The following is a 109,165-nucleotide window of genomic DNA, read 5'->3' as shown; positions in this document are numbered from 1 at the left end:
GGGGTGGGGAAATGGGCGTGGCCATGGCCCGTGGAGGGTCCTCTTTTTTTATTTATGAGATATGGTAACCCTAATTAAAGATCTCCTGGTTAAGCCGGGGTGGTCTCTTGCCAAACTTCCATACGCAGTGGGATAGTCTGCTCCTGTGCCCTTAATAATGTCTTGTGGCAGTTTTTCAAACTCTAAAACAGTTTTCCCCCTTGGACTTGCTTCCCATGGGATGCTACCTACCCACTGCTTAGTTTGCTAAAGTCTGCCTTTTTGAAATCCATTATCTTTATTCAGCTGTTTTTTCCCTCCTACCATTCCTTAGAACTGTGAACTCTAACATTTCATGATCACTTCTACGCAAGGACCTTTCCACTTTCAAATTCTCAACAACTCCTGCCTGTTTGTCAAAATCAAATCTAAAAGAGCCTCTCCTCTAGTTGCTTTCTCCACCTTCTGAAATAAAAAATTGTCTCCAATGCATTCCACAAACTTGTTGGATAATCTGTATCCTGCTGTGTTATTTTCCCAACAGAGGTCTGGGTAGTTGAAGTCCCCTTCACCACCAAGTCCTGTGCTTTGGATGATTGTTAGTTTGTTTTGTTTTTTAAAAGCCTCATCCATCTCTTCTTCCTAGTTAGGTGGTCTGGAGCATAGGCATCAACTTTCCCTGGCGCCGGCGGGTGCTTGTGCCCCCCCCCGCCCTGACTCCACCCTTTCCCCACCCCTGCCCCGCCCCTATTCCAACCCCTTCCCCAAAGTCCCTGCCCCAACTCCGCCCCCTCCCTGCCCCATTGAACCCCTTCCCCAAATCAATGCCCCGGCCCTGCCTCTTCCCCAAGCATGCCACATTTCCCCTCCTCCCCACTCCTTCCAAGCCGCGTGAAACAACTGTTTTGCGGCGCAAGCACTGGGAGCTAGGGGGGAAAAGTTGGCATGCAGCGCGCTCAGTGGAGCAGGTGGAGGCAGAGCAGAGGCGGAGGTGAGCTGGCGGGGGGGGGGGGGAAGAGCTGCCGGTGGGTGCTAAGCACCCACCAATTTTTCCCCATGGGTGCTTCAGGACTGGAGCACCCACGGAGTCAGTGCCTATGGTCTGGAGTAGACCCCTTGTGATGAAGTGGGACTGTTCTTAATGTTTCCTTTGAATACTGCGTGGGTACCTCAGTTTCCCCTATACATTTCTTAAGTCTCTAGGAGGTGAGATTGTTGCAGAGCAAAGGGCCAGTGTGCATAAATGGCTGGCACTCTGTCTCCTGGCAACTAATGGCCAGGGCCCTTCCCCCCCTGCAAGGGGATAGCTAAAGGTGTTGGAGAACAAAGAGATCAGGTGACCTCCTGGCCCGGGAAAGAGGAAAAGGCCAATAAGGAGGGACTGGAGAGTTTCAGTCTTGGGCTGGCTGGGGAATCGTAGAGAACCCTGAGGTTGGGGGCTAAGTTCCCTACTACCCAGAAGGACCTGACTAAGGGGGTCCTGTTTATGCCTACAAGCTCTGGTGTGGACTGTGTTCCTGTCATCTAATAAACCTTCTGTTCTACTGCCTGGCTGAGAGTCACAGTGAATCGCAGGAAGCCGGGGGTCTAGGGCCTTGTCTCCCCCCAAACTCCGTGACAATCCCTATCATGACATCACTCTTGTTTTTTTTACCTTTTTTATCCTTATCCAGAGACTTTCAACAAGACTATCTCCTATTTCCATCTCAACTTCAGTGCAAGTGTATAGATCTTTGACATACAAGGCCACGCCTCCTCCCTTTTTTCTCTGGCTGTCCCTCCTGAACAAGCTGTACCCTTCTATACCAATAATCCAGTCATGTGAATTATCCCACCATGTCTCTGTGATGCCAATTATGCCGTAATTGTGATTATTCACTAGTATTTCTAGTTCTTCCTGTTTATTCCCCATATATTTTGTATTAGTATACAGACATCTAACATACTGCTTTGATTTCTCCCCAATGTTCCCTCTTGCCTCTCCTTTGTCCCTGTTATAACTGCTTGTGCTTCCCCCAGATTCCAACCCTTCACCAGGTCTCCATGGTTTTGACTTACCTGCAATGTTCTAGGGTGCAGTCTGGAGAAAAAGAAAAACGTGATTTTGATTTTCTGCACTGGGATGAGGTTGGGTTGTCCTGTAGTTTGGGCTGAAAGTGAAAACAGTTTGTTGCACTATTGGCGGTGGTAGCACCTGCTGCCTCATATGTCTCTAGCCCCTGTGGAAGACTCTCTTTTAGACTCCCAGTGCAGCCTTGCTGTGCTGATATAGGAGTTTGTGGGGGAGAGGGAGAGAAGGAATCCTTTGATCCCCCGGCCATGCTTTATTCCCCGTCCCCGTATAGTTCAGTGGGTACTGAGCCAAGCAACTGTACAGTAGCTCCTAACCAAATATCCCTTACAATAATAGCCCAAGCACAGAAATGAGGACGTTGTTGCTTAAACAGTACATGGTGCAGTGGACAGCTGCTGAGTATCAGCAATGGCTTGAGGACCAAGATGGTCACAAATGAATCCATTAGCTTCTAAAAGCAGGGGCTTGGGAGCTCAAACTAAGAGGGCATGGAAATAACTGTGGGCACCCCTTCTGTTTCACTCCTGGGCTCACTGGGACCAAGGCTGGCTTGGAGCATCAGGTGTAGCTTAGCCCCACAAAGATATGGGTTACACTATTTCACTTTCAGAGGATGCTTTAAACTTCTGCTTCTGGGACTCCTGTTTTAACAGCAGTGGAGCAAACTTACCTCCCTGTGCCATTAATAATGTTCATATTGAATACAAATTTCCCTCATTACTTACCAGCTACTTGAATGAGAGATCCACAAACAAGCTCCAGAAAGGGATGGAGATCGGGATCTGGACATCCTAAAGCCAAGTGGGTGGCTTGGAATGCCTGTTTGCATAGCTCTACCCAGAATGCTTTGCAATCTCTGTGGATAAATATGTGGACATGCATGGAGTTCTTTAATGTGTGCTTTCTAGACTGGTACTCAGTGTTGCTTCATTTGGGGCCATACGAGAGGGTAGTTAAAGGCTCACTCTGTGGGTTTAGGATTAGGACCTATAGGGTGGGGGAGTGTTTCAAAAGCACTCACTGTTGGCCTAACCCCGCTCCTTTTGAAGTCAATGGGCATTCTACCTTTGAAAATCCTCTCTCTTGCACTAACCACAGTGGAACTCACAGCTTGTTTTCTCCCAAAAGGAATTTATCTCTGTTTCTTCCCCTTCTGGGAGCCACCTCCAGCTGTGGTTTCATGGTGGTCTCCATGCTGGCTAGAGGGCCCGGATCTCCTTTTCAGAACCATCCTTCCCCTCACCTGCTACAGCAGCCGTCTGGTTTCCCTTCAGCGCTGTGATGCCCTCCTATCATCTCTCCTGCTGAGTGAAATGTTGCAACCCTTGACTCCCTCTCTCTGGAGTCAAGTAGGGTCAGGACAAGACAAAGTCTGGGCAAGAGGAAGGTGTTTTGGACTGAAGCTGTGGTGGAAACGTAGCCTGTGAATCGCTAATGAATTCCTTTCTTTCCTTTCTGGTACACAATGACAACAGCTAAAGAGGGCAGGATTCCCTCTGCTGCTCCACTCAGCAAAAGCCAAAGGTTTGCACTTCAGCGATCTCTGTATTGGGACTAACTTGGACCTCCTATCCCTCTTCAAAGTAATAAGCCAAATGGATGCATCAGAGGATTAGGCTTGAACTAACACCCTCTTGACAATAGGTGGCAGTACACTGCTTCCAACTCCATGCTTTGGGAATGGGAACCTGAGCCCAAATTCTCAGCCAAGACAACTCCATTCATCAGCACTCAATAAAACAAACTGCTTAACTTCTTTATCTGGGATGGGGAGATAAGAGCACAGTGGAGAACACTGTTTATTTCTCTTTCTAACCTGCATGTGGGACTCCTTGTTGGCATCTCTCTGCATGTGTAGCAATACTTGAGAATATCAAAAGAGGGGAAAAAAATCAACCCTTTTGCTGCCCATCAAAATTTCTAAGGGAACCCAGGAGTCCCATGCAAGGCAGTCACTATAGATACTAGATACACAATTCAAAATGGCCTTGACAAATTGGAGAGTTTGGTCTGAAAAGAACAAGATGAAATTCAGTAAAGATAAGGGGAGGGTCTAGTACAACGGGGGCCCTGGTCTGTAACTGGACCTATTGATGCTTCCACAAAACATACAGTCCTGGAGATTATGGTTACATCTTAAATGTTTACTTGGGTATTTGTAGTGTGCATATTGCTCCTTCAGAGGGAGCTGCCCATTTTACAGGCCAACTTGGGTGCTACTTTTGTGGTGGTATCAAGCAGATTCATAGGGCACCCACAGTGAATTTGGATCTTGCTGGTTCAGTTTTAAAGGTCACCTACAAAGGGGAGAACATTGAGAGTCCATGCCCATTTTTGCTGCTTTATGATCAATAAAGGAGGCCTGAAAGAGTTTTTCTTGCATTTTATTTTGTTCTAATTTCTTGGATATCCAGTCTTGTTTCCCTGTTTTGGCTGGAAAGGAGAGGAAGTTTCTCATCCCTTAATTGAATGAGGGTTTCTATTCAATCTTTAACAGAGAGAGCTTTTTTCTAGTCTGTTAGGCTTTTGAATTAAATAGGTATTAATACCTATGATTAAAAAAATACCTAGGTAAGTTCATGGAGGATAGGTCCATGAATGGCTATTAGCCAGGATGGACAGGGATGGTGTCCCTAAACTCTGTTTGCCAGAAGCTGGGAATGGGCGACAGGGTATGTTTATGGATCACTTGATTACCTGTTCTGTTCATTCCCTCTGGGGCAGCTGGCATTGGCCACTGCCGGAAGACAGGATACTGGGCTAGATGGACCTTTGGTCTGACCCGGTGTGGCCGTTCTTATGATTCATTAATAGAGTTTAAAGGCAGAAGGGGACATTTGCTCATCTAGTTTGCCTTCCTGTATGTCACAGATCATTAAATTTCATCCAATCACCCCTGTCTTAAGCACTATAAGTTGTTTGGCTAAAGCATATCTTCCAGAAAGGCATCCACTCTTGATGTGAAGACCTCAAAATACGGAGAATCCACCACTTCCCTGGATGGTTTGTTTCAATGGTTAATCATCTGAATCACAATTAAAAAAATGTATCTGTTTCAGCTTCTAGGCATTGTTCTTTGTTATCTCCTTTCTCTGCTAAATTAAAAGAGTTCTTTAGTGCTCGGTATTTTCTCCCCATGGAGGTACTGACCTACTATATCACGTCGCCTCTCAAGCTTCTTTTCTATAAGGTAAACAGACTGAGCTCTTTAAGTCTCTCACGGGAAGACATTCTCACCAGCCCTCACTCGTTTTCGTGGCTCTTTGCTATGCCCTCTCCAATTTTTCCACATCCCTTTTTAACGTGTGGGCACCAGAATTGTATGCATTGCTCCAGCATCTCTCTCACCAATGCGGTATTCAGAGGTAAAATCACCTTCCTATTCCTACTTCCCTTTTCTATATATCCACGGCTCACATTAGTGCTTTTTGCCACGGCAATGCTCTGGGAGCCCATGCTGAGCTGCTTGTCCTCTACGACCCCTAAATCCTTATCAGAGTCAATCTTTTCCAGGATCCAGTCCTCCATTCTGTAGGTATGGCTGGCATTGTTCCTAGATGTATAACTGTGTGTTTGGCTTTATTAAAACACAGTTTGTTTGAATGGGCCTAGGTTACCAAGCAATCCAGCTCATGCTGCATGACTCCCCGTCTCATCATTTATCAATCTTTGTATCCTCCACACATATTATCTGCAGTGCTTTTATATTTACTTCCAGTCACTGATGAAAATGTTGAATAGGGGCAGGCTTAGAACTGATCTCCATCGAACCCCACTAGAAATGCCCCCATTCAGTAATGATTCCCCATTGACAGCTACTTTTTGAGATCTGTCAGTTAGCCAGTTTTTAATCCATTTAACATGTGCTTTATTGATCATGTATCATGCTAATTTTTTAATCAAATGCCTTCCAAAAATCTAAGTCTGTAACAGCTACATAATTACCTCTGTCAACCAAACTTGTAACCTCAAAGAATGAAGTCAGGTTTGTCTGACAAGGCCTATTTTCCTTAAAACCATGTTGAGGGCGGTAATTATATTCTTATCCTTTAATTCCCTATCAAATGAATTCCTTATCATTTTTATCTGAGACTGATGTCAGGCTAAGGGGCCTATAACCCTTGCCCTTTTTGAATATTGGTGTGACATTAGCACTCTTCCAGGCTTCTGGAATTCCCCTGGTATCCCAAAACTTACTAAAAATCGAATGAGTTGTAAAAATATGAAATTGAAAAATGATGACTTCTGAACAGTCTCAATAAAACTCCTTTCTTTTCTCAATTAATCAGCATTCATTTTGTCAGTACCTGAGATGTTGTTATAGCATTGGTTCTCCAGTCATCCATAGAGTCTTCCAGGAAAAATAGTGGGGAGAAGACTTGAATTTTTAATGGAAAAAAAAATTTGAGAGCTCCTTCATGCCTTTATATTTTTTGTGAATCTCAGAGACACATGGTTTTCCCCTGTACAAATCACATTTAACTGGACTGCCTGGACCTATCCAATAGGTTTAACAGTAGGTAATGAAATTGATTTTCCCTGCAATTGCACTACTCCAGTAGTTAGATGTACTTAAATAACTCCTAACATGGTGCTACCCTTATTACAAATAAAGATCAATCCGGAGGCTGAGTGAATAGTTTTTATTTGAACATATTTTCTATTCTCATTTATTATTTGCTCTTTAACATTTAAGCTATAGAAAAATTAGGCTTTAACATGGGTTTCCCTTTCCAGGGGTCATGCCAACTGCGGTTGTTCGTATTACGGCAGCCCTGAAGGTCCCATTGTGCTGTGTGCTGCACTTACCCATAGTAAGAGACTTTGTTCCTGTCCCAAAGACTCTGCAGTCTAATTAGCCAACAGGAGAGAGAAAGGAAGGCCTACTCTCCCCTTTTTAGTGCTGGGCACAGAGAGATTAAGTGACTTGCCCTAGGTCATGCACACACAGTCTGTGCCAGAGCCAGGAATCAAACCCATATCACGAGTCCCCATCCAATTCTTTATCTACATTATCATCCTTTTTCCTGAAAGTTACCTGCCTTTCAGTTAGGGTGACATCTGGGGGTAGGGGCACTGCTATTGAGAGAAAGCATGCGCTCAAGGGAGCTTACAGGGAAGAATTGCAGAAAGATGAATGTCAGAATGTTTAATATACCTCTAGTTTTTCAGTTACAGGCATGAGCTGTTGAGGGGGAAATATTTACAAGTAATCCATTGAATCCATCTCTTTTTTCCCTTAGGTACCTTGACACTGTTCTCATGAAACTTTTAGGGCCTAATTCAATGCTTATGGACGCATATGGAAAGAACTCCAGGGCAATGATCTTAAACACAGTGACGCCTTTAAAAAAAACACATCAAATCCATTTCAAGGTGCGACTGATCTTTTAGCTCCTCTTTGTACAGAATGGTTTAAAATTTCACTCTCGGCTGTCAGAAGAAAGAATTCACATTCGCTTAGAACAGGGAACCTTGGCAACAGCTTTGGGGTTGGCTGAATCTGCATCCTCTTTCCTCTGTTTCTTTTCTTTGCAGCTGTCAGAGGAAGTGGGACACTTGCTACATGCAGGTTTCAGACCCAGCTTGAACATGGCCGACTTTTTAAGTAGTGGAGCCAAAAAAAGAAGTACAACGACTGCAGTATCGAGAGAGCACTTTAAATCATAACTGTTTTAACCCCTTCCTTGCTAGATGAAAGTACACGTGATCCCCAGGACGGCAATTGCCATAAAAAGTAATGTCCGCTGGGCACTATGTACGCTGAGCACAATTCATCCCTAGGCTGAGTCCACTTGGCCAAATAGATTTATGGCATTTAAAGGTGCAGTGCACCCTAAGAAAGATCTCAAAGCGCTTCACGTATATGAGTGTAATTCCCACTTTCTCAGTCTGCATCTCTTGTCTCTCTCTAGGGGCAGGACTATGTAACTCAGGGGTGGGCAAACTTTTTGGCTCAAGGGCCATACCTGGGTATGGAAATTGTATGGGGGGCCATGAATGCTCACAAAATTGGGGGTTGGGGTGTGGGAGGGGGTGAGGGTTCCAGCTAGGGGTACGGGCTCTGGGGTGGGGCTGGGGGTGCAGGACGGTGCTCTTGGCTGGGACCAAGGGGTTTGAGGGCAGGAGGGGGATCAGGGCTGGGGCAGGGGGTCAGGGCGCGGGAGGAAGCCAGGGGTGCAGCCTCCAGGCAGTGCTTACCTCAAGCAGCTTCCAGAAGCAGCGGCATGTCCCCCATCCAGCTCCTACACGGAGGCACAGGGCAGCCCTGTGTGCTGCCCGAGCCACAGGTGCTGCTCCTGCAATTCCCATTGGCCGTGGTTCCTGGCCAATGGGAACTGCAGGGGCAGTGCATGGGGTGGGGGCAGTGTGCGGTGCCCCCTGGCTGTCTCTACACATAGGAGCCAGAGGGGGGACATGCCGCTGCTTCCGGGAGCCGCTTGGAGTGGGGCAAGCCCCTAACCCCGCTCCCCGGCTGGAGCACCAGAGCAGGGCAGGCCCTGGACCCCGCTCCCTGGCGGGAGCTCGAGAGCCAAATTAAAACATCTGGAGGGTCGAATGCGGTCTCTGGGCCATAGTTTGCCCACCCCTGATGTAAGTGATTGGTGAGGCTGCTACTGTCACCAAACGAATGGAGTTCCTCCTTTAGCTCAAGCAGTAGAAGTTTTAGATCCAGGCGTTTGGGGAGTAATCCCTGCAGACACCCCTGCTAGGGATTAACATTAAGTAAGCTTCACAACACCTTTGTAAAATCGGATATTAGCTGCAGTTTACAGAGCAGGAAATTGCGGAAGATGGACAGGTGGTGACCATTTGCCCTGTGCCCTACATCAATATCTTTGGGCCATAGAAGTCTCTCTTCCAATTTGTAATATTATGCTGTATTGTAATGTGACTTCAGTTTGCTCTGGAACAGGGCTGTCTAGTGAAAGCAACACTAAATATACCCCAGTACCAGTACTCCCAGGCTGAGTCCCAGTACCCACTTGTTACAGCAACAAACAAATCAGAGATGGAAAAAAACATAATAGGTCATTGGTTTATAAACACCATGTCCTAGGACCATTAAGAATAGTATTGTGATTGCATTAACACCTAGTGGTACCAACCAAGACTGGCACTAAGCACTTTATATACATGGAGTGAGACTGGGCTGCCCCAAAGCTCTTATAGTCAAAATGGGCACAGAAGCGTTATCTCCATTTTGCAGATGGGGAACTGAGACACAGAGATTTGGGTGAAGTCCCACAGAGAATCTGTGGCAGAGTAAGACTTAAACCCAGATCTCCTGTGTCCTAGCCCTGGGCCTTAACCAGAAGGCCATCCAGCCTTAGAGCAGGGGCAGTCCATTATTTTTTTGGGAAAGGTCCAAATTTCTTGCTCAAGGTACAGTCAAGATCCAGACTCCAGAGAAAACAACAACTATCATGATAAATAAATTAAAAGATTTTTTACAGTCTGTTCAAAAGTTTCTGGTAGTCGATTTGGCCCGTGGTCCACCTATTGACTACCCCTGCTCTAGAGTGAGACTCTGCCTATGCACGACAGTCTCTACACTATATTTTCTCATGCTCTGCCCGACCTATGTTTTCCTGTTCTTAACAGCCTCCCATCACTTCTGCCCATACGCTTTTTATGATAACTAACTCCTCTTGCTCCCTTGTGTGTCACCATCTCAAATATTTGCAGTCCATTATGTGCTCACCTCAGATCCCTCCTTCCTGTTGCCCGTCTAGCCTTGCAGCTATTTTCCTGCTGCTATGGTAGCTCATATTCTCCCACACCAAGGCTTATTTTCTAGGGCTGGTGGAAATTTTTTCAAAATTCAACACTTTTCAATAAAAAAGAAGGGACAACTTTCTCACAAAAATGTTCCCGGTTTTTGAGCAGCTCTGCTAGTTTCTTAGTTCATGTCCCCATGTCTGACCCTTACTGGTGGCCCAGTGCAGAGCCCAGGGACATTAATGGGAAGAATTTAGAATGACTTCAGTGGGTATGGGTTCAAACCCAAAGTCCCTGTGTACTATTTCTCTGTCCTCTGTTCACATCACCACTAAATTCAGCATCAACTCTGAATGTCATTAACATGCTGTTTCACTCCCTCTTAGTGAAGATGGTAAATAAAACAGGACCTGACATCTAGGCTTGCTGCAGCTCCCTTGATACATTGCTGTTTATAGCTCTGCCTTCATTCACTCAGTTTTCAATCCACGTGACAGTGCCAGCAGAATTAATTGTAGAGGTAAGGTTTTGAGAAGACACAGAGACTGATTTTTGCTCTCACTTCCACAGGTGTAAATCAGGAGTAAATCCACTGCCCATGGAGTTGCACTGACTGGTATAGCTAAGCAGAGAACCAGGCATGCAGGGCCAGGGGATGGAATATAGCTTGGGTGTCAGTAAGGCATTTGGTACAGTGAGCCTTTGCAATTCTATCTGAAAAAGCAATCCAATTTGTCTGGCATCATTTGTGCTTCTGAAGCAATTTGTGCTTCTGAAGCGCATGCTGCGTATTGCTCACCAGCTGAAGGTCCATCACATGATGGGGGTCTAATCAATACCTCATGTACCAATTGTCTTTGCTCTGCATCCAAGCTGCATTTCTATATAGCCAAGTCCAGACTGCAAGAGCATTTGCAGGGCTGTATGGTGACTCCTTTCCGCCTACTCAGCACTGATCTAAGAGTTGTTATTCTCAACACATAATGAGTGTGAGAAAATCAAACTCCATCTGTTCCAATTAAAAGTAGGAAAAATCAACAGAAAACTTTACTTGCTAAACACGACTTAGCACCATCTCTGGCATCATAAAAGAAACTGGTATTCAGGAGAGTTGCAAAAAGTAAATCTACCTTCTTGGTAAGGTAGCCACCTGATCTGCCAGTCAGTGTTTAATTTGTGTCACGGCTGAGCCCCGGCACCTCTTTCATTACAAATTAAGCACTGTGGCCAGTCATCCCAGTGTGTCACCAGTTAACTGACTGAAGAAAAACAAAAGTCACTTCTGACTTCTACGGACCAAGAGGGTGCTTCCAATGTCAGTGACAGCAGTGCAAATCTGAAGTGGTCCCACTGGCATCACTCTCGGTTTATACCAGTGGAATTGACAGCAAAATCTGTCCCAGGGAGCCTTTGAGCAATGTGTGACACAGGCACATTGGTTCAGGAGACAAGAAGTTTTTCAGTGATTGACCAGAGGTTATGAATTTTGCCGTAAGGATGGTTTCATTATTCTACAGGTGTTTACAGGTTTGTTTCTCCTAATATTCGTTCTGTTATTTTACTAGGGATTGAAATTAGATTTACTGGATAGTAGTTGACCTTTGTAACACTGATCTGTGGGTTTGGCAAAGCATGACTGAATTTTCAGGGCAGGTATTAAGAGGTGGGTGGGCTAAATGGAGCCAAGTCTTAGCCACAGAAGGTACTCCTAAAGCAGGGGAGAGCAAACTACGGCCCGCGGGCCGGATCCAGCCCGTCAGGACTTTCAAGCCTGCCTGTGGGATTCCCAGCCCTGTGGTGCAGTGGGGCTAAGGCAGGCTCCCTGCCTGCCCTGGCCCCACGCCGCTCCTGGAAGCGGCCACCACCATGTCCCTGTGGCCCCTGGGAAGAGGGGGGAAGAGGGCTTAGTGCGCTGCCCTCGCCTGCAGGCACCGCCCCCCGCATTGGCTGGGAATGAGGAACCGCAGCCAATGAGAGCTTCGGAGATGGTACCCACAGGCGAGGGCAGAATGCGGTGGAGTCGCCTGCCCCACCCCACCACACCCCCAGGAGCCACTGCCGGCCTTGCTGGCCACTTCTGGGAGCAGCATGGTCAGGGCAGTGAGCCTGCCTTAGCCCCGCTGCACACTGCTGCCACCCCAGAGCCGCTCGAGGTAAGCGGGGCCGGGCTGGAGTCTGCACCCCAAACCCCTCCTACACCCTGCACCCCAACCCCCTGCCCTGAGCCCCCTCCTGCACTCCACACCCCCTTCTGCACCCCAACCCCCTGCCCTGAGGCCCCTCCTACACTCTGCTCTCCCTCCCACACCCCAACCCCCTACCCCAGCCCTACATTCATGGCCCTACATGCAATTTTCCCACCCAGATGTGGCCCTTGGACCAAAAAGTTTGCCCACCTCTGTCCTAAAGAGTCTAGGTTAAATATGTAGTGTCCTCTGTAAACAGATCTGAAATAGAGACAAACCCTGAGTGCTGTGTCTCCAGGCTAGAATTCTCCTACTGTAGGGTCTGAGTAACTCTCATGGATTTCAGTGCTGTGAGAACATGCTCTGTACCATCAAGTAGGAGATCAGTGCTTCGGTTCACAGTTGTAGGCCCTGATTCTGAGCTGCACGTCTCAGGAGGCACAGCCCAGGCTGGTGGTGCATGTGGCAGTGCAGGAGAAGACAGCTTTGTGCTATGTTTGCATCTTTGTAATTCTGGGGCTGCCAGGGCCAAATCAGCCCCAGGAGCTGCTGTAATGCATGCCTGGGCTACAACAGCCCCCACAGGATCATCCAGCAGCCCAGAACAGCTGGAGGTCAGAGCAGTCTGGCTATATCCCAGGACACCTCACTACCAAGAATACAAGGGGGGAGCAGTGAAGGGCTGTTATATCAGCCCTGTGATACCCAGAGGAATTCCATGAGGGGGAGATCCAGATCCTTTATACTGCAACATAAGAGGCTAAATTCACCCCAGGTTTGCCCATGGGGAAAGGAGGACAAGGACTCCCTAGATGCTCTCTTCCCTATTGAAATGGTGACTAAGTCCCATCAGTCAAGATAGGATTTATTGCTTATTACTCAGAATAAACTGGTGCTATTCAGGAACCTGCCATTTAACTTTTTCTGGTCTCTATACCTGAACAGTTCACAGAACTAGACTCTCCGCCTCAAATCAACAGTACCAGGATCAACCGGGACACTCTGGCTAGCCAGCGTGAAGCTTCCAGGAGCTGGGGGAAAGCTTTTGTAGTGAAGGATGCCAACCTGTGGAACTCCCTACTGCAGGATATCAGGTTGACTTCATGTCTTGCCACTTTTAGTGCTAGATCCCAATCCCATTCAAGACCTGCATGGCATTTGGATCGGGTCTTTAGTTGCAAAAAGCATTTCTTGGCAAAACTTTCCCACAATAGAGTCAATGGCACATTGGCTGGCGAGTTTTCCTTCTCCCGTAGAGATCTGCCTGTGAAGAAGGCCTGTGAAATAAGACCTCAATGAAGGAGCTGCAGAGAAGATGGCCATAGCATTATTAGTTGTACTACAGTAGCAGTCAGAGATCTTGACTGTGATCAGAGCCCCATAATGCCAGGTGTTACACATACTCATCATGAGAGACAGTCCTGGACCCAAAGAGCCCACCATCTAAATAGAAAGGAGAGATGGAGGCCATTTTACAGATAGGAAACAGAGGGACTAAAAGCCAGATTCCTGAAAGTATTTAGATACCTAACTCCTATTGATTTCTACAGGATTAGGCACCAAATACCTTTGAGGACTTACCTGAGTCACACCAGAAGTCGGCAGCAAAGCCAGAAATTGAACCTGTTACCTGGGTCCCATTCAGTGCTTTAATCACAAGCCTGTTCTTCCCTTTAGGCTGGCCCAGCTCCTGCTTGGATGGTGCTAAGAAATCATGCTGATTGGTACAGGAGAAATTGATTGATTAAATAAGACAATGTATCAAGGAAATCTGGGATTTGTACAAGAGACCGCACTGAAAGCAATGAGTTGATTTGTTCTCAGTTCATTTCATCCCTCAACCCCTCTCTACAATAATATTCTCAGTGCTTTACCTGAAAACACTGATTTCTGACCATCTGATGGAAAAGTGTTTATTAACTGGAGTCAGGAGCTACTTCTCAACGTGGGTTCAGCTAAACCACCTGTTTTGAGTAAGGTGCCTGTACAGATGCCGCCTTGGCTGTAGAGTACTAGTTCCACAGGTGCTGCTGATGAGCGAAAGGCAGCGTTTAGAGTCACTCTCTCCCAGCCTATGCTAATCTGGGCACCACCCACTTTTGCAGCCAGAAAGGGTGCTTTCTGGCAGGAGTGCACGAAAGTGACTCATCAAGAAAGAATGCAGCGGCAGGTATTCAGCCTTTCTGATGCTGCAGCGATATGACTCAACCCCGCGTTGGTGGGGAGTCTGAATCCAGCCAGAGTCTGACACGTGCTCCCAGTGTAAGTACAGATCGCTCTGCAGGCTCTGAGTGAGCGAACTGCTGCATCTGATCCCCCCGTGCTTTTGTCAGAGGGAAAGCACAGGATGAGCGAGCAGGAAGAGCTACTTCAAACGAGAGAGCCCAGCCCGCCTTCCTCCCCCTAGGGTGCCTCTGTTACCTCCCTGGGTGGCTTCTGCTAAACCAAAAGGAAGGTTCGCTTTCCTGCAAGGGGTTTGCTATCTCTCTGTGTGGGTGTGTACGCACGTGTTCGCTTTCAGTGCTGTCTCTTTAAGAGGATTGTACCCTGTGACTGCTGAGAGGCTAGTTACTGTTTCTTGTCACTCCCCCAAAGATACAGCCTGGCTGCGTTCTGCTGTAATGGCACGGAGACCACCTAGTGTCTCGATTTTTGGGGCGGATACCTCTTGATCCCATCCTATCCGGCTCTTAAAGGGATAGTGCTTTGTTGGGAGAACCCTTGAAGAGCCTTGACAGTGATGAGTGGCTCCAGACACTATGTTGCAACAGCTGGATAGGTCTTCTTGTCACACTCTGCTGATGTTTTGTTGGGACATGGTGGTTTTATGTCATGAAGGGTTATTTAGTCCTGCCTCAGGGCAGAGGGATGGACTTGACTTCTCTAGGTCCCTTCTAGCTCTACGCTTATGATTACCTCCTAGGAGCAAGTATCAGGGGGTAGCCGTGTTAGTTTGTATCCACAAAAACAACAAGGAGTCTGGTGGCACCTTAAAGACTAACAGATTTATTTGGGCATAAGCTTTCGTGGGTAAAAAAACCTCACTTGCAACATCTGAAGAAGTGAGGCATTTTTTACCCATGAAAGCTTATGCCCAAATAAATCTGTTAGTCTTTAAGGTGCCACCAGACTCTTTGTTGTTTTTGTAGATACAGACCAACACGGCTACCCCCTGATACTTGACTCCTCTCCAGGAGTGGTCCCTAGCGGGTATGTCATTTAGGGTATTGGGAGCAACATAAATCACTGCTTGGGGGGCCGGGCATGTGTGTGAGACTCTGTCCCTCTTGCTTGCTATCTCCGGCACCAAGGGGAAGGTGTTTCTAGGGCAGGCCCGTCTCTTGTGTTGTGTCAGGTTGAGTGTAGCCTTGCTGCTGAATCTGTGCCCTGGTGGGGAGAGGTCTGCAGGGTGGACACCCCCCCCCCCCATTTCCATGGAGCTAGTGGCCTATGCTCCCCGTTGCTGTGCGCACCTTGCAGGGACTGTTTATCCACATGGATGGTCAGCGCAAGTTCTCCTTATGTAGTACGTGGCTGCAAGTAGAGCTGAGTGACATTTTGGGGACAAAACTTATTTTTTGGAAAAACAACATGCAGATTTGGTGATCCCCAAACGTTTTGCAAATTTGTGTCAAGAGTTCCACTTTGTTTCACGTGGACATCTTTGAAGCAAAATGGGGTTTTTGTTGTTGAAATGACATTTGTTTTGAAATCTAATTTTTATTTTAATATAAATCAAAAACATTGAAAATGGCCAAAATCGAAACACAGTGTTTTGTTGGGCCTGGCACACACGTTTCCTCTCCCGACTTTTTAGACTGGCCAGTGAACTGAAAAATCCATGATTGACCCAGCCCTAGTGAGGGTGCTCTGCCCCTCTGAAATTCAGGCTCCATAGCTTGAGCCCCGTCTGCTGTGCCATTCAGTAGCCTTGTTTGTTTGTTCATAAATACCCTGCCCTTTGCAATGAACATTTCTGCCAAAGTGACTGCAGAAAAGGAAGCTGATTTTCCCCTTTTCTCGGAAAGGCAAGGACCATGTCCCGGGGGCTGGGGGGCTCTAACCTCATCCCTGAGGCCTGCGGGTGGTGTTAGCAGTCTCGTGCTATTGCTGCAGCAGCAGCAGCAGTAATACCCATGGTGTGTGTGTTTAGTCATGGAGACTTTCTACTGACGTGGACGATTTCACGTGAAACCTCCTGCTGGGGACTAGAACAGAGGGAGGGGGTTGTAGCTCTGCACAGCGGCCAAAGGGGGCAGGGGCGAGCTGCCTTGTGGGGCTGGGAAAGGAACCGTGCAGACATCCTGCTTTGCGCCAGTTAAAGGGAAAGCCAGCGAAAGGGACACAGGGAGACCGCGGCTGCTTCCCCATCCCAGGCAGAAGCAGAGCAGCGGCTCGCGGGGAGCCCGGTAAGTGCCACTGAACGCCCCTCCCTACGGCTCTGCAGCCTCCCCAGGGTTACCGGTTAGGTCGGGGTGTGGGAGGCCGTCCCTTTTCCAGTCTCCCCTTCGCCAGCACTGGGACCCGGCGTCTGCCTTCGCCTGGGGGAGCGCCGCGCTCAATGCTGTGCAAATGCACTAGGGTTTGCGAGTGCCCCTTCGCTGTGCATTGGCCTGCAGCCGGGATTAGGCTGCCTGTGTGTGTGTGCGCCCTTTCTCCCTCTGTAATGCAGAGAGAAACTGCGCTTACATGCTATTGGCTGCAATGAACTCCTCTACTATTACGAGGTGGGGGCATAATCTCCCCCAGCTCCACTCGAGGTACCCCCACCCCAATTTGTTGCATCATGCCCCCTCTTTATAAACGTGTCTTGCTTTACCTTGAACTGCATCTCTACCTGTCTGCTCCAGGGCAGTAGCATTTTCAGTGAGGCGGAGGTGTCACTGGGACACCCCTCCTTACCCCCAGTCTGTGTGGCTAACCCATGGTGTACTGGAAAGTTGGGCAAATTCATGTTGCTGTTTCTTTCCCAAAGCTGCTTCCCCCACCCCACACCCGCAAGAGATGAGAGGAAACCAGTGAGTTGAGTGTTGCATATTCCAAGACCTGATTTGTTGCTTTGTTCCTGTAGTTGTGCACTCACTGGGTGTCTGGAAGGTACCCAGTGGTTGTGGCAGGGACTGTGAGATGAGACTCTGGGTTTCTGTTCCTGGATGTGACACTGACTTGCTTTGTGACCTTGGGTGAGTCCCTTCATTTCCCTGGGCCTCAGGTCCCCCATCAGTGAGTTGGGAATGACTAATTTGTGGTCTGATCTATCTCAGCTGTGTGGTGATGAAGCTTAATTAATGAATGTTTGTAAGTCTCTCTATGGACTGATGGAAAAAGGCAGTAAGTGCCAGAGGTGGATGTTGGTTTCTTCTGACTTCTAACACATTAAGACTGTGGCTGTGTGTGTAGTTATATAAACTGAACTTTCCAAAGCACCCAGCCTTTTTCAATCAAGATTTCTTACCTTTTTAATTCATACACCCTGACAGTCTGCTGCAGTCTAGCAAACTTCAGGGTAGAGTGCAAGGAGCATTTACTTGGTTTATCTCTTTTGTTTAAATTCCCCAGTGGATAGAAGCCCTGGTCTGGGACTCAGGACACTTGGGTTCTGTTCTCTTCTACTGACCTGCTGTGTGTCCTTGGGTGAGTTGCTTCACTCTCTGTGCCTGTTCCCCTCCTGTCCGTTCTCTGCCTTGCCCATTTAGATTGTAAGCTATTTGGGGCGGGGGCCGTCTCTTACTACAGTGTGTGTGTGTGTGTGTGTGTTTGCGCAGCCCTTTGTACAAAGGTGCATCAATCTCTGAGCCACTACTATATCCATCTAACCACTACTGTAATACAAATAACAGCATGGTGGTTGCTGCTATTTCAGGCTGCAACTGCAATGATTCTGATCAATGTTACTCTCTGCAGATAGCTTTAAATAAAGCTATCTGCAAATAGACACTCAATGGATCATCAAAATAAAGTGGTAAATAACAGATCCCTCAGAATCTTATGTGAGAGGATTCTGACACTAGCTAGTTTCTCTAGACTTGCTGCGTACTGGGTTAGCTCAGCTGGGTAGCCTTGAAAGCAAGGCCATAGCAGACTCCTAACAAAAAGAGTTATTCTAACCTATGCCCCAGAAAGTAAGTACAAGTCTTTAATTGGGATTTACCTCCTTTGACAGTTGCCCCACACTGAAGTTCTTATCTTCAGGATTTCAGCTGTGCATTATTTTATTTGCATTAAAATCCAAGCCAGTAAGTCATGTTATCTCTTATCACCATATGTGTGGGCCAGTTTGTTTTACAGTGGGACTTAGAGTAAGGCTGCTTATGTGGAGAATCACAATGATTCCATTATTTGCAGGGGGAGGTAAAATATGGATCAAATCCAGACTTTAGAAGAACTACAGCATGGGAGTATTGTCCAGTAACATCAATGGTCAATTTTTAGATCTAGCAACCTTCTTAATATCCTATCAAGACACCAGAGACCTCGTCAGATTTCTTGTCATCATCGCATGAGGGACATGTACAGTGTTTGGTTAACCAAACACTGTACAAATGACTGATAATCTGTCAGGCCCATTTGCTTCCCTTACTGCCCTTCCCATTCATTTGGATATTGGCAATGGGTAACATTTGCATGATTTCCTGGTCAGTGCAAAGGACTCGAAGTTTGTGAGCATGGAAATAGGTCTTGTGTTTTGTCTGATCCCATGTTCTAGATTTCTATCTATGCAATGATACCTTGGCATGTGTCCTAGCTAGAGAGGGGCTTGAGGTAAATGTTTTGATTTTTATATGTCCTCAAAGTTTGGGAGCTGTTTGGGTCTGGGGCATTGGTTCAGGCCCATCTCTAAGGAGAACTTCACTGATCACTAGGGTACAAGCCTCATATTTCACATGCATATACAATAACTCTTGCATAACATCTGTCATGCTGAGTATTGTGAAATTCTTCAGAGGGAGGCCAAGCAGAGAGGGAGGTTTCTGGAGTTGGGGCAGCAGAAGAGAAAGCAGAGGGGAAATGTGCAGAGCTGGAGTGGAGTGAAAGATGAGAGCTGACACCTGAAAATAAGTGATGCAGGGTCCATCCACACTTACTCACCGGAGTGGTGCTTAGGGTGGAGCACAATGCTTACTACATGGAGTAGTCTTGCTGGAATGTGTTCTGGCTGCACAAATAATTTAAAATAGATAATTTATTAAAATCTCAGTATCAAGTGATCATCTTTTCACTGCAACCAAATAACCCCAGGGAACTGGAGCGGTCCCACAGAGAGGGAGTGACCAATCGATCACCCACCCTTGGGAGGGTGCATTCAGGTGTTACACGGGGATGTTATGTATCCCCCTCATCCTTGCCCAGCCACAGGGGATGACATGTGCAAGCCTGAAAATCTGGCTCTACAGCCAGGGCCGGCTTTGGCTTTTTTTGCCGCCCCAGACAAAAAAGCCTTCCGGAGGGGAGGGCGGTGAGCCCGCCTGGGGTCCCGCTCTCCCGGCCGGAGCACGGCGGGGGAGGGCCGCCCCTCTCCAGGTGCCGCCCCAAGCACATGCTTGGTAGGCTGGTGCCTGGACCTGGCCCTGTCTACAGCTCAAGTTGTAAATCCCAAAGCCTGAGTCTTTGGAACTCCCCGATTCAATACCTGTGTTGTCCCCGATGGTGGCCATCTTGCAGACTCGGATGACTCTTCACTGGGCTAAGAGCCCAACCCAGACTTCATCCCCTAGGACTAGCTGAAGATGCAAAATCTCTCTCTATTTTGGGGTAATTACCAAGCGGGTGGCAGCTGTGGAGAAATGGCACACTTTGGTGAGGCAGCTGTGATGAGAGGGAGGTGGCTCCAACTGCCTTGGCAAAGGGAAGATCTATCCACATCAACTCCACCTGAGTGGACTGTGCTCACCTAAGCAAACTGGTGGTGAGGCTTTCTGAGGAACCCTGCCAGGCTGGCTCTCACTTCAGCTAAACAGTGCTTAGTTTTCTGGGCCCTCTGGCTCAAGTGGGCCTCACTCACTGGGTTACCTTGGGAAAGACCAGGCTGAAGAGGCTCCACTTCATCACCTCTCCACCCTTTTCCCTTCAGACAGCTCCCCAGACCACATTACCCAACTGCCGTTATCTGGGCATCACTCCATTCATCTCTCTTTAGAGTGCCTCAGGTGCTGTTCAACCAGTATGGCAGAGGGAAAGAATGTTAACCACAATTGTTCCTCACCCCCCTTATCGCAAACTTTTAGTGCATTCCCTTGCTTTCCACTCTTTCTTACACTGGCTACGTGGGAAGGGAATACAGTGGTTCCTGCAGAAATTCCTTCAGCTCGGTATCTGCATTAGGATTATGATTTATAAGCTGCAAGACCTGCCAAGGTGTAGTAATAGGTTTAAATATAACTAGACCTACGGCCTCCTTTTCAGTCAACACTGTGAATTTTGGGGCCATACAAGGACCTGCCTGACCACTGGTCTAAATTAGAGCAGCCACAGGGCTACTCCAGCATACATGCTATTCTGAGAACAGACTATCCAATGTGCCCTGGTCACACCTCCAGCATATTTCTCATCTCCTGTCTGTGTCAGGGGCATCTAGGAACAGGGCTAGTGCAGAACCCTTCCACTAACTCCTCAATGCCCAGGGAGGCCCTCTGCAGAGGATGTATTTTCAGTGGGCTGTTAGCACCCACTTTAAGGTCCCTCGTGTATGCTGCCAGAGTGGCATAAAAGATCATTAGCATAACTGTGTCAGGCCCCATGGGTATGTAAAGTCAGAGGCCTATGTTTGTGAAGAGAGAAATTCAAAATATTTTGTGAGGTGGAGATGTAACAAGCTCTGGTTTGGAATGCTCAGGGCTGGCCAAACTCTGTAGTGAGCACACTTAATATACTGTATACATGTTACAGTAGAACATAAGTCTGTTCAGAATCATCGCCATTATTTCTCATTCTCTGAGCCATTTCCTCAGAGACAGACACAGCCTCTCAAGAACCTACCCCCGCTCCCATTTGCCTTTCTACCCCCACCCCCTCGGAAATGGCTCTGCCCACCACTGGTGTTCCATAGACAGTGAGAAAGATCCTCAGCTGGTGTAAATAGGCATGATTCTGGGAAGTCAGTTGAGCAACTCCTGTTTGCACCACTGAGGTTCTGATCCATAGTGTGAGAACCATTCATCTATATTAATCTAAAAATAGAAATCCAAACAGTATGCAAAGAGAATATTCATTGCATGATCAGGCTCTTCCAGATTTTGAGTGCTAAGGTTACAATTGCCTATGTAACCTTAATTCTACCTCCTTGTACGTATCCATTATGGCAGACTTTAATTATTGAGGAATAGCATATTCTATGTCAGATGCTTTTCCTTCTATAAGTATATATAAGATGCTGTGTATGCATGTAACACTTTCCAGTTCTCTTATAACTGCATTAATATTGATAAAAGGCAGGACCCATGTATTATACAAAGCTGTGGCAGGCCACTTTTCTTAAGTGCACTTCAGAGAAAGCTTGGCAGTTAATTGCCCCAAACTTAGCTGGTCACATCTACACAGCAGTGTTTTCTTAGGTGTAGAGCAGATGCTCAGATACCAAGGCTATACAAATCTTGATATAGATGGTACCAAGGCATTTACTTGGAAAGCTGAATGAGCTGCAAATGTCAGCCTATGTATGGCAGCATATTTTTCTTTTGTTGTTCTGTTCTATTATTACTTTGTGTTGTGTCAGTATGGCTTTCTGTATTTGGTTGTTTTTGGTTTGGGTTTGTGTGTGGTTTCCTTCCCCCTCCCCCCCTCCCCCCCCGGTAAATAACTTTCAAGGACTCTCTGACCTTTCTGGGGTAAGACCAATTGGTGCAAATAGCAACTTTGCTTGTCCAAACTGATGCAGCTATACTGCTGGTTGTCATCAGGGTAAATACCCAGTGTAGACAAGACCTAAACTTGTCTCCTCCAGAATTCTACCTTCTGCAGGATGAAATTTTCTTGTGCTTGGGTTTTCCTGTATGGCTGTACCCTACAGAAGTCATAAGCCTCAAGGAAGGGAATTGGAGTGAGATCCACCACTGCTGTCACCATCCAACCTAGCTGTGAATTTCCATGGGTACCAGAAAGTAAGAATGTAATAATGAACAAAGTATTTATTTAACTGGAGGAAGAATGAGGCAGGGTGTGAGAGAGTGCAAGCTTATCTGATTCCACATGACTCTCTGCAAAGCTTTAAAGAGCTCATCAATAATTAGTGAGCCCTACTGGTTTCCTGGGGACATTAAGTAATGGAATAATTCAAGCTCCTCTTGTTTCAGTGGTGCCTGTAGCTCTGAAAGTCATTCTCTGGCCTCTCCTTCAGTGCGAGTCCAATCTTCAGCTGATGGGAATGTTCTTTGTGTGTTGTGGGTGTTCTTTTCCCCTGCCCCCTAAGTTGTGTGGCATCCCTCGCTCTGTCCCGTCACAGTCTGTCCCAGTTTATTGCTGAGATACTCGACATTCAGGTTCTCAGTTGCTCCCATGACAGAAGGGTGGGCTGAATGTTTCATGGCGGGCGGTTAGGACTTGCATGCACAGCTCCTAGTTACCGCTAATGGTAGCCCGTAGCTGTCCCTGCTACAGTCTGAAAAAATATGTATGCATGGTGGAGTTGATGCCTCAGGGGTCTGGTAACAAGCCGCAGACTTTCATCTCTGCATCATGAGTTCAAATCTAGGCCAGGTCACTAGAGATTAAGAGTTGCTATGGGTGTCAGTTGTTAAATGAAGTGGAGTGAGACTAGCAAACTCACCTTACTGAAAGCATCATGGCCTTAGCTGGCTCTGTTATTGCCACCTCAACAGAGGTGAAGGACTGAATGGGCCAGGAGACAGATCTCCCTTCTCTTGTGCGGGAAGGATACCACGTCAGAGCTGAGGCACTTTGGCAGGCAGTGTGCATTCCCTTGCAGTGCTGCTGCTTGTGATTGGTCTGTGGGTAAACCAAAGGACTGGAGTCTGCAAGGCTGGGTTCTGTGTGGTCCCTCTGTCATTGGAGGGGACTTCCATTGTTTAGGTGGACCTCACCCACTACTCCCAGTCCTCAAAGAGGCTGGGATCTTTTACCTGCGATGCATGCTAATAAAAATAACATTGCACAAACCCAGAAAAGCTAACTGTGAATACGTAGCTTTGCTCTGCCCAGGTCTCCCATCACTCACTAGCATGGAGGCAAATCTTTGTTCAGGTTATTTAAAGGCAGAGATGAAAATTGAATTGCTTGGCTTCGCCAGGTAGCAAACCTATGTGCTGCAGCTTTAACTTTGCAACATCACTCAAAATCAAACAACATGGATTCTGTGTGGTGTTTTTTTTTTTTTTAAACAAGCTCTCCCTGTCAGTGGCTTGGTTTCTCCTTTGGGCAACTTCCCTTTACATATCTGAAAATAGAAACTCTCTTGAAATACTTACTTTCCTATGACAGCTGCTTCTGCTGGGATTATTGCTTGAGAAGGGGTGTGCACGCTGGAGTACACATTTATTCTTTGACTTCGTGTCAGAGATTTGAATGTGTTTTTAAAACCTGGGGCTATTGAGGTCTCAGATTAGAGCAGCCCAATGTGGCCTCTTTGTAAGGGAGGGAGGGACGGCAATGCAATTTGATGTTTGTTTCATTAAAACCTTTTTATATTGTAATTAGCTCCTGCCCTTGTTTTCCACTGCTCGGTGCTGTTGTCCCTATAATGCAGTTGGGTGACTACACGCTTTCAGGCCTTCCTGTGCCAACGTTCTGCCGGTGCTGTCAGCCTGTGGGGTATCAAGATTTCCTGGCCCAACTCTCCCCCTTCCTAGGCATGAACAATTTACCATGTGCTTTCTAGCCAGAGGCCTACAGGAAAGAAAAGAGTGGTTGGTACCAACCAGGTTCAGAAGCAATGTCCTGCTGGGAAGCCCATCCCTCCTCCCCTCCAGCTCTTGAGATTCTTGTTAGTGTTTTGTTGAATTTGGATCACTAAAGCATGTACTTAAGTCCCATCAGAGTCTGTGCTTTGCTGGACAGAGGCTAGAGTGCTGGACTGTGTTTAGCTGTGCTCCGGGCATTATTACTCTTTGCATTGCAGTATCACGGGGGGGCCTCAGCCAAGACCTGAGCCCCATTGCACAAGGGACTGTACATATACTTAGAGACAATTTCTCTGCTCCAAAAAACTTACAGTCTAAATAGATAATCTAGACAGAGGGTGGGAGAAATGAAGGATTATCCCCCTTGTTTTACAGATGGGGAACCAAGGCACACAGAAACTTGCCCAAGATCATAAAGGAAGTTTGTGTCAGAGCCAGGAATATAAGGGAGAAGAAAATTGATGTTTAAAGAGCTTTAATTTTGCCACAGTTGCTAATGTAGGATCACCTGAGGAAGTTTCCTACTTGTGCCTGGTAGCGGATGGATTTTTCAAGCCGTGGACATGCGCGCGCTCTCTGCATCCCCGCCCTGGGATACAGAGGCCACCTCTTGCTGCTGCCACGTTCCTCTCCCTCTGACATGTCATACAAGACGCCTGCACTCACTGCATGCAGTGGCAATATGGTCTCTGCTCTTCCAGCTGGGTGAGGCCACTTTAGCTGCATTTTTGTTCTTCCCCTTCTAGGCAGATTTATTAGCTGTCTCTGAGGCACCATGAACATGAAACTGTTATTTCTAGTTCCAGCTCCCAGTCAAGTTCTGCTTTGCCTATAAACTAGCATGGAAAGGGGAGTGGAAAGCCTGATCTTGACAGAATGAGTTACTCACAAGATCCTATATTCTCCATCTATTTAAACAGCTGATTGTTTGTTTCTACCATTATGATGAAGGGAAGGGGAAAGTGAACTTTACAGTGAGCTCTCTGTGCTGGGGGAGGAAGAATGCCCACCTCTCATTTTGCAGATGGGGGGGGGGTGGAGGGGCAAACTGAAGCACCAACATATTCAGTGGTCATGTAGAAAATAAGTTCTAGAGAGCTGGGAATTGAACTCAAAGCTCCTGTGCACTAGTCCAGTGCCTTACCCACAAGTTCATCCTTCCTTTTTGGGTTCAAAAAGGGGCTCCTGGCGAGCCAGGCCATAACATGGGGCTGTACAGTTGTGCCTAATAGCTGGTGGTGTGGTCCAAGCCCATGGTTTGGTCCAACTTGTGTGAACTGGGCCAAGCCATGTTAGAAATTGTTTGGGAGCCAACTCCCGTTGCGTGTGTGCGCGTGTGCACACACACTTTTTGGGGGGGGCGGGGATTGGTCTTTAGGTGCTGGCCAAACAGTATCTACAACCTGGTTCACTAAAGACCATGTCTGTACAGCACTGTCACATGTGGCTACTGTATCAATGTAGCTGGGGCCTTGATGTGTGGTGTGTTTTTAACCAAGGCTGCTGGGAGGGGGAGACAGAACCTGCTCAGATGCTCACTGATGTCAGTGGAAAGATGTATTTGATCAGGCCCCCAGGGAGCCTTTCACTTTGAGGTGTCTGGTTTCAATCCAGCTCAGGGCATTAAGGACCAGAAATGGTTGCTGCACAGCAGGGATTTGGGGTCTGGTGTGAAGCAAGTAGACACACCAGCCTACTAGCATGCCAATTGTGACTGGCACTTATGGGCACTCTTACAGAGCAGGCAAGGATTGAAAGGGAGAACGGAGTCTGAGTAGGCCTCCTCACCTGCTCTAGGGGGGTATGTGCAGGGCCTGGCGAAGGCATTGCTGCTGTCTGTCGTATACTTATTCCGTGGGGGAAGAGCTTTCAGACACCTCCGTTGTTAATCCGGCTCCTTTCACTTGTCCGATGGCCAGTGCAACCGGGCTAATGACAAAGGGGGAGGTAACATGCCAGGTACAGAGCCACCTGGAGAAATGTGCCCTGTCTAAGAAACATGCCCCGGGGTGACTTAGTGTCTCGTGAGATATGATAAAATTCCTGGCAATGTATAAAATCAGGGTTCATACGCTACTGTGCCATGAAAGACACTGTTAAGGTTCCCCCTTGTGCCAGGGCAGGGGAAAATCTAGCACCTCACCCATATGATCTCTTACCCCCCCCCCCCCAGTATACAGTAGCAGCTAGTTTGAAAAATGTCTTGTGTATTTCACTACTGTATTCTCTGAACCTTTCAAGTGCACGCTCTGCACAGTCTACAATGGGAAATTTATATGCATAGAATTGGGGAAACTGCACTCGTCCAGATGAGGAAGTCTGGCACACAGCACAGAATGGCCATTGAAGCACACTAGGAATGGGGTAGAAAGAGCAGGTGCAACAGTGTGGCTGTAGTGCCATCACTTTCAAGCTTAGATACTTGTAATGGAGCCCATTACTTTAGTATCTGAGCCCCTCGCAATGTATTTATCCATCCAGCACCCCTGTGAGGTAGGGAACTGCTGTTGCCCTTCCATGCAATGGGGATAACTAAGGCTCAGAGAGGTTAAGTGACTTGCCCAAGGTCACATAAGTAGGGTGTGGAACAGAGACTTGTACCTGGGTCTCTGAAGTCTCAGGCTAGTGCCCTAATCACTGGACTGTCCTGCCTTTCTACCTTCCATCTACAGTAGTGCTGCAGCCCTGCAGAGTGACTTGATATAAGCTGTGATGGGGGAAGCCTGGCTCCAAGCACATGTACTGGCACCACTGCAACTGCTTGTGCATTATTGCAAGCACTCTTGTGCGTGGCCATAATAAACTGTTTCTTAAAATTTCCTACTGTTGCAGCTCCATTTGTGGTGGCTGCTGCAGTTTCAGGGTAACTGCACCTGTACCCATCTCCCTCTGTGGTCCACTCCAGAAGTGCCTTGTCAGGTCTACAGACATCACCTGTCTCTGGGCAGGGACCCCAACCTGCTCTCTTCTGAGTGGAGGTTTTAAGGCTGCACATCCCCCTGCCTTACACTGTGATATCCCAAGCAAGCCAGTCTGACTAACAGCCAGTGCAAAGCCCTCTTTTTTTTTTTTTTTTTTTTTTTTTGGTCTGTTGGTCTCCGACAACCCAGTTTGAACAATATATGCAAACCATCCTTGGAGTGGTACCTCTCTGAAGGTATTTACAACCTGACTGATTCACCTTAATCACCTTCTCCTGTTTTTGGCTACTTCAGGAGTTCTGTCCCCTTCCCCTCTGGAGCTGCGTACAATCCCCAGCCCACAGTGTTACATAAACTTAATGCAATATGGCCCCCAAACATATGGCATGGGATCGGTGCTAATGCAATCAGGACACCTGTAGTTTTTTAACAGTGTCATCTGACCTTCCTTATAGCAGAGCTAAATGCTGCATTGGTGGGAACGGGCATACATGAAAGCACCTTGTCTGAACTAATTTCCAGCACCAATGTTGCACTTTATCTAGGTACTTGTATGGCCATCTGCTGGAGTATTTGTGCCCCTCACAATTGTTGTTAGATTTTTTTCTCCTCACAACACCCCATTTTTACAAATAGGGAGCTGAGAAAGGGTAGATGGAAAAACTTGGCCAGAGTTGCACAGGGGGTCTTCGATTGGGAATTGAATCTGGGTCTCTTGAGGTCCAGTACGCTATCCAGTAATGTCATCCTCCCTACCCCAGCCGAAGGAAAGCTTAAGAAAAGTCATTTTGCCTCAATGTCTGACAAAGAGGAGGGATAGTCCAGTAGGACGAAGGATGGCCAGAGGGCGGGGGTGAGGGTAGGATTTGGGACAACCTGGTTCAATTATTTGCTCTACCACAGACTCCCTGTGTGACCTTGGGCAAATCACTTTAGGTGCCTAACTCTCATTGATGTCAGTGGGAGGAAGGTGCCTAAATACCTTTTGCAGATCTTGGTCTCCCAGTATCTCTGATCCCTATCTGTAAAACAGGGATAACTGCATGGCCCTGCCTTACAGGGGTATTCTGAGGCTAATGCATTAAAGATGGTGAGGTGCTTTGATACTATAGTAATGGTGGGCCAGGTAAGTACCTTAGGTCTGTTGCATTAAAGCGTGATCTCCCTTTTTGGTCATTTCACTTCCCTCTTCGGTTTTACATTGCGAGATGGCAGGTTTGTTTTGGAGGAACACTTTAGAGACCAGGTAGGGGAGATAATGACTTTTATGGGACCAGCTTCTGTTGGTGGAAGGGACAACATTTCAAGCTTCACAGAACTCTTCCTCAGGTGCTCTATGAAGCTCGAGATCTTGACCCTTCCACCAACAGAAGTTGGTCCAATAAAGGATATTGCCTCCCCTCTCTGGTCTGTCTCAGATCCTGGGACCAACACTATAACCATCCCGCATGTTGCCCATAAGCTTCCTTTTCAGCCCATTGGTGAAAAAGCTCTCCGCCTGTGTGCCTATGCAGTGGGCATTCTTGTTAGCCTGTCTCATTCACTGGACCTGGTTGTTGTTTATGGGAGCATTTTAAATCCATTTAAAAACCTGTTCTTGTGCAAAATTACACTGCATTGACCTGACCCTCGTTGGCTGGATAATCTATGGGAACAGTTGTCTTATCACTCGGTTTGCAATCAGAAGTTTGCTTGACCCAAGTAGCTTTTGTCTTTCAGCATAAGTTTTGCAAAAACTGTGGGATGGGGATGCACCGACCTCTCTCCCTCCTGTTCTTTGAATATAATTAAGAGTGCAATGGAAAGGGCTCAGATCCTACAGTGACGAGTGCTGTAGATAAATAACCAGAATCAGCCTCCAGCTCTAACCGAAGGAAGAAGTGATTTGCAGAAATATTTCAACAGATGGTCTGAATTTGGCTCTGGAAGAAAAGATGGTGCAGTGACTGCTGTGCCTGGTGTGTGGGCGTATGCATGAGCCAAGCTCTGCTCACTGCTGGAGCTCCCTTTGCTATGTGAAGGACGTGGCATAGGATGTTTGTCCCCCATCTTGGGCTTGTATAGCATTGAAGGGATGGGCATGCTTATTCAGTATCGGCAGCAGTGCAAAGGCATCCTTGAGCTGCGCTTTCCAGGCAGATTGTGGTAATCCATAGTTTGGGGCAGACAGGGTGACGCTTTGCAAGTATGCGCATACCCTGCTCAGAGGGGCATATGTGCACCCACGCACCTTTGTGTCACAACGTTCATCTGTTAGCTCAGTACAGATGTGAGGCCCCCTACATATGGATTCGCTGATCCCCAAGGATCATTTAACCCAGACATAAGGGTGTTGTACATTCTGATCCGCTGGAAAGTCATAACAACTTTGTTAGTTTTAACCATTTTTTGTGACAGTAGTGCCTAGAACTCCCAGCTGAGATCAGGGCCCCATTGTGTCAGGTGCTGTACAAGCACATAGTAAGACAATCGCTGAAGCACTTGCCATGTAAATAGACATTTTGGGAGAAAGGGTGTATCAATATGCCCATTTTCCAGATGGGGAACTGAAGCACAGAGGCTGTGATTTGCCCAAGGTCAGGAAGTCTGGCAGAGCGCCCAGTCTATTTCCTTAACTAAAAGACCATCCTTACTCTAGTGTTAACACAATTGTCTTATGAGAGCTAATATCAGATTTAATAGGGTGGTTATTGTATGCTGTAGGCCAGGTGGTATAGAGCAGTGTTTCTCAATGAGTGGACCAGTGCTGTTCCCTGAGATCTCCTTGACACAGTTTAGGAAGACAGCAAGCCGGTCGCTGGTATCAAAAAGATTGAGGAAACCCTGGTCTAGAGGCTGCGGCTCAGGGCTGGGAATTGAGAGAGCAGGATTCTTGTGCAAACTTTGAACAAGGGGATAATTTTGTAAAAACCCTTGAAGAGTCTCAATGGCATGTGTAAATATATGCATTATGCAGAACCTATTTATTGAGGATCAGCAATCATGTCATAGACAAATTACTCTGGATGTACCTGGAGGATGGGGGGCATTGGCCAGTACATGTGTAATTTCACCTACAATAATTTCTTCTGATTATTGATGTGTAAAACGTGTCCCACATCTACTTTCACTCAATATATGAAATGTGCTTAAAGCAAGAAAACATCCCATAGCCAGGATTGTGTGCGCGTTGTCTCTAGCTTTTATCATATACTGGAAAGAGCTAAGCAGCTTGTCTGCTTTAAAGACCACCAAAGAGACTGCTATTTCACAGTGCTTGATGTGAGAGAGAACTCAGAGAATCCAGAGTCAATCGGATTTGCACCGTTGTAGTCGCCTTGGAAATACCATCTCTATGCCAACTGTTGGTATCTATAGGCTTCCCCTGAGTAACCACTAACCTCTTTAGGGAGGAAGTAACCAGCGCATCGCTGTTTGAAATGCATTTAGCTAGGAGCCATTTTGTTGTGTTCCTAGGCAGCATCAGCAAACAATGGAGATGGGAGGGGAACCGTGTGATTTGTGATGTTGGAGAAGAGCAGGTACGCTCCTGTACCCATGAAACAAAGGGCTTGGCGGACTCAATAGACTCCTGTGCCATCCTGTATCCCCACCCCTGCAGTTGTATTTTCTGTTGAAGGCTAGAGCAGCTGTGGCCCCTTCTGTAGGGTAACCATACATCCAGATTTTCCTGGACATGTCCGGATTTTTGATCCTCAAATCCCCGTCCGGGAGGAATTTCCAAAAAAGCTGAACATGTCCGGGAAAAATAGGGAGGCATGGTAAAGGGACGACCATCTCCCCGGGCTCCAACTTTCCCGGTTCCCGCCGCTCTCCACTGTGCGCCGGGGCCGAAGCAACTTCACCAGCGCAGCAGCAGCTGGAGCCCGGGGAGGAGGGGGCTGTGCGCTCGGATGCCACCCACCACCTCTGTGCCTCTGCAGATCGGGGGAGGAGTTAGTTTTGCTGCAGCCACTCGCACTCGGGCAAAAGACGCTCGGGGGGGACCCCGAGGTGAGAGTGGAGTGGCTGCAGCAAAACTAACAACTCCGCCGATCTGCAGGGGCGCAGAGGCAGCGGGCGGCATCCGAGCGCGCAGCCGTCTCCTCCCCAAACTCCAACTTTCCTGGCTCCCGCCGCTCTCCACCACGGTGGGGGCCGAAGCAACTTCCCCAGCGCAGCAGCAGCCGGAGCCCAGGGGGCGGGAGGGAGGAGGGGGGAATGCGGGGTGCTCAGGGGAGGGGGCGGGGAAGAGGCGAGTTGGGGCGGGGCCCCGTGGAGTGTCCTCTTTTTTTTTTTTTCAGTATTGAAATATGGTAAACCTACCTTCTGAGAGGCGAAGAACATTGAGACTGCCATATTGGATCAAACCAGTGTCCTATCAAGTCAGTATGCCTCTCAATCAGTGGGGAGTGCCAGCTGTTTCAGAGAGAGGTGTGGTTTAGTTATGGGATAACCTGCCCTTTAGGGAATGTTCCCTTCCAACAGCCAATTGCTAGAGGCTGATGCCTGAGGGTTTATACCCTTTCGAAACTCTTGGTTGAGTTTCCTTAACCCTTACTGGTGTTACTCTGGATGCCCTTGTTATCCATATAAATGTCCAATTCTTCTCTGAATGCTGCTGAGCTCTTGGCTTCAATGACCTCTTGTGGCAGAGAGTTCTTCAGGCAAATCATGTGTTTGCTGCTTTTCCAAGAGGACTGTTGGAGGCAGCTGTCATTCTTTGCCGCACCCTGCAGTGGGAAATGCAGGCCCAATGGGCTCTGTCTCTGAATTTCCATTTATAAGTCCTCTTATAGAGTCCAAGCTGTGTTCCATGATACTAGAATTAGTGTTACATCTTCAGCTGGTTTCAGAGTGGTAGCCGTGTTAGTCTGTATCAGCAAAAACACCAAGAAGTCCTTGTGGCACCCTAGAGACTAACAGCTGGAGTTATTTATATTCTGTGGCAGGCAGCACTACTTCTATATGGCTGTTCTCATGCTTACTACAAGTACTTCCTCTAAAATGAAAAATATAATAAAAAAATCTATCCTTAGTTGCATCGAATTTTTTTCCCTTCAGGTTTCTTTATACTTACCTCATAATGAGCCTCCTCACCCAGGGCCTGCTCCAGGCACCAGCCTACCAAGCACCTGGAGGTGGGCAGCAGTCACCCGGGGAGAGCGGGGCCGTGGCCGGGCTCGCCGCCCTCCCCTGCCGCGCTCCCCACCGGGGGGGGGGGGGGGGGGCGGCGGGAGGCTTTTTTGCCTGGGGCGACCAAAAAGCCAGAGCCGGCCTTGTCCCCACCCCCTAGAAGAAAATGTCTCTCTTTTCTTGAGGCGGAAAGCAGGTGCTAGGTTTGAAAGGCCTTCCTGCTTCAGGGCTTGTCTACACTTAAAATGCTGCAGTGATGCTGTGCTAGTGCTTCAGTGAAGACGCCGCCTATGCTGACTGGAGGGGTTCTCTCATCTGCGGAGGTACTCCACCTCGCCACGGGGCAGTAGGCTAGGACAATGGGAGAATTCTCCTAGCACTGTCTGTGCTGGGGGTTAGGTTGGTTTAACTGCATCGCTCAGGAGTGTGGATTTTTCACACCCCTGAGTGATGTTACACTGACGTAATTTCCTAATCTAGACCAGGCCTCAGTCTCTCTCATTCAGGGGTAATACTTCAGTGGGCCTTAGAACAAGCCCTCACTTTGGAAAGCAGATCATGCAGACTAAGGCTGCCTCCTCAGGCCGTTCCAGGGAGGAGAGCAGGCTGTGGAAAAGACACCCCCGCCGCCCCACTTCTGTCTCTTTGTTGCAAGGAATGAGGGAAATCTTGGGGAAGGCTGTTTCTCTCTTCCTCATGAGATGAGGTAGGAGACTGCATTGCATTTGCTCCCCCCCTCCCCATGTGTATAGTGTTTTCCCTCTTAGGAATTGTGCTCCCTGGGGAGCTTTATGCTGGTATAGCTATGCTAGTGCAGTTACACCTCTCTTGTTTCCCCGGTACAACTCCCCAGGCTGTCACTCCTATTCCAGAATAAAAGTGACTTTTTCCAGTTTAGCATAAACGGCTTCCAAAGTGACATAAGCTAAGCCAGGAAAAAAAGCCTTCTTCGGCTGGAGTGAGTATCCACATGGGAAGTTATACCAGTATAACTATAATGGTTTATCTTAAACCGGTATAACCACCTATGTAGACTAGCCTTTAATTACAGTGTGCAAGCTCCTGCTGAACACTGGGCCTCAAAGGGCTGCACTCTTTGAATGTGATGGGAAGACTTTGTTCTCCCAGAGAGTTTCAGTGTGATGGCTGTTGTGTTAGTATATAAACCTAGTCACGTATAACTCAGAAGGGCAGTTATTTTAACAGGGCCTCTTTTTTCCCCACACCTCCCCCTTTCTGGCAAAGGCACCTTATAGATCTAGGGGGGCACCATTTGCTTCCAAGTGTTGTGTATGGCAAGGTCACAGGCAGGTGACTTCTGATACGCCTTCTGCGGGAGCAGAATGCAAAATGTTGTAGGCCCTATATAAAAAATGGCTTTTTTTTTTTTTCTTGGCAAACAATAATGACTTTTAAACAAAGCGCACCCCATATAAGTATTTAAGGTCCAAGGATGTCTTCCCTAACAGATCTTAACTGCTTTAAGATTGGTTAAAACTAAGGGCTCGTCTACACTTGAAGCGCTACAGCAGCAGCGCTGTAGTGCTTCAGTGTAGACGCTTGTTAGAGCGACGGAAGAGGCTCTCCCAATGTCCGCCCAGTGCGGTCTACACCGGTGGTCGTCGGCTTGACTACGTTGCTCAGGGCTGTGGATCATGGGATGCAGCTGTGACCTCGCACTGCAATGTTAAGATTTTGCAAGGCAGGTCACAAACACAAAGGTGGTTGCCCTGTAAGTGCTTGGTCATGCGTCCCCTTTCTAGCTTTCCGGGGAAGGTCATGTGGAGTCAGTACTGGAACTGCCTCTGTTCACGAATGTACTGTGTCATACGAGTGCCCGTTCACAGCCTTGGAACTGTCATGGTCTAGATAATACTTAATCCTGCCATGAGGGCAGGGGACTGGACTAGATGACTTCTTGAGGTCCCTTCCAGTCCTATGATTCTGTGGTATTTTATGGGAGGGTAAATGTCAGCACTTTTTTCTTTAAGACGCTTTACAATTCCTGTGCTCAGTTCCTTCTCAAGAGCTGGTACAACTTTTTTTTTTTTTTTTTTTTTCCCAGGCCTACGAAGCGTCAGTTCTGTGCATAACCAGGTGCCTGTGGCAGAGGAACAAAGAGAGGGGGCTCTCACTCCATTCAGTCTCCCAGGCCCCTAGGGACTGTATGAACATGGGCATGCTTTAGGAAGTGCTCTGTGTATGGCGTTTCCTTGGAGGTGTGAAGAAATATGACCAATCTCCTTTGTTCTTCCTCCCTCCCCAACATTGCATGCACCAGGGGAGGTGAAAGCACTCAACAAATATAGCCATGGTGTGAGCAGAGCTGTCAGAAATACTTCTCTCTAGTGGTGGTAGAGTTCAGGGATCTGGCTACCTCGGTGTTAGAGAGAAGAGAGGCTGCTGGGATTGCCTGCTTTTCCTGCCAGGGGAGAGGGGGAGCCAGGCCTCTGCTCAGGAAATCCTGATCTGTTTTTTCAAGTCTAGGAGGCTAATATAACAATTAATCTCCCTTTTTTTTTCCCCCTCCTCCCCCATTCCCAGATGGGCACATGAACTGAGGTTAGAGATCCCCGTTAAACAGTAGGGTTCAGTATAAGGCAGGGATGGGAAAAATACAGGCCAGATCTGGTCCATCTAACATTTTTGTCTGTCCTGCCAGGCTCTTTGGCTACCTCTTCGCGATCTCCTGGCTGCTAGAAGTCACACGGCACAGCAGGGCGCTCGGCCGTGGCCCCATGCCATTCCTGGAAGTGGCCGGCTGCTGGCCCGCTGTCCTCCTCTCCCCAAGGGACACGCAGAGGTGCCATGGTGCCAGCAGCCATCCACTTCCGGGAATGGGGGGGCCATGCCATGCAGGCAGCCTGCCTGAGTGCCCTGCTGTGCCACCAGCCAGGAGCCACCTGTGGTAAGCACCTCTCAGCCAGAGCCTGCACCTCACACCCTCTGCACCCAAGCTACCTCCAAGACCCTGCATCCTCCTGCATTAATGTAGTAGAAATGTGCAGCCTGTGGTGACTTACCAAAATTCGTGGAGTGGCCCCCCCCTGTGAAAATTATTGCCCACCCCTGGTATAAGAGATTGGGAACATTGATCAAGGTCAGTTGCCCTCTGCATCTGTGTCTGCATCAGCCCCCTTCCTGTTGTATGGTATTGAACCCCTGAGACTCAGACAGGTGATTGGCAGCTGGCTGCTCGATGTGGGACTCTGAGGCCCACCCAAAGCAGTACTGCAGCTTGTTAGGGGGTGATGATGTCCAATGGACTTTTTTTTAAATTCTCTCCTCATGCAGTCACCATTGCTGTATGTCTCCCAGTGCCCCCTAGGACCCTCTCCCTTCCCCATCTGATAACATTGCTAGGCCTCTTGGTGCTTCCGTTCCCCTCTCCTTTATACGGTTTAAAGGTGAAAGCTGAAATGTCTGGCACTTCTGGGACTTGAGTGCATGTGAAGCATTGAGTCTGTGTGTGCCATGGCTGGGGAGTTGAGGGAAGAATATCTGGATTAATTTATTAGTGATTTGAAACTGTTTTGACTCCCTTCTATCCCTAAACTGCCAACAAAATGACCCTTCCCTCCCAAAAAAACCCTGTACCCCACGCAGAGTTTTGATGCTGAAAAGGGAGAAGAGCCAGAGACCCCATTCAGTGCACAAGGTACTTGGCTGTTGCTATTGATTATACATGGACGGTGCTCTGATATTGCAGCAGTATAAAACCCTAAGGTAGATCAACTGCTTTGAGCTCTCTAGTTGGAGCGCATTAGAGAAGTGCAAACTATTAGCATTATTCTGAACATCCACACACCCTGTTACGCTGATTGAAGATTAGGACCTGCCCCCAAATTGGTGGTGGTGGTTTCCAAAAAAAAAAAAGGGCATGGAGGCTGCTGCTTCTCACCCCTGGGATGGGATTTTTTGAAAGTACCAAAATTATTTAGGAGCAGAAGTGCCATTGCCTTTCAAATCGCTCTCTAGTAGACACCCAGGATGGGATTTCAGGGGTAGGGTTCCCCTAGGCTTCACTTAGATAGCTCTAGTTCATAGAGGCATTCTCTAGACTAGGATTAAAAAATGTAAGAGTTACCAAGTTAAATCAACCAGGTTAGCAGGTGCTGTTAATATATAGTTGTTTTGTTTTGTCTAGAGTTTTGGAAGGCGTTCGCTAGAGTGCACTAGGTAACTCGATCTAATATCAGACCTTTAAATCCTAGTCTAGACAAGATTGTTTTACTTTTGTGCCATTCCTCTATCGCTCACAAACTGGGTTTGTTCTGCCCTTTCCCTAGGGCATACGGGGATTGTTTGAATTAATATAATTCGTACATGCCTTATTAGGTCAGTAAAGCACACACAAACGTGTCTTAGTAGCCAGGTTAAGCGGATCCTATTGCCTAATAACGATATTCTCTTCATTGTTTGGCAGGAGTGCACACCAATTGTTCCTGCCAGACGTCTGGGTGGTGACTCAGGGTCATCCAGTTTTGGGTGTGTGTGTGTGTGTGTGTGTGTGTGTGTGTGTGTGTGTGAACAGAGCTCATGATTCTGGTGAAATACCAACATGTGCAAGAGATAAAGGAAGCTTTAGTGGGAATTTGCTGAATAACTAATTTACAAGATATTTCCGATATCACTTTCAGTATGTTAATAGACTTTAAAGCCAGAAGGAACCAATCTGATAATCTAATCCTCCTGCAGAGCACAGACCATGGGGAGGGGGGGAATAAAGAAATAGTGTTTTGCTTTTAAAAACTTTGAGATGAAGAGTTGAATCTTGAGCTGGCAGGGGAATGGACTAGTATTAATGATCTAATACACCTGTACTCTGATATAACACTAAGTCAGATATAACGTGGTAAAGCAGTGCTCCGGGAGGGGGCGGGGCTGCACACTCCGGTGGATCAAGGCAAGTTCAATATAACGCGGTTTTACCTATAACGTGGTAAGATTTTTTTTTTTTCGGCTCCCGAGGACAGTTATATTGAGGTAGAGGTGTACATCTTTTTAAATCTCTATTTACATGAGTCTGTATGCAAAGGATCATGGCCTCATTGGACCCACAGTAAGGCTATGTCTATACTAGAAATGATACAGCCGCACAGGTGCTGCACTGCAGCTGTGCTGCTGTAGCATAAACGCTTACCACTGCAACAAAAGAGGTTCTTCCATACCTGTAGCAAACCCACCACTCTGAGAGGTTTTTTCCTTGACCTACCACTGTCTACACTAGGGCTTAGGCCAGCTTAACTACATTGCTCAGGAGTGTGGATTTTTCACACCCCCGAGTGATGGAGCTGGATCGACCCAACCTTTTAGCATAGACCAGGCCTGAGTTGTCAAAGTAGCCAAGAGGGTGGGCAATTTAGTGGAGGAGTTGGCTCACCAGCATTTAGTAATATGATAGGGTGGGGCAGAAAAAATGGAGACCCATCCCTTTTACCCCCCAAAGGGAAATAGAAGTGTGTTCAGTTGGGTCACATAGGGGAACATTGTTCTCTTCCACTGCAGTGGAAATCTCCTCGAGGGGTGTGTGTGTGTGTGGTGAGTGAGATGGCATTACCTGTGGTGATGATCCTGTTGGGAATGTCTGCTTGTGGGGATGGAGGGAAATGCCGGGTTTGGGACAAGGCAGAGAAAGATGGGTCCCAGAGATGTGGGTAAAGTTAACAGAAAGTATCGATCCCGCGTTCCTTTCTTTTGGTGCAGTGCTGCAACAGTAGCTGAGTGTCAGAGCTCTTGCTGCCTGATTTGTAGCACTGGAATATTTGAAGCAGAGTCTATTCCTGGCATTTGGTGCTGTCATTCAGCATCTGCCAAAAGGGACAACATAGGGGGCAAAAGGTGGTTGTTTTTTTTTTTTAAGAAGGAAAACAGCTTTTAAAAAAAGGTCTTATACCAGACTGTAAACATCATTGTGGGCAAATGTTAGTGCTTGTGAGATTGGCTGTTGGCCAGAGCCAGCCAATGTGTGAGCTTCCTTTGTACAACTCGCTCTCTCTGCAGGGCTCCTAGCTATCCCAGTTCTGCTTATGTCCCTCAACCCTGACCTGCACAATCCCCTGCCCTGGGCCCCTCCCACTGCTCTGCCAAAGCACCCCCCAGCCATCCCATCCTGTCCCCCTCCACCAATGCACCCCAACCCTGACCAGTAGCATGCACTGCTAGTCCAACCTTAATACTCTCCTGAGTCAAGGCTGCCAGTTGTGTGCCAGTAAGGCCTAAGATGGAGTCTGATGCTCATGACCATTTGTAATTAAACCCAAGACTACAGAGGTGAAAGTCTGGTGCATGAGCCGGTGTCTCTCTATGGAAGCTTACTGGAGAGCACATAGCCCTGAGAAGCCATTCTCCGGGCATTAGACGCTACTCCTGATGAGATGATGCAGGGATTCCAGACAAAAGTGAAGTTTATTCTTCTTGACGGGGCCTCTGAAGCCCTATTTTTGGAGTATAGCAGCTGGCTCTGAGCCAGGATCCTTATTTTGTCACTCACGGGGAATGAATGGGGCCTTTCATTCCTGGAGATCTCAGCTGGGTGGCAGGGCTCGCTTCAGCCTGTTCCCACTAGAAGTAATGAACTGGAGGGAGACCCTCTCTTTATACCAGGCTTCTTGGGTTTTTAATGACTTGCTTTTGTATCTTGATTGTATTAAAGCACTGAGGAAATTTTTGTTTTTTCTGGCTCTCATGCCCCTGCTCTTCGTATACCCCTGCCAGTAGCCCTTTGTCTGTCTGTTGGTACCCACAAGAATCTGAATAAATGGTCGAAGTCACTCATTCTGCATCTATGCCAAACCCTTCCTAAAGTAGCTAGTTAAAGGGCCCCAGTCAGCTGGTGTCTGTGTCTATCCATTTTGGGTTTTATTCTCCATGGCCTGTCAGACCCTCTCAGAATATTGAAAAAGAAATGTCTTTTCTTACCAGCTTTGTTTTTCCATTTAGCAAACTTCAGTTTCTCCATTCACTGGCCCCCTTTTCCTCCAAGCTTTTCATAAATCTCAAGCCACAATGGTTCTCTTTTGTTTCGCTCCTGGCTTGTGTACTGGGACAACACTGGGAATGGGGTTGGTTAGTTTAACTTCTGCTCCCTCTGCTGGATCATCAGGCACAAATTAATGTAGGACCTATATAAACTTTTTTTGGCTACCTTTTTAACAGATTTCATTTCTTGGCAACAATAGTGAATTGAATCTATTTATATTTTAACATCACCATGGTTGCCAAGAAACGGAAAAGCAATATGTATTCGCTTTTGCAATTCAGATGACTTTCCTTACTGCTCCCAATTGCTTTAAGATTGGTTTAAAACAAAATGCGGTGCTTCAACTTCTGGTGCTGTGCTACAGCTCTGACCTTGTGTCCCAATGTGAATGAGGATTTTGCAAGAAGAGATGCACGTGAAATGTCCTGCTGGCTCTGTAACCTTATGGTCACATGTATCGTTTCTAGCTTTCCTGTAAGTCACATTGGGTCAGTATTGGAATTGCCTTTCTACATGAATGGCACAACCTTGGTGTCTATAGCTCTAAGAATCATGTTGCGTGTTACAGTAGCATCAGAGGCACCAACCGAAACCAGGGTTCCGTTGTATGAAGTGCTGTACATACATACATACAATAAGGGACCATCTGTGCCCTGAAGAGCTTACAGCCTAAATACACAAAAAAACAGGGTGAGAGGAAGGAAAAAGAAGCAGAGGTGAAGTGACTTGCCCCAGGTCACACAGCAAGTCGTTGGCAGAACAAAGAATAAAACCCATGTCTCCAGAGACCTAGTCTTTTGTCTTATCCATTGGACCAAACTGCCTCTCCTAGAATGTTTTTTTTAATGGGAGCTGGCACAGCTGTAAAATTCTTCACAATTCTAGCGACGTTTCTTTTTTTTGCGAGAGACGCTGTGGATATTTTTACACCTGTCAAGTCTTGCACATCAGAGGGAAGTTGCTTTAATTTGTAAGGGAGCATTTAAAATGTCTCCCTCTTATGTAGCAGAACTCCACTCTGTGAAGGTCTCACTGAACTGCAGTCTCACTTGTACTTATTTTTGAAAACTCCCTCCATTAAAATTCTCACTGCTTGACCGCCCTGATTTCTATATATCTTCTTGGTGTCCTGGAGCTTGCCAATGCTAACAAATAGCCCTGACACGGTAACTGGGGAAGCTGCACTGGTGCTGACCACCCTAAGTGTTGATAAGAACAAACTGGGATTTGCACCAGTGAACTAGGGGGACAGCATTGTCTAGTGGATACAGACTTGATTGGGGGAGTTCTGAGTTCTCATAGAATCCTGATTTAGAGGTTCTGTTTTCACCTCTGTCACTGACCAGCTGTGTTTGCATGTCTCTTCTTCCTCTTCTCTTCTCTTCCCCCCCCCCCCCCCCCCCCCCAAAAAAAAAAAAAACCCACCGTTTGTTATGGAGAGTATGAGCTCCTCAGGTCAGGGACTCTCTCTCTCGCTATGGGTCTGTACAGCACCTAGCATAACTGGGCTCAGATCTTAGATCCCTAAGCGCTACTGCAATAGTGTTATTAATTATACCTCAGTTTAAATGCAGGTACACTAATTTCTGGTTACTGGATTGGAGCAGTTTCCCAGTGCAGTCAAACTTTTCAGGTATAGTTGGAGTTCATTTCAGATTGAGGCAGACCTGCTGTTCAAGCCTTTCTATCCTTCAGTGTGGGGAGATATGTCTGCAATCACTCCCGATGACTACAGGACAGCTTGATCTGGCATACCTGATCTAGCTTTTATCTATCTAGCTCACGTCCTGGAGCAAAGAAGCCAGGGCAGTGTGGACTGGTTCCATGAGTTCTGGGTGGGTTTGCACAGCCTGGGCTTAAACTTGCACTGCTGTGGCTTTGAAGTTCTAGGGCCCAAGCTAGCTTAGGTTTGTCAGCTCAAGCTGCAGTTAAATCCTGTGATTGCAATATAGACTTACCCTGAGACTAACCAGCCTGCAGTTGCCTGGCTGATTGGACAGCCTTTTACAAGCCCTGCTATGCACTCCTGCTAACCATTCTGGAATGTGGCTGGCCTGAAAGTGACTATTTTGCACTGAAAGCAGTGTGATGACTTCCTCTGGACTGGGCTCCTCTTCCATGAGGTGCTGCTCACTGGACTGCCAGAAGGGGTTGTATTGACACATGAAGAAGTCTCAACAAGGCCCCACAGATGGAGCAACAGGAGAGAAAAGTGTACATCAGATAACCTCTCCCTCCTGCAGCTAAGCAGCCACTGCTTATCCTCACTAGTTCTTCTGCCTGTGCTGAGGTGAGTGGCTTATGGGGTGCATGGTTCAATCTTGTCCATATAAAGAGACAGTCCCACCAACTAAAGAGAAAAACGTTTGGTTTTTCTCAGAGGCTTTTGGGACGGTTTCTCCAAGGTGCTAGATAGCCCCAACTTTGACTGAACTCAATGGGAAGTGCTCAAATGCTGTGCTGATAGATGCCAGTATAAGAACATGAGTATTCAGGGTGCCCTCTCTAACCCGCAGGGGGTGCTGAGCATCTTGCAAGAGATGGGTTTGTTAGCAATCTGGGTCTTCCTTTATGTCAGCCCAATCTCCGTCCCTTCAATGCAGAGCTTAGTTAGATTGTAAGCTCTTTGGCTCATGGACTTACTTTTTGTGTGTGTGTCCTGTTTGTACAGTGCCTAGCACGGTGAGGTCCTGGCCCATGGCTGGGGTGGCTAGGTGCTACCACAGTACAAATAATACAAGCAGCAGAAGTTGTTATGCGAACCATGCCCCGTCTGTAATCTCTGTTTGCCTTGCTCGCTGCAGAAATGCCAGGGAGAAAGTCTTTCTTGGTTTCCTTTTAGAGGAAAATTACAGCTCCTGGGGGGTTGGTGGGGATTGTGGGGGTATTTGGAGTGTGTCCACAGAATGCACTCTGGAGATATGTACCAGCCGTTGGATCCTTGGATCACACAGAAGAATGTCCACAATGTGGGAGGGGGACACTGGGCACTGTCGTGGCCCTTTCCCTCTCTCAGTTCTGGGCAGGGTAGAGGACCTGGTAGGTGGAATCCTCAGTTTATTAACCAGTTGAGTGCCATGCACAGGAGAAATGATTCTGTCTTCATTTCTCATAGCACATTTCATCCAGGGGTCTCAGTGCATTATAAATGTCCATGAATTAAGCCTCTCTGCACCCCTATGGGGAAAGCATTCTTATTCCCATTTTACAGATGGGGATACAGAGACCAGGATTTTCAAAAGTGACAATTTTTGGGGTGCCTCAATTTTTTGAAGGCCTGATTTTTTGGGGGTGCTCAGCAAATCACAACTCAGTCTTTAAAATCTTGGGCAGTGAGGTGAACAGACTTGCCCAGATAACACAGTGAGTCAGTGGCAGAGCTGGGATTCCACTTCAGCTGTTCCAGCTGCCAGTCATGTGCTCCAGCCACTGGTTTTAGGCGCTTAGACATCCTGGCATGTCCAAAAAACACAAACTGTGTTGAGTCTGCAGAACTGAATGCCTTTAGAACATGCAGATTCTCAGCCTGGGGGTTGTGACCCTCTCTTCCACCCCTGTGAGCACAAGACCACACTTAATTTTTTTTTTCTTCTTTATGGCCAGATCTGAAGGGTGGGTCCCCTGAGACTTTTTGGTTGTAACATGGCCTGGAACAGGTTTAGGAACCCTGAGATAACAAGTCTGTTTAGAGAGCTAATGGGGAAAGTGGCGGCAGGAGATCTGGATATACTGTGAGTTGCTGTTTTGCAAGTCTCCAGGCTCGAGTTTTGACAGCAAATCTGCCCTGACATCATTTCTGGCTTGGGACTGAAGGGCAGCCCTCCCCTGTGAGAGGTTGGACAGCCTATGGGGATCACCCACTTGAAAAACAGGGAGGAGAAAAGCCTTGTAAAGGAGATGAGGGAGACAGCTGCACTCCCAGGTGCTGCAGGCCTGGTCTGTGGTAGGAATGCCGTTCTTGCAGGGCTAGGGAGCAGCCTGCTGTGAGCTGCTGATTAAGCAGCATCCCTGCAGCTTGGGTGGGCAGAGGCCTTCCAGTGACTGCGCTGCCCCCTGTTTCCCAGCAGCCAATCGGAAAGCTGCTTGGCTTGACGCCTTCCCCCTCCCCTCTACCTTCAGGGACTTTGGTCTGTATCTGCCTAAGAGCAAAGGCGGGGAGGAGGGGGAAAAGATTCATTCCCTGCTTTCTACTTCTTAAAGGCACAGCCTGTACCGAGATGTCCAGCCCATAACCTTTGTGCTTCTGATGACAGGTGATGAGTTCACATCAGCAACCCTAACAGTATTTTATAACTGCAGCATTTGGTGTTTGTGCTGTGGAGAGGCGCGACTCTGTAATGCAAGGGGACAATGCCATCAAGCAGTTCAGGGGGCATCGGTGTTTTATTATCTAAGCCCCGTGAGATGCCCAGCCCTGTGTGCGACTCAAACACTCTGCTGCACAGAGCCTACAGTCTGAAAGGCCGATGGCGTGCAGGAAGGAAATACAGAGGGGGTCATTTCATTTTTTTCCCCTCTTTAAAGTATCAAGCGAGAGCAGTGTCTGATTCACCAGAAGCCCCCGGGAGAGATTTCTCAGTGCCAATACACAGTGGTCTATTATACGGCGGGAGGCTAGAAGACTTCTCTCTGGAAACGTTTTCAGTTCATTTATGTTCCCAAAATGACATCGCAGTAACTGCGTGGTCGCCTTACTAGTTAGTGAAGCTTGGCAGGGTATCTGCGGCTCAGTATTACTGGAAAGGACTTTGCTTTGTAAAATACACAAATGGATCCAGTGTAATTGGATACCATAACCACATCCCTAACTGCAGGTTTGGGATGGATTGAGAGGCATCAAGTGATGGGTTAAATGCCTCCAGCCCCCAGGAATTGTGGGGATTAACCCAGGACATCCTCCTCCCAAGAACTAACTGCAAAACTTGTCTTGAGTAGCCAGGGAAAATGTCTGGTCTCCTCCTAGTCCCAATCTTTGCACATCACAAAACATTTTCAAATAAAGTAACAGGATTAACAATCTCCACTCAAAGACTAAGGCTTTGTCTACACTACCAAGTTTTGTCATGGCCTCTTCTTCTGCCTCTCCACCCCCATGAACAAGATACAATTCTGTGGTGACCTAGAATCCTATTTTCGATGTCTCCAACTCAAGGAATATTTCCAAAACACCTCTGAATGACATACTAACTCACAGAAACCTTCCTACCAACGCTACAAAAAGAAGGATTCTGGGTGGACTCCTCCTGAAGGTCAAAACAACAGATTGGACTTCTACATAGAGTGCTTCTGCTGACATGCACGGGCTGAAATTGTGGAAAAACAGCATCACCTGCCCCATAACCTCAGCCGTGCAGAACACAACGCCATCCAGAGCCTCAGAAACAACTCTGACATCATAATCAAAAAGGCTGACAAAGGAGGTGCTGTTGTCATCAGTAATAGGACTGAATATGAACAAGAGTCTGCTAAGCAGCTCTCCAACACCATATTCTACAGGCCATTACCCTCTGATCCCACTGAGGGTTACCAAAAGAAACTACACCATCTGCTCAAGAAACTCCCTGAAAAAAGCACAAGAGCAAATCCAAACAGACACCCCTAGAACTCCAACCAGGGGTATTCTACCTGCTACCCAAGATCCATAAACCTGGAAATCCTGGATGCCCCATCATCTCAGGCATTGGCACCCTAACAGCAGGATTGTCTGGCTATGTAGACTCCATCCTCAGGCCCTACGCTACCAGCACTCCCAGCTATCTTTGAGACACCACTGACTTCCTGAGGAAACTACAATCCATTAGTGATCTTCCTGAAAACTCCATCTTAGCCACTATGGATGTAGAAGCCCTCTACACCAACATTCCACACAAAGATGGACTACAAGCCATCAGGAACAGTATCCCCGATTTTAATGTCACGGCAAACCTGGTGGCTGTACTTTGTAACTTTGTCCTTACCCACAACTATTTCACATTTGGGGACAATGTGTACCTTCAAATCAGCAGCACTGCTATGGGTACCCGCATGGCCCCACAGTATGCCAACATTTTTATGGCTGACTTAGGGGACGAGAGCTGAGGAAGCGTTGTTCTAACGCCCCTACTCTACTTGCGCTACATTGATGACCTCTTAATCATCTGGACCCATGGAAAAGAAGCCCTTGAGGAATTCCATCATTTCAATAATTTCCACCCCACCATCAACCTCCGCCTGGACCAGTCCACACAAGAGATCCACTTCCTGGACACTACAGTACTAATAAACGATGGCCACATAAACACCACCCTATACCGGAAACCTACTGACTGCTATACTTACCTACATGCCTCCAGCTTTTATCCAGACCACACCACTCAATCCATTGTCTACAGCCAAGCTCTACGATACAATTGCATTTGCTCCAACCCCTCAGACAGAGACAAACACCTACAAGATCTCTATCAAGCGTTCTTACAACTACAGTATCCACCTGCTGAAGTGAAAAAACAGATTGACAGAGCCAGAAGAGTACCCAGAAGTCACCTACTACAGGACAGGCCCAACAAAGAAAGTAACAGAACTCCACTAGCCATCACCTACGGCCCCCAACTAAAACCTCTCCAGCGCATTATCAAGGATTTACAGCCTATCCTGAAAGACAATCCATCAGTCTCACAGATCTTGGGAGACAGGCCAGTCCTTGCTTGGAGACAGCCCCCAAACCTGAAGCAAATACTCGCCAGCAACCACACAACAAAATACTAACCCAGAAACCTATCCTTGCAACAAAGCCCGTTGCCAACTCTGTCCACATATCTATTCAGGGGACACCATCATAGGACCTAGTCACATCAGCCACACCATCAGAGGCTCGTTCACCTGCACATCTACCAATGTGATATATGCCATCATGTGCCAGCAATGCCCCTTTGCCATGTACATTGGCCAAACCGGGCAGTCTCTATGTAAAAGAATAAATGGACACAAATCAGACGTCTAGAATTATAACATTCAAAACACTTCAGTGTGTGTGTGGTTTTTTTTATATATATAAAAATTTTCTTCCTTCTGTATTTTCCACTACATGCATCCGAAGAAGTGGGCTGTAGCCCACGAAAGCTTATGCTACAATAAATTTGTTAGTCTCTAAGGTGCCACAAGTACTCCTGTTCTTTTTGCAGATACAGACTAACACGGCTACTACTCTGAAAACTTATGTCGACACCCAAAAGTCGTCAAAACAAAAATCGCCAACGGGTGTTCACACTTGCTCCCTCTGACAGATCATGTCCACATTGTAGGCACCATCATTGACAGTGTGAGAAATGCACCATGGGTATGTTGTGGGAAGGCGGAGCTGATTGCTTGCACACATTGGGTAGCTCTGTGAGCTCTCAGTGCTGAGGAATGGCAAAGCAGCACAGCAGTTTTCCTTCCCCCCCACCCCCCCTTCCATGACAGCAGTCTGCCTGCCTCTGTGTCCCTAGTGCCGGGCAGAACAAGAGCATTCCAATGATTTGCTCTTTGTTCCCCAAAGGGCAGCACCCTCAGCTGTCAGATACTTCCTGCAGCTTTGAAAGGGGAGGGGCGCATGCCTGCAGGGCAGTAGAGGTCAAAACACTGAGTAGAGGGATCAGGGCAGGTATTGTGGGATACTGGTGGAAACCAGTTCTGTTGACAAAACAAACAGCGGTGTCTACACTGGCTCTTTGTCGTCAAAGGGAGGGGGGGGAAAAAGTCTCTTGTGGGGTGGAAGGTTGTCGTCGAAACCGGGCATTTTTCCCGACAAAAGTCATGTTGCCTTGCACTGTGTACGCTCTCACATAACTTATGCTGATTTAAGAACCACTGTGGACAGTGCTATGTCAGCGGGAGATCTTCTGAAGATTGGGCTCTGGTTAGAATCCTCTTGAGCTGGGAACAGGTGTGCAGGAGAGCTTCCTTGGTTTAACAACTGGCTCTGTGGATTAGTCACGTGTTTGGTGGGGGCCAAGTGCAGGCTCTGCAGAAGAGACCTTGGTGACAATGCAGGTTTTGCTGATCTGTTCTGCAACACCAAAAGTGGCATCTCGCCCAGGTGAGACCCCCGTCTCCGGAGAATGAGTGTCTGCTGTCCTCCTCACAGTGTAAAGGTGGGTCAGATGATGCCCCAAAATTGCCAAGTGGTGACCTAGCAGGGTTCTGGGGCTCTCCCCAATACACCTGGACATTAATGCACTGTCACTTCAGCAGCATTGGCGGGTTCAGGCAGGTTCCGACAGATCAGCTGATCTGGGTCCTGCACTTCGAATGGGGGTTGCCAAACTTGGGCAAATCTACCGACCCTGGAGGGAAGTGAGCAGATAGGTCTCCTTCAGACCTGAAAGTTTGAAACTGCAGCACTTCCCTGTCTCTGACTGGTATCGGGTTTGGGAGCCCCCAACTCTTCAGTTGATACAGTTGCGTGTCACCTGAATCCAGGCCTGGTTAGTGTTCTAGATGGAGTAGCGGGGCATGGCCTGATGGCAGAAGCATGGGCCTGAGGATTGGGAACTCGTGAGTGCTAACTCCATGCTGATGCTTCTGCTGCCTTGTGCATGCCACTCAAGCCCTGCCACCTCATTTTACCCAGGGGGACAACCATACTTATTAACCTGTCTCAGAGGGCTGTGGTGAGAATCAGCCAGCTAGGGTTTGCTTTGAATGGGACATGCAGTACGCAAGCTTCAAGTGTCTTTGATCACCTAGTAAGGTCATTGGAAGTACCTGAGGGTCCCAGCAAACTCCTGCCATTCCTGTTCCTCCCCCTTGCCTCTCTCCACATAGTGGTCTGTTTGCACAAAGAGCATTTGCGCACACAGAGTGGACTGTGATTCAGTGATAAAGCACTTTCCTTCATGTGATAAGGTGAAAGGAAACAAAGGTTAATAGCCAGCCAGGTGCACAGGGATACACTTGCACCAAAGGAGTCGGAGGTACTAAGGTTGCAGTTCCTGAAGAAAACTGCTTACCAGCTTGAAAGGGTAAAATTTTATGCAAGGGGAATTCAGTTGTGGACAGTACATCAGAGATCCGTGCATGTGGAGGGAGAGAGATCGTATGAGAGGAATATATTAATTTATCTTCTGTGACTATTTCCTTGCAGACTGCATGGGGGGGGCCACAGTAGCATTTGAAACTGACTGGGTTTGCGTTGTGGTGCTACCTGATGTAGCCGGGTGTGGTGGTTCCATCTCTGTGGGGCTGTTTGGGGGAACTAGGTGTTGGAAAAGTAGATTAAAGGTGAGGCACAGACTTGCTAGAGAGGTCCCCTGGACGGGAGGGTGGGCGGCAGAGGGAGGTTGGAGTCTTTTTTTTCTTTTCTTTAACGTTTGTTAATTGGTTTGGTGTCTAACTCCCTCTCACTAAGAAATGCAAAGGGAGCCGTTTGTAGCTGTAATGAAGAGCGGTGATCTGATCCAGTGCAGCCAGCACAGGATACTGGGTTCACAAGCTCCAGTTCCCCTGGGGATTTCGGTACCTTGGGTCAGAGTTCTGTTCTTGGCATTAAGCAGCGGGGTATTTCCTTGGGAGGGAAGGAGGACAGTGCACTGGACAGCTGTGATCCCTCACAGGCAGGACTGGAATTAGTGGGAATGACTGCAGAAAGTGTGTGTGTGTGAGAGAGAAGGTGGGGGAAGGGATAATTTGATTTTTGGAATGTGACCCTTGGCTACACTAGGACTTTATCCTGAGGTGCAGCTTCAAACCAGGGCAAATCCCTTACGTAGACATGATTTATACCGATGTGCTGCAACATGTCAGAGTTCAGTTTATTCTGGTTTGAAGCCAGTATAAACAGGTGTATGCTGGGAGTTTGCCCTGATGCAGCTACGCCAGTGGTCAACGAACCAGGGTGGCTCAGGGCTGTTGGGAAGTTTGTGGGAACAGAATGAGCTGCAGAAGCATTCACTAGGGACCCCAGCACTCCAGAAACGTGTACCCATGTCCTAGCATCTGAGCGTGGGTTATCACAAACACTTGCCCTCCCCAGATTGCTAAATGGGGCTGGGGCGGGCTGGCTGGATGGAAAGGGGGTCTGGTAAAATGGGGCTGCTGTCCTGAGATGGTTCTGGTTTGGAAAAGATTGAGAACCACGAATGTAGACTAGTACTGGGCCCAGCATAGTTTACATGGACTATTGCGTTAATCATATACAGGCATTTATAAAATAGGCAGATGAAACAGTGCGATTGTCTATAATCTGTGGCAGTGGTTGTAATGCAGCATATATGCCCTTAACAAGTGTGCCATTAATGTACTGTGTCCCACGGTCCTTCCCTAGGATTGTCTGACTAGAACTCTAGAGCTTCCTCAAATAATGAAGGATGTGTGTGTCATGCTAAGACTAATCTGCTCGATCATGTTAATAAACATAAAAGGGAGATCCCGGTGCGTGAATAATGGAGCATTAATCCATGCCTGGCTGCATTAACAACCCGCTAGGTGAAAATTAACACCCTATAATTCATCCTATGTGCGGTTCTTCCTACTTAATAAGGCATGGCTTGTAAGGTTTAGGAACTGCCGCTGTTTAGGGCTCATTGGCTAGTCCTGCTTAAAGGAAGGACCCCATAGAAAACCCTTCTGCTTGCTGAATGGTACACCCCTCTCTCCCATTTGAGGGGCAAGAGAGAGGGTCTCCCCCACTTTTTCTCTGGTGTTACAGGTTAGAGAGTTCTTGGATTTTTCTAGTTTCCTATCCATGCTTACATCCAGTCCTTTGCAGAACCCCTTTGTTACCTGGGCTGCAGGAAAGTGGTCTTAGCAGTGGTGTGACTCACATGGCTGGCCTGTAGCATTTTGGAGTGACCATGTGGTGGTTTTCAGGGAAACTTTCCTTGGCACCATCTGTCTTGCTGCAGACACAATCCAGCTGCAGGGCAGGGATTTAGGGCTGGTCTATACCAGAAAATTAGCTTGACCAAGCTAAATCGCTTAGGGTGTGAAAAATCCATACCCCTGAGCCATGCAATTAAGCTGATGTAAATCCCCATGTAGACCATGCTAGGCCACATCCGTCGACATTCTTCTGTTGACATAGCTCCCGCCTCTTGGGGAGACAGATTACTTTCGCCGATGGGAGAAGCCCTCCCATCTGTGTCAGTAGTGTCTACACTGGGAACACTACAGTGGCAGTGTAGTGTTCCCAGTGTAGATGAGTCCTGACTATGAAGGTGAGAATGAATCCAGGAGTCTGGATCTCTGAAATATGCCCCAGGAGTGAGTCTGGGCACTTGCTCTGCTTCAGAAGCTTCACTTAATTGTTTTGCGTCATTGGTTATGAAGAGCCCTGTGCTTTACACAGATTTTTCTAAGTTCTCTGTTTTATTCCTCTGTTTCCCTGTTTAAGTGTTTTAACCTCCTGCAGAATTTCCCAGGGATGGTATCCTCTCACTTTTTCCTAGCCTGAACTCCCCCCTCGCTCCCTGGATGGAGCTAGTTAGCATCCGGCTGTTAGAGGAACTGGAATCTGGCACAGCGCTCGGATCTTCCCAACCAAGGGGCATGGAACTTTATTTCATACCTTAAAATGAATGATGGGATTCTGGAGAATACAGCAAAGTGCACTGGTGGAGTTTAAATTGGCAATTGGGGCTGCTTTGCAAATGGGCATCAACTGAAGCCCTTTCCAAACAAAGCTGGGATAAGCCTGCCTTCTGTCATGGTTTAAGGCTCAACCTCCAGGTGTGGTTAGTCTTCCCTAATGCGCCCTGTAGTTCTGGAGGTGCAGGGCTCCCCTGTGCTAGGTGCTGGACACACACGTAAAGAGACTGTACCTGCCCTGAAGAACAAACAGACAGACATGACACATATAGCAGAGCTGGGAGCTGAACCCAGGTTTTCTGATTTCTAGTCTAGTGCCTTGGCTACAAAACCATCTTTGCTCTGTACCATTCCCACTGTCTTGAGAGATCAAGAAGTTACATGGTAAACTGTCTCTTGAACATCAATTTTTCCTCTCGACCGATTAAAATGTAAATATTTAAAATTACAGTGTTTTGTGTGTTGAACTATTATACAAAATATGTAGCATATCTGAAATGCAGCTGCCTCTGGAGTGGAGGGCAACAGCTGACTAGTACGCAGCAGTGGTGTGACCATGTATTCTGGGCAAAAGCCCTATTGTGAAAAGCATCTTGTGAACCTAATGCCTCTGTGATGGCAACAGAGCTGTATGAGGACTGTTTGGAATTGGCCAGACCTCTTCTATCCATATAAGGGAACACCCTATTTATTGTAGTTGTTACCAGTGAGTTTTCATGGTTTAGGGTTTGCTTACATGGAGGCATACCAGTTTAACAAAAGGTGTGAAGCTAAACTGGTGCAAACCCCTTTGTGTGGATACACTCTTACTTTAGTTTAAGAGTGATTTGTGTCTCTTAAACTGCTTCTCAGATAACTTTAAGCTAAAGTTAATGAAAAGGTGTCCACACAGGAGATTGCAACCATTTTAACTAAATGCTACAAGTTGTGTGTAGTCAAGGTCTTAGTTTATAGGGATTTTAGTATATTCTCACTTTTCAAAACTAGTGAATGACGAAGACTGGCTGTCTGAAAAGAAACCCAGAAGACATGCAGGTGAATGAAGTCAGAGCAGAGTATATTAGAAAGAGCTCCATTCCCCAGTGGGTTAGTACACTGGCCTCTCATGGCTTCAAATGAGTCCTGGATCTCAAGTGCAAATGGATTTGAAGGCTCCACCTAATGGTGGATGGCTGTGAAGATACCACCAAGCCTGTCATTGAAGCTAGAAGTCTCTGCCCGAGAGAGACCCCCAACTGGACTATCGTGAAGAAAGTGGGGATCGTAGGTCAAGACTGAGGTGCGCTAGCAAAGCAGTGTCTGTGTGCGGAATCTTATGCAGGGCCTGCCTGCAGTGTAGCTGCCTTCATGTAGCTCTAGGAATTTCTCCTTGTCGCAAACACGAAGAGTCATGAAATTGTACCCTGCAATGACAATGCAGTGTTAGCCTTTAAAGCAGAGGTTCCCAAACTTATTTGACCTACCGCCCCCTTTTCAGAAAAAAAATTACTCAGCGCCCACCTTTTCAGAAAAAAATTTACTCAGCGCCCCCCTGGAAATCTACCTTCTTTAAGCGAACAAACAGAAAGATGCAGTGACAAATTTGTGTTCTTTTATGTATCTATATTTCTACCTACGTCCTACAATATAGTAAAGAAAGATGTGTTATTAGAATATCGCCCACGACATCAGGTATACAGTGGTTTTTGCGTAAGATGGCAAAAGACAACCAAACTAAAATACTAATGAAACCAATAAACTGGGTTTCGTTCTTTGCTCAGCATTAGATATATGTATTTGATATTAAATTGTCAAATATCAAACTAAATTTATCAAGAAATAATTAATTAAAAAAATCAATATGCAATTAAAAATCAGTTAATAGTTTTTAATTTAGTTTGCCCTTATTTAAATAATTGTTCCTTATTTACCAATTAACACAGATGATTCGATAGATATAAATAAATGTTAATAGTTAAGTTTTTTACGATTTCATTCCTGTTTTCGTTAATATTGTAATAAAAAATGACAAATATATTGACTGTACACTTCAAATAGTACTGTATTGACACAAGCCTGCTACGATTTTATTATTAGCAAGCACTAGAGACACAGAAACGTACGGTAGATATGTAAGAAAATGTATAAAAATACTCACGTGTAAATTGCTGTTTTATTGAAACAACAATAATACAATTTGCTTTGTATGTGATCCGTAAAGATCGACGGTATTGAATATGAATAAAAAATTTTAAATACTTATTGCACTATTGTTAACTGCTTTTTACACAATTAAGAAACAATCTAAATTAGATTTCATACATGTCGCCTATTTATAGTATCGTATTGTAAACAAGTCATTACACGCACATATTCCTGCCGATGCATGCTGGACTTCCCGACAATGCGCGACACGCTCGCCTGCCAACACTTGCTTGTTAAGAGTTGTTGGCGGACTTGACACCTGATCGGTTATAATTTGTGAATTTATTTGGAAAATAAAGTAATCACTACAACTTTAACTCTATGTTACACAACAGATGAAACATGTAAGAACGGTTTTTCAAAATTTTCTTATATTCTTTCTTTATGCTTCCACCGCCCCCTTATTTTTATTTAGGGTGACCAGATGTCCCGATTTTATAGGGACAGTCCTGATAATTGGGGCTTTTTCTTATATAGTCGCCAATTACCCCCCACCCCTGTCCCGATTTTTCATACTTGCTATCTGGTCACCCTATTTTTATTCAACGCCCCCCAATTGCACCCGAGGCTACTACTGCCCCCCTGGATCGTTCCAGCGCCCCCCAGGGGGCGGTATCACCCACTTTGGGAACCTCTGCTTTAAAGCAATGGCTCTCAACCTTTCCAGACTACTGTACCCCTGTCAGAAGTCTGATGTCTTGCGTACCCCCAATTTCACCTCACTTAAAAATGACTTGCTTACAAAATCAGACACGCAAATACAAACATGTCAGCACCCTATTATGAAAAATTGCTTACTCTCTCATTTTTACCACATAATTATAAATCAATTGAATATAAATATTGTACTTACATTTCAGTGAATTGTATATAGAACAGTATAAACAAGTCGTTTGTATGAAATTTTAGTTTGCACTGACTTCAGTAGTGCTTTTTATGTAGCCAGTTGTAAAACTAAGCAAATATCTAGATGAGTTGATGTACCCCCGAAAGACCTCTGCATACCCCCAAGGTGTACCCTGGTTGAGAACCACTGCTTTAAAGGTGTGTGTACGTGTGTGTACACACACTCTCTCATGGGTAACCCAGTGGCATATTTCATTGCCAAGCCAGAGGACAAACAGTTTATTTCCAGCCTATGGGTTGCTACTCCCCAGGTAACTGAAAAGGAAGCTGCCAATGAGCAGCACGGCATTACCAGATGGGAGCTGGGGACCAGCTGCTTTCAGGGATGAGGAGTAGGTGGCAAGAAATGACACATACTAAAGGAATCTAAATGCTGAATATTCAAAATGTCCACCTTTTGGGGGTTGAGTTCCTTCATGGGCTGGGTTCCAGCAGCTCCCTGGTAACTCTGTGGGGCAGCGTAATAGAGAGAACAGGCTCCTCCCTGTGGGACCAGATGGTGTAGAAGTTTGACACCCCCCTCCACCTGCTCCCAAGAGCAGACAGCTGCAAAACAGGCTGCTGTCCCTTTAAGCCCTGCAGGGCGCTTGCAGTGTCTGGCTGCCATCCTTCCTCCCTCATGCGCTGGAGCATGGTGCTTTTGGCAGCCAGTTAGAGACCATGGGGTGGGTGGGTGGGTGTGATGATTTCACAGCCTTGCAGCTTCTTGACTGTTCCTTCTGTGCGTGGCAGAGGGAAAGTCATTTGTAAAATTTGCCTCTTTTAAAAATGATTGAAACGATATGACTAACCCTCCTTCCTCTCTGAATAATCCGTGTCTGGGAACTGCTCGCAGGAGTCTCTGGGATCGGGGTCAGGTTTAGGGGCATGGATGCAGGCACTCACTCAGTGTCTCTCGTTGGAGCGTGTTGTGCTGTGTGCGCGTGAGGCATTGGCTAGGTGCCAAGTACAGATTGGGCAGTCCCTGAGTGGGGTGGGGGAGGGAGCCTGTGTATTCTGCCTACTAAGGTTTGGGTTTTTGCGGGAATGTAAAGTCCTGTTCTCAATCTTGGTGTTTCTCTCTCGCCCTTCTCAGGAGAACCACTCGCCAGGACTGAGGGGGATAAAAAGAAGTTAAAGGACATTCAGGAGGAGCAAATCGATTTTTAACAGGATCACGTCTGAATTAAATGGCTGATAAACAGATCAGGTAAAAAGTTTTGCTGTTCCTTTTGTTAGGAGTAACTGTTGGGCCAGAGAATCTCACCCGATGTACAAGAGGTTAGACTAGATGATCTGATGATCCCTTCCGGCCTCTAAAATCTGTGAGACTCTCTTTTTCCCCACTCCTGTGACAGGGTTCAGGGTGCAATCCAGACCAGTGAGGGGCTGTGTCACCACTTTCCCTGCAACCTTGGGTGCCTCACAATGCTTTGCTGCTGTAGCTCCCAACCTGGGATGCTCTCAACAAGCCTAAAAGCATGCAGGTCACGCCCTGAGTGTCTGTGTGCTAGATACCCCTGGTTCAGCAGCTCTAACCCACATAGCCTGTCTACAGCCCCACGGTCCCACTCTGGCTTCCACCAGCCTTGGTTCATAGAACCACAAGGTTAGATGGGGCGGGCCTCAAGGGTCATCTAGTGTAATCCCCTGCCAAGGTGCAGGATTTGTTGTGTCTAAACCATCCAAGACAGATGGCTATCCAGCCTCCTTTTGAAAACCACCAGTGAAAGAGCTTCCGCAACCTCCGGAGGCGTCTGTTCCATTGCCCTGCTGTTCTTACAGTGAAGTTTTTTCTGAGATTTAATCTAAATCTGCTATGCAGTAGTTTGAACCCATTGCCTCTTCTCCTGCCTTCCGCGGCAAGAGAAAACAACTTTTCTCTGTCTTTTTTTTTTTTTTTTTTTTTTTTTCCCCTTTTTTAAAACCTCTGCTGTTTTTTTCCCCCCCCCCCCCCCAATCTTTTTCCAAAATAAACATACCCAGTTCCTTCCGCCTTTGCTCATAGCTTGCCTTTCATCCCTTTGATCATCTTTGTCGCTCGCCTCTGGATTTTTTCCAGTTTCTCTACATCCTTTCTATCAATTGGTGACCAAAATTGGACACTGTACTCCAGCTGAGGCCTAACCAGCACCGAGTAGAGCAGTACCTTCACCTCCCGTGACTTGCATGCTATGCCTCTCTTAATGCAACCTAAAATTACTGCTTGTAGGTTGACCCCAACACACTCCTTCGTCCCAAATTTTCCCCAAACCATGTCCTCTCCTGGACAGTTCAGAGGAAGACACACAAGTACATCACAGCTTATTAATTTAACTGGGGTAAATACACCATTCCCTTAAAACACAGCACTGAGCTGGTTGATAGTAAAAATATAAACAAATTTATTAACTACGAAACCTAGATGAAGTGATGCCAAGTAAAAGGAATAAAATTTAGAAATGGTTACATGCAAATAAAAGTGAAAACACGTCAAAAATGTAATTTACCAAGATACAGGCTTTGTTCAAGATGGTGTCTACCTTCAATCATTTTCCAGAGACTTGGACCCAGCCTTGGCTGAAGGACCCATCTATCTCAGCGTGTCAGAGCTCTGCTTCCTTGTCTGTCTAGTGATGGAAGCCAAAGATGGCTTCCATCTCTCTGCTTATCTCTTCCAGAGTTCAGTGACTTTTTCATGAGGCAGGCTGACCTTGTGCTGTTCTTCCCTTCCTGTGGCCTTCCCACCCCCTCTATGTAAATAGAGCTTCCATTGTTTTGATTCCACCATGTTTGATTTACATAGGAGACAGGTAATAGCTGTGATGTTCCCTCCTGCCTAGGAGGGAACCCACTTCTTCCTTTGTTTGGACAGTCTCTAAAACATAGTATCATTAGGTATCCATATTTCCTCATGTAGTGTTAGTACATACTTTTCAGAATGCTCGTAATCACCAGTGTATCTGTCATTCGCTATCAGAACAGACCTAACTCTAGGCATACAATATTACTGTAGTATAAAAGTGCAATCAGTTGATTCAGTTGCTTATCACTTGAGGTTCAGCCCCCCTGTCTTTATAGATCAGTAAACCTTGGCAATGGATTCTTTTGAAGGTTCTTTCCAAAGTAAAGTTTATTCAAGCTGTCTGGTGGTGAAGGAAGCTCCATGCTTTTTCTCCCCCCCCACCCCTTATTAGCTCAAATGCAAATTGTTCGGTTTTCTGCCATTTCCTCCCCCTGCTGCCTTGATGGTCCTGTTTACTGCTTATGTGTCAATTGAGGTAAATATACATTCCTTTGTTCCTTCTGCCATACCTGGTTTACACACATTCAGTCATTATTGCAGCATATATTCATAACTCTTAGTACACATCACGTACATACATCACTCAATATTATATGATCAGCGAGTTGTTAGTTTTCAACTGATACCTCACAAGGCATATTTTGTACAAATATCACCGCAGTTTGTAGCGTGTGAATACAGGAGTGCTTGGTGTCACAACTCTCCTCTCTCCTTTTCTCCTTTCTTGTGTCCTTCTATTGTCTTTTCCTTTCATCCTGCCCTACACCCCCCCTCTTCCTGTTTTATCTGTCCACCCACCAGCCCCCAATTCATTCCTCCTTTTTAGCTCCCCTCTCCTTTCGAAGGCCAGTTCCACAGCTGGTTTCAATCGGGGTCATTCTGAGTTCAATACACTAATGTCAAAGGAGCTATGCTGACAGGCACCAGCTGAGGATCTGGCACTTTCTATTTTGGAACAATACACAGCAGTGACCTATCTTTCTCTTCCTAAAGCCTAGTCTGGCCATCTAACCGTAGCTCCTTGGTATCCAAGCACTGATGCTACCAGGTTTAAAACAACTAGATGATGTGAGGACACAGCAGGCAGCTTGCAGACTTTGCTCCTGGCTTGTCCCAGAGCTATATTTGTGTCCTTTAGGTGGGTAAATCTGGAATATGCTTCTGATTGTTGTGGATCATGCTATTGGCCTTCCAGGAACCATGATGGATGGCCCAGCATGGTCCCAAGGGTGAGTGTAGCTTTTTGTTAGTGTGTGCGGGGTTTACACTTGCTGTTCATAAAGCTTTTCCTGAAGAAAGGTGACTGTTGTCTGGCTCCAGAACTTCACTGTAGTCCCATTGTCAGTGCCCCTTTGCTAACACCTGACCTCCCAAGACCTGCATTGTCTCCCAAGAGCACCTTTGAACAGAGTGGGAGGGCTAGCCTGGGTCAGATAATGGTGTTATCTTGATTTGGTTGTGTTTGATGGTGCCCTTACTGGGACTTGTCAGGATTGGGCTATTTTTCTGCAAGGCATAGACAGCTGATGGAAGAGTCCCAGGCGGAGCAGACAGCAGCAAGAAAACATCATTGCATGTTTAACCTCGAGCAGGGTGTCTCGTCCATTAACTTATTTCAGGAGCTCTACAGTGTTTGTGTGTATTCTTTCCTTAGTCTGAATTGCAAGCCCAGATTAATCTCTGCTAGGCCACATGGCTGTACGTGCCTGAGAGCCCCAATGGAGTGAATCACATATGTCAGCAGCTGCGGACTTCAGCCTTGGCTCCAGCTGACCAGGCTGGAGGTGGCTATGCAGGACACTGGAATTCTGTGGCAGAGTGGAATACTCCTCTGCATGCTATCACCCAGCACGTCTTCTCAGCCCACCGCTCTGTCTGTGGCAGTGCTGGCACATGGAGTACAGAACGATGAGGAACTTCTCCCAACTCTCCCATATCCCAATCCTGTATTTTAATCCCTAGGGGGTGACGAGTCTGTTCCCACGTCTGTGATCCACTTGCTGTATAAACTTGTGCAGTTATTTAATCTCTGTTTATATTACAGTAGCACTTAGAGTTCCCGAAGGCAGTAGGGGCTGTGCATACACACGGTAAGAGATGGTACCTGCCCAGAAGAGTTTACAGCCTAAATAGACAAGACCGAGAAAGGGTGGGAGGAAGTTAGTAGTAGTATCACTATTTTACAGACTGGGAACTAAGTCAAAGAAATTTTGAGTGACTTGCTCAAGATCACACAGAAAAATCTGTGGCAGAGCTGGGAATTGAACCTGGATCACCTTAGTTCCACTGCCTTAACCACAGGTCATCCTGCCCCTCTGTGCCTCAGTTTCCCAATCTGTAAATTGGAGGATAATACCCACCTAACATAGGTGCCGTGATGCTAGATCCATTTGTGGGTGTAAAATGCTTTGTGAGACTCATCTGGGAGATGCTAGAGAATTATTATTTAACATAAGAGCGGCCATACTGGGTCAGACTAAAGGTCCATCCAGCCCAGTATCCTGTCTGCCGACAGTGGCCAATGCCAGGTGTCCCAGAGGGAATGAACAGAATAAGTAATCAAGTGATCCATCTCCTGTCTCCCATTCCCAGCCTCTGGTAAACAGAGGCTAGGGACGTCATCCTGGCTAATAGCCGTTGATGGACCTATCCTCCATGAACTTATCTAGTTCTTTTTTTTTGAACTATTTTGACCATGCGAGTCTGTGTGCATGTTCTCCTCTTCTAGGTGATGAGTCTGGAGGAACCGGAATAGTTGAATAGGTGTATTAAGCAATGCTTTCCTGCCCTCAAATAACAGGGGTGGGGAGAAGCTTCTCACAGCCGTCACTTGCAAATTGCACATGGCCTCACACTCTGCGTGTGTCAGCATGCCCAAGCCTTCTAGTTTGTCCTCTTATGTTTGTGTGGTGGTGCTGGGGTCCACACTGAAATGCGTGAGGTTGTCCTGCCTCGTGCCTAGTATTCTACTGTATACAATGCTAGCTATGGGGCTGGGTTCCTCACTCCCACTTGGTTTCTTCTTAGCGATAATTTCTCCTTATTGCTTCAGATTGCCAGAGTTAGGATTGGGGCTGTCCCAGTTCCCAGCTTGACTCTCCTCGGGATTGTGATTTACCAGCAGATGCTTTGAAATCACATTTAGGTGTCAGGCTTCCATCCTGCATTAGCTGCATGAACAGATCCAGGCAATAATGTCCTTTGCATCAGCTGAGCTCAGTTCACCTGGCTTTAAATGTTCCCTCTTTTTCCTTTCACTGGTGTCTTGGCCTTGCTTCACTAATGCTATGCCCTGTAATGGTGACCTGTCTAAGGTACTATATTTTCTCTAGCCTCATTCCTTCAGGGTGGGTCCTACTGAAAGAGTCATGTGTGAGGGCCCTGAGAACTAGTGTTGAGAAGATGCTAATATAGTTATTGGAAACAGGGTGCTAGAGCTTTTAAAGGGGCCTCTGCTTTGTGGATGCATTTTATTATATATATTTTTTGGGGGGGGGCGGGGGGAGGGTGCACATGTTGGAAATTGTAGATGCAAGATGTTCAGTTTCCTTTGTGACTCTGCAAATGGGAGAGTTAAAATGCCGAACTATTGATTTTCTGTTTGCACCTCTGATTTATTGTAGAGGCAATAGGAGAGTACATGTAAACGCAGAATGCGGGCTGAAGTTCAGCTGAAAATCTGGCGCCAAGAGAGCAGCTCTGCTCTGCAACGTTGAGTGCCCTTCCAGAATGGCACTGTATTGTCCCGTACAAAAAGCGCCAAGAAATGGCTCAGGTTCACCCATCTGATCTATGGGGTGAAAGGTAGGAGAGGCAGGGCCTCGAGGGCATCTAACCCTTATTTTTCCCCCCTCACCACAGCCCTAGGATTTTATATAGGCGTCTGACTCTTCCTGTTGGGACACCTCTCCTGTCGCATGCACCTTTCCAGCCCTGGATCCCTCCATGGGATTTTAGCTTTGCAAAAGTTATAGTCTCTGTGCGTGTATAGAAAGCCAAGGTTACTTCCTTCTATACGCTGCTCTGAGGCCTTTTCCATGAGGTCCCCCCAACACACATAAATACATACTGTCTTTCATGCCCTGGGCCTTCTTACTCTCAGAGGGTTTCCATCAGGCCTGTAGCAGAGAAGCAGACCTTCCAGAATACCTGTAGTTGGACAGCTTCTGAAGCCTGGTCTCTGTCTGGCAGTCTTCATCCATTATTGAGCCCTCTGGAATGCCTCTGAGCTGCAGAGGAGTTAATAGGCCTTCCTGCTCCCCTTGCTTCACTCCAGCAACTTATCCCTGCCACTTCCTCGGTTCAGAGCAGTGCACCACTGATGGCCCTGCCTGCTGGCATCCTGTATGCAATGTCCATTATTCTTCAGAAGGGAGAGGCCTCTGAGGCAGCCACGCGGGATCAGTTGTTTCTCAGTCTGTTTAGCTGTGATCAGGAGTGCTTATCAGTCATCAGTTTAATAGCTGATATATCCTCTGTTCAAGGGTCTGTATCTTGCCCTTTGCTGGATGGAATGCCTTTGAAGGATCTCATAGGCATCCTCTGTCTCTGACATCAGTGATTCATTAGGTTTTTAAATGTCAGATGTTCCAAGTAATTGAAAGAGTGCTGGACCCTCGCTAAGCAGGGTGGTAGATCGGCTTTAAAACTGAGGTGCATGTAGGTAGCAGGGAGAGCGGCTTAGAAATAAAAAAAAAAAGGCAGGTGGAAAAGCTCAACTCAGACCCCCTGCACAATACAGCCTGCTTTTGTCTGTTTTCTTTGCTATGTGTAATCTCACTCCTCCATATCCACATGCACTCAGCTTAACCTCTGTCTATGTGGCTCCACTGACGGTTGTGTATATCAGAAATTTAATTCCTCACATGCACAGAGTCTTCTCTGATCACAGGTCCAGGTGCAGTGTTTGAAATGTCTTACTGGTTCTGAAAGTATGTAGGGCTAGCCTGCCAACGAAGCTCCTTTGCACTGGTCTTTCCACATGATGTTAGCAGCTGTGGTGTCATGAACCACTAGTTAGGTGCATGTCTGATGCCAACTTTCCTCTGCTGTTGTAAAACATTCATTTCTAATCCTGATGGTTAGTAAGACCTCAGATCCTTTAAATGAAGTCAGTCTAGACTGACCTCATTGGTCTAGCAGGGCATTGGCTCTTGAGTGACTATAGAAAGCCTTGCACCCTGAACTGGTGTAACTTTCACTCCCAGTGTTTCTATTAGTGGGCCTGGGCAAATATTTCACTGAATCCTGGGCCAGAACAGGTGGATTTCCCCAAATATGGGCCCATGGCTTATTTTCTGGCATCTGTCTGGAAAAGTGGGGCATGTTTCTGCTTATCTGGCAAAGGCTTTACCTCACTCAGCCCCTTTCTGGTTTCTGAATGAATCCCAAACCACCTGAAGCCACAGCTCAGTGGGGAGTGTTGTATCGCTCAGCAGTGCCACCTGCTGGCTGGTCAGGAGTAACAAGAACCAAACCCGGATGGGAGCTTTGCTCAACCTTCTGGGCTGGAGGACAGAAGTGATGAGCACTCGGTGCACAGAGAAGGCAAAGAGGAAAGGCACAGATTCTAGTCCTACCCCCTCCCATCTACTGGTGGGTTCTAGATTTCATGACTAGGTTTCCCCAAGTCTACGACAAGAGGTCACACAAGGGGGGCAGCGTCGGACAGAGCTATGTATAATGTTTATTTGCATTACAGTAGCATCTAGAGGCCTTAGCAGAGATCAGGGCTGCATTGTTCTAGGTGCTGCACATACACACGTATGGGGCAAGACAGTCTAAACAAACAAGAGGGACGAAGAGTAGGAAGCGGGGATGATAATCCTTCCTAGTTGTGCCTCAGTTCCCCATCTGTCAGAGATTAAATGACTCGGCCAGGGTCATACAAGGAGTCTGTAGCAGAGCAGGGTATCAAATCCAGATCTCCAAAATCCCACTCTGGGCCTCACCCACAAAGCCAGGCTTCCCCTGTGGAGCTGGAAGGATCCCAATACTGTACTGCAGGAAGTGGTCACAATAAGACTGCTAAAAATGCCTTAAACTACCCCCCTCATTCTTTCTTAGTGGCTAGAGCATGGCAACGTGCCTTGTGTGTGGGACCTGGGCACTCTTGATTCAGTGTTTTGAGCTTGGATTCTGTGCCTCAGTTTCCCCATCTGTAAAATGAGACCAATTATACCCCCAGCAGAGTACTTTGTGTGTTTAGATGGAAAGTGCCAAGTGCAACATTTGCTTGTGGGAAGCTTGGTTTATTTCAGCTCATAGCACTCCTGTTGAAGGTTGTGGTTCTTTCTTCCTCTTTCCCTTTTGATATCTTGTTGCCAATGCATCTGTCTCTTTTTTTTTTTTTTTTTTTTCCCCTTCCCCCCTCCCCCCCCCCCCCCCCCCCTTGCAGTTTACCTGCCAAGCTGATCAATGGAGGGATAGCTGGGCTGATTGGAGTCACCTGTGTATTTCCCATTGACTTGGCGAAAACTCGCCTGCAGAACCAGCAAAATGGCCAGCGGATGTACACCAGCATGTAAGTACTGCCTCGCCCAAACTGGCTCAGCTGGGACCTCCTGATCTGGCTGGGTGGGATTCTCAACTTTCCCTCCCTCCAACACACACTTATGGTGACATCAGCATTTCTAGGAGCTTAACTCTCCTAAAATCAGCCATCAAAAGGAGTTGTGTTTAAATTTATTTTTATTTATTTATTTATTTTTAACTAGCCCAGGCTGAAACCCCACAGATGAAGTCCCTGCTGGGCGTATTTTTACTTGTGTGTCTTGCATTATATTAATTTTTTCACCCCTAGCAGCAGTGCATTCTGTTGCACCAGAGCTGCGAGTAAGGCTGGGGTTATACATTGGCCTATAAATCAAGAGCTGGGTTCAATTCTCTGCTCTGCTACAGACTGCCCTTGTGAAATTGCCATTTAATCTTCCCCTGCCTTGGTTTCCCAGCTGTAAAATAGGGATAACAATATCTCCTTTGCTTCACCTATTCTCATTACAAGCTCTTTGCGACAGAGGCTGCCTGCTACTGTGTGTGTGCCACGCCTAGCACAGTGGGGTTCTGAACGCACACAGGTGTCTTATTTGTTCAGCCTTGAAATAAACAGTGACGTTTAATCAACCAGTAACACATTTACACCTGCCAGTCTGACTTACTGGGAAGGGGTCATGAAGCTGTGGATGGGATAGTGTTGTCCCTTGTTAATATTGGCTTGTTGCACAGAGGGTTTACGGTTTTCCAAGTTCTTTCAAGATTGCTCTGAAGGTGACCTTTCTCAGTTCCTAGAGAAGTTTGGGGTCTGGCTCTGCTCCTGCTGAAATCAGTGACCAAATAGCCATTGATTTCATGGCAGCAGGAGACAGTGCATTATTCTTAACAGGGAGCCTGGGAGGCTTTTTGGTTTCAGGTCACTGTGTGTGTGGATCTTGTTTCCCCAATAACACAAGATATGACCGAGCCATGCAGTTTTTGTTTATTTACTGGTATAAATAAGTGCATATAGGTCTGATCCAAAGCCCACTGTAGACAATGGGATTCTTTCCATTGACTTCATTAGGCAGCTCTTTATTTCCCTTCCTTGAGCAGATCTGATTACTGAAACATGTTGCGCTATTGTTTTTGGGCTCCCGTCTGGTTAACGAGCAGCTCCTCCAATTCACATTTTTCCCTTTTGAATTTGTAGATAGCAAACTTGTTTTCTGTGTACGGGGTGAGCCAGTATTTCAAAGCCCCTGTGCGCCAAGGACAGGAGTGCTACTGGGGCATTCACAATGGTGGTGTCCATGGCTAACGCTGTTCTCCTCTCTGCCTGGACTTCGGCTGACAAACTGTAAATGCAAATCGCTTGATTAGATTCCTCCCTCTCCACCTTTGAACTCCTGAGGTTTTCTCTGTGTCTCTTGTTTGCAGGTCTGACTGCCTCATTAAGACAATCCGCTCGGAAGGTTACTTCGGCATGTACAGAGGTAAGGGCTGGAGGCAGAGCAGAAGTGCAGCATCTGACTCATCCATCCTAGCCTGAAACGCTGTTGTGACTGCAGGTGAAATAAAAACAAAGCCACTTTCCTCTCTTTATGGAGTGAGGTATTAGGGGTGCCCTGAACTGGTTGGAAAAACCTTGAAAAAGTCTCACCTAAAAACCAGGGGCTCAATATACAGAAACACAGGACTTGCCAGGCTGGCTAGACCCCCCTGCTTCACCCAGTCCAGTTCCCTGTCTGTGTCAGTGGCCAGTGCCAAATGCTTCAGCGGACGGTGCAGGGAGTTATGGGGTACTATGTCCGCAGGGAAAATTCCTCCTAACGCCCATAAACTGAGAGGTTGGTTCATGTCCAGAAACAAGTGGGTTCATATCCCTTCCTAAGCCCTTGTTTTGTTATATTTACTATTATAACTACTGGCTAGTCTCATTGTCCATACAAGTAATACCTAGCTCTCATGTAATGCTTTCAATCAATAGGTCTCAGAGCATTTTACAAAGGAAGTGAGTATGTCCCAATCTTCTCTTGGCCTCAATAATTGGCAATGAGTTCCACAAGCAGATCATCTCTAGAGAGAACTCCATTGACAAATGTTACCTCTTTGTTTTATACATAAAACTTGGGGATTTTCTGGCAGATTGAGACAGGTATGGCAGTTGCTGAAGTTACCAAATAGGGTCTTCCAAGGATAAAGTTTATGTATTATTATGGGCCTGGAGGGTATGTAGGGTGACCAGATGTCCCAATTTTGGGGTCTTTTTCTTATATGGGCTCCTATTACCCCCCCACCCCTGTCCTGATTTTTCACACTTGCTGTCTGGTCACCTCTTTTGTGGGGGGGCAGGAGGAGAGACATGGGACCTGGGAGTTCAAAAGACCATACTGAAAATGTGCTGGATAAGTATGGACTTTTGGGACTATGAGCGTTTAGGGATTCCTCAGGAAATCCACTTGGGAGAGGTTAATGCAAATTCCCAAACTCCGGTTAGGCAAAAACCCAGCCCGGAGGAGAGAACATTGTCTGTCTGCTGATTACCTCTTACAGAAGGCCAAGAACAAAGGCCTGAGCTGTATAAAGAAATGGCTGATCTGCCCAGCTATGGTTCTGGTTCTGGATTTAAGACCGATGAACTTGTAACTGCGGGGGAAACCCAGTTTGGGGGTTTGAAGGACTAAAATCTACCAGAGCCCTAGGTTGGAGCTGGAGGTGACATCTGGTAAGCTCTTTAGCATGTGTTATAATCTGGCTATGAACAAATTCAGGCTGGAAATAAGAGTTTTTCAGAGGGGTCAGGCTGTGGAAGAGCCTCCCACTTACGTGTTGTGGGGCCAAACCACTTACTTTGTTTTAACAGAAAGCTGGACAAATTTGGCAGTGGGATTATGTGCTGGGGTTGCTTGTGATGAGAGGGGCAAGATTCAGTGGCCTTCCAGTTTCTTATGTTCCTAAAGCTCATGATTACGGGCTTCAGCTGGTCACCTGCAGGGGTCAGGAAGGGATATTGTGTGTGTGTGTGTGTGTGTGTGTGTGTGTGGTCAGTCTCCTTCCTCTGAAGCATCAGGGATTCATTGCTAGAGGTGGGACACTGGACAGGGTGGGTCAGTGATCTGACATGGCACCCAGGATATTCTCTCTCTCTCTCTCAGGTGCTAGCTGGCTGGGTGTTTTTTTGCCCACATGCTCAGGGTCTAACTGATTGATTTGCCGTAGGTGGGGTCAGGAAAGAATCCCCCCACCCCCCCCGCAGGTCAGATTGGCAGTGATCTGGAGGGGCGAGGGGAGGGTGGGGTTTCACCTTCCTCTGCAGCATGGCATGCAGGTCACTTGCTGGGATTATCTGGGTGCATCTCAATCAGTTCCCTGCCATTGGACATTGGTGCACCTCGGTCCCGTTTGTTCTCCACCTGTGGCACATAATAGCTTAGTCTCCTGTGCGTGATAATACTTTGCTCTAATTCTGGTTGTGGGATTGGTGGCCTGTGATGTACAGGAACTCAGACTAGGTGATCTGGTGGTCCTGTCTGGTCTTAAACTCTATAACTGTGGTATCTAGCTGCAAGTATATGGTGCTATATAAATACCTCAAATATTTTCAGTCATCATAGTATCTATTCACTGGTACAGATAAAGAACAGGTTCTCAGATTACTTGATTAAATGAATCCTCACTCCCTTTGTTAATGGGACTCCAGAGATCTTAGAGTTTTGCGGCTCCCGGGCATGCTAGATCTTGCCAGTTCGTTGTTAGGTTACCAGGGAAACAGGAATACTGTGGTTTGATATAATGGGAACAGCGGATTGGCTGCTGAGAGCAGCCTTCTCTGGCCCAGGTTGTTGATGGGAGGAAAAGGGGGCGGCGGGGTGGATTCTGGTTACGGATTGGCTGATTTGTGGTGGTGGCTTTGGGAGCAGTGCCTGGACAGGGAGGCCCTAACAAAGTCTTAGCAAATTTGATCTTAAAGAAATATTCCAAAGTGAATGACATTCAGATCTCCAAGGGCTGGATTTCTAGGGTGCTTTGTATCCTTGGTAAATACATTGCAGCAAATGCAGTGATGTCAGAGCTAACTGGATCCAGCTCTACCAAAGTTGTGTATCATTAATTATTTTTTTTATCCGATGTAAAAACACGCAGAAGTCGTTGTCATCCTATCAAAACCATGCAGAAACATACAGGCCCAAACTCGCCCCTGGGTCTAGCTTGGATTTGGCCACTGCTAGGCATGCTCTAGGCCCCTGGTGGCAGAGGGTTCACTGGTTGGAAGTAGCTGCAGCCTCCCCTCTATTACAGGTGTGCATGGGAGCAATGTGGCCGTGGATGGAGCATGGTCAGTGCAGCTAGGGGCTCAGCTCTGCCTCTGTTAAGGGGAGAATTCAACCTGAGTGGAAACAACTGAAAGAGGGCAAGAAGTGTCCAATAACTTTACATTCCCCTGCACCATCTTAGAGCAATCTAGCCCCTTGTTCCAAACCCAAAATGCCCTACTAACCCCCTCCTGTGTGTGTAGGAGCAGCCAGCACAGGAGGTGGACTCCTGTTACTCCCAATCACAGTTATATCTGAGCCAGTGATCTAGGGGTGAAAGGCTCCGTATCCTCTCCTTGCCAATCCCTAAATTGTCCAGCCTGCCACATCCGGCTGTGATCAAAAGCATAGTGTTTACTGCTGGTATCTCTCAATCCCTGGCTGAGAGGCAGGGTCCTATGTAGGAGAAAAACAGGAGCTGCATGTTGACAAGGAGCTCTGACAGATGGCTTTGTTGACTTGCTTCAGTCCAGCTCTACCAACAGGACAAATATCATTATGGCAGTGTCTGGACTGCATTCCTGCTGCAGTTGTTTCCTGGGTGACTTTGGGCAAGTCACCAGGGCCTGGCCTGCAGACTGTCAGAGGGGTGAAATATTGGAACGGCCTTCCGAGGGAAACGGTGGGGGCGACAGACCTGTCTGGTTTTAAGATTAAGTTGGATAAGTTTATGGAGGGAATGGTTTAATGGTAAAACATAGTAGCCAAGGAAAACCAAGCAATGGTACATGAATAGCATAATGGCCAACAAGGGTTAGGCTAGAGACTCTTGCCTATATGCTCGGGGTATTACTGATCGCCATATTTGGGGTCGGGAAGGAATTTTCCTCCAGGGTAGATTGGCTGAGCCTCTGGAGGTTTTTCGCCTTCCTCCGCAGCATGGGGCAGGGATCACTAGCAGGAGGGTCTCAGCCGATTGAAGTCACTAAAACACAGGATTGGGGACTTCAACGGCAGAGTCCAGGGAAGGGTATTGCGGCCTGCAGCATGCAGGGGGTCAGACCAGATGATCATAATGGTCCCTTCTGACCTTAAAGTCTATGAGTCTATGAGTCTAAAACGTAGGTCGACCTAGCTACATCATTCAGGGCTGTGAAAAATGTCACACCCTGTGCGACGCAGGTTGACCTGTCACCTAGTGCAGATGCAGCTGGCTCGACTGCCTCTCGGACGGGCGGATTAACTATAGTGATGGAAAAACCACTTCCGCAAGAGGCATCTACACTACAGCAGCACAGCTGTAGTGCCGCTGCTGTGGTGTATGTACCCTAAGTGTCTCTGTGCTTCTGTTCCCCCATCTGTAATACAGGGGTAATAGCACTGCACTCTACCACACAGGGGCACTGGGAGGATAAGTGCATTGAAGATTGTGACATATTGGGGGGGGGGGGGCATAAAAGTATCGAAGATAGCTGGAGAGGTAAGAGGAGCCTTTATTAGCAGAACAGTTTCCATGTGATCTATCACAGGACAGATGTGTGCTGTGCACTTCTCTGACCCAGAAGTAACCGTGTAACCTGTTACAAGGAGAGCCCAACATTTTTGTTAAGGGGTCCAATGGGCTGATCCAACCCTACTGATTTTGTTTGTTACACATGTCCTTCACTGTAACAAAAAGAAAGAGTGTGTGTGTGTGTGTGTGTGTGTGTGTGTGAGCAAGTGGAATCCTAACACATGGCCGCCTTTGGGTCCCAATAGAATTCCTGGCAGCCAGTCCGATTAGCCCGTGATTGCCAAGGGACTAACAGAGCAAAGCTGTGCCTCCCAGCCTGCTCTGTTCCTCAGTCACTTTGGACTTTGAGCACGATGCTGTCGCTGTGCCAAGCTGTCTCCAAATTGCAGCATGACAATAGCGCTTCAGTCCTCCGCACGCAAACTGGACAGCCTTCTGGGACTCCTGCTAAGAATACCCTCCGCAGCGTCCCCAGGCTCGCACGATACCTGCCAAAACTATTCCGGGCTGCTGAGGTCATGTCCAAAAAACTTTGCCTTAACGTATGCTATTTATATTCTTGGTGGCTATTTTTATATTGCTCGCCCTCTGCCCTCTCCTTTCCCAAGGAGAATGAAGCAGAGGTGTGCATGTATGGCAACACCCCATTCTCCTCTGACCTCCCTGGTCACCCAGCTGCACATAATGTATTGGTTCTGCAGTACCAAGCTGGTTTGAGTTTATTTTTTACCCTTAATTGTCATTGCTGGAAGGTCTCCAGATGTTCCACTTCATCCAAGATCTCTCGCCTTGTTGCATTCACATCACAGCTGCATGCAACAGAATCGGACTTCCCAAAATCTGAAACCCTGCAAGCTGAATCCAAAGCAAGGCTGCTCCAGTATAACGTGCCTACCCAAATAACACTGCTGATGTGAAAGCTGAGCTGGATTTACGTACCTCTTGCTAAGTTCTGTTTCTTTCTGGTCATAAAAGATCAGGTATGTAACTACTGAGTCACAGTCATGTGGGCGTTAAGACTGTTGTCGGAATCTCAGCTGTTCAGAGGTTTACAGTATTAATTTTTAACTCTGGCAGTTCACAAGAGCTCAGACTGAAATACCCATCGTTCCGATTACCATCATGCTTTCTTGTGTGTCACTTCACTTGGGATTTGATTTTAATGGCCACTGTCTCTCTTTTTCTAGCTCTGGAAACCACTGCTTTGTACAATTGTGCCTAACGACCCAAGAGGGCTAGATACTCTTAGGACTAATACAAACATTTTTCAGGACCAGTATATTTCTAAGCCTTGATCCTGGATCAGTGATGGTTTTTATTAAAACCAAAAAAAACCAAAAGGGCAATTCAACTTTTGGAGCACTTTGCAGATGTTGCTGCTAGGACACAGGATTTTATGATAAAATATATTTTATAACGATGCCTGGAGGATTTTGTAAATGGAAGGCCCACATAAGATGTATTAGGACTACGAAAGGGTCAGGCAGTTACTCTTGATTGCATGCTGCAGATTGCATGGGATTTCCCACCTCTTTTAAAACCTCTTTGTTTTATGGTAGCAGTTTATCCTGCCTCCCAAACCTTTACTGTCAAGTTTTTTTCCACAATATACCATGAACTAATCCCTAGAGTGGCTTGTCTGTGTACTACTGCGTGGATGTGCTGGCATAGTATGAGTTGTGCATAGCAATGCAGTGTGGTTGCTCAAAGGTGAGCTTGGAAAGAACGGGTCACACAGACCCAGGTTTGCTATGCAGTGCAGGCATACCCTTAGAGATCCTTTTGCTTTATTTATAGTCCCTGGAGAGCTCCGACAAGTGAACTTGGGTTAGAAAAAACATCTGTGTATCTGGATCTGCAAAATATTTTTTGGGGGATGGCATATTTGGGTACTGTAGAGGTTGCTGCGGTCCTCCATTTCTTCCTACTGTGGTGATTTGGAAGCTCTTGTGGATTTACTGAGGACAAGGATTATCTATATTCTCTTAAGCAGCTTTGCTGAAAATGTCAAAGGGATTTCTGCTAAACCAGGTCTGTTAATTTTTACATGTAGTGGGGGTTTTCTTCCAATTGATGTGAGATTGGGAGATCACATTGATCTGAAACGCCCTCATTAGTTTGAGGGCTTCCATGTTTGTCTGCGCTCTCCCATTTCCCACCTTCTGGTGTCATTCGTTTCCTCCTCCCCCCCACCCCCACCCCAAAAAAAGCATCTGCACAGATATTAAATTGGGAGGTGGATATTTGGTTTTCTTACTTTTACCTAGGTAATGTTATTTAGTGACATAAGGTGGGAGGTGAGGAGGTGTATTTCTCAGCTGCAAGAATCTCCCCTTAACTGTGTGTGTGTTTGTGTGTGTGTGTGTGTGTGTGTTTTAACTTGGTTAATTATCCAGCTCTTGCATTTGGGCACTTGAATAGGAACTTACCTTAGGCGCACACATCTGAGAATGGGGCCTTGTGAACGTGCTGCCTACTTACTCTGGGGGCTGTCACTAGGGAAATCCAAGAGAAAACATTCATGCGTCGGTGGTGGGGGTCGAGTTTGCAATTATTGATCACATGCTCACGCCCCTGGAGGAGGAACATTTTTAAACTGAACCAATATCTGGCCTTGCGAGGAGGTTGCAAGAGTCCCGGTAAGACTGTATGCGACTTGGCACAGGATCTCCTGGATGTAATGCTTGTGGAAGTTACTGCCATCTGATGGTTGCTCATTGATGAGGTGAAGTGAGGAGATTGATCTGTCTGTCTCTTACCAGGAAGGTGTTTAAGATTTTGCCAGCAAACATAGACTCATGGTAGCTGGAGAGAGGCTCTAAGCCTGTCCTATCTGGCAGGAACCAGTGAAGGCTCTTTGTTTACAAGGATGATTTTCCACAGTGTGGAGAACAGTGTTGTCTGAGCACAGGACATGAAGCCAGGGATTCCAGAGTTCTGGTCCCAACTCTGACCCTGGTTCACTCTGTGACCTTGAGCGAGTCCTTTTAGGGCTTCCATTTTCCAAAAATGCCTGCTAATTTTGGGTTCTGCAATGTGGTTTTTGGGTGCCCACCCTGAGAAACATGGGGCCAAATTTTTAGAGGCACTGAGCACCTGCAGCTCTCATTGACTCTGGCTGAATTTCTGGGTGCTCATTACCTATGAAAATCAGGAGATATGTCAGGTTTGGCACCTGAGATCAGTGGATCCTTTTGAAAATCTAGGCCTTAACCTTTCTCTGCCTGGGCGCCCCCATCCCTAAAATGGAAATAACACTTCCTCACAGGCATGTGGTAGGGCTTTGTTCTGTAAAGTGCTTAGTGAATGAGAGACCTTTCCCAAGTATTGTGGGTGCCAGAGAGCCCGATGGCCTAAACTGGGTGCCCTCTCTTGAGGATGGCTTAGGGATCGATCCTGCCCCAGTGCAGGATGGGAATGGACAACTTGACCCTTCGAGGTCCTTTCTGACACACAGGTCACTAGGAGGCTCAATGCTCTGAAGCAACAAACCAAACATTACGACTTTTTGCTCAGGCCAGGGTGCAGCAACTGTTTTATTTTCCCTTTCAGGGTGACTTAAATACTGTTAGGGTGCCCCTGTGTTTCACTAATACTGGTCTCCATAGCTGTCAGTCTGAGGACAGAGCAGGGCAGGCCATTCATTGTGGCAGCCACAATATAGGGATTTGCCATTTGTTGCTCTCAATAATAGCGTACTTAATAGTACAGTGGGTGTGAAGCTCTGTTTTATGTACCAGCGCAGAGGGAGGCAGTCTCCTGGCTCTGGTTGGGACTGGTCCTGGTGCTCTGATGTGATGTCTTACAGACAAGGAGTGAAGCGCTAGGCGAAGCGGCCAGTGGGAGGTAGCTGGAAGGATGACACTGACAACAAGGAAATAAGAGTGCAATCATGTAGCCAAGGGCCTGATCCAAAGCCACTGAAGTCTCTGGAGAGACTCTTATTGACTTCAGTGGGCTTTGGATCAGGCCCTGAGCCTTTCACAGCCTCTGGCCTGTATATGTTACTTGACTTGCAGGCAAATTAAGTGTGGCAGTCTTGTTCTGGGGAGCTTGATGCTTCCCCATCTGGGAAGAGGCATTAACAGGCTGCCTGCAGGGCTAATAAAATGTGTCCTTCCTCCTTGGGGGGCCTGATCCAAAGCCTGCTGGAATCCATGGGAGTCTTTCCTTTGACTTCTTCAGTGGGATTTGAGTTTGTGTGAGAGAGAGAGAGAGAGGTGGGCTGCACCAATTCCATGGGAATTATAAAAAGCTTGTTTAAAGTGGAACTGAGACACTTCGGGGGGGGGGGGGGGTCAAAAGAGCCCAATGTGTTTAGACACAGAAATCCCATTTGTTGACTTTCAGTGGGATGTGTCTAGATCCCTTGGGCACTTTTGAAACCTTTTCCCCTTTTGTTCCTAGCCCGGTTTTGACTTCAACTCCACTAAAGCTTATCCACTGCACTCCTGAATGTGTCCAGATAACAAGTCTTTCCGGCTGCTACAGTGTTTCCTTCCTCTTGTTTCTTTCCCAGGGGCTGCGGTGAACCTGACTCTAGTGACACCAGAAAAGGCCATCAAGCTAGCAGCCAATGACTTCTTCCGGTATCATCTCTCCAAAGATGGGTGAGTGGATGGCTTGCACCACTGGCAGTGCTGGAAAGGGATTTGTGCTTGGATGTGGGCTCACTGGGACTGGTCTGCTCTGAATAACCTGGTGATATGCAGTTGGGCAACCTGCTGTTCTGAATGCGATTAATCCGGATCAGCCAGCACTAGCATTCTGTGTGCACTGCGCTTAGAACTGAAAGCGAAAAGCCCCTCCCTGGAGGGTTTTATTGAAGCTCCCAGAAATAGTCCCAAATCTCAGCCAGAATTTCCACAGAAAACATCTGCACAGGAACACAGCGTCAGCGACTGGCCACGTAACTGCTGAGATGGTCCGTACTTCTTAACCCCCTGTTGGACACTCCTCTGCTCCTCCCACCCTTGCAATGACTATATTTTGAGCAGGTAGTGAGTCGAGTTCTGGATGGTCCCAGACCCTAGGCTTAGCACCAGCTTGTGGCTTTGCAGTCTCGTGGGGTTTGATTTCTTTGAAGATATTTGGCAGCTGGGGAGTGGGAGTGAATTTTGATTCTCCGATAATTGGCATTTGCTACTTCACCTGCATGTAAAGGTCATAAGTCAGTAAAACGGGCTTCATTTAATGTTTGTTCATGTGAACTTAGTGCCAGTGAAAGGTGCCAAATTGATAACCATGAAGTCTGAAGTCCGGTATCCCTTGAATAACTACTGCTTGTTTTGCCAAGATATCGCTGCTCCAGCCCAGGGGACAGTTCAGGGTCTGTGGCCCATTCAGTCCTTGACCTCTCTGACCCTGCTGATAAGAGAAGCCATCTGTGGTATGGATGCCTGTTCCCTGGGAATTAGATACCTGTTTCACATGAGCCAGTAAACAATTGTCCTGTAGAGGGTCACAGCTCTTGACCACTAGCTACCTGAGCTGGATTTGCACTAGGGACCTACAGCTGAAAAGCTCCATATCCCATTACCAATTCTTTGATTCATCAGTTCCACATAATGTACAGGGCCAGATCTTCAGACGGTATAATCAGTGTAGCTCATGACTTCAATGGAGCCATGCTGATTTACTCCTGCTGAGGGTCTGGCCCATTATGCCTTTTATGTATGTGATTTTTTTAGTGATTTAATGACCCCAGAACAAGAAGTTAATGTTCATACATGAGGATCCATATGATTCACCATCCAATAGTCCTGTAATTACTCATCATGGGTTTTTTCCTTAGATTTTAAGTTTCTTTTTCAGTAGCTGTGGCTATTCTGTGCTGTGAACAAACAGGGAGAGAATCTGTCCTTGTTCCAAGTAGCTAAGTCTGAAGCTTGGAGTGGAGACAGAGCTGTGATTGCATGGGTTCTGAGCCCAGATGTTGCAGAGCACAAGATGTTGCAGATTGTTAACTTGCTATTAACATTGGGTTATCTGAGGACTAAAGGCCCCAAACTAGTGAAGGCGCCGCAGGCTTTGGAAGGATCATGTTGAAAGGAAGGAAGAATGGCCTGGGGCTGCCAGCCATTTACCATCTGAAGAAGTGAGGTTCTTACCCACGAAAGCTTATGCTCCCAATACTTCTGTTAGTCTCAAAGGTGCCACAGGACCCTCTGTTGCTTTTTACAGCCATTTACCATTAGAGTATCTTTTCAACCAGGCAATCCAGAGAGCGATCAGTTGAGACTGGCAGAGAAATAGCATCCTCTGGCCAGCCTACACTTCAATGTACCTAGCATCCTGGCAGATCAATGTTTAACCCTGAGTATTTCAGCATTAGGAAGGCTGGATCCTACCCATGAAGGCTCTAGAGCTTTGACTAGAAGAGGAAAGGACTGTACCTTGAAGCTTCTGCACACCCCGAGACTATCTGACTTGTTGTGACAAGCAGCCCTAGGTAGTACATAGGCTGGGATGCAGCTGGTTAGCATGGCTTGTGTTTGGAGTCATGTACAGCAGTGTAGTAGGTCTTTGTCTGCAGCTTTGGGAGTGGACTTCCAGTTTTGATTTCTCTTAGCCTCCTGGTTCCCTTGCATAGGGGAAGAGGTGGGCAGTGCTGTGGTTGGGGGGTTGTTGTGGTTAGGTTTAATAGGCCTCTCCTGCACCTCCGGCATGCTCCTGAATGCATGCTGTGGCAGGGACAGGCACTGCATTCACTTGGGAAAGGTCCATTTCTGCAGTTAGCTGTGAGCTTTCATATTCCAACCCAAACCGTCTTGGAGTCTGTCTTGGAGACAGTGAAGTAGCTGGTGCAGTTACTCACTTGGCTCTAGATAGCTTGGTTGGAGTCTGGTCTAGGTGGCATGAGAATCCAATTGCATATGGTCTCAGCTATGTATTGCCTTGCATTTATGCCCATCACTAAACCATCAGGCACTGCGGGGGGAGGGTGATTTGGCAGGCTCTGCTTGAGAGAGGCCCAGGACTAGTATAGCCAGCCGGGATCTAACTTAAGACTCTGCTGTGTTAGAGCAGGGTTGGGAGAGCCCTTACTCCCATCGTGTGCCTGGCAGTAGCCAGTGCTACCAGCCCCTCTTCATTTTCATTGTGAAATAGTGCAGATATAAAACTAGAGACCCCCCCCCCCCCCCAAGTGATGAACAGCTGCCTGGCCCCAGTGCCATGGCATGCACTGCAGTAATGGATCGCACCGGGACTCTGGGGCTGTACTGGGCGATGCTCCAAGTTAGATACCGCTAGGAATGAATAAAGTACGGAAGATGCCACTCAATCCTAATCTGTTGCATTCAAATAAAAGGTCCCAGCTCATCGAACATGGAGGCCGAGCTGTCGTGCCGAGTCGGTGCGTGTTGCCCCTCCCTCCCCTGCCTCTTCCCGTTTCCCTTGCAGTGCTGGGGAAAGGCACCATGTGCAGTCTTTGCTGCTGGCAAAGCTCCTTCACAACCCACTCTGATCCTCAGCCAAGGTGACAGCCTAGAGCGCCCATAGGCTCTTGGGGAGCCAGAGCTGGTCCTGCCTGCGTGATAAACTTGAACGGTCCCTACTCGATTCTCTCACTGCCTGGCCCTGGATGAGCTTTGAAGCTCTGTGGGATTTGAGTAGTGTTTTTCCTTTCCCGCTGACCTTGTGGATTAAGGGAGGTGTTTTTCTGCTGCTCTGTCCTTGGATCCCCCTTCAAGAGGGGAGGGGGGAAAGGGAAGGTGCTGGCTCAGCCTGCCGCATTCCCTGCCCTGCAGCAGCGGGTGGATGCTGGCCAGAGTTGGGGAGTGAGAGTCAGGGCCAGGGAAGAAATGCAGTGAGGAGTCTGCTCTGGAGCAGTGTGGTTCCGGTCAGCTGGAGCACTCGGGGGGAAGGGGGCAGTGAGGGTGGAGGGGAAGAGTCCTGGTTCGAAAGCAGGAAGTTCAAGCTGATGCCCAGATGTGGTGGTGGTGGGTAGTTCACCTGTGTCCCTAGAGAGATGGGAACTCCACTCCTCTCCCCTCTGTGGAAAGGGGGCTCTTCTAGGCTGTCCCTTACAGAATATCGATAGATGCTCCGATTTAGATCTGATTTTTGAAATGGATTGAGGTCTGGAAGACCCTTGTGTCGTGTATGGAAAGTGGGAGGTGGCTGAATGAGCAGTAATGTCTCCTGGGTAGCATAAGGGCCGTTAGAAGCTGCTGCATAGCATCCTTTTTTCCCCCTGTAACTCTTAAGTGCCTTGGGATGGAGAGAGTGTAACCTCTTAAAAGAGCTTGCCCCATGTAGTGCTCTTCCCATGCTGCTGCCTTACCGTTCACTGGACCTTCTCCGAGCTAAGGCAGACGCGTGGTTAACTATAAGATGATTGAAGAGGGCCATTTTGCCCTGTTCATTAAGCCAAGTGTATGTCCCCTACAGCGCCTCCCTCATGCACCTTGTGTTTGATCCCTTTCCTCAAACTGCTCGCTGTGGTGAATTTTTCCATCAAGGCAGCCCCTTTCCTTTGGGGGGAAAATGCCGTCTCCTCTGCCCCCTTCCCTGCAAGCCAGGCTTGTCAGGCAGGGTTGGCAACCCAGCAGACCGAACTACTCTGCTTAATCACAGAGCCCAGGGACAGCAGTGCCAGCGCCAGCGTCAGCGTGAGCTGCATCCTCCCTGCCCTGCTAACGTGGCTCAGCCTGTGCCCCCTGGTCTGTGACTAAATCAAGAACTCCAGGGCTGTCTATCAGCAGCGCCTTGGGTAAGCTCTTGGTACAAGACCTAGATACGAATAACAAACTGCTATCTTGTAGAAAGGCAAGGCTGCACTCTGCATGGAGGTGAATGCACCTCCACTCCTGCATGTGTGATTACAAGGATGGCAAGTAGCATGAGAGCTCTGCAAAGACATTTGTTTGCGGTGGTTTATTCTAGTCCAAGGGCCTGTTATCTGGAGTTTAGTTTTACGTGGTGCAGGAACATGGCCATGGAGATCTTGCATTAGCAGAGCAGGTCATATTTGCTGGAACAGTTAGTTGTTCTGTATGTGTAGCTACAGTGCTCTTAAAACACATATTGGCTTTGGCTGATGCCCAGCCTAGTGACGTGATTGCAGCTTCTCTTATTTATTTATTTATTTATTTATTTCTGACTGTTGGAGCTGCAAAGATCTTCTCTGGCAGTTTGAATTTGAAGGTCTTAACTGTAGATCTGCCAGTGGCTGCCCAGCTGGAAGTATGCTCAGGATTTGCATGAGTCGGCATTGCTTGTCTGACAAAGTGTGTGTGTGTGTATCGTGGCAGATGCCATATGACCCCAAACAAACAATCCTTGAGTGACACTGCACACAGAGCACGTGGCTATCTTTATTTTCCACAGAAAATTGCAGTCTTACAGTGAACCTGCCTTGAGTGACCAGCAAAAATTAATTGCTTCAAAGATGTGGATTGTGTCAGGAGTCAGGGATTGCTGCTGAGCCAGTCTCCAGGCAACCTAGTGAGCACAGGGGGCCTGTAGTAGACTGCCTGATTGGTCAAAAGGGTCACCGGACCGGCTCTTAAACCCAGCAGCAGTTCAGTGGCTGCGCCAAGCATTTGCCTGTGGCTGCGCCAAGCATTTGCCTATGGCTGCGATAGGTCCTGCAACTCAGTGTTCCCAGCCTTGTCTTGCCATACTGCAGGTAACCCAGCTCTGACCCTCCACTCCAACTTCTGATTTCTGACTTGGACTGACTCGGGGCTCTGGTTCCTGGTTACTGCCTCCTGCTCTAACCCTGGGCCTGACTCCTGCTCTGACCACTAGGCATGACTGCGTATGTCCCAGTCACAAAGGGCTGACTGAGACTACTCGAAATCCTGAGGGCACTTTAAGGTGAGGGGGGAGAGAGGGGTTCATGATCTGGGATTGGCTATTGCTGCATTTCCCTCTTTGCTTTTGTTTCTGTTTGTTTGACTTTACAGAAGAAAAGCTTCTTTTTACCCCTCGCTGTGTCCAGCCAAGGAGTCCACCATGGGCAGCTGGGTGCAGCAGGCCTCATGCTTGTAAGATCTCTTCCAAGTGGAAACCAGCCGAGAGGATGCTGTAATATCCTCCAGGTTGCAGCTGACCCGGTTTTGTTCTGCTCGGGGCTTGCTGTGTGTCTCAGATGCGCAAAAAAACCCCAAAAACCTTTGAAGGGAATTCTGAGTCTCTCTTCTGATTGTGCTTCATCCCCATCATTAGAGCTGACGTCATCCTCTGATTTTGGTGTCTCAGCTAGGAAATTCTCTGGGGCTCCAAGAACTATGTAGACAGAGGAGCCACATGAGGGTTCTCGCTCTGCTCCTCTTTTATGCGTCTGTCCTCTCCGAGGCCCCTCAGACTAGGAGAAGGCAGGAGAGGGAGACTAGGGGGTTTCCAGTCTACAGAGAATGGAGAGAGGCCTTCTTCCTGCTCCTCCCTGAAGCTGGAAGTCTCTGCGTGCTCTTTCCTGCAGTGGGAGGCCCAGGTACATACACCAGTCGATAAGATAGCAGCTGCATTTGTCCTCCAGAGCGAAACAATATGTAAACAGGAGAGGAGTTGCTAGGGCCCCATTGAGGAAAGCACTTAAACATGTGCATAAGAACCCTTGACATCAACGGGGGGCCGCCAGCGTACACTTAAAACATTTTATTTGTGGGTGCCCAACTTGAGAGCCATTTTAAAGGACCAGATTTTTCAGAGCTTGGGTGATAAGCACCCATCTGAGAATTGGGCCCCTTTAAGGTGTCTCATGCCGGGCACTCGCACTCAACAGTCACTTCTGGAAATCTTAGCCTTGAATCTCAGCCTCTACAAAGCATTTGCACTGAGAGCAGCCTTTAAGCTGCCCCACAGGGTTTCATCCCTTGTCTCCTAAACTCAGCATGCTATGCAGCTGTGATGGGAGCTGGCAGTCATGTAGGGTGTCTCATATTTAGGCTCTGCCTAGTATTTTGGCCTCAGTGGGTTGAAAACTGTCTCGGTTTGTTATAAAAGGTGTGGTTTGCTTACAGAATATCCCAGTGTCCGGCCGGCTGGCTTGCTGAATGCTCCTCTCCAAGGCACGTTCTCATCATTGATTTCCCTCCCTCTCCCCTCTGATATTTCTTTTTGTTTTTGTTTTTGTTTTGTTTTTCCTTGACCTTCGCTTTGTTTGCTGTTCTGGAGCAGGGCTGGAAAGCTGCTGATTCAGTGATTTTTGGTTCCTAGCAAGCCCAGCACAATTGCGTTAATTGCTTCTTTGCTGACGGAAGTGAATTCTGCAGGGAAATGGGTATTTTTTTCCTCTTTCTTTCACTGTGTACACAGGATTGTCTCTCTCTGTGAAGAGAAATGAGAGAGATTTTAGTTCCCAGTACGTGCTGGGGACTAATCTGCTAGAATGGCAGGCACCCTGACCATTCTGCCGGCTCCTGGTGGGAATATTCCTTTCCATCAGATCTCAAGTTTGACCCTGACTCCTCTTTATTTTATAATGTCTTGCACTCTTCCCAAAAGGTTCAAATGTACTAGGAGTCTGATCCAAAGCCCATGGCAAGACTCTCATTGACTCCAGTGGCCTTTGGATCAGCCCTGTATATTTTTGTGTAGTGTTGATATGTGTGGTTAAACAGCTGTTGTGTTCCACCCCAGAGGTGACTTTTTCTGAGGGGGTCTGTGTTTATATTTATATATTGTCTCTCTAATCCATCTTTTCTCCCACCATGGAAGTACTGTCACGGCCAGGCTAGAACATGGCACGGGGTTAAACAGCTGTCCACCAACGGTACACAACAGGGTGCCAATTCAGATACTACTTGGGATATTTCTCACTTACCCACACAATGCATGAGCTGGTGCTGCCAGGAGTCGAGATCTGGGTGCATTCCCCTGTGCTCTGCCATGCAGGAACAGACTCCCCACACACCAGGTCACAGCATTATTTGGCCTGGCTGCCCCTCTTTCTGGATGGAGGGATGGCTAGGTCACATTTCAGCGGTGGTGTGAACACTGAGCTGGAGCAATGCTTGGGACAATGCTGCCCTGGCCTCTAATTTCTAAACTGCATGCTAAGTGCATTGCCCTGGAGACTGCATTGCTAGTTCTGGGAGCCAAGTGTTAGCACCGACCTAAAGGGGGGCAGACGTGGAGTGAGGGGATTAAAAAGGGATTGATGTTATAGGCAGTGGAGGAACAGAATGCATCTGTCAGAGAGAAGTGGTGGTAATGTTGCTTTTTTTTTTTTTTTTTTTTTAACTCTCTTCATCACAGTGCCAACTCTACAGTGATGCTACTGTGGTTCGCTCTTCGTTTTTGAAACCACAGTTCCAATTGCTTATAACCTTCTCAAGATCACTGACTCCGGTTGAAAATCCTCATTCTTTGTCTCAGGCTGGCATTTGTGTGTGTGTGTGTGTGTGTGTGTGTATGGGGGTAGTTTGAAGACCACCATTCAGCTGTCTTTGAGGATGGAACATGGTGCCTTTAAGGTTGCAGTTTTTATGACATACGGTATGTCGGGAAATTCAAATGGATAGGTTCCACAGCCAGAGTACTCAGCCCTGACACATGCTTGCCAGAAGGTGTTATATTTTTACACCAGGTGCAGGAATGGTACATGGTCTCTGCATTGATAGGGTCAGACTGCCATTGGGGTAAATTAAGTGTGACTCCTTTTGAACTCAGTTGCTCTACCCCAGTTTAAACCAGCTGAGGATCTGGTCCACAATTCCCTGTTTACCGTAATATTTAAGCACGTAGGGTGATGCATAGACACACACAGGAGCTGGTGCCTTCTAAAAATGGTGTATGCACAGACCCTCAGCTGGTGTTTGTCAGCATAACAGCATAGAAGCCAGTGGAGTCGTACTGACATACACCAGCGGAGGTACTGCCCTTTGCCTAGTGTGCAGGTGGTAGTGGGTGGAATCTACTTGTTCTGATGATGCTGATAGAACATGGAGTGTTTGTTTGAAGTTCACCTTTAATTGCACACAACCCTGCCTGGCTCCTGAGTGACTGAAAGGGGTGAGGATCTTGCTTCTTGGGCTGTTGTACAATCAGAGGCTTGCTAAATAGCTCTCCCAAGTATTCAGAGCCCTCAATCCAGCCGTGAGGGATAATTGTCCTAGGAAAACACCCACTTCCTCAATGAGTCTCTTAAAACACCTCAATGAGGGGGAGAAAAGGTCCATGTGGACCCAGACTCTCTGCAGGTGACTGTCTAATAATTCAGCAACTCATTGATCATCCTGTACCCAGGGGTCTTTGAGACGGAAACTTGGTGAGAAATTCCTTCCTTTGTTCTCAAGGGAGGAATCTATCTTTAGTCATTGATAATCTTCACTGAGACCTTATTCCCATAATCCCCTCCCCTGACGTCCTCCCCCCAGAGCAGATGTGAAGTAGAGAAATCTGAACAGCTGACATGCAGGCTATGGGGGATTAGTTGTGGGTAGCAGCTTGACTAGCAATCCTGTCACGTCACTGGATAGGTGAATTTAGCCTTGAGGGAGCTTTAAAGGGGTGGGGGGGGAATGTTGTTGAGGAGAGGGGAGTGAGGCTATTTCTCATGCCACCTGATTCTTCCCTGTGGCAGGAGATGTTGTCAACTCACTGAATCTCTGAGCCGCTGCTAAGGGCACTGTATTGTGTTTGAGGTGGTGGTGCGGAAACAGTGTGACACTTCCATGAGCTCATTTATAGCCTGGGCTCGAAGGATGCTTTCAAAACATTATTTGTTAGTGTAAATCCAGCATCGCTCCACTTAAACTGGTGGAGTTGTGCTGAGTTTGCACCATCTGAGGGTCTGGCCCATTAAGTTCAATATGTGATACAGAGATCTGTTGGCAAAGGTTCCCTGCCCTGTTCTTTGCAAACAGCTGTAACCTAAGACCTGACAGACTCACCACACCAAACACATCTCATGGGCTATTTATCCATAAAGAGTAGCATGTAAGGTATCTCAAGACTCATAATCGTTGCGAGATGTATGCACAATGTATATTGGGAATATTGAAAGTGCGCTGTCTGGGCTTGGAGCAGAAATTAGTCACCAGGAGGTAATGTGTCTTGGTGATGACCCAATCAAACAAAAGGGAGTTGTCACCCCTCCCTAATCAGACAGCAGGGTAATGCAAGGTTCTGTTGTCTACCCTTGCCACAGTCAATGGAAAACAGTCAGAGACTGTGACAAACAATTGAAACCACGGAAAGGTAGAAAAGAAACTGCAGCAAGCAGGGGTTTGCCCTGCCTGTGAATAGAAACCAGTCTGTCTTCAGTGTAACACAATGTAGGATAAGGCACTTTGTATCCATTCACTGAAGAAAATCCCTGGCTGGGATGGGGGGTGCTTTCATGAACTTTTGGATGCTGGTTCTTGAGAAACCAGCCAGCTCTGCAATAGACTAAACTTTGGGAGGAAATCTACTTTATTAGATAGGAAAGGTAACAATTGATAAGTGTAGACCCAGGTTTGTGTGCGTTTACTTTTTTTTTTTTTTTTTATTGTAACTACTTGTTTCCAGCACTCTTGTTTCTATTTAAATTTTTATTTGTTCATAAATAAACCTTCTTTTGTTTTATTATAAATACTCATAAGTGCTGCGTGGTTTACGGTTACCCAGTAAACTGGGGTACATTGCACCTTTTGGGTACAGGGGGTCTGGGATTTATGTGAGTAGCCAGTGTCAGGGGTGGGGATATCACGGGGGAACAATTCAAAGGGACTTGGGGATTGGGGTGCACCTCTTATTAATCTGCAAGGTGAAAGAAGGGCTGGCATAGCCCAGAGGAGAGAGCTTGAGGGACTGGCAGTGTCAAGGTGCTGCCCCAAGAAAGGATTCCCTCTTGCTGTTGGGAGGGGTAACAAGGTGACTCTCGGCCCTGGGTGCCCTGAGAATGTCACACAATGTTTATACATCTTATTGCTTGTAAGACTCTCTTAGAGGCTTTAAAATAAACCTGATTTTCCACCCCCACTCCCCAGTTGCTTACTAATGTCTGTTGTTCTTATTCTACTTGGAAACTGTTCAGGGTCCTCCCATCTTTTGTAGAGAGCTGGAGTTAACCCTCAAAACACAGTATTGGCCTAAAACACAACAGCTGTTGTTAAAGTGTTTGGGTCAATGCAGTGGGATATTGTTATGGTTTTGTTAAAAATCGAATGGGGTTGTATTTATATAAATGCAGCCATACATCTTGCTAACCCAAATTGACTTAGTGTCTGTATCATCAATGGTATCGGTACCACCTTGGAATAGTGTGTCAGTGAAATATTGCCACAGAGCCATTAGGAGGTGCAAAAACATTGCTTTAGAGTAGGTCCTATTAAAAAAGAATGTTTTGGCTGTTTATTTTTCGGCATGGTAGATTTTTATAGTAAATATTTAGGATACTGAGGACTCTTATCAGATTATTTTATAACTTTTTTTTTTTTAAGGTAGGACAAATTTTGGGATAACACCTTGCCACTGAGTCTCTTGTAAGTGTAGACAACCCCTTAAAACGCTACAGCTGCACCACTATAATGTTTCAGTGTAGACACTACCTGTGCTGACGGGATGGAGTCTCCCATCTGTGTAGGTAATCCAGCTGCCTGAGAAGTGGTAGCTAGGTCGACGGAAGAATTCTTCCATTGACCTAATGCTGTCTACATGGGGATTTAGGTCAGCTTGACAATGCTGCTCTCACTCCTGAGCGAAGTAGTTAAACCAACCTAATCTTTTAGAGTAGACCAGCCCTAAGTGAGGGTGCCTGGCTATAGCAGTTAACAAAAAAACTCTCTGGCTGATTTTTTTAGAAAACTTTTTGACAGTGATCTTGGGTGCCCATCTTTGGTGCCTTAAGGAGACCTGATTCTCAAAGGGCTGGTGCTCAGCACTTTCTGCATATTAGGCCTCAGTAAGGTGTATTGCGTTGAACACCCCAACTCAGCAGTTCCTTTTTGAAGTCTTGATTCTGTTGTTTTGTGGGGTTTTGGAGGAGGTGAAGGAGAACATATTCCTGGTTGCTGACCTCTGCAGCTGCATGCCGTTAAAGAGTAACGGCCCTGTGGTAACTTCTGGTACTTGTGACTTTCCTGGGAGCTCAGTGTATGGGGGAGCTGTGAGCTCCCCTACTCCAGAGCAGATTATGCTGGACCAAAACGCCCAGCCTTTGACACCAGCTGGCTCATTGTGCCCAGTACAGACTACCTCCACTTTGTGTCCCAGCCAGTAGTACCTGTGCATCAATGCTGTGGCCCAGGACCATCTGTCCTGTAATTCCATCATGGTGGGGATGGAGCCTGGCACGGAGAGCGGGCATCTCTCTGAGGGAACCCAGCTGTCTGTGTTGTTCCAGGGGCACATTGCTCTGAGCCAGATCTTCTGACTGAATCTCTCTCTTGCTGGGCAGGAAGAAGCTGACGCTGCTGAAGGAGATGCTGGCCGGCTGCGGGGCGGGCACCTGCCAGGTGATTGTCACCACTCCCATGGAGATGCTCAAAATCCAGCTGCAGGATGCAGGCCGAATTGGTACCTTGCACATCTCTTCTCTCCTTGTACAACAGGCGGGCAGTGGGGGTGGGGAGAGAGCGACTGTGGGAGAAGGGGAGGGAATGAGTGTAGAGGTCACAGTTCCCTTCCGCAGAGGGGTCTTAAGCTGTAGCAGAGCTTTCCCCATGCTCAGTTAATGCCACAGGAGAAGGGTTTAACTTCCCTTTGTGCTTGTCCTGTGATACTTCCCCTCGATGTGTCTCACCCTGTTATCCCCTCCTCCCCCAGCCTGTCACAAGTGGCTTGTTGCCTGTGAAAGTCCCCTAGTGCAGGTCATCTGTTTTTTTCTTTTGTTTGTTTGTGAGGGAATGAGAACAAGAGTCAATCGGCTTCTGTTGAACAGTGACTGAAGCTCCCCATGTGGGGCATGCTGCTCTTGGTGGGAGGGAGGGACCATTTCAGTCCTGCTCTTCCTGTGGGACTCTGTTTCATTGTCCCATATCCTCCTTGCCTCTCTGGGTTCCTCTCTGATCTCGGAGCGGAGTCTCTGACTTATGAGATTGAGAGGAAATTGCAGACTCCCTTGTCAGAGTGAAAGGAGAGCTCTGGTTCAGGGCTAGAGCTTCCGTAATCAACTCTCACAGAAAGGGACAAACAAAGGCACATGTAGCCAGGGAATGGAATTCAATTTCAGCTTGGTCTCTAGTAGAGAAGTATGGTATCGTCTGGCACCTTTGGTGTTCTTTGCTCAGGAGAGGCCTAGAGCTAGAATAGCAAAGGGTGCTGCAGGTAAAAGTCGAGGTTCATAGGCAGAACTGTGTAGGAACCCAGAATTGGGGTATCAAGTGGTCTTGCAGGTCAGAACTGGGGTGCATTGGCAGAGCTGCAGGGAGGGGAAAGAGGGGATCATGAGTACAAACCAGGGTGGTGTCAGTTCTGAGATTTGTGGGCAGCGCTGGGGACAGGAAAGGGAGTTAAGATTACGTAGAAGTCCTGTTGCAACCCACGTGAGACATGTTGACAGAGCTGTTAGTTATGCACCAGCTGTCCACCATGGGCTGGCACTAATGTCTTCACAGAAATAATGTAAATAGAATTATAAGATAATTACTTAGAACAACAGAATCTGTGGAGAGAAGTGTTGGTAAAACCTAAATCTCTTCTGGAGTCACACCAGAGATGCTGCTTAGGTCCTAAAATCCCCTAAACGATGCCCATCAGGTAGAGTGTTAATGGTGCTACTCAGCTAACCCACAGTGGCTCCCACGCATTCTCCCGTCAGGAAGTATTTCAGGCACCAGGCTGCAGCCAGCTTAGATCAGGATTCTTCCAGCTTGGCATCCATATTACCTGTAGGGTTGCGTTCTGCAAAGCAGCTAAATTGTCATACCCAGTGTCCCAGGGGAGAGTGTGTGCCCAGTGTGATGTGTACATAACAACTGCACGTCCAGGGACTTTCCTCTGTGGAGGTACCATTATGATTACACATGGTAACATCACACCCTAATTGTGGGACCCCATAACCCAAACACCCCATGAGACCAGAGAGTTATAGTTTCTTTTCCTTTTCCTCCCCAAGACCCTTCCCTTGCCAATTTTAATGCAAACCTTGTTCTGTGGGGCATGTGGGTGTAAACTGTTTACAGAGGGTTTGGAAAAGATTACCACTACTGTGGAACAGTCGAGGCCTATTCTCTGCCTTGCAAAAGAGAGTGTATGTATGGGAGCTGCAGAATGCCCCAGGGATTGACATGTGCTCCATCTACTGACCAAATGGTGGTAGTGCATTAGGGTTTAAAAGGTAATGGGAGATAGGTAGCATAGTGCATAGATCTAGGGTACTTTATTTCAAGGCGCTCTTCAGTTTTATTTTAATGTGATTGTTTAAGGGAAGGTATTAGGAATGAGCCTTTCTTATTTTTAGGGTGCTTTAGTGGCCTTTCCCCTCTGAAGACCTGTGTCCCAATAGGGTTTAAAGTCCCTGTTGCATTGATCTCTTGTACTTGGCCTAGTCTATAGCAGTCAGGCCCAGCTCTGGCTTTTTTTGCCGCCCCAGGCAAAAAAGCCTCCCGCCGCCGCTCCCCTCTCTCCTTTCTCCCCCCCCCCCCCCCCCAGTGCGGTAGGGGAGGGCGCCGAGCCCGGCTGTGGGCTGCTCTCCCCAACTGGCCGGAGCGCCAGCTGGGGCTCCGTTCTCCCCAGCGGCCAGAGCACCAGGGGGAGGGCGGAGAGCTCGGCCGGGGCTCTGCGCACTCCCCCGGCAGCCGAGGCTCCGCGCTCTCCCCCTCCAGGTGCCGCCCCAAGCACGAGCTTGGTGCGCTGGTGCCTGGAGCCGGCCCTGATAGCAGTCAGTTCTCCACACCATGCAAGCCTTGCATGATTGACTGTGTCTGCTCAGGATAGACCCAGGAGTGGAACTGCAGGGGCAATGTTACAGGTCAGGACTGAGGTGTGGTGGCAGAGCTGGGTTTGAGCCCAGGACTGAGGCATGCTGCAGGGCTGAGGGGAAGGAGCTTGCAGGGTACATGGTTGGCTTTAGTCAATGCTGTTAGTCCCTCCCTCTCACCAGTATCCAGTTTACACCAGACATCTTCCTTTCTGAAACAGCCAAGTCCCTGTATAGCCTTGGCACTGGTGCTGTGCAATAATTGAAAGTTGTGGGTTTTTTTTTTTCCATAGCATGTGTTATTTATAAACACTCTGTCACTCCCATGCAGAGGCCCAGAAGAAGCTAATGGCAGCACAAGCCCAGCTCTCCTCCACCACTAGTGCTGGGGCAGCGGAGTCGGTAGTGGAGACACGGACCACGGCGACGCAAATCACCAGGGAACTACTTCGGAGCAAAGGCATCGCGGGGCTTTACAAGGGCCTTGGGGCCACGCTGCTAAGGTAGGGTTGTGCTCGCTGAAACTCTGAGCACCCTGAAGTAATCCTCCCAAACCCTGCTCCTTGCAATGGTGCTGCTGCTGCATTTGGGACTGTTTACTAGACAACTCTATAAAATCATCTGGGTCACTAACAAATGTGTGTATCAAGCACCTAATTCTCCTCTCCCATAGATCAGTGTGATGCTGGAGTTCCCCTGGTGTAGAAATGGAGTACATCAGTGGAGAGTAAGGCCCCTAGTGCTTTTGTGTTGGGCAGAGAGAGAGAATGAGAATTCTTGGTAACCTGCCTTCCTTCTAGTCTACATAGGTTCTTATACCATACTGATCGCTGTAGTTGTGCATGAAGAGATGTGACTGATATCTGTCACATGTTGTTAGTTCTCTCATCCTCTGCTCTTGGAAAAATGTGTGCAGTGGAGTGTCTTGTTTTGATAGGGTGGTCTTTGCTTTGTTAATACACATGTGGCTCTGTATTCATGTTAGAGAAGGCAGATCATAAGAAATGCACCTTGCTCTTGGAGTGGAAGGTGGTGAACCTTGTGATGGTCCTTAGTGCCTGGGGGAGTTCGTGCCACAATCTTGGATCAGCCCCTGGGAAAGTTCCGTCTCGCATGCAGGCAAGCTTTCCCCTTATTATAGAGACTGCCATTGGGCCAAGTCTCCCCCCCCCCCCGAGCCTTAGGTGATCTTTTGGCTATCCTGGGCCCCATCCATGGAGTGCCTTGAAGATAAGAACCGAGACCTTGAGCTTGATTTGATCCGTAGGAAGCCAGTGTAGAGAGTGGCTCTGACATAGCTCTTATCTTCTCAGGTGACTGACTCACTAATTATTGGTGGTAACACCCAATGGGACTGATGGAGGAGGAGGAGGGACTTTTAACTCTTTCTAAAAAAATTAGAACTCTGGACATGCTGGGCCAGATCCTCAGCTGGAGTAACTAGGCAAAGCTCCCTTGGCTCCGGCAGAGCTGTGCTGAATTATACCTGCTGAGGATCTGCCCTCTGACTCTTCTCTGTGGGATATAGACACTGCAGAGGGAATGTCTTTCTCAAACCCCCTCGCACGTCATTCCAGTAGCTGGGAAAGAGGCCTGGCCTGGAACCATTGTTGACCCTAAAGCTCCCAGCCCTTCCTGCCGTGACTGGCTGCTTGGGCTGGGGGTGCGGCTTTGCTGATCACTCTTCTCCCCATCCCTCCATTACAGAGACGTCCCGTTTTCCATTGTTTACTTCCCGTTGTTTGCGAACCTGAACAAGCTGGGCCAGAAGAGCCCTGACGTCAAAGCCCCATTCTACGTGTCCTTCCTGTCCGGGTGCCTGGCGGGCAGCACAGCAGCAGTGGCTGTGAATCCGTGTGATGGTGAGTCCTGAGTGGGGGGGAGACGCTGGCCGCCTAAGGGTGGCGACGAGGAGTTTCACGGACACCCGGTCACGGAGCTCCTGGCCCCTCATGGGCAATGGTTACGATGGGTCGAGTGAGGAGGAGGAACTCGCCACTTATGGTGGTTGTGTTGCCATGATGTTGGCGTCAAACGTTGAAGTGGCCCTGTGCCCCCTTGTATGATGAGATGTGGTAGGGGGAACAGAGTGAAGGACTCAAAGGGAGTCCATGTCCCCAAGTGGCCCTGGAATCAGCCAAGCACTGGGGGGGTGGGGAAGGAGATGGCTTGTGTTAGGGGGACATCCCTTATGCCCCCACCTCACCCACACACCCCTCTGTGTAGTACCAGGAGAAGAGAGAGCACTGACAGGGCCGTTCTGTCTAGGGGAGGGGAAGGGAAGTGACAGGGTCTCCCTTTGCTCCCCACAGAGAGGTGGGAGAACTGGAGGCTCTTTGTCCCTCTGGTGGTCTGAAGGAACTACCATGCCAGATTTGGAAGAATCCTTATGTCACCAACCTGGAAAGAGGCATAAAAGTACTCCTGGGGGAATTCTGCGTCATTGTGTGTGCAGAATTCATGCCCCCCCGCAGATTTCTTTGCTTCCCCACAGAAAAATGACTTTCGGACAAGGAAGCTGCAAGAGCAGTCATGCACCACTCCCTAGCTGCGCAGGTACATCGTTTCAGGCACCTGGAGCAGCTGGTGGAGAGGTAAATCCCTGCAGGGCTGGGGACACCCCAGCCAGTGGCTCCTACCCTGAGCTGGGATCAGCTGCTAGTCTGGGCTGGGCTGGAGGCAGGAGAGGATGGGACTTCCTCTTCCCCTGCAAGGAGTGGCTGGGGCTGTGTCAGACCCATCCCAGAAACTTCCCTCAGCTGCAGGAAGCTCTGCATCCTCCCCTGCTTCCTGTCCCCATTGCTGCTCAACTGCAGGGGGAGGGATCACTATACAGGGAGCTGCTCTCCCATCTGCCCAACCCCCATGCATCAAGACCTCCCAGACACCCCTGCCAAGCCTTGCCCTGTACACCCAGAACCCCCCTAGTCCTCCATACCCAAACCCTACCCCACTAAACCTCAACCCCTGCATCTGGAGCCCCCTGCACCCAGACCACCCCCCACTGAGCTCCCTACGCTCAAACCCCCACCCTGATGAGTCCCACCCCCTGTACCACCCTGAGTCCCCACATCCAGACCCCCAACTAGCTCCGTCCAGACCCCCACCAAGCCCCACTCCCCCAGCACCCAGACCTCTCTGCTGAGCCCCAACCACTTTCACCTGGAACCCCCGCAACGAGCCTCTGCATCCAGATCCTCCACGCACAATCCTCCCGCCCCACTGAGCTGCCTGCACCCAGATTGTCCCACACTGAATCCTCTCACCCGCTACCAGGATGCCCCCCCACCGAACCCCTCCACATTTGGATCCTGCCTGGTTGAGCCTGCCTGCCCCACACCTGGTGCAGAGGGGTAGGGCCCTAGGGTGTTTCTGGCAGAGGCCCAGGCCTTGTGCTGTGTCAGACTCAGTGGTGAGGCTGCACCCTACCCTATGTCCCATGGGTGGAGGGTGGGGAGGCTGCAGGGTGATCTCTCACCTTCCTGCAGCCAGTGGCCTGTGCTCCACACTGCCATGCTGGAGCCACTGCATTTATTTATTTATTGACAAATAAAGCTTGTAGAATTTTAAAATATTGTGCGCAGAATTTTTAATTCTTTGCCCCTCAGGAGTATAAGAAGGAGATCTCTGGGGTCCGAGCTCTTCTTCTCCCCCCTCCCCAAGCTCAGGAGAGAGAGCTTGCCCACTGCGTCCAGCTGAGAAGGAGCGGAGCTTTCCCTTTACTTCACCCCCTGCTCATGGGAGTGCTTGCTGTCTGTGGTGTGCTTGTTAGTTAAACCGGATGGAGGGAGGACCAGAAGTGGCCATTATCACGTCTCTGTGATGGACGTGTTTCTGTGTAGAAACAATCATGTGTGTGCGTGCACATGGCACGCGCCTTTGTGTATTCAGGCTTATGTACATCCAATGTGAGCACCTGGGAAGCCATTACCTTATTGTCTATTAGACTGTGTATGCCTTCCAATAACACCGCTTGGTCTGGCCTCTGTCTGCAGGGCTGACCTGTGAGAAACGATAGGAAGTCGTTTTCCCTCCCATAATCCTATATTACCAAGATTTTTAAGAGTGACAAGTGATTTTGTTTGTTTGTTTTTTTTGGTGCCTCAGTTTTTTGGGGTGCCCAACTGCACACTGGGCTGACTTTCAGAAAGTGCTGGGCCTTTGAAAATCCGGCTCCTTAAGATGTCTGGACACCCATAAATCAGAGTCAGTTTGAAAAATCTTGTTCTTTGTGTTTTGTGTGGGGATTTTTAAATCCATTTGTAAAGGAACAGTTAAGGTTTTCCCTAGTTTTCTGATATTCTGATTAATCTCATCTGTGATCATAATCCCAGTAATCTCAATTTGGCTTTGCTAGGCCCTAAATGATCCCTCTTGGCTACTAAGGAGCTATGCAGCAGTGTGTAAAGCACCCGGCAGAAGCTTCGGGGGAAAGAACCAGAGGCAGCCCATTGCCTGTGTGAATGGGGTTCTTAAAGCTTCTTTTCTCCTTCTCTCTGTCCTCAGTAATCAAGACAAGGCTGCAGTCCTTGAAAAGGGGAGTGAATGAGGACACATACTCAGGAATCCTAGACTGCACCAGGTAAAAGGTCTCCTCACTGGTTACCAGACGATCCGGTTGCAATGCCTCTGTTCTAGGCATCTTCCATTGCCTGCTTCTTGGCAATGGGAAGGAGTTGCAGCACCAAGGGCTTCTTTTTTTTAATTGTTTTATCTGAATGCCTAAAAGGGGTTTATCCGGCCCTTAGGGAAGGCTAATAGGGCAGGTGTCCCCTTTTACCAGAAAACCCCAACCACCTCCTTCCCCGAAAAGCAATAACCTCAAAAACAAATACACAGCCCCAAGCAGAAAAGAGAAGAACCAGAGACTCTGTGGAGTTGACTGGGGTATTGCTATTGCTGTTGGTTTTAACATGAGAAAGTGCCCAGATCCTAGAGTGGGCAGCACTATAAAACCCCTAAGATAGATAAAGGTGAGATCTGCAGCAACTACACTTTCTCTGTGATCCTGCCTTATAGGAACTCCTGTACATTACAGGCTACAGAACCTCACCCACCCACTCCTGTAATAGACTTAAAACCTCTGGCTGAGTAACTGCAATCCTCAACTCCTGGTTTAAAGACTTCAAGTAACAGAGAATTCACCACTTATGCTAGTTTAAACCTGCAAGTGACCCATGCCCCACGCTGCAGAGGAAGGCAACCTCTTCCCCCCCCCCCCCAGGTCTCTGCCAGTCTGACCCGGGGAAAATTCCCTCCCGACCCCACATATGGTGATCAGTTGGACTCTGAGCATCCTGATTCTGGTGACAAAGACAATACATTACTTTGGGAAATATTTGTGTTAGCACAAGTTGCTATTATGGGCACTGGGTGGGATCAACTCATGCTAAATCTCACGTGTCTCTGTGCTTCTGTGCCTCTGTAGGAAAATCTGGCAGAAGGAAGGGCCCCTGGCCTTCCTGAAGGGGGCGTACTGCAGAGCCTTGGTCATTGCCCCACTCTTCGGCATCGCACAAGTCGTCTATTTCATAGGCATCGCAGAATTCTTCCTAGACATGCTTCCAAAGCGCCGGGATTAACCCTTGTGCGCACTCGCTGCTGGTCAGAATTCATCCAGCATTCGTCGTTGATGGTGTCCGAGCAACAGCACAAAGGGTTAAAGCAGCAATCTTGAGGGTGAAGGTCGTCTCCAAACAAAGTCCCTTCTACCTCTCGATATGCCCCCACCCCATCCAGCCCTCCAGGACAATACTTAATTATGCATATCTATTATTTGTAATTGTCATTCTTAAAGACACTGGTTAGCACAGACTGGGCTCACAGTCCCCGGACCTTCTCCCAGCAGTGTGTGGGGGGGAAGAAATCGACCACACCCTCTGAATTACCAGGTAGTCAAAAAAGGAGCAAAAGAACCAGACTTTGTTTCCCCAGTCCCTCTTCTGGTATGCCAGGCTTCTGGGAAGACAAGGCCCCAGCACACCTTCTAAAGGGGGACCCATATTGTCAATAGAGGAAGCAGGTAGATGCCATAATCAAAAAGTTTCTTTATAAGGACTTATCCTGAAACCCCCTTAAAATCAGCTGGACTTGGATGAACTTCTTGGAGATCAGAAGAAGGGGAAGGTTTGTGTGTGTTTAAATCAAAGGGACTTCCCTCCTAAATAGGGGCCATGGGGCCTATGGGGGGGGAGATGTACGCTGCACATATTTGCAACGCGTCTGCTCTGAAAGAGTATGTCCGTGGGATCGTGTGTGAATAGCTTCAGGTGCATCAGTGTTTAGCTACGAGCTACAGGCGGGAGAGGGGAGAATTTAATGACATGGGATCAACTTTTTATTTATACAGGAAAAACAAATCCAATTACATTCCTTAAATTAGCCCAGCTCTGATGTGTCAAGCAGTTACTCTACCCAGAGTACTGGTTGTGTGTCTTTTGGCCTGTCTCTAAGATGTGTTCCTCTCCTTTCCTGTGGTTGTTTGCACTTGCAAAGGGTCACTTAAAAAGATGGTCTCAGAGTCAGGCCTTTTGGTTAAAGATCAGGATAGGCCACATCCTCAGCTGGTTTAAATGGTCGTAGATCCTTTGACGTCCGTGAGCTCTATTGAAATCAGCGGGACTATGATAGTTTACACCAACTGAGGATCTGGCGCAATGTCCTTGGGGATTGAGTTGCCAACTTCTTTATCCAGACTAAAATTGGGATGTGGAAAAGAAATGAGGCCAGGGCATCTGTTTTATTTCCACAGGGACCTAATTCCATATGATTTGCCTCTCAAAGGCCAGGTCTGGTTTTGCTATGATGTTTTCTCTGAAGTACATACAGAGAGGCAGTATGACTCCAGTTGGATCCACGCTGCACAAGAGCCTGCCTGTGTGTGTCCAGTTGTGGGATTGAGGACGATAGCCAGACTTACTGCTCACTTTGGGGAGGTGGTCATTGACTGGATAACAGGCTGGCAACCCTAGACATGTGCAAATTCTGTTAAAGGGACACTAATGCTTTAAAAAAACCCAAACCTTTTCTTTATCTATATTCACAATATCACTTTGAATTGTCACAAGGGAAAGAACTGAAAATCTAGTTTGCTTTATTATTGCACTTCATTCCATTTCAACATGTAAACTAAACTAGTCAGTTTCACTTTCTGCTTCCCCATCACTAGCATCATGGTGCTGTTTGTGTTTCAGACATAACAGATGAAGAATAAGTAAAAAAAACAGTTGAAATCTCTGTATTTCAACACTCTCTTTATTTAGGTTTTCTAAAACTTTTTCTTTGTAAAACCTAAATTGGAGGCCAATTGTCCTGATCATGTACCTTTAATGTAAAGGAGGTTGTTACACAGCTAAGTTCTTACTTTTGCCTATGTGAGACATAAAAAATGACTCTCTATCTATGTAGAGAAGGGAATCTGCACAGATGACCTCTCTATTCATAACAATCTTGTGATCAGTACAATGATGCTTGTGTCACTCTGGATTTTTCTGAGTTGCACTTAAAGAAAAGTTTTTCTTTTTCTTCCATAGGGTGACTCTTCTCCTGCTTTATGATATATAATGAAGGCCTGAAAGGTTCGTGAGTTGTTGGTGGTGGTTGTTGTGGTTTTTTTTTTTTTCCTGCTTGATTTTTTGCGTGCAAGGTTCAGATCCCCGTCTAGTCTGGAAGAGTGATGGTAGGAGAGCTGGTGAAATGGTGGTGTCCCACGAGAGTGAAAGTTGGACAGTTGATAAGAGAGGATTTCTAGTCACTAGTTCAAACTTTTTTTCTTTGTGTTAACCCCTATTTAATGTTAACGACTAACTTACATTTTGGAGAAAGGGAGGTTTTGTTTAACACAGTCAATTATGGTATGAGAGCTCAGACTAACATCCCACTCGCTTCCCAGATGTCATCCAGCAAGACCAGGGAAACCCAAGAGCTGAAATTCCTTATATTTAAAAGGTGAAGAGCAAGTGACCTTCTCCTCCTCTTTAAAAACAGGCCTTCTCTATACATCATAAAGAATCCAAAAGGAACACCAGTCTCATTTTTTGAACAGTCCTTTGCCTTTCTTGACAAAATTTTAATGTTCAAATAGTGATTTCCCCCCTTCCCCCTCCCCCCCCCCCTCACCCCCCCACCAATATATTATTGTGTATGAGACTTACAATTTGGGGTTAAAAATACATTGCCAGTAAACATTTTGTCAGAAGGAAATGAAGAGCTCCGTGGCAAATACAGGTTTGAAGCAGCCTCTCTCCCTAAGATATGCTGCTCTTATTATGGATATCTGTGCTCCCAGCTGTCTGCTTTGCTCCCATTGGGTTCACACTGCGATGTGGACCAGCAATGTTGTTGCCATGGTTATTGGGCACAGAAAAGGACCTGGAAAATGCTGCTTTATGGCCTCCGACAAAGATCCATGGAAATATCCCTTCCTTTCTCCCATCTCTCTTCTCCTCTTCCCCCCCCCCCCACCACCTGGTTTTTATTTTTAAATTTCAGCAGAATGATTGCACACAGTGAGCCCTGTGCGGTATGTCAGCGCGAGGCCTTTGTGAGCTGAAGTTCTTGGTGCTGACGAACTTGCACTGCTCCAGCCTAGTGAGGAGTCATCTTTAGTGCCTAGAGACTTCAGAATTTTACAGGTCTGTCCTTAAATCAGGAGCAATTGCATCTGCCTGAGACCTGGAATTTCAAAGGGGGGCCCCGGCGTTACTGCAGTAACTGTCTCTAGCTGGTGACCCTGCAACCCATCAAGTCAGAAACTCTTACGTTAACATTTAATAAACCCCTCCTCCTCCCCTGCCCGGCTAAGCCCTGTCCCTTTCTGGCAGGGCTGCCTGGTGCCACCCATGAATGCTGCAGGTGCCTCTGTTCTGATAATTCCAGCTGTGGAGGGGAGCGGTCAGTGTTGGTATTGGCAGCTGTAGCCCATTGATTATAGTGGAATCAGCTGCACTGGTGTAGATCGTGGGTATGCTAGGGCTTGGCAGCAGTGGTTAATATCCCCATGTGAACAAGGCCTTAGTGCAGCTCTAGAGACCAAACTGTAGAAGTTTCCATTTAACAGAAGTGTGACTCCCTGTTAGTTCCGTACACCCTGCCCCACCCCCTTCACACTGGGCATTACCAAAAGGGCCAGCACTTCCTTGCAGGTGGTGTAGATAGGGCCATTGGGGAACTGCAGTGCTCAATGACTATCTAACACCCTATGGTCACCTTGCCAAGCCCAAGTGCAGAACCCACCCCTGTTAAGGGCCTGAGCCTGGATTAATAGCAGGCAGGAGTGCAGCTCCCATCCCTGCAAAACTTTGCCTGAAGGAGGAGAGCAGGATCAGGGTAAAGAGTTCAAAGTGAGTCCTGTATCTTCATTCCAGTGTCAGATCGAGTACCATCCTATGACCCAGCAGGGAGCTTGCAGGCCCACATCTCACAGGGTTTTCAGAACATGCCCAAACCCTCTAGAAGCCAGGAATGTTTGGTTTATACCCAAATCCCCTTTTCACTGGCTTCATGAACCCAGCAAAGCATGTGTCTGGCACCATTGTTGTATCAGTGTGCGCGCTACAGCTTTCAGCAGTGTGTTCTGCCTGTTGGGGAGGGAGAGGCCTGGGAAAGGGTTTGAGACCAGTACAGGGGAGGGGAGACTCTTTAAAATGTATTTAATGCTGTATGTTTAAAAGGACCTGCTCACATCCGTGTTTCCCTGGAGATCGTCTTCTGTCACTCCAGCAGTGGAGGACTAGAATGCAGAAATGCTGATGTTTTTTTTTTTTTCCCTGCATGGGAAAGAGGCGATCTATTTCCCATGATCCCCCTGACTTTATTTCCTGGTGATTCTGCTGGCAACTGCTGTTCTGGTTGGGAACTTGATTTGAGGTTGCAACACTGGCTGGCTCAGGGGCTCAAACAGAGACACACTAGTGTGTTGAAGCTGAATGCTCCTAAAGAGATTACCTGTTGCAAGAGGGAGATCAGTGTCTGTGATAATTAGACCTAAAAATTGATTCCTTGGAACAACCTCTTGAAGATTCCAAGGGGGTGTTAAACCTCTGATACTGGTGTTTCTGTGGAATATGCTTGTGCGCGGGCATAGAATGTCCAGCCTGTTACTTTTATAGGACGTGCCTGCTATTGTCCCTTTCTGATATGATATGCACTTCCAGGTCCATGTGAGCTGCACCGTGAGTTGTCTTTAGTTTGTTTCTTTCCAACTCAGAAACAGGAAGACTAAAATTTTCAGAAGTGACCTCTGATTTTGGCTGCTCGGTCCTTGGGTGCCCAACCTCAGGTGCTTTGGGCCTGAGTTTTTTGGAAGAGCTGAGCACCCCAAATTCTAATTGAAGTCAGTGGTGTTCGGTGCCTCTGGAAATTTGGCTCACGACATCTCAAAGTAGGCACCTAAAATCAGGCTACTTTTGGAAATGTTGGTCCTAACTTTATAACTAACAGACGTGGCTGGGATCCTGACAGCCAAGACTTTGGCTTGGGATCCCATCAACAAAAGCCAGTGTTTAGACCTAGCAGTTTTGAGTATTTCCCTTGCAGAGGTCTCAGAGTAGCTAAGAGGTGGTGTGGGAAACACAGACACAGAAATAATTTTAGTCTTTCAAAATGCAGACTCACCTGGCCAGAGCTGTAATGAGCATCCTGCAGGCTAAGCTGACTGGTAATTGTGACTCTCCTAGGAGATCTGACACTGTCCTCACCATTCGGCGTTCCTGGAGTCAGCAGGAAAAGGGTCTCCATGGTAGGGGAAGAGGAAAAGCATGATGTGTGGACCAGTGCTAGTGATTAGCAAGATAACTTGCATTTTGAGGTGGTGCTTTGACATGGATTTCTGCTCCTTTTAACTACCTTGTGGCGTATGATTGAGGGTGCCTGTGGCTTTTCCAAATAGCTTTTGGGAGCGCTAGTTGCTGATCACCTAGCTGTGTATGCATGCAGAGCCTCGTGCCCCATGATACTCTACTTCAGGTGCTTTGTTGGAACGGGGACCCATGGATGTCCCAATGTCTGCCCTAAGCCTTGCAGTAGGGGCCAAGGGGTTTGGCCTATCAGGACACAATTACAAAATCCAAAGGCAAACGTGAGAGCATTGGCTCCAAAAACCTCTGTGCCAAGATCTGTAGTCCAGGTCTATTACCCCTTTGTTCCACTACAGTGACCTTTTGTAGGTCATGCAGCAGTAGGAGTCTGTCAGGCTGCCTTTACCATCCAGCTCTGCCTGTGGCTTACCCCACGAGGGCTGTCTACACTGGAGAAATTGTCTAACCAGTTCAGCTAGACCAACTTTTTTTTTTTATGAAATAGTCAGGAACCATTGCATAGCCCTGGACTGAAGCAGTTAAGGCAGCCCGGCCCAGTTAGAAGGCCAAGTGGTCAAGGCTACTGCTCTGATCGGGTTTTAAAACCGATTTAGCTGTACTGACTTAAAAGCCGTTAGCAAATCTGCCCAATGTAGACAGGCCCTTAATGCCAGGCGTGTAAGATCCTTGCAGTTCAGTGAATCATTGAAGGCCAGAATCCCACGACATATGGAAAAACAAAGCCGAGGTCACAGCATTACAGTGGCTGAATGCTTCAGTTTCCATCAACTGTGGCCACTGCAACAGTCGTAGCTTCATTGTATACAGTTCATCTGCGTGATGTGCCGTGAGCATAGGCATCTTGAACAGATTAGTCTTCTTTGTCAGTAGTCTTTTTAGACTAAATGATAGAATCAGGTGAAGTGGTTTGTAACTGACCCGTAAGGGTGAGTGAGTGTTGTGTAGTGACTAATCACAGGAATGGGAGATGGGAATTCTGGGATCCACCTGGCTCTGCTGCTAATTCAAGTGCCCCAGTGAGATGGGGAAGAATCCTTGCCTACCTTGCAGACGTGGTGAGGCTTAATCCATTTGTCTCTTGAGATCATCGGCTGGAAGGTACTACAGAATGCAGCTTATGGGTATTATAAGAAGGGTTGACTGTTCTTCAAATATGAATTGAACTGAGCATTCAGGCCCAATTAAATAACATGGATTCATGTGTCTTGGGGAAACCTGACTGGATGCAAGAACAATAATGTGATAGCCAGAATGGAGCCATGCTAATTTTACATCAGCTGAGGATCTGGCCTTTACTTTGCAATTAACATGCACAAGGCAGAAATAATTTTTTTTTTTTTTTTAAATCTGCAATATGTAGCCACTGCTCCGTCTGGATGTACGGATTGTTTGCAATAGGTTCTCTAAGTCACCTGATGTTCACTTGTCCTTAATCTCGTCCATTCCTAACTAATCAGATGTACAGGGTGTGAAATCTCTTGCATTCCTGCAAAGTTCAGAGAGAGCAGAGCAAACTGTTGACCGGCCTGCAAATAGTGCTGATGCTTTTGGGAACCTCAGGCTGTCTATGGACTTTTGTAGGACGTGTGTGCTGTTGTCCCCAATGGACTTTGTGAGGCATGTGACACATTACATTTGTGTTTTGTTGTGCACTCACCAAAAAGGAGCCATTGGCTTGATTTTTTTTTTTTTTTTTAAGCAGCCACATGAGTGCAGGTTAATAACAAACTGAGGCCATGGTACATGGCACGTGAGCAGGAACTGGAAGAGGCACCGAGAAAATTGGAGGTGGGGGGCAGTCATGGGGCTTGAGTCTGCTGATGGTATAAGGTTTTTTTGGGGGATGGGGAGTGGCTACAGAAGGATTCTGATGTTCAGTGGCACTTGGTACCTGCTGTTCCCATTAACTCTAAGGTTGAAGGTTCAGCACTAGAGCTGGTCAGAATGGGCTTTTTTTGCCATGGAAAATTGAGACTTTTTAGTCGGAGTGGGGGGGAAGGGACAAAATACTTTGGTTTGAAAATGTTGCCATGGTGCCTCATGGGAATCATAGTTTGAGTGCCTCGTGCTCCCATTGTCCTGTAGAGACTGGGCTTCTTGGTATCACTGCATCTCCAATGATACACAACAGTCTCTCCTCATGGTAAGGAGAGCTGGGTGCATCATAGGAGCCCTTGGCCAGGGTACATCGTGGGAGATGTAGTATGGCTGAAGAGCCTGGCTCACAGAGGAGAAAGGGGACATGAGGAAATCAAACTACAGCTCCATGAGGCACCATGCCAGCATACCCGAACTGAAATGTTTTCTTCTTTGGATGAAATAGTTAGATTTGGGGGCATTTTATTTTATTTTTTACAAAATGATTAAATTTTCCATGGACACTTAGTGAAAAACTTTGTTTGTGTTTGGGGTGGGGGGTATGGTGATGGTGGTGGTTTGTGTTTTTATGGAAAACTTTTGACCAGCTCTATTCAGCCTCTCTGAAAATGAGGCCCATAGAAGCTGGGGGAGTCTGTGAAAACTTCTGATTGAAAGATGGGAGTAGTGAATATAAAGGCACAAGGAGAGAAGTAAAGGGGGCATTGTGTGGAAGGGACCTGATGGCGGTTGGTGGGGGGAATCTGGAGGGAGTATATAACGTGGCACAGGGGAGCTGAAACGAGGGGATCTGCAGAAGAGACTCTGCACAGAGAGGAGGTATAGAAGGGACTAAAAAGACATGACTCTGAAGAAGCCTTTGCTATAGCAGCCAAGGGTTTGATCCTGCCAACACTGGGGAGTGGCAAAGCTTGTGTTGATGGGTTCAGGCTTGAGGGCCAGATGCCCTGTGGTGTTGGTTCTGTCCTGCTCCTGGATGTTTTGCCTATAGTTTCTGTGGGTGCCAGAGTAGGCCCTTTATCTACTGTCAAACAGCACAGTGCCCAGTTACCACACTGACATGAGCTCTTCGGGCAAACAGGAAGGGAGTGGAGGCCCAATGCTGCTTCAGTAAGCACAACTTCCACATGAGGGGGACACATCTAGGAAGCTCTACTTTGGTACTGATGACCGGAGCCTGACAGGAAGCAGCAAGGGCAGGTACAAAGGCTTTCACTAAATGGACCCCTCAAAGGATAACCCGTCTTCCCCTGGCACGTGTGTGAGGGAAGCAGGCTGGCACAAGAGAAGGGGATGTTTTGCTGTACATCTCTAGGATGGGGTGAGCTATACTATCAATGTAGGTTTGTGTGCAGCGGAAGACCTTTTTCCTCAAGTTACTCATACGCCATAACCTATTTGGAATATTTCGGGGCTCAGTGATAGGAGGTCTCGCCCACGAGCAAGAGGGTCTGGATTTCTATTCAGTGTATTGCTAGCTTACATGGACTGTATATTTTGTGCTACAATTGACTGTTGCCTATGCTCATCCCTCTCTGAGCCTGGAGTCCACTATCGGAATCCGCCACATCACAGGAAGGAGCTGTAGGCCGTGTGTGTTGGGGGTCGGGAGGCGTCTGAGGTGTGTGTCTTGGATTCACTTTTCTCCCTCCTACAGCTTGATTCTCCCTGACTCATGCTTTGGTGTGGAAGGGGCGCCGTCCTTCTCCCATTTTCATGGCTTTTGGGGACCATGTTGAGCCTCAGGCGAAGGTGACTAACGTGATACCTGGAATGATACCCTGGGTTCCATGACCTTTCGGCCCTGCAGGCGTGGCCTCCACTAAGGTGACAGTAAACATTGAGCTCCAAAGCTGCCTTTTGAGGAATGCTGCGGGTAAACAGGGGACTCCATCCTCCAGAGCTGTCAACCTGGCACCTGGCCCCAGAAGAATTAACTAAACCAGACACACACTGCTTTCTGGTTCAGAGTAGAATTGATTTCTCTCAGAACTGGAGCAGACTCCTGTTTCCATGGAAACAGGACTTCACTCCCTCCTACCCTACTGTATGTGCCATGCACTAAGCTCTTTGAGGCAAGCCTATTTGTTTCTTAAGAATCAGGGACCTCAACAAAATGTCCTGTACCTCGTGTGTGAGGTTGTGCCTGAGGGACAGCAGAAGTGCTGCTGCCCTTGGTATCTGGAGCAAATATTTTGAATGAGGGTGTGCGCAGCAGGCTCGGATATTTGGAGTCCTCTTCCCCAAAAACCTTCATGCTAAATGTGCTCCATTCTCTGACTGGCTGTCCAAGAGTCTGTATGCTTCTGAGCTAGAGCACAAACCCTCTGGAGAGAGACTGCTCCCTCTGGACAGTTCAGTCTGTTTAATATCAGCCAGAGGCTGCTCTAGAGTTGCAATTCTGGAAGGGAAGCAGCGAGTCCTGAGACTATCATTTAAAGGCGCAACTGCATCACAGCCTTTTTTGGAGACTAATATCAGTGGGTCTTTAATTTCTTCAGAGAAGAAATGTTGTTCCCATACTATTCTGGCCCTGTCACACACTTCATTCCTGGATCCTACAAACACTGGAAAATGCCATTGATGAAGGTACAATTAAAGAAAACCACTGCCACACAAAGCCAGTGGTTTGCATGTGTCCATTTGTGTGTGGTGACCTTCCCTGAAAAGTGCTAGACATCCCACCGTTGCTTCAGACAGTTTGGGAGGCAAGGGGTGGTCTGATCATTGGTCCAAGAGCTAGGAATTTATAAACTGTAATCTCCGCTCTGACACTTCCCTCCCTCTGTGATCTTGGTCAGGTCACTTAAACTTGCTGCCTCCCCTTTTTTTCCATTGGTAAAATAGATCATTTCTCCTACCCCACAGTTGAGACTGAATTAGCTTCTGTTTGGAAAGTGCTGCCTACAAGTGCAAAGTGTTGCTGTTCCTAGACTAGACTGAGACGAAGCAGGCTTGGGATTTGCTATAATGGAGCCATCCATAAAAAGCTGGAAAAACATGACCGTTCTTGACAAAAACTAGATACCTGGCAAATCAGGAGTAGGCCGGACAGTGACATGGGTGCAGGGCACAAATTGTAAGGCCTCATCCAAAGCCTGCTGCAGTCCCTGGAAAGACTCCTGCCAACTATAATGGGCTTTGGATCAAACCCGTGTGGGAGAAAGGAAGGGATATTTTCCTTGCTGAAATAAAGTAATGACATGAGCAAATCCAAGGAGAGGATGTGCAAGACAAGCATGCCTTTGGTTAGACACTTTTCCTTTGGCCCTGCTTGTGCCTGGAAGGCTTTCCTATCACTTGCAGCAATCCAGGCACATGGCACACATCCACTTCATGCACAGTAGATGCGTCCAATGAATGGGAGGTGAAGGTATGTGCAAAGGCAGAATGTACCCGCACACAGCTGGCCAAATCTGTGTGCACGCTTTGTGTATGTGTCAGGGTTTGCACAGCTCTGCACTGTATTTAGTGTGTGTGTTGTCTTTTCTCTTTTTGTTCTGACATTTCCCCCCCCCCCACCTTGGAAGGGAAAGCTGAACACATGATCCTTCCAAAGCCCACTGAAGTCCATGAGAGTCCTTCCATTGTCTTGACTGGGCATTGGACAGCGCTAAGGGGACCAGCAGCATAAAATCCCCCTCTGTTTGCATCACCCATCTTTCCTCCCCAAATGTGGCCCTCTATGTGGCGTCGCAGTGATGAAGTGAACGAGCTGTAGAGTGCATTGTTGGTGTCTGTGGCTTGGTGTCCAAGGTTCTATCTGCTGCTCCTGAGGCATTAAGGGAGTCGAGCTGTGAAATTTGTCGTTGCCCAATTTGCTAATATTTGCTGTTTTATGCTAGGTTCTTGTCAAGTTTGGCATTCCCAATGCTGGCATGATTCCGTGCTGTTCTGAGCGCGCCCTGGGACCTTCTACTAATGAAGAGCTCGTCTTCTCATTTCCAGTTCTCTTTATTTTCTTGGTGTAGTTCTTGAGCAGTAGCTAATCAGGAACATGGAAAAGACCAATAGATCCCCATGTAACCTATCCCATTCAGCAACACTAATCTTAGTTAAGAGTGTTTTGACTGATTGGACTATTTTCTGTGTAAATTTATTTATTTCTTGGTGTTTTTAAAAGGGGGAGACCCACATTCCATCATTTTAAAACCCAGCTGGTTCAGTTCCATGTTCCGTGTAGTAATGTTTGACCATTACATGTGTGTATTAAACTTTTGCTGTTCTCTGCAATGCGTACAGTCCTCGACTTTTGGTGGTTTTTCAATAACACCATATAACATTGTATCCTGTTACTGTAGGATCCTGGGCCATACCTGTACTGTTTTAAAAACTGCTGCTTTAAGGGGGAGAAATTTTTTTTTCCTATTTGAAGTTTTTAAAAATATTGTAATTTTTTGTGTGTATTGTCTTGTAAAATAAATATTCTAAATATAACTGGATTCCCTCTGTTGCTTGGGGGGGGGGATATGCGGTCTGTCTGCTTATCTGACCCCATTGCCATAGTATCTGTGTGCTTCTGGTTGATAATAGACTTTGAGACACACCTGTGAGGTAGGAAAGTATATTCTCATTTAACCAATGGGGACGTGAGGCATGGGGGTATCTGTGGTAGAGCCAGAAGCTGAGCCCAAATCACCTGAGTCCCAGCTCAGTACCCCATTTGCTAGCCCATTTTTCCCATCCCTATTGGTGCTGGCCTATGATTAGGTGTTTGTATTTCTTTTTCTGCTGGTTCTTTTGTTACATGGTGGGGGGTGGGGAGGGTTGTGTCTGAGTGTCCAGGAAAGCCAACTGAGGGATATAGAAGTAGGGATTTGAACAACTGTAGCTAATAAAAATATTCAGGACATACCTGCTGTGCTATGAGTGTGGTGTGTCTGTCTAGCTCATTATAGAGGTTTGACCATATCACAATCACTCCATGGGTAGGCATGAACTAATTAGTTAATGCTAGGGAGGAGACTAGGTGGAGAGACAGTGCTGTCTAGTGGACAGGACACAGGCCTAGGAGTTAGGAGACTCTCTGGTTCTGTTCTTGCCTCTGCCACTGATCTAGTGTGTGACCCTGGGCAAGGTATATCCGTGCCTCTGTTTCCCCCTCAAACCTCTTGCCTGTCTTGTCTTCATGGATTGTAAACTAGTCAGGGCAGAGGCCGTCTCTCACTGTGCACAGCACCTTGCACAATGGGCCCTGGCCTCAGCTGGGGCCTCTCTATACTACCCTAGTATTACTAATAAAAGGGGATGTTGTTGATCATGGGCCAAATTCTGGTCTCTGTTACACTGGTGTAAATTGAGAATAGCTTCATTTGAAAAAAGAAAAGTGGGACTGTAACTGGGATCAGAAGCTGAGCCCAAGAATTAGGAGCATTAGCTTGGCTTGTGAGGGCCCGTTAGTGCACTATTAGGGGGTGTTTTGGGTCAAGAATCAGGTGGGGGGGGGGAGGGAAGTCATGCTAAAGGGGAAAGGAGGCAGGACGAGGAAAGCAGGGAGTCTTTGCAGATCCATGATTGAAAAGGATCAGCCTAGCTGCTTAGAGATGATGTACCGGTAGTAGTAATAATACCACCACACTGGCATAGCAGGAGGCAGTGCAGTTTGTGACCAGTGCATTTCCAAACCTGTGCAGGGATAGCAGCATAGCGCTGCCCTGCACTCAGCTTGCCTCCAGGTGGCGCTATAGTCCCTCACCTTCAAGAGAATAAAAATCCACTAGAAAAAATGACACCTCGCTTTTCACCCTGGCCCGGAAGTTACTCTACACATTGTGTGTGGCTGGGCCAGGCCAGGCCATGAACACATGTGACATGGTTCCTTACGAGATTGTACTGCGTGAAACAAGATGTGTTCCGCTTCTATGGAAACGTGACTGTAAGAGAGATTGGACCATGTCCCAGAGCTGCAGCTCTACCCTTTCCCTGTGGGAGACTCCCTAGCCATCACCTTGCCTCCCTTCCTCCCCTTGACAGTGGGGCTGTGACATAGTACCATTGTGACATCAGAGGCAAATCAGCCTCTTAATTTTAAGGCAGTGAGCCTTCTTGTATTTACCCTAGTGGAAATCAGGAGTGGCTCCTAGAAGCCAGTGGGGGTACAGTGGCACGAGACCAGAGTCTGATCTCTCTCCCTCCTCTGTGATGACCTCTGCAAGCTCTCTCCTAAAGCAGCAAAGCCACCTTTATACATTCTGACAAAAATTCCCTGCTTCTGTCCATTGTCTGTGTGGCTGACATCTTCTGGCCAGCTGCCGAATAGCAGGTTTGCAATCCTAGCCCCTTTGCAGATAGTAAGGATTTCAGGCTTCTCTAGCTAGGGAAGTGGCATAACTATACCAGTCTAATAATACAGCTGTAGATATACTGGTATAATGCCTCGTGTGGATACTTAGTCAGGAGTTACACTAGTATAACTACCCTGTTAATTAGACCACTACAACAAACGGCTAAATTGCCCCCTGTAAACAAGCCTTTCTATTCAGCCCATCCTTGTAACAACTGGGCACACGTTACAGAAACGTGAAGCAAATTCCTGTCCACAATTGGTGGGAGTCACTTCTCCCAATGGCTGAGCCTCCAGAAGCACCTCTCATTAAGAAAAAGCTACAGTGAGCTAAGGATGTCAATGGCCAAATTCCCATGATCTTCAGTGGAGCAGGATTAAGTTCCACCCAGCCTCATGCAGCTCATAACAATTTCCCAAGGTGCTAGAAGGTTTAAAAACAGCCTTCCACTGTCTGAGTTTGCCTGGAAAATCAGCTCTGCAGAAGCCACTGTGGGAACACTGTAGTGCATTGTGTTCTCTCTGACAGCCCCATCTATATGGCTGTTGTCCTGTCTAACGTGGTCAAGGCAGGGCTACTCTCTTCTCCCCCCCCCCCCCCGACCATGTCAAAACTCAGTTTCCCAGTTAGCAGCAGCAGGAGCCCTATGGAGCCAGGAGGCAGGTGCTTTTACAGATTGATCAGCAGTAGTGCATGGGGAGGGAGTCACCATTCCACAGCACCCCAGCCTCTTAGCACCCAACCGCCAACCTGGCTTCTGACCAATTATCTGAGATTTTGTACCTCATTCTGCTGTGAATGTAGATTTCATAGACCATAATTAAGATACATTTTAAGCTCATGGGGCTTTCTTCTTTGCTGACCTTGAGGGAAGCACTGGTTTCGCCTTGCCCCTCTCGATCTGAATCAGTACTCCTGGGCTCCACCATGCTTTGCTATTTTGCGCTTCACATTAGCAAGGCGTGACCCACTTACAGCTACTCTCAGAACAGCAGGAAATTGATCTAATTTATAGAGGCTCTTCCATGTTTCGTGGTACAAAGCGGGATTTTCTAAATGCGAATGGTGCAAACAGTGTTCAATCTATTCTCTCTAGTGTTCAGCTCTCTATCTTCCTCTTTGTTAGATTTATCAATAACAATATTTATAACAAACTCCAAAACAGAGTAAGAAAACTGCAAGCCAGATTCAATCTATAGGTATCTCCTATGAAAAAGTGAGAGAGAATGAATACAGGGCACTAAACACCATAGCTACGCACATGCAGGCCAGCAAGGGGCCATTGATGGGCCTGACTGATTCTCCGATATGCTAAGGTTCCTTTTATGCTGCAAAGGAGCCTGAAAGGAGATAGAAATGCACCCCTGTTGACACTCCCAGCTGATGTAGCGCTGGTATAAGGGCTCTATACTGGGACCAGAACTAATCAAGAGTCCTGGCCAGGTTGTCCTGCACTACAGCTAATCTCTGTTTCCTTCATGCCAGGGTGGGCTGCTCTAACTTATCCGGGGAGCCAGGTAGGCCCTAGAATACAGTGGGTACAAAGATGGCTTAAAGGTATCTTCATCCATCTCTCCACCCCTGTGCGTGGCCCAAGTGTAGGAATGGAGTATGGCAATCCAGCACGATACAGTGTAGATTCAGCAAACGCATTCTTCTCAGTGAGGGCTGGGGTTCCACTTTCAAGCCCCTGATGTTTTATATTTTTCTAGTAGGTTTCATTTGTGTGGGTTTATATGTTCAGTAAAATATACTGCAGGAGTTGATGCTTTATATTGAAGTCAATGAAGCAATGCTGCTTTAGCACTACGGAACTGAGGATCTGGTCCACCTCGTTCACTCTTTGTGCACCATCTCGTGACACTTTTTCCTTGATGTTCCGCTACTCAGCTGCCCTGTATAAGAGGAGAAAACAGTATGAACTTTAAAGTTTTAAACCATCTTAGTTGCCCCTGGAGCTGCCTGACACTGTGCAGCATTAACATAAGACTTTAAAGTGATGGTTCTGTTTTATGACTGTTGATTTCAATGGTAAAATGAACAGGAGTACTTGTGACACCTTAGAGACTAACAAATGTATTTGAGCATAAGCTTTCGTGGGCTACTGCCCACTTCTTCAGATGCATAGGATTGAACATATATTGAGGACACACACACAGAGAGAGAGAGAGAGCATGAAAAGGTGGGAGTTGTGTTACCAATTCTGATAGGCCAATTAAGTAAGAGGAAAAAAAACTGTTGAAATGATAATCAAGATAGCCCAGTACAGACAGTTTGATAAGAAGTGTGAGAATACTTACAAGGGGGGGAGAGATTCAATGTTTGTAATGGCTCAGCCATTCCCAGTCTCTATTCAAGCCTAAGTTGATTGTATCTAATTTGCATATCAATTCAAGCTCAGCAGTTTCTCGTTAGTCTGTTTTTGAAGCTTTTTTGTTGCAAAATTGCCACCCGCAGGTCTGTCATTGAATGACCAGACAGGTTAAAGTGTTCTCCTACTGGTTTTTGAATGTTATGATTCCTGATGTCAGATTTGTGTCCATTAATCCTTTTGCATAGAGACTGTCCAGTTTGGCCAATGTACATGGCAGAGGGGCATTGCTGGCATATGATGGCATATATCACATTGGTAGATGTGCAGGTGAACGAGCCCCTGATGGTATGGCTGATGTGATTAGGTGATGTGATGATGTCACTCGAATAGATATGTGGGCAGAGTTGGCATCGGGCTTTGTTGCAAGGATAGGTTCCTGGGTCAGTGTTTTTGTTCAGTGATGTGTGGTTGCTGGTTAGTATTTGCTTCAGGTTGGGGGGGTTGTCTGTAAGCGAGGACAGGTCTGTCTCCCAAGATCTGTGAAAGTGAGGGATCATCTTTCAGGATAGGTTGTAGATCTTTGATGATGCTCTGGAGAGGTTTTAGT

At 47.4% G+C, this 109,165-nt stretch overlaps 1 protein-coding gene across 6 annotated transcripts; it reads left to right on the top strand.

Annotated features, from left to right (window-relative positions):
* The first annotated feature begins 14,134 nt into the window (after window positions 1-14,134).
* On the top strand, window positions 14,135-102,799 carry SLC25A22 (solute carrier family 25 member 22). Of its 6 annotated transcripts, XM_034770424.1 has the most exons (13): window positions 16,232-16,370; window positions 33,915-34,068; window positions 54,541-54,654; window positions 58,274-58,319; window positions 59,853-60,033; window positions 62,627-62,752; window positions 64,141-64,196; window positions 72,989-73,079; window positions 84,803-84,921; window positions 87,597-87,768; window positions 88,973-89,127; window positions 91,772-91,847; window positions 92,694-102,799. In XM_034770424.1, the coding sequence occupies exons 5-13, from the start codon at window positions 59,996-59,998 to the stop codon at window positions 92,845-92,847; spliced, it is 987 nt and encodes a 328-aa protein (XP_034626315.1). In that variant the 5' UTR covers window positions 16,232-16,370; window positions 33,915-34,068; window positions 54,541-54,654; window positions 58,274-58,319; window positions 59,853-59,995; the 3' UTR covers window positions 92,848-102,799. The 6 variants fall into 6 exon arrangements, with proteins under 6 accessions (XP_034626316.1, XP_034626315.1, XP_034626321.1 ...); XM_034770425.1 differs by lacking the exons at window positions 16,232-16,370; window positions 33,915-34,068 and adding an exon at window positions 14,135-14,223; XM_034770427.1 differs by lacking the exons at window positions 16,232-16,370; window positions 33,915-34,068 and adding an exon at window positions 46,620-46,887.
* The last annotated feature ends 6,366 nt before the right edge of the window (window positions 102,800-109,165 follow it).

This window comes from Trachemys scripta, chromosome 4, assembly GCF_013100865.1.
Source record: "Trachemys scripta elegans isolate TJP31775 chromosome 4, CAS_Tse_1.0, whole genome shotgun sequence".
In the NCBI taxonomy this organism is placed as follows: domain Eukaryota; kingdom Metazoa; phylum Chordata; order Testudines; family Emydidae; genus Trachemys; species Trachemys scripta.
This window is presented reverse-complemented; position numbering and strand designations above follow the sequence as displayed.

Coding starts and splice junctions, on each gene's coding strand:
- SLC25A22 (XM_034770425.1), top strand. CDS start 59,996: ATGGCTCAGGTTCACCCATCTGATCTATGGGGTGAAAG. Junction 64,197..72,988: donor TTACTTCGGCATGTACAGAG/GTAAGGGCTGGA, acceptor TTTCTTTCCCAG/GGGCTGCGGTGAACCTGACT. Junction 89,128..91,771: donor GGCTGTGAATCCGTGTGATG/GTGAGTCCTGAG, acceptor CTCTGTCCTCAG/TAATCAAGACAAGGCTGCAG.